Source organism: Liolophura sinensis, chromosome 9, assembly GCF_032854445.1.
Source record: "Liolophura sinensis isolate JHLJ2023 chromosome 9, CUHK_Ljap_v2, whole genome shotgun sequence".
Taxonomy (NCBI): Eukaryota; Metazoa; Mollusca; class Polyplacophora; order Chitonida; family Chitonidae; genus Liolophura; species Liolophura sinensis.
The window spans coordinates 23,065,184-23,209,362 of record NC_088303.1 but is presented as its reverse complement, the minus strand read 5'-3'; the positions used below and the strand labels follow the sequence as shown (position 1 = coordinate 23,209,362).

Here is a 144,179-nt window from a genome sequence, read left to right as displayed (position 1 = left end):
TTATATCGTCCATTTTGAACTGTTGATATGTAGCCCATTCAGCACTGCACGTTCCCACCATAATCGCACTTTCCCCTGCACATGTAATTCGCTAGTCTGATTACATTGTACATATATATACACACCTACAGTTATTTATCTGTCAAATTGTTGTATTCACCAAATGGGTCACAGTATAAGTCTTGACTTATTGTGGTCCCAAAGATTACAAAATAAAGACTATATAACAAAAAAGAACACTGAGGTGAACAGACAACCGGAAAATATCAAAGAACACTGAGGAAGTGAACAGACAACTGGAAATATCACAGAACACTGCGGTAAGCAACAAAAAACAGGAAATATCACAGAACACTGCGGTAAGGAACAAAAAAGGAAATATCACAGAACACCGAGGAAGTTAACAGACAGCAGGGAACATCACAGAGCACTGAAGAAGTGAACAGACAGCAGGGAACATCACAGAACACTGAGGAAGTGAACAGACAGCAGGGAACATCGCAGAACACTGAGGAAGTTAACATGGGACATCACAGCACACTGAGGAAGTTAACAGACAACAGGAAACATCACAGAACACTGAGGAAGCCATCAGACAGCAGGGAACATCACAGAACAGGGACCATCACAGAACAGTGACAACAGGGAACACAAAAGAACAGTGAGAAAGTGAATAGATCATAGTTATATTACTGAGGAACACTGAGAAGTGTTCTTTTGCGGGAATTAAACCAAGTGGTGCTGTGGGAAGTTCCACAGTTTATCTAAAATCAGTAAAGGTACTCCTATGAGTTTAAGCAATATAGTGTATCTTAATTAAGAGTTTCGAAATTTCTCCGAAATTTTTCTGCAAAGAATCTTTGTTAATTTTATTATATTTAGGTGGTATATGCAGATGAAACTTTTCAACTTTGGAAATATAGAGTTTCATTACGAAAGAGTTTTTTAATAATAGCGATCTACCATTATTGTACTGATCAGTAATGATAACTGTTGGAAGGAAAGTAAAAGAAAACCTAAGAAAAGAGTGAGAGTTCTGAATGTTACTAAGATTACTGACTGAACTAATACAGTAAGAACAGAGAAGGTATATGGGCATGTGAATGTATCTGTAATGTCTAATCAAGCAGCTTGTACATGGCCTCCTCAAAACCAAGCATCCATCAAATTATTACACCCTCACCCCCTCTGAGTGGGAAAATTTGGCCACAGCGTTACAAGTACAGGTGTCCAGCTCACTTCCCATTGCTCACAGACATGCCAACATTCAATGACATAAAATCCTAATAATTTATGAGTGCTGTAGGTGGCCACCCCAAATGCCGTAAGCGTTTGGAGGTGGTGGCCCCGGCAGGGGGACTTTGGGGGTTTGGGGTGCTCCCCCAAGAAAATTTTTGTAACTTAGATGCCCTCTTGTGCATTCTGGAATCATCTGAGGCACTTGCAGTATTAATTCAAGTCAGACAAAATGACAACTTTTTTTGACCTTTAAATTGGGAAAAGACCAAGAGTTTTTTTGGAGATTTATCAAAATGAGACAAAATTTTATGACCAGTAATACTGGCAGGTTACATGCACTTAGTTATTCAACAAATTCTAGCAGCTTTTCAGGAGTTTTCAAGGCCCTTCAAAACAATTTCAATGAGTTCAACTTTCTAAATTAAACATGTCACATATGCTTCGTATCAGCTTAATTTAATTTTCCAGGATATTCAAGGATTTTGTAGGTTGGTGATATTGTGAGTGGGCGATCGGTCCAGAAACACAGACGAATTTTTCCTGTTTCTCTGATGTTGTTTTTGTTAGCTCCTTCTGTGTATTGGTTTGTACATGCTTTTTCACGCTGATACCGCAATGTGCCACTGAGAAATGAGAGTTACATGGTGTACAAAATGCGTGGCTGACCGACTTCGTAAAGGTAACAGGATGCTCCCGGTGGTATTCCTCCTTGTACTTTTGATCAGTTTTTGTATTTCCACTCAATTTGTGGCGCTTTTTCACCGAACCATCAGATTCCGCCATGATTTTATGTAGACGATCATACCAAGAATGTTTGAAGCGATCTCATTAGTCAGTAAACATCTATTGGCCAATCATAGACGACGTCTCTGAACACATATGGAAATCTCGTTGCCCCTGACAATCTATCTAATCCAGGCATGTGCTGGCAAGGAACGACAACTCGGGAAGAGATTGCGCGAGTGCAAGAGCCGACAACACTGGACAGAGATTGTTTCCACTGACTGACGGAAATTTTGAAATTTTCTACAAATCATAATAATTTATGACTTGGGCGTAATGGCGTAATTAACACAGTAAAATTGTACTCATTTCGCCCAAATCGTAATGGTTGGCATGTCTGTTGTTGACACATAGTTGAGCTGCAAAGTTTTCTACGGGAAAATAAAATGATGTTTACTGCTTTATATTATGACAAATAAAAGCAATGTGTGCTCTGTCTCTCTGGTTGAATATAAGCTGGGGAATATCTTGGTCAATTCCACAAGAGTTTTGTTGTGAACTTGGGATCCAATACATTGTTGAGTTCTTTACAGACTTACCATACATTATACAGTTGTTATTTCGGCCTAGAATTCTGACATTCGTAAGTCCAAGTTTATCTAGATGGACTAACTATTCTTGTATATTTGGTCACTCTCAAATTAATGATCTTGAGTGATCTTGAATCATGAGCATCAAAATCCCCGATGAACCATGGATACCAAGTTTTGTCTGCCACGATCGGATTAAAATCAAGCAAATCCAGTTGTACAAATCTGCCAATCCACACCTCTTCACGGTTTTAATAGTTCAGAATACCAATAATCCCTTCTTAACCGACAGCTTTTCATTTATTTATTTATTTGATTGGTGTGTTACGCCGTGCTCAAGAATATTTCACTTTATGCTCAGGGCAAAGATCCTTCTCATTTACCAAGCGGTATATTGCTGATCTATTGGCGTTAAATAATCCCCATATTGCTGAAGCGGTGAATGAAATCTATCCGCCCTCATTGGACTTAAAGGAGACAACAGATAGTCCTGATGGTACATCTTATTTGGATCTATATCTGTACAAAGACGAACAAGGTCTCCTTTTACGTCGCCTTTACGACAAAAGGGATAATTTCAATTTTGATATTGTAAATTATCCTTATTTAGACAGCAATATACCAAAGGGTCCTGCATATGGCGTATACACATCTCGCCTTGTAGCATTTGTCAGATCTTGCGTTTATTGTTATTCTTTTAATCTGCGTCACAAGTTGCTAGTTCAAAAACTAGTTTGTCAAGGATACTCCATCAAATGCCTTCATTCTAAGTTTCTCAAATTTTACATTGAGTATAACACTCGTTCGTAGGTATGGACAGAGCGTTCAGAATCTCTGGCGATCTGCATTGTGATCAACCACATAGAAGGCGCTGTTATCCCTATGTACATATCTATCACGCACATGGTACTTAACAACATGCATGGCGCTGGTTGCCTAGTGTAACCGTCTATCTTGTATGTCATGTGTAACATCATAGATGGCGCCTCTTGTAGCATGAGATCTTTACATATTAGTGGGAAAGACGTAATCGTCCGTTACTTTTGAATCACAATCTGATCGGTTAGGGTCTGTCATTTTCAAACTGTATCTAATACCGCTTAACCTGGGGCTAGGGGCCGTAAAGGTAGCCATACTCATTACACCAGCATGATGCCTTTATGAACAGTTGCAATTAAAGCGCGACTGAGATACTTGTTTAATTGTTATTTGACATGGAACTTATTCACGGACTACGAATTTGAACTTTGATATGGAATTCATGCCTGGAATATTCATTGTCTGCCCGGCATCATTGAAAACTGATGACCGCTTCTCTCTAGTGTGTTACCGGCTTTATTTGTATAATTTCTTACATATCTTTGTCTTTGGGAGTTAGTGTTAAACGTTGTTTTGGAAATGGATCTTGCGAATATCGACTTGGAACGCTTTTTACGGACTACGGATGGTATACGAATGTCGGACTTGACTCTTATACTTATAAACATAGTCAAGAATTATTTCTTGAACGAAAGCATTTCTTGGGAACAGACACGACGACGATACGGTTATACTTCATAGAGTTTTAACATTATCACAAGAAATGGTTTTACTCACAAAATGACAGAGAATCTTCTGTATTGTATGAGTTCATAATGTACTCCTTGTTAGTAATACAAAATATTTGCAGCCTTACCTTAATTTCTCACCAAATCCCGGCGGCATTTCCGCCGAGGTCTACCGCTGTCCGCCATTTTCGGTCGTTCACAGACACCAGACCCTTGAGTCACTTGATTTATCGTGCATTAAAATTAACCTAACGAAAACTTTACATAAGATTTGTCAACGCTTATCGCCTGGAAATTTAATTAAATCTCAGGGTAAGACACCTGCAATCTCAACCTACGTTGAATTATCTTAGTCTCGTCCAACGCGAGAACGCGACTCTGCAAATTGCAATTCAAATCAACATATACATGTACATATTATCGTTATGTCAGCAGAGGGGATAGCCACGTGTACTTTCGCGCACAAACGAGGACATTAGTAACCCAAATCAAGCATACAAACGAGGTAGCGTTTGTGGAAGCAGCAGTGAATGGTACACCTCTTAACCCGTTCTTTTTCGATCAACAGAGGTCTGCAGAGTTTACATTCATTACGCATAGGGGGCGCTTCAGAATCACAAATTTAAGGCTTTTTGGCTCATAAAAACAACCGAGGACGTCCTCGAATGGCGGTCGGTCCTCATTTGGAAGGTGTGTAAATAAATGAATGTCCTCGCTTGCCGCCAAATACTTACGCGCGCGCACCCTCTGCGCACACACACAAGGATATAAGTGTACATATAACATATATACTTGAGATTTATCATCATAATAAGCTTATGAAATGGAAAATATTTCGATGACTCGGTTTATTGGAATTACATGTGTACTTCAGGGATTCGCAGCGAAATTTTTTTCCGAATTATCGCATATATGATTGTTTTCTGTTTATACTATATGATGCTTTTAGTTTCTTTAAAACTGATAAATAAATGGAAAAAAATTTCAAGCTTTGTAAACTCATCGATAGCGTAATGTGTGAAAATTTTGCTGTTATAGTTACACATGGACGCAACAACAGAAATGTCTCCATCTGTCAATAAAGCCATATGCCTGGTTAATGGAGGGTTGCCGCTTAGACCAAACAAAACATTCTGTGATCGTTATAGTTCTCATCTAACATGTCTGTTCAGTAATAGACCCTTTCTTTCGATTCTTTCATTACAATTGTTTGTTTTCCGACAGCTCTACCTCTACCATGCAGTTAATGTGTGTACACATGCAAGGCGATAGCACGACAAGATTTAGAGATAATTTCCAAACACAGACCAAAAGCGGTCTCTGTTCAAACAGCAATTCCACCTGGTGATGTTGGCATAGATGACTGGACGCGAGTATCTGACCAATTGACATTACTTCCCGAATTGTGCTAAGCTAGTCACGAGGACGAGTGTTTGTACTAGACAGGAACAAGCTGTTTTGCAATGACTGCCATGTTCTTAAATGATTAATGCATGGCTAATTGCAGGAGAGAAGGCAACAGTGCTGTCCCTTTGCATTGTATGGCTCTCATTCAGATTAGAGATTATTCTTCCGGTCAAGCAGCACAGGTAAGACATTTCCATGAGGCAGTGGAAAACGGATCATCGGGTATTCATATATATATATATATGGCAGTCTTGATGAAATCGCCCAGCAACAGAAGCATGGATGTCAAAATAATATTTAAGCCACTTTTCGTGATGATGACCGTATTTGGACTGTATTTTCCCAGTCCAGAAGGGAATTCGACCACCAGAAGACGCCGATTTCAGATGCTGTACTGTTTCTTATGTAATGCTGTTTTATGGTCAGATTCTCTACGCTTCGCTATTTGTTTCAAAAAGTTCCAGACCATAGATGAGGATGTTTTGTTGCAAATTTCTCTTTTGATTTATTCCGTGTCCATTTGCTTTCTTCTGTCCACGTTCACTGTGGCCAGTTCTTCGGCCTGGCCAGCCTTCCTCAGCGCTCTTCAGCGATTACATGACACATACAGTTCCCCCAAGTACGCTCTCAATGGGCAGAAGAAGTTGCTGAGTGTAATCGGTGTCTCCACCCTCTCCATATTTCCCTTCATATCTGCCGGGAGCTACAACCAACTGGCCAGTGAGGAAGTTCAATCTGGACAGCTCTGTACCATGTTCCCATTTCTCATCACCTACCCTACCGCTTACTCCATATTTGCAGCATTTCGAATTTTGGGGACATATTTTATGACATTTGCCTTCGTAACAGTAGAGCTGGTTGTCTTCTCAACCTGTTACATCTTGTACAAGGAATTCACCCGGGTCGGACAGACAATGCGAAAGGTCTTGTCATCAGAGGTCGACACAGAAATGTCACAGGCTGTGGAGAGTGTAAGAAGACAATATGAGGATGTCGTTGGGCTCCTTCAGAAGGGGAACCGGTTGTTCTCTGTCTTTGCGCTCGTGCAATATGCCACGTCAATACCTTATGTGTGCTTGATGGTCTATGCCTTGGTCAAAGGAGCCTATTCAGTGGAAACGATTTTGTTCAGTATTGCCGGATCCACGAGTTTAATCTCCGTTAACATCATCGTTACTTGCTGTGGTATCTTCATAAATTCCCGGGTGAGACAACATTCTATGCTTATTGGGGAAATTAACGTTAGCGGTACTTCCATATAGCAAAGAAGAAAACTTGTCATATCAATTAAACAGGCATCGGGCAAAGATAAATCATTGCATGTTGGGGAATCATTTAATGTATTTATTTGATTGGTGCTTAATGCCGTATGATAGAATTTTTCACTTATACATCTATGACAACAGTCAAGTATCTGGGTGGAGGAAACCGGAATGCCCAGAGTAAACCAATATCCTATCCCAAGTACCCGACAACCTTTTGACTTAAAGGATACATGAAACCCGTGGATTCTATTAAGTAAAACTTAGTATATGGTGTGGCCTTACGTATAAAACTCTAAAAAAAAAAGCTATCTTCTTGGGAGTGAAAATGGTTTTCAAGTACGGTTTTCATAGGGCCCTAGCGCTCAGACCGGAAAATAAGTGGCTTGCTTTGGTGACGTCAAATGTGACAGCTGTCAAAACATCTTTATGTGTTTGTTTGGTATGGAGCGAGGGGCTCGGAAAACTCGAATTGAATTACACTAATCTTATCTCGCGTTCCCTGAGTGCTCAACGATGAGGTTATTTCCGAATATGTTCGTTTTATTGAACCTTTTAACTGCATTCCATTTCTCTGCTAAATTTATTACCCTGTTTTTGCTGTGTTATAACTCAGGCCCACAGTCTGGTGGATGCCATTTTACAAGTGGATTTTACAGCCATATCACCAACTACTGGATTATCCGTAAGTGAAATACTGTGTGTGCACGTGTCCATTGTGATATATACATTACAGGACGGCTTAGACATTCATGAACGCAACTGTGTACACACGTCACGAAGCGTTACACTGAATACGGTTATGTACATTGTGTCACACTGCAGGAGGAATTAAGCAGCTATGTACACATTTATGTACACACATCATGAGAGGAAACCTAGTTATGTACACTTTGACATACATACTGCAGGAGGGGTTAAGGATCTATGTTTGCAGGTATATACACGCCAAAAAAGGAAAGCTCGTTACAGGTCACGAGAGAAATCCTCGTTATTTACACTGTGACGTACACACTGCAAGAGGGGCTAAGCATGTATGATTACATGCATCCGTCACGATAGGAACCCTCGGACACTCTGATGTACAAACGTCATGAGGGGTGGAGTAGCCATATCTGCAGTTGTGTACACACGTTAAGAGAGGAAACTTCGTTAGAGGTCACGAGAGGGAACCTCTGCACTGCGCTATACACAATAAAGGAGGGATTAAACAGTTATGTCCACCGTTAGATACACGTCACGGGAGGAGATTAACTTCGTTGTGTGACGTACACACTACAGACTGTACGACTAGAACGTTTAACACGGCTACTGCTAATCTGTTATTGTTTTCGTTATCGGCTTACGTTGCGACGTACCCTCGAATTATCAATGGCTTATAAACTACGTCGTAATGAAATATCTAACGGTAATGAGCAGGCTGTTTTTCCTGACATTTAAAGTTTTAAGTTTAAATCTACACATTTACTGTCTACTTGCAAGATAATAGAACAGTGTTCCAATGGCATTGATGTGGAATCTCTCAGACTATTAAGACTTAGTATATGTATGTATGACAATGTGTTGTGCGCTTTTTGACAAGCTTGTATTTCAAATATACACGATTTGATGATTTATACACCAACATATCTTAAACGTATGAAAATTAAGGTATTTGACCTTAGCAATAATTCATTATTTACAAATAAATGCAAATTTTCTAAATTTTCTTTTAAAATTGCAGTAATTTTTTCTATTTTTAGCTCTCAGTTTTCCTGACCCGACTAACAGGAACTAACATTGGCCTGTCCGCCGGAGGATTGTTTATTATTGACAAGTCGGTGTTCCTCACCGTAAGTATGTGACACAGAGATAGCAATCAGCCGAAGTCTGTCTGAACATAGACAGGGTTGTCTTCTAGTTCCAATAAGCACTACATTTTGTCATTTACATAACCAAAGTAAAACGCATCTGGAGAAAGAAAAACAGCCTCATACAGATCAAAACGCCATTTTTATTAGGGTATTACATGGTTTAAAATGGAACAACTAGGAAAAAATGAAAACTAATACCTACGATTTGATGTTCACAGGTTGCAGGTGCTATGGTCACTTACCTGGTGGTACTGTTTCAGTTTTCTCCTAGTTTGTCTCATCACACTGTTCGAATAATAGGAAATATCACAGAGGACTGACGTGAAAAAACTGCCGGAATGCCTGAAGAAGTGAACAGACAAGAGACAGTATCACAGAACACAAAGGAAGTTAACAGACAACAGGGAACACCACAGAACACTGACGAAGTGAACAGATAACATGCAATATCACAGAACACCGAGGAAGTTAACAGACAACAGAGAATATCACAGAACATGATGAAGTGAACAGAAAACAGGCAATATCACAGAACATTGAGGCAGTTAACAGATAGCAGGTGGAATCACAGAACATTGACGAAGTTAACAGACAACAGGCAGTATCCCATAACACTGAGGAAATGAACAGACAACAGGGAACATCACAAAACGCTGAGAAAGTTAACAGATAACAAAAGACATCACAGAACACTGACGAGGTGAACGGAGAACAAGCAATATTACAGAACACCATGAAGTGAACAGACAACAGGGAACATCACAAAATACTGAAAAAATAACAGACAACCGGGAATATCATAGAACACTGAGAAAGTTAACAGACAACAGGGGACATCACAGAACACTGAGAAAGTGAACAGACAACAGGGGACATCACAGAACACTGAGAAAGTGAACAGACAACAGGCAGTATCACAGAACATGATGAAGTGAACAGGAAACAGATAATATCACAGAACACACAGGAAAGGTACTACTCAAAATCTAGACTGACAAACATTTAAATATGCCGACTTCATATAGTATGTGAAATGACAACCGGAAAATATCAAAGAACACTGAGGAAGTGAACAGAAAACAGGGAACATCACAGAACAAGGAGGAAGTGAACGGACAACTGGAAATATCACAGAACACTCTGGTAAGGAACAAAATACAGGAAATAACACAGAACACTGTAGTAAGGGTAGAAAAAGAGGAAATATCACAGCACGCTGTGGTAAGGAACAAAAAAAAACAGGAAATATTACAGAACACTGCGGCGAGGAACAAAAAACAGGAAATATTACAGAACGCTCAGGAAGTTAACAGACACCAGGGAACATCACAGAACACTGATGAAGTGAACAGACAGCAGGGAACATCGCAGAACACTGAGGAAAGGAACAGAAAACAGGGAACATCACTGAACACTGAGGAAGTTAACATGGAACATCACAGAACACTGAGGAAGTTAACAGACAACATGAACCATCACAGAACACTGAGGAAGCGATCAGACAGCAGGGAACATCACAGAACAGGGACCATCACAGAACAGTGACAACAGGGAACACAAAAGAACAGTGAGAAAGTGAATAGATCATAGTTATATTACTGAGGAACACTGAGAAGTGTTCTTTTGCGGGAATTAAACCAAGTGGTGCTGTGGGAAGTTCCACAGTTTATCTAAAATCAGTAAAGGTATTCCTATGAGTTTAAGCAATATAGTGTATCTTAATTAAGAGTTTCGATATTTCTCCGAAATTTTTCTGCAAAGAATCTTTGTTAATTTTATTATATTTAGGTGGTATATGCAGATGAAACTTTTCAACTTTTGAAATATAGAGTTTCATTACGAAAGAGTTTTTTAATAATAGCATAACTGTTGGAAGGAAAGTAAAACAAAACCTAAGAAAAGAGTGAGAGTTCTAAACGTAACTAAAATTACTGACTGAACTAATACAGTAAGAACAGAGAAGGTATATGGGCATGTGAATGTATCTGTAATCATAACCATTCAGCTGATGTCTAACTCAGGCCCGTCATGAGGCCAGACACGTTGTCTTGTGTCGCTTACAGTAATGATAACCTTTCAGCTGAAGTCTAACTTAGGCCCGTGATGAGGCTAGTCGCCTTGTGTTGTGTCGCTTACAGTACAGATAACCATACAGCTGAATTCTAACAGGCCCGTGTTGAGGCCAGGCACGTTGTTTTGTGTCGCTTACAGTAATGATAACCATTCAGCTGAAGTGTAAATCAGGCCCGCGCTGAAGCTAGTCACGTTGTGTTGTGTCGCTTACAGAAGTCGCAACCATTCAGCTGAAGTCTCTCAGGCCCGTGTTGAGGCCATTCACCTTGTGTTGTGTCGCTTACAGAAGTCGTAACCATTCAGCTGAAGTCTAACAGGCCCGTGATGAGGCCAGTCACGTTTATGGTGTCGCATACAGAATGATTGATGATTGGTAAGAATGATGGCTTTTACCCCAGCCATGCCAGCGTTTGTTGGTAATAGGATTGACTAATTCTAGGTTTAATTACAGCTTGACTCAATCAATCCTATTACCAACAAACGCTGGCATGGCTGGGGTAAAAGCCATCATTCTAGGTTTAATTACAGCTTGACTCCTTGTTTAATATACAGAATATTTGATTTCATTGACATTTGACCAGGACGATCCATAAGCCCGTTACATCAGGAAAATTGTTGTCGGTGACCGGTTTCTTTTGTAATTTTTTTTACATCGTCAGGTGCAAAGCCAACTGTTGAGAAATTCTATTCCAGAACTAGGCACCGACAGTACGCGGCTGTTACTTCAGCTCAAGTACATCGTAAAATATCACCTTCCACTTAGCAATTGTCTGTTTCCATAATTTATGGAGGATTACACACAGCAAACGGGCACATGAGCAAACATATCACAAAGGCAGATTTAATCAGGTAAACACTTCACCATCAAAAGGCTTCAGGAATCCAACCATTCCACTGGCTGGTATAACAGGCAGTGAAACCACAGTGTTTAACCTCAGGGTACAGGGCTAAAAACGAGAATCATCTCAGCCTTCTCGTAAATACCTCGATAATGAGCTGATACCAAAGTAGCAAGCCCTTCAGTGGCGTATGGCTATGAAAGCATCAGAAACCTTTGTGTGCCTTCAGTTTGAGAGTTTATTTTCATAGTGTTGTCCCGAAGTTGGCCTTAGATGCATTGAATACATTGCTTGAGGTGATAGAACAGGTTATAGTGATTGTGTATGATTTCATGTGTATAATAAATGAAAACATAAAACTAGAACTGCTTGCACTTTCTTGCTTCCAAGCAGCACTTACGGCTCGTTTTAATCTACTGTTCCAGTACAGTTTCGATGCATGGCATTGTCTGTAACATTTTTATTTTTAAGAAACATGGCCGTTTACCTGCAGTAACCTTGATGGCATATAGTTGAGCAGATGAAATTCTGTTTCTCCAGTCCACTGGCATAGACATACACCAGAGGTTACAAATAACAACTCTAACCACTGCAGTCCTAAAATTTTTAGTTAAAACTCAGGTCACTTAGGTGAGCTCGGTATATTTTAGCCACTTCCACAGAGAACTAAATTCGCTCCCCATTGCCTGAGCACGCTGCTATATATGCATTGAAAACTACCGGTACGTGTATACGTTATATATTAATAATATGTATGGTAATATTCAGTTTGTTAACTTTGGACTGCAATATTTGCTGAACTTATTATTAGAGCTGCAAGGAAGATCACGTACAGTTCTTTGTTACACACATTTCGCCTTCACAGGGCAATGGTTTCCGTTTACCTGACCTTAAAAACTCAAAAAAAAAAAAGATGTGCACGATTTGAATTACGAGAAAAACTCCATTCGGCCACAAAGACATCTGTGTTGTCTGTCTGCCACCACCAAGATGTCGTTGTGGGCCGGTGCGTTGGTAACTGTTGAAACATCATTGCCTCTCAGCGGCATCTAACCGTAACGTTGGTATTTCTTGAAACGTCATTGCCCCTCAATGGCATCTAAATATGACGTTGGTAAGTGATAAAACGTCATGGCAAGTCAGTGGCATCTAAATATAACGTTGGTAAATGTTGAAACGTCATGGCCCCTCTCAGTGGGATCTAAATATAACGTTGGTAACTGTTGAAACGTCATGGCCCGTCAATGCTACCTAACCATGACGTTGGCAGTGGATGAAACGTCATGGCCTGTCAAAGGCACATATCCATTATGTTGGTAAATGATTAAAAACGTCATGGCCCATCAATTCCACCTAAATATGACACCTAACCCTAACGTTGGTAACTATTCAAACGTCATGGCATGTCAATGGCATCTAAATATGACGTTGGTAGCTGGCGAAATGTCATGGCCCGTCAATGACACCAAACCATGAGTTTGTCAATTGATGGAACGTCATGGCCTGTCAAAGGCGCCTAACCATGACATTTAAACCTCATGAAACAACATGGCTGGTCAATGGCATTACCGACATACGCCGTATAGTGTAAAATAATAAATGTTGTCACTTCAAGTCACAACGGATTCAAGCACTTGACACTTGACTTGGAACAAAATATTCTTAGTTTGTTTAGAAAAAAAAACAACTTGGATTTTGACAATCTATAACAAAACCCGAGAGCGACTATGCCATGCATATTCATATATCTTCTACACGTGTACCTGACACATGGATAAATCATCTGTTACAGTGTCTTCACATATAGAGGAAAACCCTAGCCTATTAGGCGGATTGCCGCGTGTATTTGGGTTAGTCGGACTGTGGGACGTATAACGTGATTTATGCCACTCAGTTGTATTATTCGATTCTGTTTGCAGATCGTTAACAACTCTAAAGTTCTGTTTTAATCAGTTAGGTCAAGTAGCTTGATTGTCTATGGAGGAAACTCCTCTGAAGCTATAGTGATCTCATACAAAAGGCGTGGAATTTGGCCACAGAAGTCCACATTATAAATCACATTGAGGATGAAATAAACTCCGCGTTATGTCACGTGGTCAACTGCACGAGTACAATGGGCTTGAAGTTTCAGTTGCCTGCCAGATGAAAATCATGTATACTTGATGCTGAAAGCCGTGGAAGCAAAAGAGGTTTATTTTTCGCTGCTTAAAAAGGTAAGTATTTGAGATTTTGCCCCTTTAATTTCACAAGGCATTGTTTTACACAATTGTAGTTTTAAAATACACGAATTTACTTATTTTACGCCGCACTCAAGAATATTTCACTTATACGACGACATCCAGCAATGGTGGGAGGAAACCGTCTCATCCCGGAGGAACCCCATGATCATCCACAGGCTGCTGAAAGGCCTTCCCACAGCGGAAGAGGAAGCCGACATAAGCTGGACTTGAACCCACAACGACCGCATTGGTGAGAGGCTCCTTCGTCTGTGCACCGCGCTGGCTGCTTTACCACCCAGGCCACAGAGGCCCCCATGCATGAATTAAGAGTGTGAATATAAGCACACAAATAAAATTGACGAGCTTATATCATTTATTCATTGAATACATTCATTGGTTTGGTTCTTAACTATACACAACCTTTTTGTCGCTATGGAATTGGTTTGATTAATTAACTTATTTATTATTTCACGCTGTTTTACGTCGTACTTAAGAATATTTCACTTGTACGACGGCAGTCAGCATTATGGTGGGAGAAAAACGGACAGAGCCCGGGGAAATCCCACGACCATCCGCAAGTTGCTGGGACCTTCCTACGTACGGGCGCAGAGGAAGCCAGCTTGAGGAATTAGTAGTTACATTGCAATGCTTATTAAAACAATTATTATAATAGGAGTGGATTATTTCAAAAAGAGTTTCAACAACCTGTTCCAGCGAATCATAACATATGGGATATATACTTCCTTGGACTTATTACAATCGTCAGTTGAAAAAAGGAATCTTAAGGGAGGTTGTTACAGTGCATTGTTGGTAATGTCATGTCTCTCTTCAGTGGATGATGGGGTCATTGATCACGCTGCATTTTGCTCTGATCATCGGTGCCATTCTGCTAGCAGGAGACGCTGCTGGATGCTTCCTTTCTGATGACAGGAGCTCGAACATTTCGGTCTCGTCACCAGTTGTTCCTGTTGACAATGGTACAATCGGTGGTAAGAATTTGTCAGAAACATTTGAAGTCAACCATTGATTTTATCATGTAATTCCAGCTGTTTAATTCCAAAGATACTTCTGAAAGGGTTAAACTTGCAATTTATGTTTTAAAAAAAAACAAAAAAAACAGTAAAAATATGTAGGTGATTATAAAAGTGAAAACAATGACGTCAGAGCTCCATATTATTGGCAATTTGCTCCATATGGCCTACAATTTATATTCATCCTCTTGTAACATTCTATTCGGTTTTTAAGATATCTAAAAGTAAATAAGTAGGATAATTACCATTTAATTCATTTACTGATACTGAACTCCGTTTTCTTCTGCCACGTAAGTAAACATTTTAACATATACAATGGTGTACTACTATAATTGTCAAAACACATTATTTCTCACACTGGTTATTTTATCGGCTTTGGTTCCTCAGAATCCCAAGAAAATGGCGGTGAGAAGGTAGTTTACTATAAAGATGAAGATGTACTGATCTGTCCTCCGTTTTCCTGCCAGGGCAGATGTCACACGGCGAATGTCAACTTAACAATGGCCAGTTGCTTCTGCGACGAAATCTGCCTATTTTATGGGGACTGTTGCTATGATGCTGAAGACGTCTGTGGTCTTGATCGTATTCGCTTAGGTAACCACAGCTGGTTAACCAATCAACAACCCCGCTGCTCAAACGTTTTTCAGGATGAATACGCCCTGTTGATTGACCGTTGTCATGGCAACTGGCCGCCGGACGAGGTGAGAAGACAGTGCGAAGACCAGCGTGAGGACGAGGACGACGTTTTCACGATTGTCCCCGTCACATACAAACAACCGCACATTGCTTTCAAAAGCGTTTACTGCGCTCTATGCAATTTCATTGAATTAAGCGACTTGTCGTTTTGGGATTTCAACATCAGTTGCCTCGAGGAGAGCGATTTAGACATGGTAAACCATAATAGGTTAACTCTTGGAAATCTCGCGCAGCTTCAGGAAATCGAATGTCACGTGAAACTACGACCACGCGAGAACGAGATGATCGGCCACGTGAGATACTGCAATCCGAGGTTTGTTAACGCTTGCCGTTCTGACGTGGTCCAAAACATGTTTGTGGGTTATGACGTAAAGAGCACCTCGGATTCCCACAAATCCGAATGTTCTCAGTATTCCGCGTATGTAGTGATGGAAAACTCCCTCGGGACCCGGAACGTGATCAAGAACACTCACTGTGCAATGTGTGTCAATAGTGACCTCACTGTGGCCAACCTGAGTTGTCCCCGAAGCAATGATCTTCTCCTGGACTTTCATGTTTCCCTCCGAGGTCTCGGTTTGCCACCATTTTCCTTGATCTTGGATTACAACGGTTATCATTGGGTTGTGAAAAGCCGGGAGCAAGTGGCACAGCCGGAATCTTGTGACATCAGCTTTTATTTTCTCAGCGGATATTGTCGTGAAGCCAAGTGCATGGGTGGCTTCCGTCGTGAAGGAGACATTTGCTCACAGACCCCTCGTGCCGACCAGAGCATCCTAGTTGAGTTGGTTGTTCATAGTCAGGAGAGCGTTGTAAGTGTGTTTGAAGAGTTACTCCTTCTTGAGGCCAGTGACCACGGTGTGGCTGTGGAGAATATAACAGCCGAGCCGTCCACAGACACTGTCATTGGTAAGTGTGGAGAACTGATGACGTTGTCAACCCCAAACGGACACGTGTTGGATTTCGACGTGATAGTGTCCCAAAATGACACTTCATTATTTACTCTCATTCATTTTGTCGACGATCTAATAGAGACGGGAGAGTTGGACCTTGCCAACGTACAAATCCGCAGTACTGAGAATAGCGCATGGAACAGTAGTGTTTGCGAGACAATGGAGTACTTTACGATCTCTCATGGCGAGACCGGAGAGGCTTATTTAAGGGCTGAAGACGGCGTGTGGTACACGCCTGACCAGGTATTCTGGGAAGTCACCTGGATCAGCCGGTGTGAGGACAACCGCCTAAGACCCACAACAAATAAAACCATCCATGGTTGCGTGAAACAGGGCCCGTCTTGTCTCCTGATCGTTGCCTCCGAAACCGAGATAGACACCATCAGCCAGACAATGCAGCATTTGCTAAATTATACAACTTTTACCGTCATCGGCAACAAGACATATGTTTGCGTGTCGGTACTGAAGCGTCTGTATGACAGTGACGACAAGCGAAACAGTCAGTTAGTAGAAAAGATCTTGACGAGTGTGTTTCTACCAATATCCATGCTAGCCCTGATACTAACAATCGTCACTCATGTGGTCATACCTCGAATGAAAACTTTGCCGGGCAAAATCGTTCTCAGTTTGTCCGTCGCCCTGCTGCTTGCTCAGGCGTTTTTCTTGGCCGTGGAAGCGGCAGTAGCCATTAGTTGGTTATGCACAGCAATTGCAATGATCGAACATTACTTTTGGTTGTCCACGTTCACATGGTCGAATATTTTGGCGCTTGATTTAGAAATAACCCTCACACAATCCACCAAAGTGGGTTTGAATCGGAACAAAGACAGAGCACTATTTCGATATTCCCTCTACGGTTTTGGCACCCCAGCTATCGTGGTGGCCCCGATCGCATTGTTATCGTTCACTACGTCACTTCCGGTGACGTATGGAGACAGTTCTGTCTGTTGGCTGCTTTACGAATACGCTTTGTTGTTGGGATTGGCTCTTCCAATAACTTTAGCCGTTGTCATAAATTGTTGGCTCCTCTCCCGTGCGATTTATTTTGTATGGAAGGTGGGAAAGTTGGTAAAAACCGCACGAATTGTTCAAGATCAAAAGGTGAAAACCTTCCTGTATATTAAACTCGTGCTTCTCATGGGTGTCACGTGGTTGTTTGGAATCGCGGGTAGTGCCTTGCACAGTCACATTCTGATGTACCTCTTTACTATTTTCAACTCTTGTCAGGGTATATATGTGTTTGTGGCTTTTGTTGCCAATAAGAGGGTCCTCCGATTTTTTCTGGAGAAAGTTGCCAGCATTCACCTTTCTGGCATCCACTTATCCAAAACGACCAGTGATAGCAAGATATCGTCCAATTAAACGTAAGACAGACAAGGGCTGTGATGTCAAGATTTCAAGGAATATCTTAAAAAGTGCCATATACAACTGGCAATTCAACCTCCCTTTACTAGATCAACTCAAAAACAAATTATTACACTTATTACAGTAGCCCTTTACATATTTTTTCCTGAGTGAATTTTACATTCAAAAAACATTCGTCATATAATACTATTAAATAATTAACGCACGTGACATTCAGAGGAGACATTTTGCATCAAACTGAAAAACGTATTGATTTCTGACTGAGGAAGATGCTCAATTCTCTTGCGGTTGACCATGTACGACTTTGTCTGCTTTCCCATAACCATTCCCTAACATGATTAAGGTCGTTGAAAGTTGGGAATGTTGATACATACATGTACGCTTACGCACGACACGTGCATAATGAAAAGGGTTGCTGCCAAACTATTGGATGATGAAGTATCGCAATATGAAATGTTTCATCAAGACTATATAAAAACCTTATTATCCAAAGGAATAATATACAAAAGAGTGGGCCCTATCACTATTAGGTCTTTACACAGCCGGTATTGTTCCACCAATTATCGGCCAGCTGAGACCGCATGTACAAAGGCATCGTAGGCCTAAGTTGATTATAAATCACTAAGATCTCGATCATAGTCGTTGCTAACATCTTCAAAAAATGTTATGAGCATTTTTACATGTTAGTGTCGCTGGCTGCTGAAACACTTTTGAAAATGAACGCAAGAAAAGTTATTGACCGGTTCATTGTCCATTTATACAGCCCTTCTTTATGTACGAGTCAAATTAGGCCTACGATGGTGATTGTAATTTCCAAAAATCACAATCGGCTTACAGTTCTTTTGTGCAAGCGGCGTAAATTATTTTTACAATCAACTGTAGACTCAACTGTAAGGTCTACAATCGGTTGTAGCTCTTTGTGCAAGGGGGTCCTGAACTGTGATATAAATACTCGCCCACTGTTGACCTATCGGCTGAATCACGACAATTTTTCGCCTTAGTCATGATTACATTTACATCTTTATGGTATTGTTAAGTCGGCTGAATCCATCGTACGTCACTATCAAGCTCATCACGGTGTTGTCCTATTGGTCGAATCACAGCATCGTTTGGGACTACCAACATGATAATGGTGTTGCCCTAACCACGGCATCGTTTGCACTACCCAGATGATGATGTTGTTGTCCTATTGACCTAATCACGGCATCTTTTGGCACTACCCAGATGATGATGGTGCTGTCCTATTATCCGAATCACACCATTGCTTGCCACTACCTAGATAATGATGTTGTTGTCCTATTGGCCGAAACACAGCATCGTTTGTCACTACCCAGATCATGATGGCGCTGTCCTATTGGCCGAATCACACCATTGCTTGCCACTACCTAGATGATGATGTTGTTGTCCTATTGGCCGAATCACAGCATCGTTTGTCACTACCCAGATGATGATGTTGTTGTACTATTAGCCGAATCACAGCATCGTTTGGCACTACTCACATGGTGATGGTGCTCTCCTATTGGTCGAATCACAGCTTTGTTTGGCACTATCTACATGATAATGGCGCTGTCCTATCCGCCGAATCACGGCATCGTTTGGCACTGCTCAGATGATGATGTTGTTGTCCTATTGGCCGAATCATAACATCGTTTGGCACTGTTTGTCACTACCCAGATCAGGATGATGCTGTCCTATTGGCCGAATTACGGCATCGTTTGACACTACCCAGATGATGATGGTACTGTCGTATTGGTCGAATCACGGCATCGTTTGGCGCTACCCAGATCAGGATGATGCTGTCCTATTGACAGAATCACGGCCTCGTTTGGCGCTACCCAAATCAGGGTGATGATGTCCTATTGACAGAATCACAGCATCGTTTGGGCGCTACCCAGATGATGATGGGGCTGTCCTATTGGCCGAATCACGGCATCGTTTGGCACTACCTAGATGATGAATGGGCTGTCCTATTGGCCGAATGACGTCATCGTTTGACACATCCCAGATCATGTATTTATTTATTTATTTATTTATTTGATTGGTGTTTTACGCTGCACTCAAGAATATTTCACTTATACGACGGCGGCCAGCATTATGGTGGGAGGAAACCGGGCACAGCCCGGGGGAAACCAACAACCATCCGCAGGTTGCTGGCAGGCCTTCCCACTTACGGCCGGAGAGGAAGACAGCATGAGCTGGACTTGAACTCACAGCGACCGCATTGGTGATCGCGCTAAGCGACTAAGCCACGGAGGCCCCCCCTCCCCCCGACCATGATGGTGCTGTCCTATAGGTCGAATCACGGCATCATTTGGCACTACCCAGATCACGATGGTGCTGTTCTATTGGCCGAATCACGGCATCATTTGGCACTACCCAGATCAGGATGGTGCTGTCCTATTGGCTGAATCACTGCATCCTTTGGCACTACCCAGATCAGGATGATGCTGTCCTATTGGCCGAATCACGGCATGGTTTGGCACTACCCAAATCAGGATGATGCTGTTCTATTGGCCGAATCACGGCATCGTTTGGCACTACCCAAATCAGGATGATGCTGTCGTATTGGCCTAATCACGGCATCGTTTGGCACTACCCAAATCAGGATGATGCTGTCCTATTGGCCGAATCACGGCATCGTTTGGCACTACCCAAATCAGGATGATGCTGTCCTATTGGCTTAATCACGCCATCGTTTGGCACTACCCAGATCAGGATGATGTACTGTAGGAATAGCTGAAATTGGGCTCACATTCACAACAATATACATGTACACTATAGTTGATATGTTATGCACTGATTGTACCTGTCTGGCTTTCATAATACAATAAAGACTGCTTGTCTACATATTGTATATTCTAAGGTGTTTCAGTGCGCTCGGGTGACGGTAACTTTTGTTGATTAGTGATATAGAGTTTGTTTATTAACATTAATTTATTTGACTTTGACCAAAGCACTGTACACGAATGTTGAGTGTGTTGTTTGGTGACATGAATTTTGATTTTTGTTGCAATTCAGTACTAGGATATTTGAGATATTGGCTGAAATTTTTAAGTATGTCCAACTATAGATGACCTAGAAAATCATTTGAAATGTTGTATTATTTCGATTCCTTGGAGAAGCAATCGTAGGCATTTAGAACGAGATGATGCTGATATCGGTTTAGTACACCTGGTATCCCCTGGGGTTGAAAATTAACTATTATTATTCAAACTATTATAGTATATAGGGATAAACAAATCTGTTGCCAGGAATGGTGAAATGTTATTAACAATAGTTCTAGGTTAATAATTTAAGCGGCGACCACAGATTGGTATTTAGGAGATGACTATGTATTGTATTTCTACACTGATCTTTCATTCCGAGCAGGAAATGCTGAATAAGTAGTTGATATGCGCAGATTATTTAGTATACTGAATGATAGAAGATATAATGCAGATGGTGTAAACATTTAGATGGAGACCAGTCCCATGTTATAGTACTCCATATCAAATCTGAATATTAACGATGTACATTTATCCACAGCAAATACTTGGAAGCCGCATGTTAAAGAAACTGAATATATTAGTCAAGCAATGGGAATATTTTGAAAGATGTTTGGTTACATTAATTTGCTGGAAAGAAAAAATATAATATGGTATCATTTCTGTAAGTCCTAGAAAGTGGAATATCCTATTCCTGTATGTGAATCTCGCTGTAGATGCATAAATGTAAAATATTTGTATTCGAGAATATGGCCTATCTTACAATAAATCTGTTATTATTATCGTAACTTTTCTCGATTTCGGAGTTCATATGTTTCTTTGTAGTTTTATACTTCACATAAGCAAAATGAATCATCAATATAGGTGGTGCGCATGTCAGAAGCAACACGAAACATGAATACAGGTGGTGAGCATGTGTCAGCAAAAACAGAAATAGGAGGCGTGCATTATACCCTGGATAAACAGATCAGCTTACGACAGTACAATTGAAAACTACGCATTATACATTTACTTTCGTGCTTAATTCTGTTGACAGAAGTTTTGGTAAAATTACATTTGAGCGATTACTAATGGCTGTTAAACCCGTGTGATTGCAAACAGATCCATTTAAGTAGGTATTGCTTACTGTAGATAACAGCCAACAAGGTACATCAACTATAGAATATACTCTAGTTCAGTTATCCACAGCTAATGAAAGCCATTGGAATGGAAAGACAAATCTGATTACGGCATGCTAGTGGAATACAAGCATACTTAGGAACTCAAATATTTAATAGCGTTTGTGTTACCAGAGATCCGTTCATATCTGGATGTGCATGACACGCTACATCACCTGCTTATTTATGCAGAAATAAGTCGTCCAATAGTTTTCACTGATTTGTCAAATATGCGAGGTTTAATATTCAGCCTTTGCAGACACTGATGAAGCTAGCCTGGGAAGGAAGGAAGGAAACAATGGCGTGTCAACGCCATCTGAAGGAAAACTTTCTACAGAGAAAAAAACAAACGCAAAGATCGTTCTTCAACCAATGCAACAGAGCTAGTTGTTCCATGGAGGTAAACTGTACTGGGCTCTCATACTCCATATGTGGCACTTCATTCGCTCACTCTGCATCACTGCCACCACTACACAGCCTTGACTTGATAGGCTTGTTTCGGCTTAACCTCACTACTGGTTTCAACGCTCGGAACCATTTAGCCAGCATTTAGCAATAAAATATTTTTTTAGGTTTTGGTTAGGCTCATTTTGTGCATACTTTAGACAAATAGAATAATACTTTAGACAATGTATATAAAGCATTATTAGAAAAAAAGGTTGAGAAAGATCACCGAGACGTTGTTCAAGATTTCGGTACAAAATTTGCTCGTGGTGGCAGAGATGTAAAGGGAAAATGTGCACATGGCACATGTGCTGTATTGTGTCTTCCGGACCCAGCGTTGTTCAAACAGGGGAGATAACAGGAGTGCCGATACATGACTCGAAAAGCATGCCGCAGAAAGACATGAGTTATCTCCCGTCTACTGCAAATCTCATTGCAGTTTAGGACCCTGTCGACGATCTAACGGTGTCTCTTCTCCACTTGCAAGGAAGGTTATAATTCGATCGACTTTTCGTTTGGGACAATCACATTAACACTCCTGGTGAAAACATCAGCGAGCTTTCAGAACTTTGCAGTACTCTGTGGTAGGCTAGCCTACAGCCTATTCTGGTAGTTTGACATTTATCGTTTTAGGACTTCAAGAGTAGTTCGTCGGATAAATTGTAAACTTTATTGGAACTAAAGAATTTATTCTAAACAAAGGAAATTTAACGCCGTATAGCCTAAATAACGTTAGCCAAGAAATGTCAATCATGGAATCGTGTCCAGCAGGAGACACGGGACCTTATTGGTCGATGGCTCAGCAAAGTCCGACGCGGAACACGGGACTTCATTGGTCAGTGGCTAAGGAATGTTTTACAGAAGACACTGAACTTCATTTGTCAACGACTCAGGAAAGTCCTACAGAAAACATTGGACTTGTTGAGTCAACGGCTAAGGAAAGTCCGACAGAAAACACTGGACTAGTCTACGGCTAAGGAACGTCTGACAGAAAACACTGGACGGGTCAACGGCTAAGGAACGTCTGACAGAAAAAAATGGACTAGTCAATGGCTAAGGAACGTCTGACAGAAAACACTGGACTAGTCAATGGCTAAGGAACGTCTGACAGAAAACACTGGACTAGTCAATGGCTAAGGAGCGTCTGACAGAAAACACTGGACTAGTCAATGGCTAAGGAACGTCTGACAGAAAACAGTGGACTGGTCAACGGCTAAGGAGCGTCTGACAGAAAACAATGGACTAGTCAATGGCTAAGGAACGTCTGACAGAAAACACTGGACTAGTCAATGGCTAAGAAACGTCTGGCAGAAAACACTGGACTAGTCAACGGCTAAGGAACGTCTGACAGAAAACAGTGGACTGGTCAACGGCTAAGGAACGTCTGACAGAAAAAAATGGACTAGTCAATGGCTAAGGAACGTCTGACAGAAAACACTGGACGGGTCAACGGCTAAGGAACATCTGACAGAAAAAAATGGACTAGTCATTGGCTAAGGAACGTCTGACAGAAAACACTGGACTAGTCAACGGCTAAGGAACGTCTGACAGAAAACACTGGACTAGTCAATGGCTAACGAACATCCGACAGAAAACACTGGACTAGTCAACGGCTAAGGAACGTCCGACAGAAAACACTGGACTAGTCAATGGCTAAGGAACGTCTGACAGAAAACACTGGACTAGTCAACGGCTAAGGAACGTCTGACAGAAAACCCGTGAACTTATTGATCAAGAGTTAAGGAAAATCCTGCGACACGGGTCTGACTGGTCAACGTTACAGCCAAGACTGGGGAATGTCCGACACCAAAATTTGGCAGCCACAGTTTGTTTATTTATGTCATATTCTAGAGTTCTTCACTTATACCAAAAGCGGTCAGTTTTATGGGAAGCCGGAATACCCGGAATAAATCACGGACCTGAACGAAAAAAATAAAGTAAACGAAAAAATTTTTCACGAATGACTTGATATAGACTTGCACGATCAATTGGTGAAAGACTTTCGCCATAGAAAGTTCATTGTCACCAAAGTATAGCACGATCAAATAAGAATTAAGATAAAACATTTTTAGATACCCCCTGCTCAACGCTGGGATGGAACCCGCATTCTGTCTAACAGCGGTTGAATAGCGCACCGCCCCGCTGCTCCTTGTATCCCATTTTTTCCTCCCATTACAAATGGGCATGCTCATTACTGCCAGTTTACTGGTTATTAGTGCTGATTATGACACATTTGTGGACACCTTGCGCAATTCCTCTTGCAGCAAACAGCCTTCCGTCATATGCTTTACGTTGATGCTGTAGCCGAACAAAAAAGAGACATTCAAATACACATATGCACAAGTATGTGAACTAACTTCCCCTTAATAAAACTGTGATCGTGTAACTCATTTACTAAACATTTGTTGACATGATTGTGTAGTCTGTTATGAGCAGAATGACCTGCTTCTGGCGCTTGATTTTTTTTTTTTTTTTTTTTTTTTGATTGGTGTTTTACGCCGTACTCAAGAATATTTCACTTATACGACGGCGGCCAGCATTATGGTGGGTGGAAACCGGGCAGAGCCCGGAGGAAAGCCACGACCATCCGCAGGTTGCTGCAGACCTTCTCACGTACGGCCGGAGAGGAAGCCAGCATGAGCTGGACTTGAACTCACAGCGACCGCATTGGTGAGAGACTCCTGGGTCATTACGCTGCGCTATCACTTTAAACGACTGAGCCACGGAGGCCCTTTCTGGCGCTTGTCTATCGACTCAAAAAAGTACATGCACCGTAGTATAGCGGCCCGTTTAACGGAGTTGATAATGGGAAAAATACATATTCAATTGTGAATTTAAATCTGGTTCGTACATGTCAATCATAAAAAAAAGAATGATTAAAATTTAACCCTTGAGGGACAAAATCTAGATTTATATTATTAATATCAAGAAACATTACTAAACTTATGCTAAGCAGATCACGCCCAAATATGTGTGATAGTAAAATGTAGACTTAAAATGAGTATGAAAGGTGTATTTTTCAGTCTGTCAAGTATATAATTTTTCATGAAGTTTGAAATCCACAAAATGATTGTGTGTATACATGTCAGGCTTTTTTACAACTAGCTTAAAATATGTAAACGCATGTATTTGCCAAAAGCGTAAGTTTAAACAAGTGGTGGCAGTTTTTGTCATTTGTGCCAATATATTTATACTTTATTTACTGCTATTTACTTTGTATATACACGCATGTCCATATAAAACATGACACCCACAGCTCATTAAAATGGCCTAAATCCTATGCCCAGCCAGCAACAGTCCTAACGATATCCGAAAGGTCATCATTTCATTTACTTCATGTGAGAATGAGAATAAAACCTTCAGTTTTTCCGCTAAACATTCTCACTGCATTACTAATGATACGATACGTGTATATGATATGATTTGTCTTATTTCTACAATTCTGTTGTCGTATAATACCTGTGTGCATTTTGTTTTTCTGTTTTTCATTTTTTGTGTAACTCAGGCATGTTGTATTTTAATCAAAACAATGTTAGCAAGTCCATGTACATGCGATTATACAATTCATAAAGCGGAAATTAACTAATATCCAGTGTCATATTTTTCTGTATTCAATGCCTTGTAGCACAGCATCCTCTGTGTGTTTTACACGTTTCACAACCTCGTTAACAGCCTCAGTAATTTGTACACGCTAACAGTACGGTAACTTGTTACGAGTGCCACGCGCTTGTTGGCCGTTCAGAAGGGGGTGAAGTCCGCGGGGAGGAGGGATAGTAGAAGAAATGTGCGAGAGGAAAGTTAGGGGATGAGAAGATTTTATACACACCTCCATAAAAATCTTCTAAAAAAAACTCCGATACGTTCCTACACCTAATTGACGGGCAACGCTCTGTCACGTAATCTGTCTCTATATATACATTATTTTACTATTATAATAATGATTCGTCACCGGACATTATAACAGGCTGAAATTCATTCAGGTTTTCACTACAAATGCCCAATAACTTGAATTGGATGAATCGCCAATTAAAGGCAAAGAACACACTAGCATGAAGTAGATGTCAGATGAAAGACTATTAAATATTGTCAGGGAAAATGGTTTGATTTATTTCTTTAGAATATTTTTCGATTTAATGAAATACATTTAAAACTTTGAATTCTGCTGTGGCCTTTTCTGACAATATTGGGACCAGTGATGTCATTTCGGCCTTTTGCCATTTGATACACAGTAGATTGCGATATTTCATCATTCACAATGTACCATCATTCAGAGTTATGAACGCATTCAGTAAATGGACATGGCAACGAACAATTTCAAGCCAAAAATATTGCAGTGACGTCACTGATACCCTATTTCAGTTGGTTAGAAAAATTCTAAACGATAAATCAAACCTTTTTTCCTTGTCATTGTATAATGGTCTATCATCTAATAAATACTTTATTTTAGTGTTTTCTGCCTTTAAGTGACTATGTTCATTTTGCAACTATTTCTTGAGAATAATCAAACGTAAAATATTTCTCTCTCTCTCTCTCTCTCTCTCTCTCTCTCTCTCTCTCTCTCTCTCTCTCTATATATATATATATATATATATATATATATATATATATATATATATATATATATATATATATATATATATATATATATATATATATATAAGTAAACCTTGCATCGTCTTGCAAAGTATACATGCATATAATACTTGGAAACTATGTTTGACAATCAAGGGGGGGAGGAGGTCCAGGGAGTTACTCTTTTGAATTAATTGCACCTTATAATGAACCTTATGAAGACATTCGCGTTTGTCTAATGTTACAATGTATTTTACTGTTCTGTGGCTACTGATAAATACCGGAACCATGCAAGACGTATCTGAAAGTACATGCACTGTCAGAGAGATAGAATATAACACCCTGACAATACCAAAACGTCTTTGTGTGACGTCAGGTAATCCAGATTAGTTCGATGTGATCCTCGGTTAAAAAAAAAATCTTCATTTTAAATCCATAGGCTTCATCACCGCATATATTGGCCTTCCAGCACTCTGTTACGCTGGGAGTAATTTTTGTAATACAGACATCATCACCAGATTACCAGCTATGAACATGTTTGTTGCGGTCACTGTCTTGTTTGTCTTGACAGGGGGGCTCCGTGGCCGAGGGGACGCACGCCAGCTCGGCGCAATGACCCAGGAGCCCCTAAATGTGAGTTCAAATCCAGCTCACGCTGGCTTCCTGTCCAGTCGGGAAGGTCTTTCAGCAACCTGCAAATGGTCGTGGGTTCCCCCCACCATGATGCTGGCCGCCGTCGTATAGGTAAAATATTCATGAATACGGCGGAAAACACCAATGCAATAAATAAGTAAAGGACCTGGTGTGGTAAGGCGGGGAATGGGTCCCAGTGCAAGAATCTGTGCACCTCAAGAAGTGAAACTGACTACAGCTGTGAGTGACAGCTGCGGACACACTCGAAAGGCTATTTCTTTTTTCAGTTCTGTTTTACTTGTCTTGTCCTGTTATATAGCAAGAATGCACTGAAGCAATGTATAGCTCATAAAATCGAAAAATTAGTAGATGCTCCAGTCACACTTACATATCTTTTTCTGCATTAGACACTGTAGAATGGGGAAAATCACTGCACCACAAGTGTAACTTTCTGACGAACACACAGTCAAGCACCAATCAATTAAATACATATGTAACAAATTTTCAGCCTTATACTGCCGCTACTCATAACATGTTAATGTTCATGACAGCTAGAAGACCACATGTGTTCTTAACCAGGATTCACATATGAGGTAAGGGGCCTCCGTGGCTCAGTCGGTTAACGCGCTAGCGCAGCGTAATGACCCAGGAGCCTCTCACCAATGCGGTCGCTGTGAGTTCAAGTCCAGCTCATGCTGACTTCCTCTCCGGCTGTAAGTGGGAAGATCTTCCAGCAACCTGCGGATGGTCGTGGGTTTCCCCCGGGCTGTGCCCGGTTTCCACCCACCATAATGCTGGGTATAAGTGAAATATTCTTGAGTACGGCGTAAAACACCAATCAAATAAATAAATAAATAAACATATGAGGTAAAACCCGTTCTCCACAGTGACTTGGTTAGTTCACTGTACTATGAGGGATGCCTGACAGACTATGGCAGAAATACGAATTTTAAAGTTGCCAAAGTATGACAACACTGATCACACTATAAAGTTGCTTTTTTACATATTAAGACAAACGTTAACCAAAACGCAACTTTAACAGCACGTAGAAAAAGACAGAGGAAAGTGTCAGTAAAGATATTTTTCTGGTTAACGTTGATCTTCAAACTGTAAATAAAAAACACAGCGCCTCGTTTAATCGAAATCGAGGATTTTGGATTTTCGCAATTGCATTTTTAGGAGAGGGTTATTCCTAAGCAACCATCTCTTTTATGGCCATATAACTTTCATGAATGCTTCGACCAATTCTTGTACTTCTGTCACATCTAAGACCTTAAAAGAGGAAGTTATAACTTCTTCGCTGGCGTTCAGCATGAAGGGGATAGTGCAACGACTGGTTGACCTGTATCAGTATAATGTCTCGGGCGGGGCAGCTTACTTGCCTCAGGTAAGCCGTCTCAGTGAAGCAGCACTAGATAAAAGAGCGGTGGAAATCCGTCCTGCAACAAGGAGGCGAATTACATGCACTTTAAGGGTTCCTTCGCCGTCATATGACTGAAAAATTGTGAAGTACGACGTTAAACCCCAAGCACTCACTCACTCACTCTGATTCGGAAATTTACAAAATTGCGCTAAAATTTTAAAATTTGCACTTTCTTATCGTACTTCTCTTGAGCTAATTCTCCGCCCTACCCTGCCAGGCCCTTTGAGCTGTGTTTAACGACGAACTCGATTTTTTTCTTACATGAGGCGGTCAGATTGAGGCTTATGGGTGAAGGAAACCGGAGTGACCAGAGTGACCGGAGTCAACCACCGACCAACGCTGTTTTACTTTTTTGATTATTTATTTATTTTTTTTATTTATGTGGTCGTTAATTGTCTTCACACACGCATTTTTTATGTATATATGTACGATGGTAAACAGTTTTATGGGTGTGAAGACACCGGAATATCTGCGGTAAACCACTAAGCCTTTGGCAAGAGCAGGAGGGACTTTCCTCCAGACCTGCACGCCCTATTGACAGAAGACATAGGACTTTGCAAACGGCCCCACAAACGCCGTGGGCTAATTTTTGTCATCAATAATGGGATAATCTAACAAGTACTTGTCTGTAAGTATGCTCACTCACTTGAGTACCAATAGTAGCTGTCGCACACGTTACCCACTGATCCACGTCCCACTCCCTAGAAAAATTTATGTTAATTCTATTTTTTTATTGTTAAATAACAGACAGAATATCACACGTCTTGATATCATAACACCCTCACGGTCACGTCCGCCTCAGTGGTTGACAGGTGGGACGGGCTGGATTCACCGCAGATATAGCTAGCTGGCACTGTGCAAATTTTAACATCTCTGCAAACAATTATAGGTTAAAATGGGTTAGGTCCCAGGATTGATTTATTTATATGATTGGTGTTTTACGCCGTACTGAAGAATATTTCACTTATACAACGGTGTTGTCAGATGTTAGGAGCGCATTAGAGAACATTACAGACAACCAATGTATAAAATTACCAAGTATGTTTATTTATTTATTTATTTATTTATTTATTTATTTTATTTATTTGATTGGTGTTTTAAGCCGTACTCAAGAATATTTCACTCATACAACGGCGACCAGCATTATGGTGGGAAGAAACTGAGCAGAGCCCGAGCAGTTTGCTGGCAAGCCTTCCCACGTACAGCCGAAGAGGAACCCAGCGTGAAGACATCAAGACTATTGTCCCATCATTAATCGTTTTCATGTCATCATTTAGGCCTACTAACATCCATGTGCAATCCATTTATGAATGAGCTGATAAAATTCAAGTACAATGTATCGGAAAGAATCGTTTTCAAGAATTTTCCAACTAAAGGCCTGCGACGGCGATCATGTTTAAGGTGAAAATCGGTGTGGGCGAAGCAAGTCACTGACTTTTTGAAAGTTTCTGACGTCAAACAACTATACCGGTGTCAAATAAATCAATTAATCAAACTTTCCTACGTTTCAAGTATACACGTTCACGTATACAATAATATTCGAGATTGGGATTGAAAGGAAACTTTGTGTGCTTCGTGATTTGAATGAATAAATGGGGTTTGACGAGATCTCGGCAGTTCATCAGCTACATTGTATCAAAGACATATCAGAAGCTGGAAACAATTATGGCTTTCGACTTTAGAACGATGGCATCGGTAGCATCAATGATCCAAAAGAAAGACTCATGCTGGCTTCCTCTCCTGCCGCATGCGAGAGCGTCTGTCAGCAACCTGCGGATGGTCATGGGCTCTCCCCGGCTCTGGCTGGTTTCCTGCCACCATAATGCTGGCCGCCGTTGTATACGAAAAAAAGTCTTGAACATAACGTTACACACCAATGAAATAAATAATAAGCAAAAAGAAAGGAGACAGACGGTTTTAAAACCAGCTAAGAAAACTAAAACATAAAAATTCGAAAACAATTCTAATTGTATCGTTATATACACACTATGCCTTATTACATGGGCCATTAGCGTTTGATTACCGTATCTAATGTAGCGGGAACATATTTTTTTAATAAAGTGAGGTGGCACTAACGTCAAGCGATGCCTCCATGTACTTCTATGTCAAACAAGAGCCATCAAATGATTGTGAATCCCTTGGGGCTCTATTCAAAAGGCCGACTGCATTATGACGTCATCACCTATATTTGGCTTCAAGGTATTCTTCAAGGTACGTAGAATACGTCAGGGAACCAGACTACAATTGCACTATGCATTATGCGCTTAAAATAGAGTCGGGTTTGCTTTTAAGATCGTGGAAGGTGTGGTATTATATTGCCCTGTCCTTTAGCATACAGATGCGCCATTTATGAAAGCAGGATGAGGCATGTCAACAAATCTAATAAAGCTCAACAGATGCTTTACGTGAATAAACCACACACTGGACAATTGACCACATTTCACTACTGAGAGACTGGTATAACAACTCTGAAAAACCATTCACCATTTACAAGTTCCCACCCATATTCAACGGACGATAACTCTGGGAATGATCGATGCGACGGAACCCAGACAGCACAAGCTCATACTAACGTGGTCTCTATCATGACAACAAGGTTTCATGAAAATCCAAACAAAACTGTGGGAGGAGATGATAAGGTAATGAGTACGGACAGACGGACGGACAGACGATCTGACAGCTATATCCCCTTGAATTATATGTGCGGAAGAAAGACATGATTGTAGCATAACGTCAATAGTTTCAATTTTTTTGTTGCAACGTCGTAGTTTCTTCATGTCATCATAATGAGCTGGTAAGGGAATATTTGACATGAATAAATCGGGTACGCAGCCTCCTGATCATACTCCTTACAACCTGTGTGACGCTCTTTACGCTTGCTTTACATCACTGCCACCTCTAGATAAGCTTGACCTTGGAGCCTGTGCGATATACGTTGCCTAGCATCACAGCTGCTGTCATCCCGTAGAACCATTTAGTCATTATTCATCAATAAAATTGTTTCAGTTGCTGGTTAGAACTATGTTGTGCATACTTTAGATATAGAGAATGTACGTGTATAAAGTATTTTTTCTAACATCACCTCCTGCCAGACCTCCTGACCTGGTGACGGTGGCGCTGTTTAAGATTTCTGTACAAAAATTGCTAGAGGCAGCAGTGATGTAAAGCGAACAAAAAAAGCGGCACATGCGCTGTAAGGAGTATGCTTCATAATTTGAATCTCGCACCCAGGACAGAGCTACACCTGACATGACGCCCTACCCAGTCAAAACTATATAAAGTCACATCGGTTCTTTGTCCTATAATCTTATACAAGGAAGCACGAAATATGCCAATTTTAAAGCCTGTGAATGAGGCGTTCTCCACTTCCTATAAATGCGGATGCTCCCCAGCCATCAGAAAATGATGACACCGTTCTGTCCTCCACAACTCGCCCCTTCCCCCGCCCTTCCCCCTCCCCAACACATTCTGAACAATACTGAAAAATTGATTTCTAGTTAATCCGCCATGTACATCCCCCAGACATACGAATTTACGGAACTTCTTAACTATACATCTACGGACATACTCACACACACAACATATCAGTGTCGCTTGTCATGAAATACAATAGAGGAACACACTTCTCAGGCTTGTAATAGCCACGTGTTCTTCGTGTACCACGAGCTGAATTGTAATGGCTTCCGCATAAACTCAATGTGGAGTTAACGTTCGGGTCACGCATTGATGTAACTGTGACAGTCAATGAAACACCTCTCTTATACGTTTATGCTAATTATTCACATGTTATTGTTCGACACTACTTTGATTTTACATATGGTAACTACAGCGTGGGGGAGGGTATATATAGCCTCAGGGTGACACTATAAAAGTCATTGTAACGCGCCTAGCAAGTCACTGTTCATCACTGTGCAGTCCATTTTTTTTTTGGTTTTGACTTTTGTTGAGTATTTGTATTACTTGGTATTAAGATAATTTGGTATTTGTTCCTTTCGATATTTGCATTTGTAGTTCCGTCGATCTATAACTTTACCAGATACATGCATTACAGGTACAGTCGCGCAATTTGATCTTTTCACAAATATTTTTGTTTTCAATATAATATCATGAATTTATTGCCATAAACAAAAAAATAATTTTTCTTTTTTAATATAAGGTAAAACCCTTTTGTGATTGCAGAATTTGTAGTTCGTTCTCCAGTATGTTGAAATTTGTCGTCTTCATCACTTGGTAAGTAGCCTATGTAACTCAAGCCGAGGCATTGGCATTCTTGTGGATGCGAGCAAGATTGGTGATCCTGTGCACGTATGTGAATGCCCTGTGGGGGCTTGCTGTGAGCATGGTGCCTTTTTTGTTACCACTATATCCAATATTGCATATCTCTCTCCATAGTAACATTTATAATGAGTAACATATTAAACATTAATTTAATGCAACACCGGTTGGAAAAATTTATTACAAAAATTTTTCGTTTTCCAGATTTTTTGTGTGTCCGCCGATGACCCCATAGTTCATCGTAAGTATGTACATTGAGAAATGGCGTACAGAGTTCAAATGCAATGTAAGCTTGCGTGCACGACAGAATAGACCAAGGCCAATTCCTCCTAAAAGGCCGCAAAGACAGGAAAATTTCACCCAAAAAATCATTTGTATTAAATATGCTTAACTATATAAACTGACTAAAGGTATGGATTGTGAGAAAATATTGGTTTAAAGAAAAAAAAAAAAAAAAAAAAGAGTCTATGTATTAAGATTAATGTCCCCTGGCCTCGTCAATAAGTATTGTCAACTGAGAAGCCACTTTTTCGACTAACCCTTGGGGAGTCTTTGTCGTAACGTAACCGAGCTTTAGTAATACGGTTTTCATATACAGCGTAACTAAGGTGCATTCTCTGTATCGTACACCTTACAGTGCCTAGCGCCGCGCTCTGCCTTTCGCTTTACATCACTGCCACCCATGGCAAATTTTGTACACAAATCTTGAACATCGCCGAGGTCATTCGGTCACGGTGATGAAACAGGAAGTGATGTCGGAAAACGGAAACAAGCCGCCTCCATTTTTCTCAAACGCTCTATACACATGCATTCTCTTTGTATGTACAACATGATTCTAACCAAAACCCGACACCATTTTATTGAATACTGATTAAATAGTTCCGCGGGAGGAGAAAAGTGATGAGGCTAAGCCTAAAAATAAGCAAACGTGCGTCTCGCCGGCTCCAATGGTCAAGATGTCCATGAGTGGCAGCGATGCAACGAAAGGTAGAGAGCAACGCATGCGCATGAAAGGAGTATGTCACTGTAGCTGCTTGAGTGTATATATATATATATATATATATATATATGTTTTGTGAAATGTATCGATAAGCTGAAGACCTAGGTCACAACAATGCCAAATACTAGTCACAGAACAACGACTATGAGCAAAAGAACGTTCCAGGAAACATTCCACATGTGTAGGTCTGGGTTTACAACCATCTGCTACGTACCTTGTTGCGGTAGGCAGGCTTTTTTTTTTTTTTTTTTTTTTTTTTAGCTTGTCTACCTCCCAACACAAGGGAACATGTACTTAATACAGCTAAGCAGGATCTCGTAGAGAAGGTTTTTATATGCCGGCGATCGTGAGTTCGGAAGTACTACATTTTTGTTCTACATCAGATACAAAAATAATTGCGTTTGGTATTTTCTGAAATTTTAAGAAGCGACAACCCATTTTTTATAAATGTTTATTCCGCATATAACTAACCATAATATTATGCCACGCCTGTCGCAATCAAAACCTTTTTTTTTTTATGTATCCTGATACTATTACTTCTTGAAATCCGATGAGGTGGCATTATGACTTTCGTTCGTATAAGGGGATCGTAAACCTAAACTTTTGAATCTACGCATAAACAAACCATACTTTCCTTATTTTTTTTTTTTTTTTTTTTTTTTTTTTTTTTTTTTTTACCAGAATTATTTGCTCTTTGAACATAGAATTAGGTTTTGTTGACATTGCACACAGTGATGTCCTTATGTAGTCGGTCTAAGTATTGCCCCGGGTCGTCTTCGTTATGAAGGGTTTTGTTTTGGGCTGTTTCAGTATTTGGCCGGTGGCCCCGACACGGACAACCTCATTCCCACTCTTCACCTCACAGCCGATGTCCCTGCCTACGCCTTGGCGCGTTGTAGAAATGGTGACAAGACGCTGACGGAAACTGACGAAGTTAACTTCATTTGGACGGCTCATTTGATCAGTTATATATTGGACCTCAGTGTCAGTTTTATGTAAGTTTGTAGGAAGTAATGATCAAGCAAATTATAAACCATTTCGGTGGGAGGGGGGGAGATTTTAATTTCTATACCACATTTCACTGGCTTTTGACAGTCTGCGCTGACTACTCGTCTATTTTGATACACAAAGCCAGTCGCCTAGCCAGTCTGGTCCAGTGACTACAGAGTATAGCCTATAGTGTGACCACTGTCATATCTCCATTCTCTGTCTGATCGTCTTTATGACCATGCTCAGTTAACGCATATTTTTAACGGGACTTTTTTTTCTTTCCAAACATTTATTTTCTGCAGAAAAAAGAAGGTATCCGAACGTACACTGTGGATGTGGAAGTGGGCTGGGGAGAACGGGATAGTCAGATTATACAACAACGTAAAATCCACACGATCTCCTGTGCTTACGACGCTCACGGCAAGGCCATTTCCTCAACGGAAACCATCGGTGAATGGTAAGTGCTTGCATGATAGGCTACACGATGCCAAGGGGAGGGGACTCTGATGCCTTGCAAGAATACATGCTTGAACTATTAAACGTTTTCATCCGGTTGAAGGTTCCCACATTACCATTAACTTTAGCCGAAATGGTGTCGTAAACGGTAGGTCTTGGACGAGGCTATATATTTCGTCACAACCACACCCCTCCCCTACCCCTCTTCTCTGAACCTTAGTGTCCCACTCTCATATTTGGTGTTTTATACATGGGTACCCTCGAATGTATTTTGATATAGTTGGAACCTGTTGTGACCTTTTTTGGATTGCATGGAAGCTTTTCGATATGGAGGGGATTCCGTCAAGGTTGTATAGACCGTTGCATTAGAGGCGGAAGATGGTTTTAATATTAAACTTCTTCCAAATTTTCCCCCGTGGGGTTTCCGGGTGATAAGAATAGGGACCTCAGCCCTCTAGGCAAGCTTGTCGTTAAAGTCGGCTAACCTAGAGCTCTCTTATGTGAGCCCGGTTAATATAATAGGCTCGCATCTTCCCGGTTGTGTGAGAGGCAACCGGTGAGCGACCGGTTTGCCGTGGGTTGCGACCCGTAATCTGAGAGGACGGGATCCTGGTGGCTGAGGACGTTTTGGTCTTGCGAGATCCTCACGCCCAACACGTCACTTTGGCCCTTACTTGGAGAGAGACGGGAGGTCGGATGGGCCCGGTCCGATCAATCGGCTGGTCACGTCAAGCCCTACACTGGATCCCTTTTGTTATTCTTTGTCTTACTGAGATATCAAGTTTGCTCTTCTTCTGATGCACTTCCTTTGGGGTCAGTGCAGAAGGCGGTGGCTAATGGGTCAATCGAGTAGATTGAATTTAACCTTTTGGTATAACTCAATCTTTTCGAGTATACCTTGCGTGGATTCCCTGTTTCTATTCTCTGCTGGTCATCCGCAGAGGTAGATTCGTCCTTGTTGGCACTCCGTGGCGGGTGGGGGGACACGTAAGGCGAAATTAATGAAATAAACAATGGCCTCATTTCAATTTTCAACTTCAATTATACCTAACAGATCTTCCTCTCAGCCGACTTCATCGAGTGCTGATAAAAAGAGGAAGTTAGAAGTTTTTACAGACTCTATTGATAATGGACAGGACAGCTGGCCGGCTTTTATTGTTCTCTCGACTAAGAGTGAACAAAAGCCGGCCTCAAAAATTCACCCTTTTGTATTGAAAAGGGCTTTCCAGGGCACAGCTGGAACATTAAAAACCGTTAAAAAGTTAAGATCCGGAGACATTCTCATTGAATGTTTCCGGAAGCAACAATCAAAAAATTTATTATCATTAAATTCATTGCTGATACATCTGTTTTCGCATCCCCGCACAATTCCCTGAACAGCTGTCCCGGAATAATTCGTGACTGGGATGGTGATATTATTGACTTGTCTGAAGAGGAAATCTGCGCAGAACTGAAATCACAGGGTGTTGCCAGAGTTAAACGCTTCACTATGAAGAAATCTGGCAACATCATTAAACTTAATACATATCTTTTGACCTTTTAACACAACCTCGCTTCCGTCGTATATCTACATTGGCCCGTATAGGGTTAGTGTAGATTTATACATTCCCAACCCTACACGCTGCTTTACTTGCCAAAAATTTGGTCACGGCAACGGCCAATGTAAAAATAAAATGGTTTGTTTTAGATGCGGCAGTGAGGGTCATGATGGTTTCAACTGCAGCAGCACAGTTAAGTGTTGTAATTGCAGTTGAGATCACATGGTCTCCAAGGACTGTCCGTTTTTTATTAAAGAAAAGCTAATAATAAATCTAAAAACTAAAAATCTCTTATCAGGAGGCCCGCAAATTGGCCTCCGTCTCTAACACTTCACTGCAATCTTCGTTTGCCAATGTGGTCAAGCGAACTACAACATCTGTTGGAACTCAAACTTCATTAACATGGCCCATTGTAAACGACAAACCCAGCTCCACATCTTTACAACCTGCTGCTCAACCTGCGCATGTTTCCTGCTCAACACAGACCACTGCAGAACAGACAATAAAACCAGTCAATAATAAACAACAAACTGATAAACCTGAAATTAACCAATTCAAAAACAAATCTGCCGAAACCAAATCTGAAAAAAATATAAGTGATAATAGTAGACCTAACGGTCCCACAGAGCGTCCCACTAAGGCCACTAGGGACCCTCTCCAAATTTTTAATAGATTTGGATCGTTGGAGGACGTTGGTCCTACAACATCGGATGCGGATGTGATGGATACATCACCCGCACCAGGGAGATCTTCCAGCCGATCTCCAAGGAAGGTCGTCCTCGGTCCAAAGATAAAGAGAAATCTCCTATACGTCTCCCTCCATAATGTCTTATTTAGACAAAAGTATACAATGGAAATGTCTAGGTCTTATGTTTAAATTTTTTTTGAAATAACACAGCTAGTTCAATCAGTTAATCCTATTGCCCTGTGTCTTCAGGAAACTCACCTGAAGACATCTGACAGATACAGTTGCCCTTAAAAATTATTCCTTATACAGCACTTATTCAAATGAAGAAGATCGAGCTGCAGGCGGCTCTTCTATCTTCGTCAATAACAATGTTATTCACAGCCCTGTTGCCCTGCATACAGAACTGCAGACTGTGGCTGTCCGTGTTTCATTGTCCGAAACAATCACATTATGTTCGGTGTATATTCCCCCGAACATTTCTTTGTCAGCTTTGCAGTTACATAATCTAAAAGAACAATTACATAAACCGTTTATAATTATGGGAGATTTTAATTCCCATAACCCCCTATGGGGCAGAAATAACATAAATAATAAGGGCAAGATAATGGAAGACTTTTTATCGAAGGAGGAACTGTGTTATTTCAATGATGGTTCTAACACCTATTTACATCCAGGTAATGGCGCTTATTCTGCTATCGATCTCGCTATCTCAGATCCATCACTTCTCCTTGATTTTTCTTGGAAGGTGCATGACGATCTTTGTGGTAGTGACCATTTTCCTATAATCCTAGAACATATCATTTCTAATTCTTTAGAACGTGTAGCTAGGTGGAAATTCGATAAAGCAGATTGGATCGCATTTGAGATGTTCTGTGAGGCTGATATCTCTCCAGAGACTCTCAAAGCAGCAGATGATCCTATGTTAAAATTTTTAACAAGCTTGTATTACGAGCTGCCGATAGAACTATACCTAAGACCTCGACAAATCCAAAAGTAAACCCTGGTACGACAGTGACTGTCGTAAAGCCATAAAGGACCGTAAAAAGGCTGAACGTAGATTTAATCATTGTCCTACTGATAATAACTTAAACCAGGTTCGTATTTTTGGAGCTAAAGCTCGTTGATTACTCAAGTCCAAGAGACGATCTTGTTGGCGGAACTTTGTTTCGGCCATTACATCAAAAACACCCATGCGTAAGGTCTGGAACATGGTTCAGAAACTTAAGGGCAAAAATAATAAAGCAAAAGTTCAGCATTTAAAAGATGGAGATAATATATTAACTTCTCTACCCGATATAGCTAATAAACCAGCTGAAACATCTCAAAGAAATCTTCTGAGAATTATACTAAAGAATTCCAACGTATTAAAAACCAGAAGGAAAAAATTAAATTGCCCTTTTCTTCTAAGAATTTAGAAGATTATAATCATCCTTTTAATATCGATGAACTTAAAACTGCATTAAAAAAGGCCCACGATACTGCTTGTTGTCCTGATAATGTATATTATGTTTCTGAATCATTTACCACCTGAGCCACTGGAGACTCTGCTGGACTTGCTTAATAATATTTGGATAACTGGTAATTTTCCACCATCATGGAGGGAGGCGTGTATTATCCCGGTTCCCAAACCGGGTAAGGATCATAATGATCCAAATAATTACCGTCCCATAGCTCTTAACAGCTGTGTCTGTAAGACTATGGAACGGATGATTAATGATAGACTTGTTTGGTTTCTTGAAATCAACAAGTTACTCTCTAATATTCAATGTGGTTTTCGGCAAGGTAGATCTACCATGGATCACCTTGTTCGATTCGAAACCTTTATTCGCGATGGCTTCATCAATAACGAACATGTGGTGTCCATATTTTTTGACCTTGAAAAGGCCTACGACACCACATGGAAATATGGTATTTTAAAAGATCTCGCGAATATGGGTCTTAGAGGTCGCTTACCTATATTTATATCCCAATTTTTATCTGATCGTCAGTTTAAGGTACGGGTGGGGCCCGCTCTTTCTGACTCTTATGAGCAGGAAATGGGTGTACCCCAGGGCAGCATTCTATCCCCAACTCTGTTTAGCATAAAAATAAATAGCCTAGCAAAAACATTAACATCTGGCACAGAGGGTTCTTTATACGTGGATGATTTATTTGTGATACCGAGCTAAGAATATGAATAATATCGAACGTCAGTTGCAGCTTTGTCTCAATAAGATCGAGAAATGGGCAACTGAAAACGGTTTTAGATTTTCAACGTCTAAAACCGTCGGTATGCATTTTTGTAATAAACGGAAACTTCATCTTGACCCTGAGCTTAATTTTTGTGGTGAACAGGTTAAAATTGTTGGAGAAACAAAAATTTTTAGGTATATTTGATAGTAAGCTATCTTTTATACCTCGTATTAAAATGCTTAAAGCTAAATGTACAAAGGCTCTCGATATAATTAAGGTCGTGTCTAGCACCGATTGGGGTGCTGACCGATCAGTTTTAATTCATTTATATCGTTCTCTGGTGAGGTCTAAATTGGACTATGGATCCATCATTTACGGTTCCGCTAGGAAGTCGTACATTAAAATGTTGGATCCTGTTCATCACCAAGGTTTAAGGCTCAGCCTTGGTGCTTTTAGAACCTCACCAGTAAAAAGTTTATAAGTGGAGGCAAATGAGCCTTCTTTATATCACCGACGTATAAAACTTAGCCTTCAATATGCTACAAAGCTTAAAGCTCATCCAACAAACCCTGCCTACGACTGTTTTTAATCCATTGTATGTAGACAAATATACTAAATGTCCTAAAAAGATCCCTTCGTTCGGTCTTCGTATACGGGGACCATATTGTGGGAGCTAACATCAAGCTGGAAGATATAGCTCCGGTGTCTTTTCCGGAGTCTCCTCCATGGCTTCTCCCACAACCTAAGCTAATATTTGTTCTACGTAAATATAATAAATCTAATATAAATCCTCTTATAATTCAGCAAGATCGCAGACAGGGAGGCGAAAGCTGCCCTAAATAAACCCATATCTAAGATAAAAACCCCTTATACTGACATGAAGTCCAATATTCTTAAATATATTCGTTGCCTTTGGCAGGGTGAATGGAACTTGCAGGTCCGTAATAAACTGCATGCTATTCATCCGGTCATTGGCTACAACAATTATACTTGCGAAAAGTCTTGTAGAGACCAAGTAGTCTTAACAAGGTGTCGTGTTGGGCATTCTCGTCTAACGCACAATTTCATACTAGATGGGAGCGGTGCTCCCAAGTGCGTTGGATGCGATGCACAATATGGCATCAAACATATCTTGGTTGACTGTGTAGACTTTGCCCACGTTCGGCAGAGATTCTACACGGTCGGCTCTATATATGATTTGTTTCACAACATCGCTGGCGATGTTGTCATAAATTATTTGAAGGCCATTGGCCTTTATCATATGATATAATTTATTAATATATAAATATTTATCTATAAAGTTATATATACATTACTTGATATATTATTTTTAAAATGAGGGTTTTCGAGTTTTAACTGTTTTTGGTTATTCTAATCTGGTTTTAAACTTGTCCAAACATTTGTTTCCATTTTTGATGTTCTCACCACCATATCGGAAACCTCAACCGCCTCGTGTTTCGACCTTGCTCTCGCCACGGTATGGCTGAAATATTGCCGATGTGGCGTTAAACCATAATCATTCATTCATTCTTCCAAATTTCAGACTAAGTTCAAATTTTGCATTTTTTATACCCTGGCAGTTTTTGAACCCGTGGGAAGCCCAGACTCTTCTCGGTGGCAACACAACAGCAAGCTATGTCCTGAGGGTCATGGATGTCCTGGGTCGCGAGATCACTACCGACCATATTTCAATCGGACGGAAAATCCGACTTGTAGCAGAGGACCTGTCCGAGAATGAAGGGTCGGGTAAGGTTTATGTGGCATGTGGTGTGGGGAGTTCAAGTAAATGTTGTTTTTTTTTCTCCATAAGTACATAGGTGTTCAGCTAGACGAGCCCAAACTAGCTGTTGGACTACTAACGAAGCTTGCTGCCTGCTGCTGCTTCTCAAAACAAACTGACTACAAAATCCACTGTCTAAGATACCCTTATAGGCCTGGAAGACAAAACAAATTCCCAATGAAAAGTCCCGTTGGAAAATTTCGAACGGCCAGCCAGCACTTATTTTGCCGGACATAGCGAAAGTTATAATGCAAAAACCTAGTGAACGTTTCTTCGATGGATTACTGGTAAAAGATGGCCTCTTCGAAGCTGGCTTTACCTGTCCACACTTCAGATGAATCTGGAATTAATGCATACCAAATATAAGGACGCATTCGAGTTTCTTCAGTGAAATTGTGCCTGTGTCTGAAGAATCTCCCTTCCCCCCACGTGATGAGCACTACGTTAATATCTGTTAACTTCGGCTGGTGTTGATCACTTTGTCTTTAAACTTGCTATACAAAACGGTATAAATCCTGGCAAATGGTGCCAGCAAATTAATCAGTTTGATATTTCATAAACTTTATATAAATAGGTCTGTAGACATAGGCAATACCTAATACTAATTTTAAAAGAAGAATTTGTAGCAGATAGTGCTGATCTACTCAGACGTATGTTCATTGGGTATGATTACGCTTTACCATGTGTGATGCATAAGCAGTTCGCGAGCAGCTCAGTGGCGCGTTAAACAATGTAAACGGAGACGGTGTTGAATATTTTGTTAATCAATATTTCAACTGATTTTACCCTGTAAAGGCCGTACAGATGAGAGGATTATAACTCCTTGATCGCAGGCGTAACGAGAATAAGGTTGGTAAGGTAGCAACGTTATTTGAAAATTTACTTCAAATGCATCCGCTTCTAAAACTGCAGGCCTGCCGCTGTATCTGCAAGACCGAAGGGCAGATTCCAGAAAGCCGTTTGTGGCTCAAGTCGAAATTTAAGGTTCAGTGCTCGGTATTTGGTACTGGAAGTTGAAATTTTCTTTACCTACACATTTGTCTTAAGATAATATTAAGGTGGACAAAATTAATTTCTAATGCCGAACAGTAAGCTTTAAAACCAGATTTCAAATTTTGACAACTTATTGGAAACCGGCGCGTAGTCTCTGAAAATAACGTACTAGCTTTAGAACACATAGCGTTATATGTATTCAATTATAATTACATATTAAGGATAAACCAATTTCGTAGCATTCCGCATTTTTTTTTCTATCGGTATGTAGAAACCCGAATACAGTTTGTCTCCACCACCACCCCTCCCAACAATTCTGCAACAGTCTTCATACTCTTGTCTTTAGGTGAACCCAACTCGTTTAGAGCCCTGAGCTGCGCAGCTCTATCTGAAGCGTCCCGATACTACATTCTGCGAGCAGGGTATGTAAAGGATTTTGTTATCCAATCTTTCTACCATCGAGTATTTTCCAAAAAAATAGGCATTCCTCGGCTGGATTTTTGTAAACAACGTTTTGCCTCACATTTACAATTTTCGTACTGTTTTCAGTTGCGGTGATGGCCTGATATTTCCAAAAATGTCTGGATTCGAAACCATCGGGACGAGAGTATATAGTCCTTACTTCGATGCTTTCAGACTATCTGGGGGTGATGACAACATACGGTTTGAATGTAGATTCACGGAGTGTGAAGGCACCTGTGACGGGGTAAACGGCGAAACTTTAACTATAACTGCTATTTCAATTACTATGCCCAAAACCAAATTTATTACTTGTACCTACTTCAATTGCTCCAATGCCGAATAGCCCGATGTGATTAAACTGTTAAATAATGAAAGAAAATGGTTGGAATAGTTTTATTTCTAAGTAATGCTGATCTCCAAAGCAATAATTTGTTTCACAACAGCACCCAATTCTGTTACCTCCACGCAGTAACAAAGCATACAAGAGATTGGGTCTACATTGTCTCTACACTATGCATTAGCCAGCATACTACTTTTTTCGAATAATTGTCACCAGAGGCAAAGTCCCTGCGTCGAAAACGAACGTATGGAGTTTAACATTGATTTTAGAAGTGTTTTCACTGCAATTCCCTTGCGATAATATAGACGTACAGCATGTGTGGAGCTTTTGACGTTACGTGTCGCTGACAAAGCAATTTTAGGAGTGCTTTTCTTGCACGCATCCACTTTTTTGCATTACGCCCAGATTCAATTGAATCTATCGGTTTTAATCGCCTTGTTCAAACTGTTAATTGGATAGTTTTCAAATTTATCATTTACCTATATTCATGACCTATTTTTAGGATTCATGCTCTACTGTGCCTGCAAGGAATCGGCGATCCGCAAATGGTAAATATCCCCCCCCCCCCCCCCGCCAATATTTTATTCAAAACATGATCACATTCGAATGATTCCCGTTCAATGTTCGAAAAAAACCTTTCCATTATCTAGTTTCAAATTTTGATATATATATATATATATATAAAAATTAGTCCAGCTCATGCTGGCTTCCTCTCCTGCCGTAAGGTCGTCAGCAACGTGCGGATGGTCGTGGGTTTACCCGGTTTTCACCCACCATAATGCTGGCCGCATATATAAGTGAAATCGTACAAGTGAAATATTCTTGAGTACGGCGTAAAACACCAATCAAATAAATGTGTGTATGTGTATATGTATATATATATATATATATATATATTACACATCTTTTACATTTTTTTTTCTTTTTCAGATTTCGGGCCCCTGCCCTCCTACCATGCCAGTTCAAAACCATTTGAGACGGTGTAGCTGGATTACATTTTTCCTTGTTTTTGTTTTCTTTCCGATTTTGTTCCGTTTATGACGTTGTAGTTTTAAGTTATCTCAATAAATCCACCGAAAAAAAATGTCCTTTCTTTGGCCATTGTATATTCAGCTGAGGCAATCGTCAGGTCTGCCTGCGTTAATGGTTGAATTTACACTAAAGGACTAAGGAGCGGAAGACGCCTGTAGAATAGGCTAAAGCTGCTATTCCTGATAGGACTAACTACAGATCAAATAAACTGCTGCCCACAACGTTGCCCCGATGTGTGTAGTATTGACGGTAAAGAGTTCGAATCCAGCTTACGCCTGTTAATATTCTAGTTTATTCGAAATACCCTCTGTGTGATGGGCGACTTTCCTGGTCTCGAAAAAACGAACCGGACCGTCCGCGGCCCTTTGAAAAATCGCAGAAAACTTTAGCCCAATAATCTGTAAACAAAGGCCGTTTTATCCGCTGACTGCGTCAGGCACCAACCAGATAGGTCAAGGTCTTCCTGACTAGTACAGGCTTGTTTACGTGTACACTTGGAGTAAGCCTATGTGACTAGAGGAGAGGTGGGGGGAGGCTGTTTTGTTCAATAAATCACTTGTATACCTGACCGGTTAAGAGTCAATGAACTTGACTACACTAAACCCGGGGTATAGGACTAGGTTCACGTAACGCGTCGGGTTAAACTGGAACCTGGTGTTAGCTGAATAAACCACAGGATCCGGTGTGCATATTCACATGCCTTAAAACTCCCCAAAGACCAGTATTTCTCTCTCGAATCAAATGTGTGCCGTTGTGTGAACAGGTGCTTGCACAGCTCTGTTAAATGACCAAAAAAAAAAAAAAACACACACAACGCGTATCGCAAGTACGTTAAAAGTGCAGGTACCTAACAATGATGTATGCGATGTACACAAGGTACACAACAACGTTCCTGTGCAAATGTGTTACAATTGCAAATGCAATGTGACAATGTGCCTGTGGTATACAGTTCAAAGTCAAGCAGAAAGGTCGAACAGACCCAACACTTGCGTGACCGACAACTGCAGTATAGGCATTTTTTTAAGCCGTCATAACCTAGATAAACCTGATATGTACGGTATATGTACTACAACAGATGTGTCAAAGCCCGGCTTCACCAAAACAGTTAGCTAGCACTTAAGTTATCATAGGCAAGATAGTGATCCAGAAATGTCGATCTGGCGCGGGCCGATACACACAAGCTGGGACTGCTCTGTTATAGTAGTCCCAGACACGAGTGACGCGTGAATTGCAATCACGTGGCGGCATACAGGCCGATACTACATGTACTTATAACGCATGCGAAGCGCTCTGTGTTCGCTTGACTGATATCGGTGCCACCACTTTTGCCTGTTTCTTCCAGCCAGTCGCCTTCATTCAGATGTCTGGAAAATCAGTCATCAGCTGAATAATGGCGACTGGTTAAAAACACAAACTATATGTAAATTGTACTAAAACCTTGAAAAGTCTGTTCCCAATAATTCTGGATACAAATGCATTTTCTTTATCTACGGTATGCACCACGTGATTCAAACTGATGTATGAAATAATTTTCTTGATGAATGGTGATCATCGATCCGCGCGATAACAGTGGTGAGGCTAAGACTTTGTGCCGCTGAGGCTCCAAAAGTCAAGAATGTCTGTAGTGGTGGCAGTGATATGGAGCAAGCGTAGAGAGAGACGTATAGGCTGGAAGGAGTATGAATAAAACTGAGCTTGAACCACTCAGGCCTAGCGAGATGAGCACATGCTCAGACAACGAGTTCTAGTCTTACAGGGGGAGGGAACAGGACAGGGTGCGTTGAATGAAGCGCGATACTTTGTGGAACCGTAACAATCTTGTCAACACACAGCGGCGTCATTGTATAGCGGATAGCGAAACAATTCGATCAAGAATTGCACTGCCGTCTGTGACCTGCTAGTGGCTGCTTGCATGGTCATGTATACTGGTGGAATCATCTTTTGTCTGTGACATGCTGGCATGATCGGGCATTGTAAAGAATCATCCGACGTTCCACTGACAGCTAGTATGGCCATGCAATATTATGATCATCGACGTTCCATTGACTGCTTGTATGGCCGTACACCATTATGATCATCCGACGTTCCATTGACTGCTTGTATGGCCGTACACCATTATGATCATCCGACGTTCCATTGACTGCTTGTATGGCCGTACACCATTATAATCATCCGACGTTCCATTGACTGCTTGTATGGCTGTACACCATTATGATCATCCGACGTTCCATTGACTGCTTGTATGGCCACGCACTATTATGATCACCCGACGTTCCATTGACTGCTTGTATGGCCGTACACCATTATGATCATCCGACATTCCATTGACTGCTTGTATGGCCGTACACCATTATGATCATCGACGTTCCATTGACTGCTTGTATGGCCACGCACTATTATGATCACCCGACGTTCCATTGACTGCTTGTATGGCTGTACACCATTACGATCATCCGACGTTCCATTGACTGCTTGTATGGCCACGCACTATGATGATCATCCGACGTTCCATTGACTGCTTGTATGGCCGTACACCATTATGATCATCGACGTTCCATTGACTGCTTGTATGGCCACGCACTATTATGATCACGCGACGTTCCATTGACTGCTTGTATGGCCGTACACCATTATGATCATCCGACGTTCCATTGACTGCTTGTATGGCCACGCACTATGATGATCATCCGACGTTCCAATGACTGCTTGTATGGCCGTACACCATTATGATCATCCGACGTTCCATTGACTGCTTGTATGGCCGTACACCATTATGATCACCCGACGTTCCATTGACTGCTTGTATGGCCGTACACCATTATGATCATCCGACGTTCCACTGACTGCTTGTATGGCCGTACACCATTATGATCATCCGACGTTCCATTGACTGCTTGTGTGGCCACGCACTATGATGATCATCCGACGTTCCAATGACTGCTTGTATGGCCGTACACCATTATGATCATCCGACGTTCCATTGACTGCTTGTTTGGCCGTACACCATTATGATCACCCGACGTTCCATTGACTGCTTGTATGGCCGTACACCATTATGATCATCCGACGTTCCATTGACTGCTTGTATGGCCGTACACCATTATGATCACCCGACGTTCCATTGACTGCTTGTATGGCCACGCACTATGATGATCATCCGACGTTCCATTGACTGCTTGTATGGCCGTACACCATTATGATCATCCGACGTTCCATTGACTGCTTGTATGGCCACGCACTATTATGATCACCCGACGTTCCATTGACTGCTTGTATGGCCGTACACCATTATGATCATCCGACGTTCCATTGACTGCTTGTATGGCCGTACACTGACTGTTTGTATCAATATTTGAAATTCTTAGGTTTGGCATAGATGTGGTAGGTGTAACTAGCAACTACTAAACTACTATCTAACTACTAAATACTAACCTGTCTATCCCATAACCACATAACCATTGTTACCAATACACAACAAGACAACAGCATCGTGAGTAAGAACAGAGCAGCGAGGCCAGTGTAGTACATGGCAAATGTAAATTAGAAGTGTATAGGCCACATTATTCGCAAAAATTTGCATTCTGAAATGTGATGCGATGTTGTCAAATTCCAATACAAGCCATATCTACCTTACTCGCTGGGAAGTCCGCGCCATTGAACTGAAACTATCGCTGTGCCACTGACCGAAGCTGTGCACAGTTCTGTAACAACTTTACTTGGTTACAGTGCACAAACAAACCATGCACCTTCAACCAATTACATACCAGTCATTCGTATATCCGTCTCCGACAATAATGACTCCAGGTCAATAATTGACATTCATTTTCAAATTAGCTTTCAACAAAGAACTAGAACTGAGTAATGTAAAGAGAATCAACTAACTAAGGTGCAGGAAAGACGCAAGAAATGTTATTAAAATCAGTCTATCAAAATCATGTCAGTTTTATAGGTTGTTTTTAAAAATGTGTATCGTAGCTGCGGTTTTAATGCAACCATTCACACATCCAACAGGGCAAGACGATGCGTCTCCTAGTCCCAGGATACGAAGCAGAACGCTCGAGATTCTGGACACTCCTTCCATATTTTCTTACACTAGAATTATATTCACCGTAAAATTGATAAAACTGAGAAAGAAAGCATTTGTTGGAATATCATTGACCGCAGTAACTTTTGTAGTAGCCTAATAATTTGTGGCTTCATTTGTAATCGCAACACACCATACAACAAATACTGCAAGTCGATATATCTACACTCCGTGTCAAGGACGCAATAGTCCATGTCAAGGAGACTACACTTGATACCAAAGACACTACACTTCAACTCAGACACTACACTCCAAATCAAGGACCACATGGAATATTACTACCCAAGTAATCATAATGTCAACATTAAAACTATCTCTCTCTTGTTAACATGATGGACTATGTTGTCGTCTGTGTAGTGTAGAAAGTACAAGTAATATGTGCCATTTGAACAGTGTGTATTGAGTTTCCTTTAAATCCAGTGAATATGGAAATATTTCGTTTAGTAACTGTACATGGAAGGCTTTATTGTAACCTTCGAAATAGTGATTGTGTTTGAACGGCTGCTAACTGATCGCAAATCTGTGGCTTTATCAACATTCAAGAGAGAATTCCTTGAAAATTTGTCAGTCTTAATAAAATTTGTATCAAGGTATAGATGACGGTTTAATTCCAGTTCAAGTGACCATACCAACCTTATGACGCAACACCAGTCTCAGAGTAAATAAAGTATGTTTATTGTTGAGAAATGGTACATATCTTTATACACATGCAGACATAAGCAACGTTCGTGAATTCATGTCTGGTACCTCGATGATGCCGTGCTCCACTTGGCACCGTCCCATCTACTCCTCTACTCTGTTAATCCGGGAATAGCCGACAAGCACGCGCAGAGCAGGTGTGCAGCGTGTGATGGCAAGCTCCTGTCTGGAAGGCATGCGCCTGATGGAATGCACCTTAACATCTGGGCTTAAAGTGCATGCATGTGTAGACTTCTCTCTGTGTTGCTTCAGGGGTTTGGGAAATTTGGTAAAAAAAAGGGTAAGTACAGGTTAAAGCGCTCTCTGTACCTGACTTATGCTAAGCAAATGGTCTTCAAAGACGCAACATTGGCAGACATGAGGAGAATACTACTAGGCTACACACAGTCACACTCCAAAAATCAATCTGATAATTTTAACAATCTGTTGTCTGAGCGATGCTAGAATGTATTTTGCTATTGCAGCAGATTGTTCTGTTCAATATAACACAGGTATTCCATCAATTCAACATAAAGATTCTATTATGCTAACAGGATATTATGTTGAACGTGACTGAGTATTATGTTATTATGTTTACAGAATACATTCTAGCATCACTCAGACAACAAACCTTCTGTTAAAATTATAACAGATTAATTTTTAAGTGTACAATCTCTGGTAAACGTTTATTGTGAACTTTTGCACAAATTGCTGTTCTGAGCAATCTTACAGGCCATCGTTTATACGTAGACCCTGACGTGAATCCAGTGTGTTGAGTGAGAGTTTGCTGATTTTCACCTCATAGGGCCATCCCGTTGCAATGGTCGTTACGACAACTTAGTTGTTTAAACAGTTCAGTGTCACGTGATGGCTTGAATTCCATACACCAATATCACCATGTATGATAATTATACAACTTCCGATTTCCAATGTTTGTCATGGCAAGTTATTATTCATACAAAACCTCAATTGCTGGCAAAGGCGCTGACGTACTCAGAACGTAACAGAAAGTCTGTTGCCTGAGTCATGCTAGAATACATTCTGCTATTTCAACAGGTTATTCTGTTAAATATAACACATATATTCTATTAATTTAACATGTATAGATTCTATTAGACTAACAAGATATTGTGTTGAATATGACACAGTATTATGTTCGAATAACATAATACATACTAGCATGACTTAGGTAACAGGCCTTCTGTTAAAATTAACAGATTGTTTTTTGAGTGTAAACACATTCACTGCTGCGTTAAGCTCATCAGGTTAAATTCAACGTAAACTGGTCGCAGTGTGATCATACATGCACGCAGATTTCATTCAACTGATGAAATGAATCGATTTAGATATTCTGCCGTTATAGCTTCTCATGCCACGGACCAACAGCAGTCGTTAACACAGTAACAAGGTGACACAATAACGTCAGTGCCCATCTGAGCGTGTTTGCTGTGTACGTCAAGTATCAAGATTTTATTAACTCTGTAAGAAGTGGTGTATGAAATAAATAGCCTATATGTGCAATATATGCAGTAGTGAATGGAAGATAGCTGGTCTATTACATATCAGTTGACCACGTTACGCCTAGAAGCTTACACATTCTTGCCCCACACTATCAGGAACAGGCGATCGCCGTGCTTTAATCAGCTTGTGGTGGTGTGCTATCGCGTCTAATCGGATCATGCATACACTGCAGGCGTTATTCAAACATAACGTATTATCAACAACAACGTAGATATCTCCTGAATTACGTCTTCATCGCATGCATGACGTAATTCGATACAATGAGACGCTGAGTTTCACGCGTAAACATCGAAGCAATGCATGGCACGAGACCCATGTACATATGTATACGTCTAGGAGTTAAAACCTCACACCATATTGGACAGGGCCCAGTTTCATGAAGCTCTCTTAACGTTGCGATCTCGCAACTATTATGGCGTAATGTCTAAAGTGCTGGCTGCCATGGTAGCTAAGTGAACGTAACGTTAAGAGTTCTTCGTGAAACCGGGCCCTGGGGCCCAATTTCGCAAAGCGCCGTACGGCTTTTTTTTTACCGTACATTTGTCGTACGGTATTTTGCACGTTTTTTCCGTATATCTTTGTCTTATTATGTGCGATTATCATACATGTACGACATCTTTGGGAAACTGGGCCCTGCACATAGACACCACAACACTTGTTTATACCGGTAGTGAAGGAATTTCGAAGAGTTCTTGACCGCTTTAGGATTTCTTTATTAATTTATTTCATTGGTGTTCTACTCCGTAGAACTTTCACTGATACGACGGCGGTCAGCATTAGGAAGGCTATTGGATCAGAATGCGCTTCCAAGATAAATCAATATCTCATATGTCCTAGCGAATGTAAGACCAGCATCTTAACATTGTCCCACAACCTGTTTGGTATTAAATAAGCTTAACAAAGTTCATTTACTGTATTCTATCGATTATAATTTTATATCGACACTGTTGTGTCTAAAGGAAATGCAGGGACTTTCAAATAAAAGTTAAAATACTACAGATTCTATAGATATAGAAAGGAGAAAACACAAAACAAGCAAACTTCATATAAAAGGGCGAATGTGAAGAGTTATTTGTACATGTTGTATTCGGTGTTCTTTTCACATTTTTCTACTTTCGGGAAAAAGCCCATTTGAAAATGATTTTCGTAGTATATACGCACTATTCTCGGCAATTCACCACGTTAGTAGGTACACATAAAAAAGTTAGTACTCTTTAGAAGCCAATCATGTGTGAGAGGATCATCCAGCCAAAACTGAGAGAGCTAATATTGTGAGACAAACGGTACACCCATCCCACATGGTGAGAAAGACGCACATCCACTCTGTATATGGTGAGATAGAGTATCAGCCAGTCAATGTTGTGAGACGGAAGGCACACTCCAACGCTATTGTGAGGTAGACAGTAACCTACGCCATTAAGTGGGATAAACGGTACACTCGGCTAATTTGGTGAGATTGATCGTACACCTCTGTGAGTGCTTGGGGTTTAACGTCGTACTCAACAATTTTTCAGTCATGTGACGACGAACGAATCATTAGAGTGCATGTACGTGTAATGTGCCTCCTTGTTGCAGGACGGATTTCCACCGCTCTTCTATTTAGTGCTGCTTCACTGAGACGCCTTACCGAAGGCAAGTAAGCGGCCCCGCCCGAGCCATTATACTTATACAGGTCAACCAGTCGTTGCACTTTCCTCTTCATGCTGAACGCCAAGCGAGGAAGTTACAACTTCCTCTTTTAAAGTCTTAGGTGTGACTCGATCAAGGATTAATCCTGGATCTACCGGTCCCGAAGCGGACGCTCTACCAACTGTGCGATAGGGGGTACACGCCACCAATATTATGAGATAGACGGCAAACCACGCCAATATTGTGAGATCAAGCTACCTTCCGAAAGCAATACCCAAACATGAAGGCCGTAAAAAACGTGTCAATTTATCTATTTGATTGATGTTTTACGCCGTTCTCAAGTACTTCACTCACAAGATGGCCGCCAGTATTGCGGCCAGGAAACCGGGCAGGACATATCAACTGATCCGCTCTGAACACAATGCTGTTTATTTCCTTTCTTTTGGTGTCATCACTCTTACATGCAAGCTCACATCTCAATGAGCAAAATAAAAAAGAAGACAAGCATGTCTAAGTTGACTGCGCCTCATACCAACAATTCTCCAAGACTAATGAACGCGCTGTATTAATGTTTATGACCAGAAATTCGTCTCACGAAGCGGTCACTTCTACTAGAAACATTTTGGTCTCATTCCATACAACACCCGTCACAATTAAACACTATTTTACCATACAAATTCACTTCGAAACGATCGGATGACAAGCACATTGAAAAACGCAACAAATAAATGTTCATAAACATCTGGTTTATTCCAGCTCTTTTGGATACGATTCATACCCCCTGACTGCCAATGAAAAGTTCTTCAGGGGCTTATTCTCACAGCATCAAAAAAATAAAACAATCATATCTGATACACAATATCGCAAACTATACAATCCCGTACAGGAATCAACATGTTTCTATGCACGGAGAAAAAGTGCTGTTTTGGTCTCTAAGTTCGCCAAACTCTCCAAGTACCTTCGCATGTACAGTAAATAATACATCTTGGCAACAACGAAAGAGTAAACTCTGTAGGGCTTAACGCTTGGCATATGGCACACAACTCCGAGGTATTTGGCAGGCTCTGACAGTGTGTCAAGAGCTGACAGCAGACAATCACATGTATGTACAACATTTACAAGGTCTTAATTTGTGACTGATGACTTCACTGATCACAGAACAATAGTTTCTTTACAGCAGTATACATAAGCATATACATATTTTCACTGCCATACATGGATGGAAAACAAGAATGATACAAGAATGGAAACAAAGACTTTTGAAAAATTCCTCGGTGTACACGGGATACAATCTTAACTTAATACTTATTTACCCCACATAAAACAAGTGAAATAAGAATGCCCTTATTCAGCTATTTCTTGAAGACAAGAACATGCGCATTTAACCTCTACCTTTAAGGAGGTAATTGTTGGCCTTGTTCCTCACTGTGGGTACACATGTATTTTTTGCCTTGTACACACAAGGGGCAAAGGTACATGTTAAGGACAAAGTGCAATGACCATTTAAAATGGTGCATGTAAGCAGATACAATATGGCACCAAAATAGGCAATACAATCACCCAAACTGTCCAGGTCTCAAACATTGCATGGACAAAAATGTAGACAATTATCTGAATTTAAGCTCTGACAAGTGAAAAACTCTCAAATTCCTGGCAATAACAGCAAGAATATACATAAAAAAATCTACTGCTCATACAAATGTAATAAATACTAAAAAAAAACATGGACCCTGGCTAAATTGTGATGCCAATTCATCCATCAGTCCACAAACATCCATTTATAAGACTGGTGACACTACCTGCATTTATGCAAAGCTATTGTACCCAACATGACCAAAGGCTACCTGCAGCATTTGGTCATTTCAGAGTTTGTAGAGTAAATGTAACCCACATGTATACTGTTTGTTTCACTCATCTGATACTGTAGATGTACATGTGGTACCGGATACAAAATTTCATGTATGGTTGTTTAGAGGAGATTCTCATAAAAAAAAAAACCAAACAGGTACCACACTTTTAAAAATGCCACAGAAAATAGATATATTTAAAAAAAAAATATGATCATAATAACAAACAAGATACTGACAATGCAATTGTACCATCATGGAAACTCAAAATAGCACAATCCTGGAACACTTAGAAGTTCTCTTCAGAGGATACATGTATCTGGTACACCAGACACCAAAAGCACTTTTAAGGCAATATGGACAGCTATTTGAAAACAACACCAAGAGTACTAATATTGCAATACATTATACTGGAAGCTCTTTCAATGCAATACAAAAAACAATTTCAACGGAACACCGAAAGCACTATCAACACAATATGGCAAGCTCAAAACACCCAAACCCCACAAGACCTTTCATTCAACAAAACATTCAACAAAAACTCTTTCAAAACATCACCCAAAGCACATTCAAAGCAACTCTTGACTACTTTCAGACATGATTCTAAGCACTTTCAACATGGTATCTGAAGTACTTTCAACAGAGCACAAGCACATGTACACAAAGTCTAATTCACACATTTACACCTTTCAATAATCATTAAACTTTATCCAAAATGTTACATAATCTTCATATGTATCACTTTCCTTTGTGTACATCTATATGTATGTACAATTCTTTACACTTATTTACACACAAGCTATTATATTTACAGTTTCAAAAGTTGTATACAATATATGTACATCAAACATCATCACAGTCCAAATACTCAGGGTGGTCAGTGTCATTCGTCACACCACTGGGAAACTAGCTACAAAAGTTCATGGTCATCAGACAACTTTCAAACAGATCCTGGCTTCGACCTAATTGCATATATAGCCAAGAATGTGTTACAGATGCAGTTCGTTTTGAACACTTTTTCTGATGTGTTTCACCACATACATGGCATATCAACACAAACCATGAAGCTGACATTACAACCTGAAGCTTCAACTAAATACGGATTCAGAAATACTGAAGCGATTGTCATGCCTGTGCATAATTTCCTGCTATAAGTCCTACAGGGAACAGCTCAATGGTTCTTCTTGTCCTGATGGCATGGAACAATAAGTATCTATACATACAGCTGGTTTTAAATCTGTCCAAAAGTATAGTTCAAATCTCCTCTCACTAGCTGTAAGAATGTTTTTTATGGAACAGCATTTGTGCTTGAGTTCTGTCCAGATCCACAAACATGGAAGACATATATTTTCTTCTAAGCGATCTCTTGAGAAGTTCTCAGAATTGTAAATTTACAAGACTATGCATGCCAGGAGATGGTAGACACACGTCAAATCTGCACCACCCATTCCATATGCAGGAGAAGGCAGCCTTATACTCTTTGGAGTTCTAGTTATTGCTATGCGACAAATTTTCACAGGACTGTTTTCACGTTGCATCCTCTTCGTAGCACAGAAGGTAGACCACGAGCTCATACGTTGACATCATTATTGCTGTGTTTGGAATTTGCCGTACAAGTTGGGTTGCGAGTCCCCTATACAGGCCCCTGTACCCCTCTTCTTTAAACACCAAGGCTAAGGTCTGGAAGAATGAGCGGTACTTATCACCTTCCTGTCGCAACCGGGTCCTTGCAACTTCTACAGGAAAAAATAAAAAATATTTTAGTTCATGTGGGCCAGCCAAAGATATTGAGATTTACATAAGAATTAACAAAAAGCAAAACAAAAAACAAAAACAAAAAAACACTTTAGCAAAGAATATTGGCATTTAATGGGAATGTTAATTCTCACAACTATTAATTCGGTCAGTAAAATTTTAAAAAGAGAAAGAGAGTTTCACATTTAGCCTTTAAATGTGTATCTGCTTTTTTGCATTTTCAGAAATGTAACCTTCAATCTTGTCAAACTCTGTACAATTGACAGTTGTGCCAGCAGGTTTCTTACCATGTGGATATGCAATTATGGAGGCACATGACTTTGAGATAGCACCGGCCAACATAAAGCGCAGAAAGTCCATGCCTGTGAGATCTTCATCAGGTGAGTATTTCGCTCGATACTCCATCAACCTTGCCTTGACAGCTTCGTATATCACAAAGTGGATGACTGTCTCGGATATGCCATAGTAAGATGCTGTGAGTCCCTTGTAGAAGCCACGAATGCCCTGGGTCTGGAGAATCTGCCGAACGCACTGTGTACACGTCAATCTCCCATTCTTCCTGTAAATAATCCAGATTTGTAGAAACATGTTAATTTACACGAATAAATCCAATCAACGATTTTATCACAATATTCTCACATTCACTGTTACTTTGATTCATACCTCCCATGACAGTGACTCTGTTAGTGAAATGTTCTTGAGTCAGTCAAGCAATTAATCCAAATATTGTACTGACAACACAATTGTAATATTCAACATTGATGGAACTGAGTTCAGGTCTATCTTGCTTTTTGTTTTGGACAAAAGTAATCACAAGGCAACAGAAAGAAGAGCATTCCATGGACACTTTATTATGATGTCAAATAGAAAATATAATATACATACGAAAAGGTATTTAAAAAAAAAATAATGAAAACTTTCAACCAAAACGTGACATTTAATTTAAATCTGCCGGAACACTGACATTTACAGAAGAAATCAAAACAATAAGTAACAAGATTTAAGTACGGCTAGTAAACTTACTTTTGGTCAAGCTGTAACCTTGTTTTCACAAACCATATAGGATTTGTGAGCGTACTGGCAGTTGCACCTGTGGACATAAACATCCTCTTGAGCACAAGTTCAATCAATTGCCTTACAAAATCTCTCAATCTTGGAGGTACATGACAGTACCATGGAGTTAAGGTTCATGTAAATCTTGAGATACCAAATGGGCACAGAGCCTTATACTGTATTCCAGACAAGAATATTGACGGAATTCAAGCATGCTCTATAAGCCTTGTACATGTGGTCACAGAAAGCAATGCTTAATATCACAACTATAGCTTTTCTCTCACCATCTGTTCTGACAGCTGAGGCCCAAGATTTTCAAAGCTGATGGGTATCAAATCTTGACTATGACCATTCGTACACGTACATGTAATTGAAAATAACTGCGCTTTTACATATTTTCTTTACGTACGCTTTCGCTTGTGAGAGAGAAAACAAATATGACAGTGTGTGGCCCTTACCTGCAGCAGCGGCTGAGCCTATGTGGACTAGAGGGGTGTCAGGTGAGATGTTCTGATTTAACAAACGCTTTGTCTTTGCATATGTACAAAAATATATTGCCCTGAAACAGATGAAAAAATATCAAATGAGCAAATATTAGTAAGTATGTCTTTAGCCTATAAATATACTTCTGTAAAGTGTCTACATAACTACACTTCATAAACCTGTAGACTGTCTTAATAAAACACACTTTCTTGCAAAGTAACCAACACTGCCAGGGTGTTTAATAAGCTGTACAGTGTAAGACACAATCAGGTCTTTGTCATTAATACACTAAGGTGAAAGTGGAGAAATTCTTGTTAGACACAGACTGCTGGCTCTGTGAAAGTTGGTGGTGACATGATGACGTGATTCACACTTAACACTGATAAGTCACCTAGTTTCTCCAGTTTGGAATGACCAATATATGTTGGTATCCAGTTCTATCCTCATTAACTAAATGAAATACACGTACTTCTATGGCTTCTCTGGGAAGAGAGCTCCCTGCCCCTTAGCTAGATGACAGATGGGCTATCATGGATAGTGTATTCACAATCAAAGGCTTGAATTCTAAAGACCTCAACATTGTTGAAGAAGTCTTCACACAAAAACATATTTGACAGAGACATTGGAACCAAACTAAATGTGTGACAAACAGGTTCATTTTCCTCGGACCAATCACAAGAAAAAGAATGCGTGGCTTTATTTAAAACAGCCTATCAGTTGTCTAAACCCCACAAAGCTCATTTTGAAAATTCTTCAGAACTATGAAAGTGTTTTGCTGTATTACATTGTTTGCCTACCAAGTACCTACCCTCCCAACATCACCGTCATTCCAGTAAAATTCCCCATCTCTCTCCACCCCAATGCTTACCTCTCCAAACACCAGTGACAACCCACTTCCCTTTGCGCCACAGCATGGCACCCAATAACGCCCCATGTTTTGGAGTTCTCATTCAGCCAGGTGAGAGAATACCCTGTTGCTTTCCTTCATGTGTACTTAAAGACCTTTTTGTTAGCACAATGTAATTCATATCTGCCAAACCCATCCCCTCCTCCTCATACAAAAAATACATCAATTAACTCCATGAATTCCTTTATAACAAAGTGTATTTCTGGGGAACTTCTCAGTAATCAAGATCAGAGTGTAGAGGCTCTACTGTGCATGCTGGCTGACCATAGACTAACCTGGTTACTGACTAACCCAGGCCTCAAGGCCTAGTGTCAGAATATAACCAGGTTATAGGGTCATCACTGTAGTCTGCATACTCTTACAAAGGTTTTTATTTGCACCTTTGCACAACCAGGTCTACAGTGCATTTAGCTACAGGGTAAGAAATACCAGCAGCATGTCTCAATTCCTCTTATTCTCCAAATAAGGACAATTCAATATTTCAATACCTGTCCCCATGCATCGATGGGTTCACTGTAAGAACAGTCTTCACACATACATGGTTTTTTTTACAGCTCAATGAGGCCATGTATATATATTTTTTCCAGGGTCATTCTGTCTGCTGAGCCATGATCAATCAAAGTGTAAACATTAACATGTGATGTCTGACCTACCTGGATGGAGCGACTCCAACTAGATTAGGGCCTAAGCCTCTAAACAAACCCCGAACACCTTCTGTTTGGACAATATGCCTACAGAACAAAAGAACAAAATACAGCCATGTGAAAGTATAGTCATTTTATAACATCCACATCAACACAATCATTCAAACAGCTTATCAGCATCAAGATGACCTGTACAAAATGTGTGACGAGTCAGAACTGGATCATAATAAACATCATAAATGTGTTTGACAGGAAACCTGTTTTATAGGTCACTGGTAGGTTTTGATATAACTGTAAAGACACTGACATCCGCTTGAAGAGTGGCGTAAACATCTCGGAGTCCGTACAAAAGGCAAAAACAATCCTTGGCTGGTATATGTTCATGTATGTATGTGCAACTGACTCGCTGTCTGATTTAAAGCCACAGCCTGGTCAGCCTGAGCTGGATTTGAACACCTAACCCTGTTAGTTTAGGGAAGCCAAGACATTTGGCCAGGTCCTAATCATTCAAATCTAGATGTAGGCCTCCATGTACCTCCTCTAGAACTTCCATTCTAAATAAACACTAGGCATTAAAGATTACTACACAATTACTGTATTTGTCATATTATAGTCCTATATTCCAAACAAGCTTAAAAACACTTTTCCATGATCACTGCAACTTTTAAAACTTTTAAAATCAATTAAAAATGTGTAATTTAGTCATGGACTAGGTCAAAAAGAGTTTTTGCAATTTTAAGCAAAAATTTTGTTAATAACTATCAACATAGAGAAAGTTGACATGACGAGGAATCCCACAAGAGAGAGACGGTTACTTGAAGTGGGTGTAACCTGGAGTGGACTTACCTGAGACAGATGAAGAGGCTTGTAGATACTCTACTGTGGTGGGTATGGGGCAGTACCAGATCTCGCGCTGATGAGTATGTGCTCAGGTTAGCACATTGGGTGCCATGGGTCACCAAATTCACAGACGGGACGTAGACTGGGCGAAACACTGCCACGGAGGACTGGAGACGGGTCTTGACCACCTCGAGGGGGCATGTCAGCACTGCACCCACCGTCCCACCCACCCTGACAAGACAGAATCAGCTGTTTAGTACCACAATCATCGCTGGCATCTTCATACCAGTCTCACCATGCAGCAATATGACATGTCATTGAGACACATTTCACAAACAAGAACACCAAACATGTTCTCGAAACCATATTCAGCAAACACTCATACACATACACAAAACAACAATCAAACTAGAATTACCCCTATATGTCGAAGCCTTGTTGAGTTTAGAGCATGAAATGTACATAAAATGTAGACAACATCTAACATGTTCTCTACATATCCCCACAGAGTCTCAATGTTGTAATTGCGAGTTCTTATTCTGATATTATTCATTTATTAAACCATTATTTTGCTTTATGCCATACTCAAGAATATTCCACTTATAAACTGGGCAGACCGTATTCTGAAGTAATTCAAGTGGGATATTACATCATGTACAAACAGGCCTTTAATAGGAAATGGGCTTTTAGAACCACATGATATGGTGTCCCCCTTTGGTGCCTCTCATACAGATACTTGGAAATGGGATATGACCAGGCCCCCCTAGTACAGATGTTGGGGAAAAGGGATAACGCAACCTTTGGTGGCACAACAGGAAGACAGCCAGAAACTTCCAGACACAACCACATTTGAGTAGTCTACCTGCACGATATGTTGTCTTTGTACCAAAACATGTCATGTGTGTAAGTGTACCAGTTCATGTACGTTTCACTCAAGGGCATGTAGCTATACATGTATAATCCTCCCAACACACCATGAGGTTCCGCTCCAGCCTGTCTTGTTCGAAGGGTTAGTCCACAGTGCGTGTGTAGCTGTGACGATGACCCGGGCTTTAGTCACACAACATCACGTCGCCACCCCAGGGGCTTCACTGTTACCCACCAGGGGCAATCATATCTTGTATGTTATCCCTTCAGTAAAACATGACTTTATGACCAAGGACAAAAACATCATGTGACCCCCTAGCCAGCTGAGTTTGTCAACACAATGGCAGAGAAAAAAACACTTCCTCTAAATCAAACACTCCTAATAGTTAGTGCTGAGGCTTAACTTCAAAATTATGAAAGGGACAGTCAGGAAAGGTGTGTACATATGCACATGTATTTTTCACCTTTTGAGGAGCCACAAAGACTTTGTGACTAACATACCAGAAATGGAATAGCTGCGAAAAGTTGAGAAAACATAAAAGACGTCCATGAGAGATAAACAAAGTACCTGTATGGAGGAATTTAACTGTCTTCAAAACCCATATTCAACAAAGAAAATTCATGCAAGTACTGAACATTAAAACAAAGCAGCCTGGGATTTGTACATCCCAACATGCTTTCTCATTTATCATCAGTTTCTCATATGCAGCAAGACCTACAGTACCTACATGTACATCTAACCTATAGTATCCACATGTAATGCCTTCACTTATTTTAGGATTTCAATCAACAGAATGTGCAGATTAGCAATGTAAACATTTACTTTATTTATCTGATTGGTGTTTATAACGTTTGTACTGACGGCTTTTTCACCACGACAAGGCGGTCAGGCCTATGGGTAGAGGACATAAATATTTATGTACGCTACTGTCACTACATTCAAATGGGCAAATAAATGTTCACCAGGTGTTAAGCTCATCACAATACATTTTACAATGAAATATGAACTTAATAATTCTGCCTATTGATATTAATTCTTCATAGAAATGATCAGATTGGTGTGATGTTGGTTTAAAAACAAGTTTAAAGTGTAAGTCATAGTATTAATCATTATATTTAAAAATAATAATTAAAGTGCAAATACCTATTAAAATAATAACATTGTCACATGCATTTATGTAAAATAGAAATGACATCTGTTTATTTTCAAAGTATTCAAAATTACTACGCATATTTATAATAGTAATTTTTGTACACTACAAAGCGCCTGCAGGGCAGTGTGACATGATCACAACAGACAGTTGCAAGTATAGCAAAAAACACAGACTGTAACGTCCATTTACATGTCACTGCTTACTACGAGCCTGATATGAACATATGCACAGTTCAGCCAAGTACTCGTAACACTGTACACCAAAATGCACACTGACCAAGACATAAACAACAGGACTACTAATCTCAGTCAAGGTGTCATCCCACTGAGTTGCTTCCACATGTATATGTATGCTCAACATACTCCATGTATGTATGTACCAAAGCATTAAAACCGTATGAGTGACCTTGACAGTGTTTATGTGAGTCAGTCTTACCACTAGCTACATGTACATGTAGGTCAATCCTTAACACAACTCTGACGTCATACCCATGAGACTGAGGTCATCCCGGGCAACTGCCTGTCTCGCACCCACAAGTACACGTCCCCCACAAGAAGTACAGGTCTAAAACAGGGATCATACAGACCACATGCACAATTTACCTGCTGCTTCCACTGAAAAACAACTACCTCAACATCCACATTAACTTGTACGCCCTTAAAACTGAAGGATTTATGAATCAAAGTATGTTTTGCTAAAGACGAGAAAAATGATTACCGATTTACAGCTACTCTTCGACTAGCTTTGCATGATGATACTGTAATGATCACAGCTCCGAACTGTGGAACACAAGATTCCTGCCTTAGTTCATGTAGTTGTGAGGGTCAATGTACTCTCATGCTATTACTACAGGTACATGTACTACAGAAGAGTCAACGTACTCTCATGCTATTACTACAGGTACATGTACTACAGAAAAGTCAATGTACTCTCATGTTATTACTACAGGTACATGTACTACAGAAGAGTCAACGTACTCTCATGCTATTACTACAGGTACATGTACTACAGAAAAGTCAATGTACTCTCATGTTATTACTACAGGTACATGTACTACAGACATGGGATACTTCAAATCTGCTCTAATACCATTTTATATGAACATTCCTTCATAAAATCTGGAATTACGCTATATGTGTAGAAAGTTTCTTAACTTGCGATCTTTTTTGCATCCCACAATATGGCCTTAAATTGGAAAAAAGCAGAAATATATCTAATATAAATTAGTGTATGGACTACATGTACATGTTTCTGTGCCTCATCAAGTAATATAATATAAAAACACTACAGCACATGAGTAAAACCAGAGCTGCAAAGAATGTGACAGTTGACCAAAGTTAACATGTTAATGTAATTGGTGAAACATGGCCTCTTGCCAATTTACCTTGCACAGATCACATTTTATTCTAAATACCTGTTCGTGTAAATGTTTAAATAGAAGCAATTTGTTGTCTTGTATTATTGTAAACTCCTCATCTACACTGTATTAATGTAAATAGTCTACGGTACCTCTGACACTACTCGAAAATACATTTATAAATTCGGTTATGCAATTTCATTCAATCAACACATTGGCATAACTACAGTAAACTTCTCACTATAAAGGCACACATGTAGTTTGAATAAAGTTTTCACGACATTCTGATTAGCATACATGTACGTGTAGTTGCTATGATGTTTACCGCTTCCCCGATAAGGTGTACTAGAGGTACATCTGAGGTGTACCACTGGGGCATAGCATACCTAAAGTGAGGTGTGTCTAAGGCATATTTGAGGTTTATTGAAGGTGCATCTGAGGTACTCGCAATTATGCAAATTAGTACCTCATGTAACCCTATAGTAAACCTCAGCTGAGGTGTACCGTGTAAATATTAGGTAAAAAATATGATGCCTGAGGTGTACGAGGTACAACTGAGGAATACATGCTTATTGGTAAGGTGGATGTACGCTGTTTTCATTTTTATATTGTTAGAAAATATGATCAAAACACTTAAATATTGACTGTATAAATTATAAATAAAATTAAGTAAGTTTGTAAGAGCATCCTTGTTTACAGTATCTGTAAATCTCAGCTGATTTTACATGAGGTTTTCTAGCTGCTTGATCAAAATTTAGAGCTGCTCCTTTTCTATGCCTTTTAGAACTGTCCATGTGCCCAAACATGTCACAAATTCTGTCCCAGGAAGCATCAATCAGTGCATAATTTTGTTGTTTTCCCACAGCCTGGAGTATATAATCACCTTGTTCAGGGCAGCCATCTTGGAATAATCAGGGGCAAATATATCCATGCTCTGTGACAGGTCAATATTTGCACACTCATGGACAAGTCATTATACGGTGAGACAAAGGCTTATATTTATTTAGTAAACAATTTTCTTTTGCACAAAAACATTTGTGATTTTGTACTCACCATTTTGTCTGAAGTAAAATGTAAATCTGATCTCGTTTTAAAACTTTAAAAAAGTGGCTGAGGTGTACCTGAGATATACGACTACCTAAATTATAATAAAAAACTTGAAAAGTTTGTATAGTGTAACTTAGGTGCATCATTTACTTTTTTTGACTTTCAAAGTTTCTAAGGTGTACCTGAGGTACATCTTCTAAGTGTACATTTTTTTCAATGTTCTTTAAGTGTATTTGAGGTACATTACCTCGTGTTCAAAAACTGCCCAAAAACTTTCAAAGTTTCTAAGGTGTACCCAAGGTACATCTTCTAAGTGTGATTGTCCCTGTGGTACATATGAGGTATAGGCATATGGCTGGGGTGTACTTGAGGTACAGTACACATCAGATAATATAAACTGGGTGTAAACCTCATCTGTATCTCATAGTTAGGTATATATGAGGCTTATATCCCATATACACCTCATCTATACCTCACACTGAGGTGTACACCTCATGTCTGTAAGGGTTGACTGGCATTGTTGCAACAAAGTTCTCATTACACTGACATGCATGTTTACAAAATGAAGTTCATGTTATTATGTTAGCATACAGTGTAGTTGCAACAAAGTTCTCATTACAATGAGATACATGTAGTTGCAATGAAGTTCATATCACATTGGCATACATGTATATGTGGTTTTATTGTTACACTGTCAGACATACATGTACATACAGTTGCAATAAAATTCATACTGCAATGGACATTTGCATACATGTGGAATCTCACTGACTACAGTGACATAGTTGCTTATCAGGTAAACATAATCTGAACGAAAAGTGATTGAGTGAGTTCTTGGGGTTTAACCTCGTACTGAACAATTTTTTAGTCATATGATGACGAAGGAGTCCTTAGAGCGCATGTAATGTGCCTCCTTGTTGCGGAAGAATTTCCTCTGCTCTTTTATCTAGTGCTGCTTCACTGTGACCACTTACCAAAGGTAAGTAAGCCACCCCGCCTAAGCAATTATACTGACACGGATCAAACAGTCGTTGCACTATCCCCTTCATGCAGAACACCAAGCAAGGAAGTTACATCTTCCCATTTTAAGGTCTTAGGTGTGACCCAACCCAGGATTAACCCTGGATCTACCGCCTCCCGAAGCAGATGCTCTACCAACCATGCTATCGGGGCCAGTTTTCAACAAAAGATGATGGCAGGCTCTGATGGTTAAAACGTTGGCTGGCTGTGTCCATCCGGGCCTTCACCAATAACTAAGGACACATGCTCAAATCCACCCCTCACTGTTTTGGCTAGGGCTTTAAGTCAGGAGGTTTGTCAGGTACCTTCTGAAGGATGCTAACTACATGTACCTATTAAAATTAAAGTAACTAGTTGATAAATGATGGAAATACATGTAACATATTTTTCAATACATCTATACTTTTTTATTGTTTGACCACACCAAAAAATATTACAGGATTTTAGTTGGGGGGGGGGGGGGGAAAGTCCATGTTGTGGAGGCTGGCCCTTTACACAATGCCTGACAAACCTTCTGATATAATTGTATCCTTTGGCTGCGAACTACACACCTTAGAAATTTGGCAGACTAAGGCATTTGCTACTAAGGAAATTCAGCATCTCCACTTTAGGGTTCACTTTGAGGACATATACATGCATGTGTACATGTATATATCTGTTCCTATCTACATTTCAGTTTCATTCTACTCTGAAAACATTTTGCCTTCGAGAAAACTTGACACATGCAATTCAACTCCTCTTGTCATAAAATTTGGCTTAAAAAAGCTTGTCATTTGTTTTGTTTACTGTTATAACCAATCGTCAAATGGCCTTTTCACATGACAGCCCCTCCACCCATCAATCAGCCCTTGCCTTAACAATTGTCTGCATGTACAACTCAATAACTCTGTGTACAAAAACCTGTGGTATATTAACAACACAATCAATATCTGGCATAAAGCAATTTAAAGTTACCCTCTGTTTGACCATCTGGTCCACATTAGCCAATTCCCTGACAATATATTTTCAGGTGACATACAGTTTGTTTGTATATGTGTATGTAATTTGCTACTTTAACACAAATCATAGAGGTGATCAACATAAGTGTTTCGGGGGGGGGGGAGAAGGAGGGGGGGGGATCAATAGTTGACCTCATTTCCAGTCAACACTTTGGTGAATACCATATTATATCTGTCACTCTTCTGGATGACCTCTACCTTTGCTAACACTTCAGCAGTGTATGACCCACAGTAAGCAATGGTTTTAGTTTAACAGGAGCAAAGTTTTTTTATGTTTTATTTTTACTTCATTTAAACAGACATCAGTAAAATAAAGTGCAAAATTACTTCATAAATTTATTCAGCCTGTTTAACCGCCCTCAAATCTGTAAGTCAACACAACTGAATTTTTGCCATGTCCAAAATATTGCAAAGTGGTATTCAGCCATAATCATTCATGCAGTCAAATCACTGGGAGTCTAATAATACGGCAGTGTGCATGTAGGTTATAGTTTTGACAGACTCAGTCTATTTCCCCTGTGAGCCATGCTGTTTTGCCAAAAACCATGCGCAATGCTCACTACAATGGCACAGACAGTGCATTACATATATTTTTCAATGCTGTATGTACCATGTCTGAAATGAAAAATAACCTGAAATCTTTTTCCTATGGTTTCTTCCCCGGCAGGTAAGAACTGAGACTTTGTATTCAACAAAACAAAAGCATTTCATGAGATAGTAAATGTACTACAATTTTAATATAATAGCTAGTTTGTCCTCTAAAAACACTCAGCATGAGTAGCATTGGAAGATTTCTTCTATTGCTTAAGTTCATATTATATAAATATAATTAACTTTACCAGGGTAGATAATCATAGAAAGGGGTGGGGACGGGTGGAAGAAAAATAGCACATTAAAATAGATTTTTCAAAAAGTTTTTTTTCAGAATGAAAGTGTTGTACCATGAAGTTGTCAGATGGACAGCACAAGAAATCAATGTGAAGATATGCCATTCATAACCTGACAAATTATCATGCAGCAGTATCAAATATTAAAGTCAACAAAAATAGATCCAAATAAGCCCTGCACATAGCTAGACTGAAACTAGAAACTGCATGGCTATTTATATCACTTATAATTTAAATTATCATAAATTGTTAAAACAGGGATGTCTATGATTATTCATTTACTGAGGTTGTAAGTCGTACTCAAGGATTCTTCACTTTTACGACAACAGCCTATCTACCTTTACAAACAGAGAATGTTACATGGCAGGCATGTGTACACATCTGTGCTTGTTGCATAATATCTGTGACGGGATTCAACTTGGCAATCAATTATTCTACAACGCAGTTGCCATGCAATAACAACCCAGTGTCAATGACCTTTCCACAATCCATCAAGACGAAGCATCCGTGATCTCGCCACAGTTATTTAATCCACTGCACGAAAACCCAAAACATCCACAGGGTGTCAAACTGAAGCACTGCGCTGATATAATCACCTAAATGACACGTGTTTGTTGTCACTCAAACGCTCAATGCCTTACAATTTACATCATCCAAGACAGTGACTCTCTTCTATGTACATGTCTCGCTCATAACTAACATGCCAGCACAAGGCCACGCCGTTTCAACATACAACAACAACATGTAGCAACAACAGATATTTTGGTATATTACACGATGTTTCACTGACGACAAGTTGCCCATGCCTAAAACAAGGCTCACTCTTTTGCCTAACAGAAATACCGGTCAGACATGTTCCCTGCAGGGTTAAAATGTAAACAAATCTGACTATATGCTCTGGCTTCACAACGAAGCAGGTGTAATGACACACGTTAATACATACCCGCCAGCGATTAAATGCACAGCATTCCCATCCAGCACCATGTTCCTTGTTTAACTCTAAAGCTTCGGTGTATAGGTTTAGCGAAATGTGGCGAATAACAATAAAATTTCTGACTTGATTACAGTCACATCGTGCTTTACCCCGGGCCAACCTTCTACACGTAACCAATCAAATCGCTTCTATCTCCGGCTACACTCAATGATTGGTCAACAGCTTAACATTTTGCGCTAGACCTCAGATCACAACATGAACACGTGAACTCCTGACCTAATTTTAGCACGTTTACATTCACGATCATTTTATTTATGCTTTACCTTACCTTGTTAGAGGAAAGTGTATAATTATTGTTTTAAAAATGTTCTGACACACAAAGATGCGAGTTGGCGGGACTTGATGAGGAAGGATTGATTGGGAATGTTTGATATTTGATGGAGCCGAGTGACCTCAATTCCTACAGCCCTAGTGACCTTATTTTTCCATCACGTCGGTCAGTGTGATTAGGGAGAATAGATCGCCTCAATGTGGATAATACAACTTTACAAAGGCGCTCACGCTCATTAGACCGATGAGAGTGTCTAAACAATTAATGATAAAAATAAATAAATAATAACATAAAAGACCTCCTCTTTTAGTTAGACGCCAGCCATTCCGTAACTTGACAATGATGAACACGTGCTCGGCCGATTTCTTGTTAATGTTGCTTAAAGTGCAAAATGGGTATTGCTCAAGATGAGTTATTCCCCTTGATGTCATGTTTTAACGTACTCCCAGGACAACAATAAATTGTGAAGCTGACATTAAGTAACCATTTAGTTTTTACTTACTGGGAATTTAGCCTTTTATTTTCCCCTTCTTGTATGATTTGACTTGAAACGATGGTTTTCCCAAAACATATATCAATGGATTAAACTGGCCTTATTCGCACAAAAATAATCAAGACAACCAAACCAGTAGGCTACCACTAAATAAAAATTCAATCTGTACATGCAGTTCCTAAGAATCAAATTATAAAGAATAGATAACGCAATGAACCAAATTAAATAGTTGTACGTACACTAAATAGCACCAGATACGATTAAGGTCGGACAAAAAATTTCGGCATCGTCAGTGGTAGCATGTATGCAAACATTTAGGCTATATATAGGGACCTACTCAATTAACAATACGATTTGTTTTATTTGAATGATTTATTTACATATCTTTTGTCAGTTAAGAATGGTGACATATAATTATTGTTTAGTACATGTATTTACAACTTGTGACCAGTGCCATCAATGGCCGTGATCGCGTGTTCGAATCCCGCTATAGACAGGGTGTTCCAGAAGTCGCGCCCAATCAAGGTTGAGGTTGAATGCCTGAGCTACAGAGCGGTGTGTTGCCCCATGTCTTCCAAACATAAAAACCAATTCAACTCTCTCTTGTACTGTTAGTTTATTGGCCACAATTAACTCTGAAAGAGAGAAAAAAAATTTAAAATCAATATTAAATCTGAAACACAGAAAAAAAATGAAAATCAGGATAGTGCACGACTTCTGGGACATCCTGTACATGGTGCTAGTTCACACGAGTCAACATAATGAACCTTTTACAGAAGCAGTCACTGTTGTCATGTACGCTCTCTTTTATACTTCCACCAAAAGAAGGAATTAAGCCTATAATTTAGCTCCGGTTAGCAGAAATTCTACTTTCATCAAATGAAAGGAGCTGATAAATACATGCACCGGTGCAAGGTACAAATTAGACTTTGCCATATTTCATCTAAAAATTTTTTAAAATGTCATATAAGTAGCCTTGTTTTTAAAGCAATGTATATAAATCAGATATGTAACAATGTTATTTGTAACCGACATGTCAACCACAAATGAATGACACACAGACATAGTGACATGTCTGGCTGACACCACAACAAAAATGTATCAACGTTGATTTTAAGGAGGAATTATCGACATTTTCAGCCAGAAATGTCACAGGACATAAAGTGCTTTCAATTAATTCACTGGTAGTGAGCCGCATGCGATGGTCATGTTCTCAGGTTTATGGCCGACCAAACCCCCCACATATCTATCCGCCCATTCGTCTGTTCGTCTGACAGATCGACGGATTGACTGAACGTTCGATCGTCCATCCGTTCACCTCACTGACCGATCGCCTGTTGATCCATCTGTCCGAGTAAACTACGGACCGGCAAACCGATCAGCTTATAGCCTACAACTTAAACTGCCGATGTAACTCCTCCCCCCACACCCCCCAGCATCTTACTGGTCAATAAACCGATTGGCTTATGCATCTTATACGTATAGTAATTACACTGTTTTCATTCAGCTGAAAAATGACTAAGCTTTAAACAAACATCTCATTCAGTAATAGACTTTTATTCAGATTTATGAGTGGCACACGCATGGAAAGTCGGCACATGTATACATGTATATAGGCACTATACCTTCCAGCTTCCTCCAGATAACTTCTAGGCCTACAAGCATATCGTCTTGTTGAAGATGAATATGAAACAAAAACCTAGAAAAGATTTGCCCATCCAGTCATTGCTGAGTATTGAGTATTGAAACTGAATAGGCCACATTAAAGAAAAGACAAAAGCCTTTATTCCGGACCCACAGCCCGCAAAGATCTCATCTTTTTTTGCCATACGGATTTCTGGCACAAAAAAAAGTAGCGTAATTGCTAGTGAGGAGACGAAAAAGAGTACGACTACCTCACGCACCTCATTATGCTTCATTATTTGCAGTTTTAAGCTAATTCTATACCGTTTTTCCAAATATTTTGAAAAAAAAAATAGAGGGATTAATCCAGAAAGGGTAAATGTCAAGACCAAAGCCCGTCTAACTTTTCCAATTATCATTCTCTTACACAACACAATATACATGTATTGTTGATATGGAAAAGTGTTGAACTATAACATATCTGTAATGATACTTACTCTTTTGAGTTAGTTACCGACCTGTATGAAACCAGAGCCAGGGCGAGGTGAAGAGAAATTCAAGTTGTCAGAAACGAATCAGTGTAAGGGAGACAATTTATTTGGTCAGGCGAGAATTATCTCCCCTTAGTCCGACAAGCGCACCACGTTAGATCATTTGACAGGCCCTATGATTCACTAGTGCAGCGCCCGTTTAAAGAGGTCACTGTTGCCTCATTTGCATACGCATTACGTCAACAATACACTCGTCAACTGTGATGTTGATCGGATGAATGGTTGTTCAGAATACTAATGGATAATTTGCATACACAAAATTTTATCCTATATGGTTTCATGTCGGCTAATTTCAGACTCCAGTATAGCTTGTTCTGGTGAGTTTTATTCTACTACCCTTTCCGATGCAACAAGCCTCACATTTATATGTAGTTAGCCATCTTTATTACCCAAAGAAGTAGATGCCTTGAAGGATGACAAAGTTGATGCATTCAAATTTGAATTGCCCAACCACGTTTGATTTTTCTGTTCAAACATAAAGCGTGTCATGTAGTAGATGCATCGCCCACATTCGCAAGGATTTCCTTTGATTCTGCAGGATGCTAAAACCCACAAACAGGAAAGTTTCAACCACTGAGAGCACGTTGAAAACGGCCGAAGCAGCAAGACTGCCTTGATCTGGGAACAGAATCCAGGTGGAACCTTCTGCATGATCTTTTCATCTGCATATTTGCTTCCATCCTCAAAATAGAATCTCATTATAGGAAAACAATAACAGAACGTCGAGGTGTGAGAGATCAAGACATACACGAGCCACTGTGGTGCAAGAGATCAGGACAAAAACAGGCCACCGGGGTGTGAGAGATCAGGACAAACACAAGCCACTGTGGTGCAAGAGATCAGGACAAAAACAGGCCACCGAGGTGCAAGAGATCAGGACAAAAACAAGCCACAGAGGTGTGAGAGATCAGGAGAAACACGAGCCACTGTGGTGTGAGAGATCAGGACAAACACAAGCCACAGAGGTGTGAGAGATCAGGACAAACACGAGCCACCGAGGTGTGAGAGATCAGGAGAAACACAAAGTTGTGAGAGATCAGGAGAAACACGAGCCACTGAGGTGTGAGGGATCAGGAGAAACACAAGACACTGAGGTGTGAGAGATCAGGAGAAACACGAGCCACTGTGGTGTGAGAGATCAGAACAAACACAAGACACTGAGGTGTGAGAGATCAGGAGAAACACGAGCCACTGAGGTGTGAGAGATCAGAGAAAAACAAGCCACTGAGGTGTGAGAGATCAGGAGAAACACAAAGTTGTGAGAGATCAGGAGAAACAAACAGCTGAGGTGTGAGAGATCAGGAAAACCCCCATGCACTGAGGTGTAAGAAATGAGGGCAAACACAAGCCACTGAGGTGTGAGAAATCAGGACAAACACAAAACACAGAGATACGAGAGATTATGACAAACACAAGCCTCTCAGGCTGTAAGAGATCAGGACAAAAACAAAACACTGAGTGAGTGAGTGAGTGAGTGCTTGGGGTTTAACATCGTACTTAACAATTTTTTCAGTCATATGACGAGGAAGGAATCCTTTAGGTGTATGTAATGTGCCTCCCTGTCACAGGATGGATTTCCACCGCTCTTTTATCTAGTGCTGCTTCACTGTGACGACTTACCGAAGGCAAGTAAGCCGCCCCACCCGAGCCATTATGCTGATACAGGTCAACCAGTCATTGTACTATCCCCTTCGTGCTGTATGCCAAGTGAGGAAGTCACAACTTCCTCTTTTAAAGTCTTAGCTGTGACTCAACCCAGGATTGACCCTGGATCTACCACTCCTGAAGCAGACGCTCTACCAGCTGGAGAGATCATGATAAACACAAGACACTGAGGTGCGAGAGATCAGGACAAACACAAGACACTGAGGTGTGAGAGATCAAGAGAAACAAAAGGCACCCAGCTGTGAGAGATCAGGAGGAACACAAGGCACACAGCTGTGAGAGATCAGGGGAAATATCAGCCAGTGGAGGCAGTGAAAACACCAGATAGTGACAAGAAAATGGAAACAATGCAGACATGGTGATGACTGAGAAATAATGAAAAAGATCAGATGATAGCAATGGAGACGATGGGAAACGATGGGAAAATATTGTGGTACAGGCAATGAAAAATGCCAAATGGGGAAGATGAAAAACAAAATATGATCACTGAGTGACAATTTGGAAGATCACGGGGTAGGAGTAGAGACAATGGGAAACAAAATATGATCACTGAGTGACAATTTGAAAGATTACAGGGTAGGAGTAGAGACAATGGGAAACAAAATATGATCACTGAGTGACAATTTGGAAGATCACAGGGTAGGAGTAGAGACAATGGGAAACAAAACATTGCCGTTTCACAGACAATAAAAAATGCCAGACAGTAAAGATTAAGAGACAATGGGAAACAAAAGATAGTGGTGGTACAGACTGAAAAAAGCCAGACAGTTTAGATTAAGAGAAAATCAAAAATGCCTGACAGTAAAGATTAGAAGGCAATGAAAAATGACAGACATTGGTGCTGGAGGCAATGAAAAATGACAGATATTGGTGCTGGAGGGAAATGAAAAACCTCAGATGGTAATGACAGAGACAACTGGAAACAAAAGATAGTGGTTTCACCGACAAAGAAAAATGCCAGGCAGTAAAGATTAAGAGACAATATGAAACAAAATATACAGGCAATGAAACACATCAGATGGTATTGACAGAGACAATGACAATGTAACAAACCATGTTGATGAGAGAGGGACAATGAAAAGCATAAGATCTGGAAACACTGGGAATAGACAGGTGTTCAGGTAAAAAACATCAGGAGATCTACATGTAGTTCAAATGCAGTGATAAAAACACGGACTAAGACAAGATTATTCTTATGCATAAGTGCCATTTATTTTACCACAAGAATAAAAAAAATTTACCTACAATTTTTAAATATTTTCTACATTTACTATAGTGAACCCAGTACATTACTACAGACTATGGAAACATACAAATTGCTTGACCTAAACAAAAAGATAGGTCACACACTGCAAGACCAGATGAAAGACTCTCACTGGAGAGGTTGTCAGAAAACACACTCACATACAGTAAAACAAGAAAACTGGTCACTGTGAGCAGGTGTGACACCATGTGGACAAAGTGTCACGCCACAGAAACAAAGTGTGACAACATGCGCGCGAAGTGTGACAACAAGTGAACAAAGTGTGTCAACACACATGTATACATTAAGTGTGTGATGCCCACAGTGAGACATCCTGTCCACATACTGCATCACCAATGCCAAAGTGCCACACCATGTCCACATAATTCAACACCAATGCCACAGTTTGACACCATGTGGCACAAAGTCCACACAATATGAAACTAGTGACACCATGTCCACCTATTATATGAATCCAAGGCCACTGTGACTCCATATCCACAGTGTGACACCAACGCCACATATAGCATGGCGCAATGCCTTGATAATACTATGCATGTCCACATGGCATGGTTTCACAGCTTCACATAATGCACCATGTGTTTCACAGACAGTATTCAAATGTATCTTGCTTTTTGAAACCAAAATAATAAAACAGCATTTAAAACAGAGTCTGACAAAAACCAAACCATTACAACATTTGTTTAAAAGGGCAAGAAGAAATCTAACTGGCACTGGTAAATTTAATTGTTTAAAGACTTATTAGAACTTTAAATACAACATACATACATATATGTACTTAGGACCTGCACGTGAATAATGCCCACAGTGACAATTCAATCAGCAGACTACATTCAATGTGGTATCCTATCTACCTGTATGGTGTACATTTGGTGACAATATCATCTGACCTGAAATGCTAACGTAATGTATGCTAATGTATATTTGTGCATACAAACAGTCCATGGGTAGGGAATTTCATACACATTTCCAAACTCAAATAAAACACAATCTGCTTGATACATGTATATTTGGGGTTTATGTCTAAACATGTATGCATGTACAATGCAGGTTTGAAATTTGTGTCTATACATGTATGCATGTATGTTTGGGGTTTACGTCTGTACATGTATGTTTGGGGTTTATGTCTGTACACGAATGCATGTATGTTTGGGGTTTACGTCTATAAATGTATGTTTGGGGTTTATGTCTGAACATGAATGCATGTATGTTTGGGGTTTACGTCTATACATGTATGAATGTATGTTTGGGGTTTTTGTCTATACATGTAGGCATGTATGTTTGGGGTTTACGTCTATACATGTACGCATGTATGTTTGGGGGTTTTGTCTATACATGTATGTTTGGGGTTTATGTCTGTACATATATGCATGAATGTTTGGGGTTTATGTCTGTACATGTATGCATGTATGTTTGGGGTTTATGTCTATACATATATGTAAAGGGCAAATTATGATAGCTAAAACCACAGATGACAATGTTACACATAACACACACTGGGATTGATGTGTAAAGGGCATCTTGTGGCAAAGTGCATTTAAATCCTTCAAAACATAACAATGCTACGCGTATCTTATCAAAAAAATGCCTTCCACATAAAACACACTGGGATTGATGTGTAAAGGGCATCTTGTGGCAGAGGACATTTAAATGCAAGTAAGACATACAAAGTACACTTATCAACACCATGATGTATATGACAATATTATTGTATTACAAATTATTTTCACCAGTTTCCAAACAAAAAATAGCGTGCGCAATATCATGTAGACCTGTAACTCTCTCTGGAGCTCATGTTTGGTGTCTCCTGCCTAACACTTAACTGTTTGGAGCTCATGTGTGATATCATGCAAACCACACAACTCTCTGGAGTTAATTTGTGTGATATCATAAATAACATGTAACTCTGTCTGGAGCTCATGTGTGATATCATGCAAACCACACAACTCTCTGGAGTTCATTTGTAGTTAATGCATGCTTCACCACTCGATTAATTTACTACGAGATACATTTACCTTACACATAAAACACACTGGAATTGATGTGTAAAAGGCATCAATGACAAGTATGTCTCAAAAATACTTTTTACAAAATGAGATATAGGATATACACATTTGGTTAAGTTTCATATGTCCAATACACATAAGACACACTGGAATTGATGTGTAAAAGGCATCATTGATGGTATGGTCAAAAACAATACTTAAAATATGTGGGATATACATACATAATAGGCTGTCCATAGCATAGCTTAATACACATAAATCACACTGGAATTGATGTGTAAACAGCATCAACACAGCACTATCTTTGTCTATGATAAATGTATAGTATTGGTTCTTAGAAATAAACATAAAACTGTAAATAACATACCTAACATATATGTAAAATTAATGACACACAAGTGCATGATGGGAACTTTAGTTAATAAAACATAGCAGACACTTGACATGGATAATATAAACATCCAATTAGTGACTCAAATGCATTTAAATCACACTGGATTTGAAATGTAAAAAAACAACAAAAAAATATACGAACACACATTTATATATATATACTTTTATAAGAAAAACACTAAATGTGGCAACACATATAATATGTGATATAGCAGATCTGAATGAGGTTGTCCACATAATACTCTCTGGAACTGATGTGGACATAGCACCTTAAATGTCAAAAATAATATTACTAGCATATGCTAATTAGCGAACAGAAACCTATACTTTAGGAGATTTGATCATTATGAGATCATCACCACAGCATTTTTAATTACCTTTCTAAGTACAGCATGTATTTCATGTTTGAAAAGCATCACATGAAAACAATTCAAACAGCAAAGCAAAAACTAGACATAAATTGTATCTCACAATATTAGAGCTATTCAGAAATATTCACCGCATCACCTAACACACATAATACTCACTGGCACTGATGTGTAAAAGGCACCATAACAATAACAATAACAAGTTTCAAACTTACAATTGATTAGTCATAATTCATACAATCACCAGTAGCACACTTAAAACACTAAAAGGGAAAAAAAACTGTACCAAAATAACCAGAATCCAACATCACTGACATGGAAATCTTTACAAAATGCTCATGATAAACTTTTTTCTTCTTTCTATTTTTATGCAAATTAACAATATTTTTTTCAAATCCCAAAGATATCATTCAGTTTAATTTTGGATAAATGAAACCTATCCAGTTTTTTCTAAAAAATCACCATTTATTTTACATGCACCAGGTTCCTGTAGCATACAGCACCAGGTGCAAGAAGCATACAGCACCAGGTGCAAGAAGCATACAGCAGCACAAAAAAGTAGAAAATGAGAAGTCTGCATCAGTCTTTTTATGGACACTGTCAAAATCCACACATAAATCACACTGGAATTGATGTGTAGACGGCATCAATACCATTTTTCTCACATGCAAAATTCACACCAGTAAATACAAGATGAAATCTCCTGGAAAATACAGGAAGTCTTATATGCCCAAGGACACAGGGATAAGTAGTCATACAGACAAATGCACATGTACGAAGTCAAAAATTCCATGCACATGTACTTCATTATTGTAGAATGAATTTTAAACCAACATGCGGTGCATTTAATTCCGTAGAATTATTTTCAAACTACATGCAACATGTGGTTCAATTCTGTAGAATCATCAATTTGAAAAACGTTTTACATGTACTAATGTGTCTAGTGACTTTAACAGCACATCAATGGAATCTCAACTTTAAGACCGGGCATACAGATATATGTACATGTACAATTCCTTGTACCAACAACAACAGCACACCTCATTCTAAACACAAGACTCATACACATAATTCTCACTGGAAATGATGTGTAAAGGACATCATAGGCATAAATACATGTAAGTCCTGAAACAAGAACTTCTATTATCAAATATTAACACAAATTAAACTTTCAAAAAATTCAACACATTATGCATGTGAATGCTACGTTGTTATAGCATATGTCACATATTTTGGAATATCACACAAGATTAAACACCATGTCAAACAATCCATGTCTAAAATGCCGTTTCCTGATTCAAGTCAATTCATTTATGTACGTCATACTTTCATGACATGCTCTTTAAGTTCAAGTAAGTAAAGAATAGATGTGTGCTTTGGGTTTTATGTCGTACTCAACAATATTTCAGTCCTAGGACGATGACGTGCAAAAAAACAAACACTACATGTACTACTGTATATACTGTACCTGCATGTACATTAACTCTCATTTTTTCCCCACTCCCTCCAACCTAGCCTTAAGCCCACAGAAATATTAAAGTACATGTACCAGTAAAATACACCAGTAGCTGATGCAATTAGGCTCTCTGGGAAACCATAGACTGCAGTCAGAAATTAAGTTTTCAAAAGACACCTAAGCTGACAAAATTCTGGGTTTTGACAATATAAATCAGATAGATAAGGCAAAACAAAACTGCCTAACAAAATAGGAGCGATATGAATTTCCAAATGCACGCATAAGCAAATGAGTTGAATGAGAAAAATGTCTTTTGATTTACTAATCTGTTCACAGGCAAATTTTTTTCGAGTGTACGAACTAAAAAGTTTAATTTTACACATTAGTTAAAACAAATTTATAAAATATTTCACACGCTCATAAAACTTATGCAACAAAGCAATTTTGACAGCCACAACATAAATATACTACTCTGATTCAAGACACCTTGAAAATTTAAACAACTAAAAAATTTACAGAAAGGTTGGGAAATTTCTATTTCCAACACATTTGCAACCCTAAGCACAATGTGCATTAAGGTCAATTCCAAAGCACAGAAACCCACTCCTACTTCTGGACTTGTTTTGATTCTGAACGTCAAAAATGTGGTTGCTGTTTTAGAAGTGATGGGTTATGACACATTGAGCATAAATATCCCTGGAGGTAGGGCTCAAGTTAGTAAATAGAAGACATACCATCCAGCATTTCACGTGTGATGGGGATGTTCAGTTACACACTCTGCTATTTGATTGCATGCACCACTGCTACACTCAAAGGCAGAATTAACATATATCTACACTGTATACACAACTTTATACATATAATGTGGCTTATTAGTATTTGAACAAGACTATTCACCAAATATTAACTAGTGTTTTGAAAACATATCTACATGGAGTTTTGTTTTCAACCCATAATTGTGGAACATAGTTGGGTCAGTCCAAAGTACTTGCTAAATTCAAATTTCACAGGTCTACTAGTACTTGTACACCAAATCTACACATGGCATTCAAATTTCAAAGGTCTACCTGTAGACCAAACGTACACCGGGAATTCAAATTTCACAGGTCTTCTAGTACTTGTACACCAAATCTACACACGGCATTCAAATTTCAAAGGTCTACCTGTAGACCAAATCTACACACGGCATTCAAATTTCAAAGGTCTACCTGTAGACCAAACGTACACCGGGAATTCAAATTTCACAGGTCTACTAGTACTTGTACACCAAATCTACACACGGCATTCAAATTTCAAAGGTCTACATGTAGACCAAATGTACACCAGGAATTCAAATTTCACAGGTCTACTTGCAGACCAAATGTATACAAAGAATTAAAATTTCAAAGGTCTACCCCCAACACAAGAAGGCTTCAGAAAATAACAGTGTCTTCATTTCACACTCTCCTTCATTAAATTCTCTTCAGAATTTAAATTAGAAGTGATCTCTATGAACTTTATCAAAAATACTTTTTTATATTGCTGCCCTATATGTGAATATGTCAAATGTACTTTCCTACACATAGTTTTGTTGCCTTTACTCTTTTGCCACAAACTGTCTTACTTACCAAAAAAATGTAAATCATAAGAAGGTCAACTGTACAGCAGATAATGACAGAGTGCAGAAAGGGCACTGGGTAAATTTATACTCCAGCAATTGTTCACACTGTTTACATTTTTGTGTACAATGAATCAGCAAAATTCCTAACAGCTACCTGACGCTGTGTTTTCTGTCAGATTGTGGCTGTGAGCACAGTAGAGAGCCCAGAAGATGTAATAAGATGCAAAGATGCTGCAATAGTCATGGAACTTCAGGTCTATATGATTGCTGAAAGTAGTTCAGTGTGAAGGCATAGTCTAAGAGGCCTCTGTTCAGTTCACTGTTGTGTAACATGTAACACTACACGATGAATTTGTTCAACGTAATCAAAAAAGTGAACCTTGCGAAAAAAATTTGCTATAAATGGCAAATGCACAGCTGCACACCATTCTACTATTATTTTAAGTTCAAGGTGACGAAACAGCTTTCATACAAAACGGAAAGATGGCTAATCAAAAAATATCAAACAAACAGCAGAGACACTTTCCCCAGGGTTAGATAGCAGATCTTTAAAAACAGCATCCACAGAGAGGTCAAATTGCATCACCTACCAGAGAGCACAGTTAAATTTATCAGGTCAAAGGATTGAAGTTGTATTAGGGAGAAGTTGTCAAGAATTTTCCTGTCACTACAACTTCAGCAAAACTGCTGTACAGAGAACTACTGTAGAGAGAACTGCTGTCCACAGAGCTGCTGTACAGCATACTTAATGCTGAATCCCATACTAGTCATACCAGCCCTATATACGCAGACCTGCACAAACACATGTACACTCCTTGGGCAGGTTTTACAAAGCTGTTGTAAGTTTGCATCACAGTGATGTACATGCATATCTGTAATATGTGTTGTCTTGGATGTTGATTGAGGCGCAAATTACGCTAGCTTTGTAAAACATCACCCTGGGGTGGCCAGTGTTTTCACTGCATTATGATCGAGTTATCACAGCATTACCGCAAAAACATCAAGCCATCATATTAGAATCATCACAGCACCATGGAGTTGTCACGCCAACATAATGGAGTTGTCAAAGCATCATCGTGGAGTCACCAAAGCATCGCCATCACGGTGAAGTCAACAAGCCAACATGGTGGAGTCAACAAGCCACCATGGAGTCATCAAGCCATCATGGTGGAGTCATCAAGCCATCATGGTGGAGTCTTCAAGCCATCATGGAATCACCACAGCATCATGGTGGAATCATCACAGCATCATGGTGAAGTCATCAAGCCATCATGGTGGAGTCAAGCCATCATGGTGGAGTCATCAAGCCATCATGGTGGAGTAATCAAGCCATCATGGTCCATCAATATCATATGATGTTTCTGTCGAATCCAGGTTGTGGTGATGTTGGAAATAATAATTAGGACTTACAAGCTTCTCCATAACTTGTCTGATGTGACAATATCTCACCCTTAAGGTAGTCAATAAGAAACTTTACTTTGCAAAGACCATCAACTAGACGGTTTCTGCAAAATGGCAGACTTGGCGTCACATCTATCCCATCATGCAACACTCTGATTAAGTGCTTCCTTTCACCCAGACGACTTTTTTGCACCCAAATCTCAAAGGCAAGACGATTGGCATACGAAGGAGCCCTGCTGACTTTGAAACCAAGAGCAGACAGCACTTGTGTGGAGAAGTCATGCTCACTAGAGTATAAATACATGCTGTTTGTATGTGATCCAGTCCTCGATGCTTCCTCGACAAAGTTGACAATTCTCTTCAGGAATGGGTAGCTATGGAGTTTTGCATATGAACGAAACACAGTATCCCTTGAAAGGTTTTGCCAATAAGAATCATTTTCCTCGATCAATGTAGCTATGAGTGAAGGCGTAAGACAGTCGGCACCTGCATTACAAAAAAACTTCATACCCTGGCATGCTCGCAACAGGAGATTTTGTGAGATTTCTACAACAGATCCACAGTGCTGATCACAGCTTATTTTTTCAGCCAATTGATTGGTTGAGGAATGGCCAGGTTTGAACATAAAATGTCCCTGTTTTACCGCTCTGTCCACAGGTTCCTTTAAAACCTCTGTATACTGGCATCTACAGCTCTGGTTACCTTCTCTTAGACAAAAATTTTCCAAAGCTTTCTGTACTATAAGCTTCTTGAAATCATTTGTCTCTAGAAATCCTTGAGAGAAAGCCATTGCAGTCTGGTAGTGGACTTCATCTGGAGCACTTAAAGCATGAACATCCACAGAGTTTCTTCCCATCTCCTGAAACTTTTCTCTGTAAGCGTTCTTCAAAAATTTTCCTAAAAGAACAAGTTGATGAATTCCATCTGGGAGCAGCTGGCCTGGTTGACACGTTGCTCCCCATGGATACAAATCATAAAGCTTAAAACCACCTCTGTTGTGTTGAGTTTTCTTGTAGGAGATGGATTCCTGCATAAAATTCCAAACCTCTGGAAAATGCTTTGCTTTGTTGTCAAGGCGACAGCTATGGCGGGGAACTGGAAGGCCTGAGGATGTGGATATCAATGACCTCTGACCTGGACTCAGCAGTAAATGAACTTGTACCAGATCATAGTTTTCTGAGATTCCTTGACCTGAGAAGACAGAAGAGTCAGTAATACATATTTCTAAATAAATGGTTGAAAAATTTGTCTGCAGCAAATATGCACTAAAGTTGCTGTCCTGACAACACATGCTGAAGGGATATGCTGCTGTAACATTTTTGTGCCTGTCACAAAACCATGCACCCTTTGCAGAGTGAATCCTTACTCATTAAGCCATGTACTCATTAATTAGAACCTTAAGAATATATGAACATCATTAACATTCATTCCTTCTACATGATCCCCACAATCAGTCAATGAAAGGTTCAGTATTTATATTACCAACTCTTGTTCTTTTGGTTGTGACAGATGAATTTAACCTGGGTCAATTATAGTTTAGCAGCTGTGGTTATCTACAAACAAGTCCTTTGAAAACAAAAATGTCTGGGTAGTTCCTGTCCAATCACATCATTAAAATAGTGATTCCTCAGCATTGATTCCTGTTGACTTCTCACCTTCTTCACCTGAGTGACCAAAGTTACAGTACTGAAGAAGACGGCCATTCACCGCAGTGTCCTCCATGGGAGATTCTAACAAGGGGCCAGCATTGCGCTTGTGCAAATGGCGGCTACGGTGGATAAGTCGGCCAGCATGTCCGTCATGTCGGTAGGCCTCTCTGGAGCAGTCTTCAGGCAGGCACAAGTATGTTACTGAAGGAAAACAGGTCAAACATCTGCTGTTTGAATACTGTGTTATATAATTAACACAAAAGTAAACATCGAAACAAGAATTAAAATTAGAAACTTTTAATTAATATTTTTAATTGTTACTTAACACTATTCTCAAGAATTTTTCACTTGAATACAATGGAGATCAGTATTATGGGTGGAGAAAGTGAAGCTTGCACATCATGAACCACCAACTTCTGGTAAGTTTCTGACGACCCCTTTTTGCCACCTAGCCATTATAAGCAGCGATTTCCTGTGAATCTACAAATTCACTGTCCAAGGCTGGGTTTGAGCCCATACCTCCTGTGTCTGAGCGATAGAAAGGCCAACACCTTTCACCACTAATCCATGGCTCACTCCCCTTTGTAAATTAAAAGCCAAGAAAATATAAATATACGTGCTTTCTTGAACCCCCAAATTTGCATGTTTGAGAATATACTAGTAGTATAATAGACCTAGTATAATTTGAAAACATATAACCACAATTATGTCCGTAATGAGATCAATGTAGACCAAAGATTACCACGCAAAAAGTCAAGTGCACACCATATGTTTATCTGCTGATATATTCAGACCCCTACACTGGTTGTCAGTGTAATATTTCTGGCCTACAACATAAGGTAAATCACCCCGTCCACATGCATGAATCTCATACTCCACATGTACATGTATCAATGGTACTACCATGTTGTCTTAATATTAAACAATGTTGCATATATTATGCTCATGACTACAAGTGTTCCCACCTTAGCAACAAATTTCTATGTACTACATACGAGATTTCAATCTTATTTTGTTTTTTACTCCCACCATGGTACATTTAGATAATTCTGTGTTTCATACCAGTATAAAAAATGTCTAAGATGACAATGCAGGTAAAACAGAGACAGCTCAGAGTCTGAAAAACACGAATATTCCAAGATGATGAGCAGGTACATACAGGCCTATGTACATGGTCTTATATGCTTCAAATGTTCTCGGTTTCAATTAGTAAAATGAAAATGGAATGATCAAGCCGATTCATTTGAGAACCCTCGTAATGCCTGTTGAAGTCCTCACAACTTGGAAAAGACCTATAACACAACAGCTATGTTAAAGTGGAGGATGGAAAATAAGATAAAGTTCTCAGACAACAGCACTGCAGATGTGGATCATTGGCAATTGAATAAATTCATTTATTTATTTGATTAATGTTTTACACCGTACTCGAGAATATTTCGCTTATACGACAACAGCTGCCAGCATTATGGTGGGAAGAAACTGGGCTAAGCACATGGGAAACCCACGACCATCCGCAGGTTGCTTCAGACCTTCCCACATACGACCAGAGAGAACTTGATAAAGCCTTACACAACAGAAACACTGATGTGAATCACTATTAACTTGATAAAGTTTTCACAACGTGGATTGTGGATAAACTCTATGAGGCTTCCACATAACAGCATTGCTCATGTGGATCACTTCACACCTGGATTAAGGTCACAAACTACAGTGAAACTATTTTGTCATGAGGATTATGGATAACATGATAAAGCTGTGATATCCTGTGTTATTCTACCACATGCACACAACTCCAGATAACTAAGCTACATATATACATGTACACACCAATGCAAATGATGAAGGATGGTAAGGACTTCTCAAGGTCAACTAGTTAGTATAATGGTTTTGTCACTTGTCAATCTTCCTTTTGTACAGTTGAGTCCTCCACTACAGCCTCTCCATGCTTCACTGCTCAAACTGAATTTCATCTACCTGTTTTTCACATTTTCAAACTTAACATTACAGTACAGCTACCCTGTTCCTGAACATTTCTAAAATTTGTATCTGTACTGATGTGTCTCTCAATCTGTCGTGCCTACAAATACTTAATTTAAATTAAGACACTTTTCAGAGACACATAAAATACTGATTCACCTACAAATTTTCCCAGGTGTCACTAACTCCTTAAACCATGGCTTTTTCAAAGCACTGATAAAATTAGCCAATAGCCACTGTATAAAGAGACAACGCTTCTCTGTGCTTATCCAGAATTTACATCACGCCTTAGCCTGTGCTTCAGGAGAAAATGAAACACACGTATTGTCATACTGGCAGGAGATGTTTTGTGAAGCCGATTATACATTCAGCTGCTTGTCACAAAACACTGAAAACCAGGATTTAATTCTCAGCTTTTGTCAATGTCAGTCAGCTTGTAGCCTGCCCAGGTTATGATCAGGTCCAAGTGAAAGTCACATGATGAATATGAACAAGTCAAACAAGCAGACAGTAACCTTGAGAGAGGTGAAACTTAGCTTAGTTCTGAAATCTGACAAACTGAAAATCCTGAAAGTGGCAATCAATGTAATGGTGTGATATTATTGGAAATGCTCCACACACTATCTTGTCCTCCCATGTGACCTCCTTAAGTAGTAGTTTAATTTCTTGAGGCTCCATTGGGGACATTACCAATCAAGACAGTAACATCTCCCATTTCCATGATGTAGGCCACCTAGTAATCGGCCAGATCATAAAGGGTGGAAGGGGATGGGGGTCACCATAGTGACCCTGGTTCGAAATTGATGTACGTCATGTTCAGAAAAATTATGTTCAGCCAAGGTAGGACCGAAACCTCGCAGTGTACTCCATTTATAAATCTGATGCAATTGCTGTGTCAGTTTGTCACAGCATTTGAAACAAAAATTACCCCATCAATTACGTCTCCATGGCGCTAAGTGTGCAGACGCTCAGGTAATTACCTTCTTGTCTGTTGATTTATAACAAGCACAACAATGATCTGTTATTTCTTTAGCTGCTTAGGCGCAGGATTCTCTGGTAATGCTCCAAGCCAGCCGCTGTAGTGACAACTTGGACATATTGGACAAGGCCAGGTAATTGCATCGGGTTTTTAAATGGAGACTGCTCCGAAATTGGTTTGGGGGTCATCCTTGGCCAAACAAAATTATGCAAAACCTAAAGTCAGAGCAATTTCGGACTAAAGTTACCAAGGCCATAGCTCACAGAGTTTTTCATATTTTTTAAGCATTAGGCTTCATTACGATCTGTTTATATACTTCTGTAAGTACCAGTCAAATGTTATATGGCATATGGGATATAGAAGTTCAGCTTGATCTTGGATTACCCCATCCCCTCGCGCCCCTGACCCCCCAAAAAATGCAGGCAATCATCCTTGATTAAATGTAGATAAAAATATGTGTCCTTGGGTCTTATGTACACTGTTTGATAAATACTGGCCATGTAGATTTGGCATAAAATTGGAACTTAACAAGAAGGTTTACAGGGCCTAATTACAGGACAGATAAACAGATGTCCAATCCACACACTGTCTTTCACCTTATTTTTGTAGTGCATCGAGAAAAGAAAATATGGAAAACTACAACTAAATCTCAATGTCAAAAACTGTAATATTGCATTTTATTAGTGTGCTTTCGATTGCGAGTACTTTAATTGGAAGTCTTACCGAATGTGCAGCAAATCCCTAGTAATGCTGTAAGCAAAATTTTCAAAGGACATCGGATGCGTTTTGGTGCTGTGTTCGGTGATTTGGGTAAGATGCCTGTCTCACAACCATCCCGGGAGTGTGAGCAGTCATCCAGAGCGACGGAGAATACACGGCTTTTCGAGTCCCTGGCTCCCTGATGCGTACCTCCAGGCATCCTTCCCCCGACCTCTATGAAGCTGGAGCCCTCTAACTCGAACGATCGGCACATGTCGTTCTTTAGTAAATGTCAAAAGTCTGGTTGTTAAGCAACTGCACGTTATGGTATCTTATTTCGTCGGATGTCGTGAGCGATAGAAAGCTGGGAATGGCGGCTGCTAAACGCATCCGCATTAAGTCTCCTTCATCAGAGCTCTCGAAAGTAACAGGACGGCGAAATAAGCAAGTGGCACAGCTTTTAGAGTCAATCGGGGGAAGAAGGAAGAGTACAATTTCTTCAACACATCTCCTTGGTCACCAAACGATGTCTAAATAAAACAATTCTTACAGCGATAACAGACCGCACTCCTTCTGTCACTGCAGTCCAATCCCACGTGCTTTTGTCAGGGCGACGGGAGTTCGCTATCGCTTTTCCAATCAAATCTCGTCTTTCTGTACCGGATAAAATACCGACTTGAAAATCAACTTACGCCATTTTGCGTAGTGATATCTGGGTCCGATAGTTATTTGGTTTTGTGAGTGTGTGTGAGAAAGGGGAACCATATATAAAACGTGTCATAAAACTCAAGTTAAGCATAACAGACGACAAACGTATATTTCTATTGAAATTGTGCACAGATGCCCTCCACACGGTCTCTACAACACAAATAACTTCCCGCACTAATGTGTGCGAGCGGAATCCCCTTTTTGATCTTGAAAGTAGTACACCATTCTGTTCGTGGAACTGTCTTCCGGAATTCAGTGTAGGTTAACAAGTTCACGAAAGAGGTGTTGTGTTCGAATCCGTTTTCTCGCAGGATTTACATCAGAGGTACCGCAAGGTATTTAGGGAGGTATCTGTTTAGTATGATGGTTTCCTTCGTGTTGTGTACCAGGTTTCAAAAAGAAATGCATGGTGGTAAAAAAAAATCAATGAGAACACATACAGGTATATAAAGTAAAGGTGTATGAATTAAAACAGCTCGCTGACCCTAATGAAGAGTGAACTTGGTAAGCTGCATATGTCGATCGGGTTCCCTGAATTAAGTTGGATTTATAAATGGGGCCTTGTCTCAAAGCCGGCAACCAAACGTCAGCTCGCATATATATGTCTGTACATGAGTGTTATACATAGCCTTAGCTGATACGATGCAGTAAATTCCTTAAATCTGCAAATGACATACACTGTCATCCCACAAATGAACCTTGTTAATTGCATTAGATTGACAGACTAGTTCTGTCCCGTCTGTAAATACTGAAAGCCGAATCTCGTCCAAATAATTAGCGAAGTTCCTCACCAATTTGTACAAAGTACTAACCCGTGTCGTGGCAGCAAGCGTCATATAGACCAAGCAAGTGCACGCAGTCATTCAGTCAGAATTAAAGGTGCTGATCGATGGAGAAAGAGTATGAAACTGTTTGAGCAAATGATTGTTGGACGCATTAATTTAATTGCTGATTCCTCGTTGGTTAATTACATCATATGTCTCACGCGTTTTGTCTGTTGGGGTTTTTTTTCTTTTCTTTCTTTCTTTCTTTGTTTTTTTTTTTTTTAATTTTTTAAAATTTTTTGTTCTTCTTTTCTTTCTTTCTTTTTCATGTTTTTTTCTTCTTGAGGTAGAAGAAATAGGTTTCAAGCGAGCGCCTGCCGTTCAAGGGCAACTACCGCAGTAATCGAGGCGAGTCTATATATTTTTATGCAAGAGTTACCTGCCACTGTCTCTGTAACTTTAGGTGGGAATTTTGAGCTAACCGATGCTGATGTGTCAAGAGGTATGTTCACGGTTTGATGATTTTTTTTTTAAAAAAAAAATGTAAGTGTGAAAAAGACAAACTGTATGCCTGCATTATTCACGTGTTCTAGCTTGTGTTGAATACTTATAATCTGGATCTTAGCGATTGTCCCCACCGGTGCACAGTTGGAAAGGGTCCAATTTCCGAGGCATAATTTTTTCTATGTCGTTTTTCATATTTCGTTGGAAGTATGATGACAAAAGCGCTAAGCTTTCAACATCTGATCAACTCGAGTTGGCTGTGTTTATTTACACACTCAAAGGTTGTATCCTCAACGTACCCTGAGGTACTGTATATATTCCACAATTTCTGATATTTACCTTGAGGCAGGTATATATCAGAATTTGTTGAAAATAGATCTCAACCTTTAATTGATTTTTTTTTTTTTTTTTTTTTTGATTGGTGTTTTACGCCGTACTCAAGAATATTTCACTTATACGACGGCGGCCAGCATTATGGTGGGTGGAAACCTGGCAGAGCCCGGGGGAAACCCACGACCATCCCCAGGTTGCTGGCAGACCTTCCCACGTACGGCCGGAGAGGAAGGCAGCATGAGCTGGTCTTGAACTCACAGCGACCGCATTGGTGAGAGGCTTCTGGGTCATTACGCTGCGCTAGCGCGCTAACCGACTGAGCCACGGAGGCCCCACCTTTAATTGAACTACAATCTGTATTAGCCCTGATGTTTGAGGCTGTAATGAGTTCAGCCTGTAAGTTGAACCAGGAATTAACAATTCTCTGATTTCTCACAGTCATTATAATCACAGGTTCACCCATGAATGTCTTTATTTATTTTGTCTATGCCCTTACTAGCAATGAGACATAAGTCTTGGTGACCTAGCCTTGGGATTAATTACGCCTATCTTAACCCCAGCCTAGCCCAAAGCTATGATGACCCAGTGAGTTTAACTTGAGCGATATGGTACTTTAGTTGACCTAATATTTCATCCATGGTGAAGTTACTCATTGTATTGGGGTTTCAGCAGCAAAAGTAGGCCTAATACTTTATAACCGTCATTTGCCTTCAAAAGTGAACTTGTTTAGATGAACTTTTAATGCAAATACAGTATTTATGCATACTTCACTGGTCATCCAAGTACAGGTAAGCCCTCGTGGCTTCGGTAGAGAGTTCAACCATGATCATATTTGTTATATCTCTATACCTCCGTCAAGGCTCCATGTCTGTACTTAGCAATGACAATTAAACGATACATGAAATGCTTTATTTTTTAATGTGCAGATTATCATGTGTAATAACGTATAACAGTGCAAACCAATTTTTCAACTTGATTTCCTTGTCTCTACTAGCCATGTTGTGTAAGCCGTGATGGCCTAGTGAGTTCTGCCTTGAAGGCATATATAATCTACAAGTATTCATCAAATTTGTACAAGGCATGACCGTCACTGTGACACATACTTAAGCTTTGGTGGACCAGTGAGTTTACAACGACCAATGAGGTTGCTGTGATTTCAAGTCTGGCTCATGCTGGCTTCCTCTCCAGCCATACATGGGAAGGTCTGCCAGCAACCTGCGGATGCTCTTCCGTTTCCCTGAGCTCTGCCTGGTTTCCTCCCACCATAATGCTGTCCGCCGTCACATAGGTGAAATATTCTTGAGTATTTCAGTAATCCTTTACTCATAGGTAAAAAAAGAGTCATAAAACAACAATCAATTAAAATAAATCAACGGTATTTCAAGAATTATTGTTTCAGGTATAAGGTAAATACTATATCTGAGTTATTGATAACATAAAAACAAATAAATATGTAAACATACAGCTACTGTAAACAATTATAAAATAGATTAAGAAATTAAATTATATTGGTCAAAGCCTAATTGTCTACAGGGGTAAGCCATTAGTCAGCTGGGCCATCAAGGGCCTCAATGTTATTTTCCCAATAACATACATGTATACATCTAGTAAAGGTTTGATTCAGAGGAATATTTGTAAAAAGGCTGAATACATCAAAACTGCATAGACATTTGAAATTTCATCTTTTCAATACGTCAAAACGAGCCATACAACTTTGTATTGCTACTGTAACTCTTCAACCTATTCGCATGTCTGCAAGGTCTTTATTGAGTCATATTCTGGAGGCTTTATTATGTGTAGACTGATAAAATTATGCTTTTTATGAAGCTCTGAAATTGGCCAACCAGACCAATGTAGTTTTGTCTCCACAATCAAATTAAGAATGTGCAAAAATTTCACTGAAAGTTGCTATTTCATACATGAAAAGATTGATAAATTAGGGTAATGTTACTTTTAAATACAGTGAATGTCATTTAATTTGAGCAGATTGATGGAGTCACAATGGTTTTACCACTTGCCTCTACCTTGGCAGGCAGATAAATGACACATATGTATTAGTTTGTGAGCCAAACAACATTCCTGACATCAATCTTCACTTCTTCTGACATAGGAAACTTCCACCAACCTTGCTTAACCCAATAGGTTTCAAAGTTTGTAACATATGCTTTATCTCCATGAACATAAGCACCATATTCATGTACTGGTTAATATGATGTTGTTCATGTGTAGATTGTCAAATGGAATCATGAATGCAGCAGTGTTCATGTTATATCATTAACATCATGTGATGTTTGTGAATTTATACATAAATTTATATTAATTAGCACTTGCTGATATGCAGCCTGTGACTGCAGTATGACAGAATTTTAATACATGAATAACCATGGCATTTCAATAGAGAAATTTTGTGTTACGTTCCTCCTGATTTTTACCGCATACAAAGTGCATATTCAAAATGCCTTAATTTATGGACAGAATTATCTTCTTCTTCTTGTACATACTACGTCATGTGTATACTTGAGCCAGTTGGTAGGGTGTCCGCTGTGGGAGCAGTAGATCCAGGGTTAATCCTGGGTCGAGTCACACCTAAGACTTTAAAAGAAGAAGCTCTAACTTCCTCGCTAGGCGTTCAGCACGAAGGGGATAGTGGAACGACTGGTTGACCCGTATCAGTGTAATGGTTTGTGTGGTGTGGCTTACTTGCCTGAGGTAAGGTGTCTCAGTGAAGTAGAACTGGATAAAAGTGGGGTGGAAATCCGTCCTGCGCCAAGGGGGCACATTACATGCATTCTAAGGATTCCTTCGTTGTCATGTGACTGAAAAATTGTTAAGTGCGACATAAAACCCCCAAGCACATCATTCAGTCACTGTATATACTTGATGTACACATGTACCCTACCTCTTCAACCTTTTCAACCACCTGTGCAACCATTGCTTTGAAACATTCTCAGATAAGTATGGGATGGAGATAAATTATTTGCACTGTTTTGTGAAGCGTGCAGCTTTAGTGACACATATAAATCATTTTAGCATCATTTTCGTAACAATAGTATGCATAAATTTCACTGGAAAAAGCACTTTTCAGGTTGAAAAGTTTGCAGATTTACAATATATGCATGTACATGTACCTATTTATAGAAAAATGGTTATCACCAAGCTTTAGAAAGGTACTAATTTCTCCTACACTGAATCATCATACAAATAATTATTTATTTATTTATTTGATTGGTGTTATACGCCGTACTGAAGAACATTTCACTTATACAATGGTGGCCAGCATTATGGTGGGTGGAAAGCGGGCAGAGCCCGAGGGAAACCCACGACTATCTGCAGGTTATTGACAGGCCTTCCCACGTATGGACTTTAACTCTCAGCGACCGCATTGGTGGGAGGCTCCTGGGTCATTACTCTGCGCTAACACGCCAGCCAACTGAGCCTCAAAGGCCCTCATACAAATAATAAACTCAGGAGTTAAATTTGATTCGTTCATTTCTGTCATACATTATATTTATAGTTTAAATGTTATTTCAAGTTCAAGGAAGTTACCATTTCAAATGATTCTCTAGTGTGATTGTAGTGTTTGAAAGTTCACTGTTAAATGTTTTCCTTGTGATCACCTTATCACCACATTTATACTGGCTAAGCGCATACATGTATCTCACCTCATTTCAGAATCCTTTAATAGGTGGAGTTATTTCATGATAATGTACTATATATCATTATATGATAAGTTTGGCCATTGATACACATGCATGTTGGTTAGATCAGAGGTTGGTCTTCCCATACATGTGGGGAACAGTTTAGTGCTTTCCACAGCACTGACATGCTTTAGCTTGCCTGTACTGCGAGCTTTGGTGTAGGAGTCCAATGACAGGGAAAACAGGGTTGTTATATGAAGGTAAGGTGAAGGGTGGTTTCTTAAAAAGTACTGTGTATTGAGCTGTGCTTTCGTATATGTATAAAGCACAATGGCACAAGAGGGATGTTCCATTGTTGATGCTTTGTGTGCATATTAATTAAATTTTTATATTTATGACTTTGAAACTTTAACTATTGAGCTGAAGTTTACAGGTGAGCCTTAATACCAAATCCAAGAACAACTTTTGTTTTGATTTATCTATATTTGTTTTCTTTGTTGAGGAGAAAAGATGCTTTGGTAATGCTTCAGTTTTAGTTTGTGTCCAAAAGTGAAGGCTCGATCCAACAGTATTGTCATTGAAACTGAGATTTTGAGTTGTGACTGAACAAGATGTTTTATATAAATCTTCAGTTTGAGTTTTGACCAGGAGAGGAGTCCAGTGTGTATATATACATTTGTTGTAATCCCTGAATTTGAACTGTTTTCAAAGAAGTATGTGAAAGCTTCAGTATTACTAGAACAGATGCTTCATTGTTATCCCTCCATTTTCAGTTGTTTCCAGGAAGAGATGTGTTTCCATGTAATCCCTCCATTTTCAGTTGTTTCTAGGAAGAGATTTGTTTCCATGCTATCCCTCCAATTTCTTTTGTTTCCAGGAGGAGATGTTTTATTGTAATCCCTCCATTTTCAGTTGTTTCCAGGAGGAGATGTTTTATTGTAATCCCTCCATTTTCAGTTGTTTCCAGGAGGAGATGTGTTTCCATGTTATCCCTCCGTGTTCAGTTGTTTTCAGGAGGAGATGTTTAATTGTAATCCCTCCATTTTCAATTGTTTCCAGGAGGAGATGTGTTTCCATGTTATCCCTCCGTGTTCAGTTGTTTTCAGGAGGAGATGTTTAATTGTAATCCCTCCATTTTCAATTGTTTCCAGGAGGAGATGTGTTTCCATGTTATCCCTCCGTGTTCAGTTGTTTTCAGGAGGAGATGTTTAATTGTAATCCCTCTATTTTCAGTTGCTTTGCACTAGGAGGTGTGTTTTGTTGTAAGCCCTGCATTTTTAGTTGCTTCCAGTCCTGAGAAGTTTTATTGTAAGCCCTCCATTTTCAGTTGTGTCCAGGAGAAGATGTGTTTTATTGTAAGCCCTCCTTTTTTCCTGAGCCGATTTTGCAGATCCTCGACTTTTGTGAACCTAAGTCACCCTTGGGATAATTTCTGGGTAATACCGAGCTTGTTACTTGTTGCGCTCTGCGGACTAAACTGCCCACATCGGTATGCAAATCCGTTCACTTAGCTGACTGGTCTAGCAGGATGCCCGTCACTGTGCCAGGCTGTCCATATTACACTGCCATAGCGCAAAGCCATAGCCAATACCCCAGCTCCGTTTCCCCGCCCAGGTCTTCAATCTTCGCATCATTAAAGCCACCTAGCCGTATATCTCTGTTCGTAAAGCTCGGTGGAATTACCTCACGAATCACGCTGAAATTAAGTGGTGTGTTTTCTGGGTGTTAACTGGAGTGGAAAGCGCCATAGAAGAGTGAGTACAGTCTGCAGTTTAAATGAAACTCAGGCACTCCAACAAAGCTTCCAGTCTCTCGGAAATGTTCAATAAAATGAGGAGCCTGACCTGGTAAGTTGTGGAGCATGGTGATTAACACACTGACTGGAAAGTTAGGGAAACAATGAACATGGAAATCTACATGTACATCTATGCTAGGGGACTTTTCATATTAATTCATGTAGGAAAGTGCAAGCAGGGACTCTTCATTGCTATGTTTTTTGGCATGATACATATATGCACAGTTAAGAGACTGTTGTCTGACTGAAGGAAGAACTTCATTTTGGGGAAAACAGAATGGCTCAAAGTTCAAGATGCATTAAATGGAATGTACTAACATTGCTGAAAAATTTATAACTGTGAATGTAATGAAAGACTTACAGCATATGGAGTGAAAACAAATCAGTAACGGCTGTGTGGCAGTTGCTGAAATACAACCTCCTGTCACAATTCTTCACTTATAAGGTTTTATTATAATGATTCATATAACATACTTATTTAAGCCATGGTTTAATAAAGCAGAATTATGGATAAACAAAATGCAGTGATGTTAATTGCAAGTTAGTTGACATCACTGGTCTTGAATTTAATAGGATGGGATGTTTAATACCAGCAGAATTAGAATCCTGGTTTATGTAGGACTACAGAATAATAGTAGACTTACAGCATAGAGAGTAAAACTGGAGCAGAGATATCAGTGTGATACTTGGCAAATGCTCCAACCTAATGTGTGAAATACAGCTTCTGCCATAGCTTAATGAATAATCAATACATGCATGTAACTGTTGAAGTGGTTGGTATGTGGAATCAAACAGATGAACCAGATGTGCTCAGCCTCACCTTCAGCAGATTGCCTCTTTTTTTTAGTTATGTTTGACTGAGATAATACTACAGGTGCTGGAAGATTTTGATATTGTTTGGACGTGATTGGAAATTCTGTATGTACATGTACACGTAATTACTAGTACTAGGTAATAATCAAGTTAACCATGAAAAGGTTTTGGTAAAATGAATTCTGAGCTACATGTTCATGTATATTTCTATGAATTTATGGAGTTTCCAAATCTAGAATTGAAATGCTTGAAATTGAAATGTCATCAAAGACATCGGCAATGTTGTCCAAACACTGCTGAAATTCATTATATCCCCTGTAGAGGGAAATAAAGCAGTAGTCTCGGTGGGAAATCTAATGGCAAGTGGTCAGTGTAAAGTGTACCCCTGAACTAAGCAGTACCACAAGGCTGATTCAGTCATTACTGCATTTTAGTACAATGAGGTGAAATTTTATGTAAAGCCCTGAGCTTCTGCCACACAGTACGGCACAGGTTTTGGAACTTTCTGAACATGAAGTGAAAGCCTGGTTCCAAAGTGTATATTATTACCTGGTTCCAAACTAAACTGTACCACCTGGTTCCCGAGTATGCAGTACCACCTGGTTCCAAAGTGTACACTACCGCCTAGTTCCAAATTATACTGTACAGCCTGATTCCAAACTATACTGTACAACACAGGTCCAAACCATACAGTACCACATGGTTCTAAACCATACAGTACAGCTTGGCCCAAACTATACAAACCATACAGTACATTCCCTTGCGGTTCAAAAACACTAGGTCACAGGTTTTGCTGTGAACATGTACCTGTATGAAGGTCAGTGTTTGACAGTACTATAATTTATCATCTACATGTTCATTGTACTCAGTCAGTCGATAGCTCAGACAATCAGTATTAAAACCACTGCTTCTCTACTAGTGCTTCCTGTATACATCTTATCTACACATCCCAAGCATAAATGGGCTTCTCCGTAGACAGTGATCAGATTGGGCCACAAACGCTGCACTTCAGTAACTTCTCAGCAGATAGAATCAATGAGGCACGTTGGCAAATTTTCAGAATTACCCCAATGACGGGTTGCCATGGCGATAAGGAAACTTTTGAGGACCGGGGAGTTTATCAATGGCGAAATTGTCTGTTCATTGTGACTGATAGGGTAACCATGTTAGGTGCCAGCGTATCCTTTCAGCGCTTCCATCAAAGCCTTCCCTGGAGTTGAAGACTGGTTTGATGATCACCAGTATGAGCTCTCTTGTCCAAGTAAATTGCCTAATGCTGTCCATTCTGACATTGCCAGAGACAGATCAATTTGTTGTGGTCAGCCATCCACCCTGTTAATGTGTTCTTCATAGAGATGTGGTCTGTATAGGGATGGATACAAGAGACCTCCCCAAAAGTTTTGGGTGCTTCTATACTCATTAATATCCTCATTTTTCAGAGGAAAGATGTTAACCCTAATCATGTTTATTTGGTCCTGGCTGGACAAGCCGATCAGAAACACGTCCTTTAGTCTCTTGCCAATGAAGCTCTGAGATTGAACCTTGACACATTTACACCTCGTACCCACCCTGTTTCTTCCAATTTTTGGGACACCTGGTTGGCTCTCTTAAGCCAATGTACATGTAACTGTAGCAGGAATATGTAGTATGTTTTTTTTACACATGGTTAGTCCATCTAATTAACAACATACTTATACCTTTACTTTTTCAAAAAGGTTCGAAAGAAATGTAGTATTCTGCTTTCAGCACGACTACTATCTGTCCCAGAAATTAGAAGAATTTAGGTACTGAACAAGTAATGCAGCAAGGTATTCTGGTTTGGGATTAATATGTCTGGGGGAACATTTGTTGTATATGTATGTCTGCATGGATATATCAGGTTCATAAGAAATTTTCTGAATGATTTGATGATAAACCATAGGTAAATTATTGACATGATGGCACCAGCCTCTTAATCTTCTTTTAAACAACAATATAACCCATCATACATGAGGAAATGCTTTAAAAGTAAACATTTCCACAAAATTTTCAATTTTAATAAACCTAATAATCCAAAAACCTATGGATATGTTAAATTGCTACGAAAGCTATGGCAGCTTAAATTAGCATAGTATCATGCACTCAGTTGTTTTTGTCTTTGTTATGTAATAGCAGATGAAGCAATGCCAAGCTTAGCTGCCAATTATTTGCAGATATTTCCTGCTTGAACACATCAGATTTCATATCTTGTCATGAAAACTTGTTCATGGTTTGGTCTACATGGTTTGAAGTGGCATCAAATCATCTGTTTTCACCTCAACAATGTGTGTTCATGCTGACATCTACATTTGTACATTGTATTTTTTTCTGCCATTCCATGCTGAAACTTTGTCTGTTTGAACATCTCTTTGCAAACATATGCAAAGGTGATTCCAATTAAACATGGACATAATGCTAAGCTAATTGGATGCATTGTGGTAGTGGGAAACTAATTTGGCTACTGCAAATCTTAAACTATTTCAACTACCAAAGCATTTCTGTCAGTGGAATTTATGCATATAGTTATTATGAAAAGGTTGCCAAGAATGATTTGTTTGTGTCAGTTAAGATGCAAGGTTCATAAAACTGTGCAGATTATTTCTCTATTCGCCATAGTTTTCTCAGAATGTATGAAAATATTAGTTCCACTTGTGGTTGAAAAGGTTGAAGAATGACGGTATATGTACCATATGTACATGTACAGAGAGAGAGCCTAATTTGGCTGTATATATACATGTGCATAGCCTAATGATGCTGTATGTACACATGTAGCTGTGTTAGAGTGAGCCTAATATGGCTGTGTGTACTTGCTGAGCCAAAGTTTATGGATAGGTTTACAGCTGTGTTAGGGTGAACCTAATTTGGGTAGCTGACCAACTGTGTTAGAGTGATCCTAATTTGCGTAGGTGTATGGCTGTTGTAGACTTAACCTAATTTAGGTAATTGAACAGCTGTGCTAGAGTGAACCTAATTTGGGTAGGTGTGCAGTTGTGTTAGGGTAAACCTAATTTGGGTAGGTGTACAGCTGTGTAAGGATGAACCTAATTTGGGTTGCTGAAAGTTGGGTAAGAATGAATGTAATTTGGGTAGGTGTACAGTTGTGTATGTTGAACCTAATTTGGGTAGGTGTACAATTGTGTAAGGATGAAACTAATTTGAGTCGCTGAACAGCTGGGGAAGGATGAATCTAATTTGGGTTGGTGTGCAGCTGTGTAAAGATGAACCTAATTTGGGTAGGTGTACAATTGTGTAAGGATGAACCTAATTTGAGTCGCTGAACAGCTGGGAAAGGATGAATCTAATTTGAGTAGGTGTACAGTTGTGTAAGGATGAGCCTAATTTGGGTAGGTGTACAGCTGTGTAAGGATGAGCCTAATTTGGGTAGGTGTACAGCTGTGTAAGGATGAACCTAATTTGGGTAGCTGAACAGATGGGTAAGGATGAATCTAATTTGGGTAGGTGAACAGATGGGTAAGGATGAATCTATTTTGGGTAGGTGTACAGCTGTGTAAGGATGAACCTAATTTGGGTCATTGAACAGGTGGGTAAGGATGAATCTATTTTGGGTAGGTGTACAGCTGTGTAAGGATTAACCTAATTTGGGTCATTGAACAGGTGGGTAAGAATGAGTCTAATTTGAGTAGGTGTACAGTTGTGTAAGGATGAACCTAATTTGGGTAGGTGTACAGCTGTGTAAGAATGATCCTAATTTGAGTCGCTGGACAGATGGGTAAGAATGAATTTAATGTGAGTAGTTGTACAGCTGTGTAAGGATGAATCTAATTTGGGTAAGTGGACAGCTGTGATATGCCTGTAAGAGTGAGGCTCAGAGTAATTTGGGTTGGTGTGCAGCTAATAATGTACATGTGTGAGTCAAAATTAGGCATGTGAACATGTACAAATAGACAGTAAAGGAAGCATGAGCTTAACTTGGCTATTACAAAACTGTATAAGATTGTGTGAGCTTAAATTGGGTGTCTTTAAGAATCTAGCACACTCAGGGAACATATTTATGTAGATGTATGATTTAGTGCTTTAATCTACATGAAACAATTCAGAAGGTTATTTGGGATCAACATTACAGATCTACATGTACAGCAGTTGTCATTAATTAATTTTTGCTTTACTGTTTCTTAATTATCGCTGTGCTGAGTTTATGCTAGGAGTTGCATGGATTTGTCCTTTGCATCATCTCACAGTGCACATGTAATGCCTTTGTATTGTGTTCCTGGTCATTTGACGTCCTATTCTACGTGGTTTGTTGTCAAGAGGCTTATCCTGTGGTTTGTGGAACGTGGCCGTGTCCTACTAGGAACAGCTAGGGTACATGGCCCAAGGATCTGATCACCCTTGTCTCATTATTGTTATGTGCAGATGGTTGTTAGCTGACGCCAGTATGAGCGAGGGCCTTGTGTGCCGTCCAGAAATCGACTGGCGACTGGCGGGATTCCGCTTCTGGGTGTTCCTCCGGGAAGAGGCTAGGCTTTAACGACTTGTCGACTATCAGCATCAGATCACTCCCTATCATCAGTCTGCGGTATTGATTCGAGAAATTGGGGGAACATGCCCGCCAGGCCATGTATTGGCCCTCTTGGCCCAAAAGATTCTAAGGTGAGTGCAGCTAAGTTCACAGCTGTTTTCGCTTTGTTGGTTTTTCTGTGTCGTAAGCATTTGATAAATACCTTGTCAGTTATGCCACTAAAAAAAATACATTAGTGTGTCAGTGCAGGGCTGACTGATGTCTGTACAGCTGAATCTGGCTCAGTTCGTTTATTGGCTGGTTATTGTTTTTCTTCGCGGTTCCACAACATTTGCTCCTGTGGCTGGATTCTCAGTGAGTGAAGATTTTATCTGCACCATCTGAGGATCATAAAACTCTCCTGCTCGGAGATTTGACTCATTCTGTCAGCAGCATCTGTAAGTAAATTCCCATTTTCATGTTGTAATTTGTACTTGATCGAGAAGTATTCTGATCCAGATGCATCGGCATTGGGGTTTTATTGCATAGCAAAATCTGCTCTTTTAGTGAGCGATGTGAAATTTTATTTCAAAATGCCAAAATTTCAGGATGCCCTGAAATACAAATATATTTTTTGTATACTTTACATCAGATCGCACAGAGCAACTTGTCTATCATGGTCTTGTGCTGACCACCAGGTTTTTCCAATTGTAGCTTTGATCATGACAATTTAGATAGACATGCATGATACGTTCACTTTCTGCTGTGAACAAATTATGTCAGTATGTGGTTGGATGTTTCCCCTGAACACCCCCCCCCTCCCCTTATGATGGAATAGGATGTGCTGGTGGCTCTGTGGGTAAAAAGTGTGATTCTGTTAAAACCATGAGGCACAAATTATTCTGGGAAGGTCTCTCAGCAACCTGCGGATGGGCTTACCCTGGGGTGTGCCTGGTTTCTTTCCACCATAATGCAGGCTGCTGTTGTTTAAGTGAGATGTTCTATGTGAGTACCACACAAAGCACCAATCAATCAATCAATCAATCACTAAGAAAGCTGTGATCTTTGTTAATCTTTTGGGGCCTCTGGGGCTGAGGTGGTTGGCATGCCAGTGCAGCGCAATGACCCAAGAACCTCTCACCAACGTGGTCGCTATGAGTGCCAGTCCAGCTCATGCTGCCTTCCTCTCCGGCCATATGTGGGAAGGTTTGTCAGATCTGTAGACGGTTGTGGGTTTCCCCCGGGCTCTGCCCGGTTTCCTCCCACCATAATGCTGGCTGCCCTCAGATAAGGGAAATATTATTGAGTACGACATAAAACACCAATCAAATAAATAAATAAATTCACGAATCTTTTAGAACCAGATCGGGGTATAGGATAGGTGAACAGGGTACCGTAAATTATACATCTCATTGTTACGCCATTCTGACAAAAAAATGGAATGGACCCAGTCAGAGCATGAGGTGCATGTATTTAATGTGAATTTAATTGGGATAAAAAAGCATTTATAGACAAGTCCTGCTCAGTGGCTCCTAAGTACAAACTCAATATTTCAACCCTGTCTATACCCATGATAATGAGTAGAGTAAACCACTTTTGTTCACGAGGCTAGCAAGTAACTGTCCATTGTTTCTTATACCGATCATGCTGCGAAGAAATTTTGTTGATATCCGGTTTAAACTACAGTGCCACATTAAACATGGTATAGACAATTCTGTACCGGCAATCTTGTCACAAGTGCATTTGACTGTGCCCAGAAGTAACCATGCGGTAGAAATTGTCCATGTGGATGATGATTAAGGGGAGCACTGAGAGCCAGGTATTGAGAGAGGAAGACTAAATAGAATGGGAATGGCTGTGCAGTAGTGCTGAGGGTGCAAATGGGATTACTTGTCCACAATTTGCTATTTATATACATTCTGTAAACTGCATCTAAAGCTGAATTCCATTGTTATCAAATGATAAAAGTTGGCAAGTGGTATTGTGTCATTTGAATGGGCGGTTGGCATGCCTGTAGGTGCATTTAATTATCGTCTCGTAAAAGTTTATGTTCAGGTCTCTACAGGACATTATGTTTGGTCGATGAACAGTTGTCTGATCAAGTACCACATGGTGATGTACCAGACAGTGAGTCCAGATTGGTGCTCACATAGGACTTTTGGCTGGCTCAGGCAAATAAATCTAACACAGTCCACCCCAGGAAGATGACCTGTAGGCAAATCGCTGGGAGAGGCAAGTGGACGATAGGGGACATCAGCAAGTAGACAAAAGGCCAGGAGTAGAACACATACAATGGACAATCTGCCAGGAGTAGAATACATACAATGGACAATCTGCTAGGAGTAGAACACACACAATAGACAATCTGCCAGGAGTAGAATACATACAATGGACAATCTGCTAGGAGTAGAACACACCAATGGATAATCTGCCAGGAGTAAAACACATGCAACAGACAATCTACCAGGAGTAGAACACACACAATAGACAATCTGCCAGGAGTAGAATACATACAATGGACAATCTGCTAGGAGTAGAACACACCAATGGACAATCTGCCAGGAGTAGAACACATACAATGGACAATCTGCCAGGAGTAGAACACATACAATGGACAATCTACCTGGAGTAGAACACACACAATGGACAATCTGCCAGGAGTAGAACACACACAGTGGACAATCTGCCAAGAGTAAAACACATACAACGGACAGTCTGCCAGGAGTAAAACACATACAATGGACAGTCTGCCAGTAGAAGAACACATACAATGGACAATCTGCCAGGAGTAGAACACACACAATGGACAATCTGCCAGGAGTAGAACACACACAATGGACAATCTGCCAGGAGTATAACACATACAACGGACAGTCTGCCACGAGTAAAACACAGACAATAAACTGGCCAAAGGGTCTAGATAGTACGTGGGTAACTACAAGGCACTCAGAGTGTGCAAATCTCTGTCCCATTTCTGTACAATAGGATAATACTCTTCATTTCTGTCCTATATTGTATGTCTCAGTATCGAAGAAGTCCTTGATCTGAATCCGAATCACCACTAAAGTTCAGTGGATTGCTCCTTATCCCAAGGTGCACAAAAGCGGATCCAAATTATCCTTCATGCCTTTTTCTGATCCGCCGGGTCTTATCAGATTTGATCTGTCTGTCAAGATCTCTCCTGGCATCATCTGAACTCTTCAGATCTGGACCCAGTTTCACAAACTGTGGTACAAGTACGATAATCGAACATATATGACAATGGTACGATAATAGTGACATGCAAAATATTGTACGACAAATGTACAATATAAAAATGTTGTACGCCACTTTGTGAAATTGGGCCCTGATCTGGTAAAAGCCTGAAGAAAAGTTTTGTCAGAGTTTTTGTCAGAAACTGCCCATCTATTCCGAGTGCAAGCATGATTTACCCAGGCATGCCAAGGCTTTGGCACACTAGAAGGTGGAGTACCAGCTAGGCCAGTTTAACAGCTGGTTTATGGCTGCGACGAAAGTGGATTCCAACAGATCAATCTGTCCAGGAAGTGATTGGCTTATGGAATGAAACCCGATGCTTTAGAAGTATGTCAGCTGACAGGTCTCCTGGAGTAGTATATAAACCTAGGCTAATGTGTCTGATTTGAAGGCCGGTGTCCTCCCTAGACGGAAATCACAGCAGACAGTTTTGGCAGCTTCTTGTAAGTTGTTGAGTTGATGTACCGGGTGTAAACAGCAAATATAATCCTCTGAGCTACATGTCTGTGATTGTGAAGGAAGACTTTGTTGGTATGTCTGCCTACCAGACAGTAGTCTGATTTGTCAGCAAGCAATTGAATTATCTGACTGGTTTACACATTTGGTTGTGATGCAACCAAAATACAGATGTAACATTTAGAACAGAGGAAAGATGAACAAATGTGAGCCTTGTGCACTACCTTTTACGACATATAAATGTAATAATGTGTATATTAAACTTTGTACATGCCAAACCATTGAAGATTCATTTACATATCTCTTAATTTCTCAAGCTTTTCACGCTTATAAAAGTTTATGCATGTTTTTAATCTGATTTTGGAAGAAATTTGCATTGGTTGTGTTGACCAATTTCAATGCCTCACAAGGAGTGGTGTACTTAAAATATGCTGGATAAACATCTTGCAGACATGCGAAAAGGTTAAAGAATTACCTTAGTCATGGTGAATAAATGAAATAAATACTGTACATGTAGACAGTAGGATGAGATTCACCTTTTAATAAAACCCTTTGTTTTGATCATACATAGACAGGTAAAAAATACCTATTATTTACAGATCTATTGAGGTGTATGTACCAGCAAGGCATTTAAATATTTGGAACACTGGGATATGATGGATTTTCTGTACATGAAATTTTCTTGAAAAATCAGTCAACATAACTCATTTTAATCATTGCATCAAAAGGGTGTTTAGAGTTGTGAGAAAGGAAAAATACTAGAATACTTCCTGGCATGTATTAAAGTTGCATGTAGAAGTTGTCAGAAGGGGATACAGTGGAAGGTTTTTGGTAGGCAAATCTGAGTCTACAGAGCAATGTATATGTGCATGCAAACCAGCTAGGGAAATCTTGTTATTGATCCATGTATAAACTACGTCTTTGACTGCAGACCAATTGGCTGGAATGATGTGTTCCCCTGATCTGTGAACACATTTCCTTCCCATTACACTCATGTCATTTCAATCAGAGTTTTCGGCTGAGTTGTGATTGGGGACAAAGGCCTGTATTACACAGTACAGAGCTCAGTTATGTGTGCCTCTTTCCTGACGGGACTTTGAGTCCGCTTGAGAAGAAGTGTTTGTAAAGAATGTAGAATGGCAGCTGCCAGATTCCATTTGCCAGTTTGACACAGTTGCCATCACATCAAATCATTCCTGTATATGTGTGCCAGCTCCAGATGTTGTTTGAGTTTAGATTATAAAAAGGTATGATTTTGGTTTAACTACTTTAGGATACAACAAGTGTTGACATGTACAACTGTCTAGGCGAGGTTTACACCATCCATAAGCTCACTGACTTCTCAGTGCTAACATAGCATGTACTTGTCTGGTGGGGTTTACGTTATCTATAAGCTCACTGACTTCTCAGTGCTAACATTGCATGTACAACTGTCTAGTAGGGTTTATTTATTTATTTATTTAATTGGTGTTTTACGCCGTACTCAAGAATATTTCACTTATATGACGGCGGCCAGCATTATGGTGGGAAGAAACCGGGCAGGGCCCTGGGGAGAGGAAGCCAGCATGAGCTGGACTTGAACTCACAGCGACGGCATTGGTGAGAGACTCCAGGGTCATTGCGCTGTGCTAGCGCGCTAACCGACTGAGCCACGGAGGCCCCTAGTGGGGTTTACACCATCCATAAGCTCACTTACTTATCAGTGCTAACATTACATGTACAACTGTCTAGTGGGGTTTACACCATCCATAAGCTCACTTACTGATCATTGCTAACATTACATGTACAACTGTCTAGTGGGGTTTACACCACCCATAAGCTCACTGACTTCTCAGTGCTAACACTACATGTACAGCTGTCTAGTGGGGTTTACACCATTCATAAGCTCACTGACTTCTCAGTGCTAAAATTACATGTACAACTTTCTAGTGAGGTTTACACCATCCATAAGCTCACTGGCTTTTCAGTTCTAACATTACATGTACAACTGCCTGGTGGGGTTTACAGCATCCATAAGCTCACTGACTTTTCAGTTCCAACATTACATGTACAACTGTCTGGTGGGGTTTACACCATCTATAAGCTCACTGACTTCTCAGTGCTAACATAGCATGTACTTGTCTGGTGGGGTTTACACTATCTATAAGCTCACTGACTTCTTAGTGCTAACATTACATGTACAACTGCCTGGTGGGGTTTACACCATCCATAAGCTCACTGACTTTTCAGTTCTAACATTACATGTACAACTGTCTAGGCGAGGTTTACACCATCTATAAGTTCACTGACTTCTCAGTGCTAACATAGCATGTACTTGTCTGGTGGGGTTTACACTATCTATAAGCTCACTGACTTCTTAGTGCTAACATTACATGTACAACTACCTGGTGGGGTTTACACCATCCATAAGCTCACTGACTTTTCAGTTCTAACATTACATGTACAACTGCCTGGTGGGGTTTACACCATCCACAACATGTGAGCCCATTCACTTCATAGTACTAACATTACACATACAATTTGTCTGGTACCAGATCACATTTTTAGAGGCAAAAACAAAAAAATATCATAAAATAATACTTTTGGTGTTGAAACTGACATTTTTCTCAAAAAGATATCTTTCTTACACATGTATACATGTATCTTTCAAAAAAACCTTAAAACATGTCTCTAGAATCAATCGAACTCTCAGAATGAGGCAAAATTTGCAACTCATAGATTGTAGTCATAAGCAAGTTTTAAAGTTAATTCCTTTCTAAAATTTTTTGTAGTCATTACAAATGATTGTAGTATGGGTATTCAGAGACAATGTTGAAAAACAAATACTTGAGCTATTAAGATGTAATTATCTTTCTTGTCACAGTTTTATAAATAAATGAGTTATTGATTCCCTTTTTATGCTAGCAGATTCCTTGGAGAAGTCTTAGAAGATTTTATGTAGAAACAGCAGTTAGGGGGGTGTAGTATTTGTTTTTAGTTAAGTTTATGGAAGTGAGGCAAAATGTTTGATATTACCAGGTGGTTTTCATGCAGATCTTTTGGATGCTTACTGTAGATTGTATCTTGTCTGAAGTATCATAGGTATTATGTCACAAAGTTAATTTTTTGACATGATTCCATACCACATTACTGGGTAAAAAGTGGTGGTCCCTAATTTAATGTTATCCATTCAGGATAATATTGACATTGCCTGGCTTGGCTTCTGAGCTCTAATTTCCCTTCTAGCATTAGAGAGTTCCTTTCCTATTGACATTGAGGAATGTTTTTATTCTAGGTAATCTATCTCTCAGGCTACGGCCACTCTGGTGAGTTTTTCGGGAGTGCCAAGGTCAAATGTATAATGTGAACCTTTAATCTTCGATTATCCAGAATGTTGATTTTGAAGTGCTGCTCAAAATCCTTCAATTAGGAATACCTAATTAATTTCAGTGCCATGGTCTGACGGTTTAAGACTAACATATTGAGCTAAATTTGTAGTTTGGAAGTCTTTAGAATCTTACCATAGATTCTCAGTTCATTCCCAGTACACACCCTCTTTGTACATGCATGTGTCATTTGCCTGATAAAGGCTGAAGGTATTTGCTCTTTTGTTACATGTATATCCCATATATCTGCACTTTTAGTTTAATTCACTGAGCCATATCAACAGCTATTTTAGTTCTGGAAAACGTTTGTGCCCAAGGACTGTTAAGTGCCCAAGGAATCAAATTGTATTAAAAGTACATGTTAAACAAGTAAATTGAAAATATGATGGTTTGCCAATAAATTGCTTCGATACACATTTGTTCCATTCACGGATTTAAAATCTCCCAGAAAACGTCATTTTGAGTTGCATTTTGCATAATTTCTTTATGCACAGTCAAAATGTATTCTTTAAAGTTTTGGATCAGAAGCTTAAGCTTCATATTGTGCTGCATTGGAGTGGCTGGTGCAAGGTGGAGTGCTTGGTGAGAGGGGGAGTGCATGTAGTGAGGTGGAGTGCATGGTGTGAGGTGGAGTGCTTGGTGTGAGGCGGAGTGCATGTAGTGAGGTGGAGTGCATGGTGCAGGGTGGAGTGCTTGGTGTGAGGTGGAGTGCATGGTGTGAGGTGGAGTGCATGGTGTGACGTGGAGTGCATGGTGCAGGGTGGAGTGCTTGGTGTGAGGTGGAGTGCATGGTGTGAGGTGGAGTGCATGGTGTGAGGTGGAGTGCTTGGTGTGAGATGGAGTGCATGTAGTGAGGTGGAGTGCATGGTGTGAGGTGGAGTGCTTGGTGTGAGATGGAGTGCATGGTGTGAGGTGGAGTGCATGGTGTGAGATGGAGTGCATGGTGCAAAGTGGAGTGCTTGGTGTGAGGTGGAGTGCATGGTGTGAGGTGGAGAGCATGGTTTGAGATGGAGTGCATGGTATGAGGTTGAAGTGCATGGTGTGAGGTGGAAGTGCTTGATGTGGGGTGGATTGCGTGGTGTGAGGTAGAGTACTTGGTGTGAGATGGAGTGCTTAGTGTGTGATGGGGTGCATTGTGTGAGATGGAATGTATGGTGTGAGGTGGAAGTGCTTGATGTGGGGTGGAGTGCATGGTGTGAGGTGGAGCGCATGGTGTGAGATGGAGTGCATGGTGTGAGATGGAGTGCATGGTGAGGTGGAGTGCATGGTGTGAGGTGGAAGTGCATGGTGTGAGGTGGAAGTGCTTGATGTGGGGTGGATTGCGTGGTGTGAGGTAGAGTACATGGTGTGAGATGGAGTGCTTAGTGTGTGATGGGGTGCATTGTGTGAGATGGAATGTATGGTGTGTAATGGGGTGCATGGTGTGAGGTGGAAGTGCATGGTGTTAGGGGAGCTCATGGTGTGAGGTAGAAGTGGAAGGTGTGAGGTGGAAGTGCTTGATGTGGGGTAGATTGCATGGCATGAGGTGGAGTACCTGGTGTAAGGTGGAATGCATTGTGTGAGGTGTAGTGTTGGTGGATTGCATGGTGAGGGGTGGAGTGCTTAGTGTAGGGTGGATTGCGTGGTGTGAGGTGGAGTACTTGGTGTGGGGTGGATTGCATGGTGTGGATTGTGTGGGGTGAGGTGGAGTTAGTGGTGTAGCTTAACGCTTGCCCGCTTGCCAAATAAAAGTGAAATCAGCATCGAGCAAGTAAGTCATGGTTTTTTATTTGCCTCGCTAGGGTAAGTGACTTGCGTGAACATAAAAGTAATCTATTGCACCTGTTGATAATCCTTCGCTTGCTTTGATCTTTGGAAGGCACTGGTAAAATATTTGTGTAAAATTGCAAACTTCACTTCAGCCATGCACAGCTTTCAGACGAGTAGATAAAATTAGAACGAGGCTTTTATCCAGTGTGCAATGGGTACTCTCCCACATACAGATTTTTCGTACTCTAAAATCGGCAGTGTGTTTAAGCCAAGCATTCTTTGCACACCGCAGAGAAGGCTCAGTGGAGGCTGGTTACCATGTTGATTACCTTGCGTTCGTAGCAACGGAGAAGATTCAGTAGAGCGTTTTTTGACTAACTACTGGTCGAAAACAAATCCCACTAGCCGTTCTACATCTTCCTCTTCGTCAGATGGAAATAAACTATACGATAGCACTAAATGTTCAAGACAGTTTGTTGAGGTAGAGTGCATGATGCCAACTCACAGGTAGAGTGCATGATACCAAGTCACAGGTAGAGAGTATGATGCCAGCTCACAGGTAGAATGCATGATGCCAACTCACAGGTAGAATGCATGATGCCAACTCACAGGTAGAATGCATGATGTCAACTCACAGGTAGAATGCATGATGCCAGCTCACAGGTAGAGTGCATGATGCCAACTCACAGGTAGAATGCATGATGTCAACTCACAGGTAGAATGCATGATGCCAGCTCACAGGTAGAGTGCATGATGCCAACTCACAGGTAGAGTGCATGATGCCAACTCACAGGTAGAGAGCATGATGCCAACTCACAGGTAGAATGCATGATGCCAACTCACAGGTAGAATGCATGATGCCAACTCACAATTAGAATGCATGATGCCAACTCACAGGTTGAATGCATGATGCCAGCTCACAGGGAGAGTGCATGATGCCAACTCCCAGGAAGAGTGCATGATGCCAGCTCAGAGGTAGAGAGCATGATGCCAACTCACAGGTAGAATGCATGAAGCCAACTCACAGGTAGAATGCATGATGCCAACTCACAGGTAGAATGCATGATGCCAACTCACAGGTAGAATGCATGATGCCAACTCACAGGTTGAATGCATGATGCCAGCTCACAGGTAGCATGCATGATGCCAACTCATAGGTAGAATGCATGAAGCCAGCTCACAGGAAGAGTGCATGATGCCAACTCATAGGTAGAATGCATGATGCCAACTCACAGGGAGAGTGCATGATGCCAACTCACAGGTAGAATGCATCATGCCAGCTCACTGGGAGAGTGCATGATGCCAACTCACAGGGAGAATGCATCATGCCAGCTCACAGGGAGAGTGCATGATGCCAACTCACAGGTTGAATGCATGATGCCAGCTCACAGGGAGAGTGCATGAAGCCAACTCACAGGGAGTGCTTGATTACCATCTGGGCTTTCAGCAGCGTAATGCACTCACAAGTCTGATGGCTTTCATAAATGAAATACTGTTGAGCAATACGTAAAACAGCAGTGAAAAAATACCATCCGTTCTTTAAATGTAGACGTCAGAAATTGGAAACCCTTTTAAATGAATTTTTTGTGCATGGCTGTCCTATAAAATTACTGTTCACATGTTAACAGGGACTATATATAACCCTGCCTGATGTATAGTGAAGATGACAGACAAATGGAAAATGGTAGAAGGAAAAATACGGCTCAATTATAACTGCATGACACAGGAAGTGAAAACATGACTGTTCCATCAGTGTTATTTGCCTGAAGATAATCAATAAAAGTTGCCTTTGCATGGTTTTGCAGCTTTATTTGATTTTGTCAGACCCCCATCGTTTTTTCAGCCATCTATTAGTAAGGGTTGTAGGTTGCTTGCTCAGTGTTCAGAATTTATTCTTGCTCACAGCCACGAGACTATATTCATTTACCCTATAATTCCTAAACCTTTTAGTTTCTGAAATACCAAAGTTCAGTGCAATTTGTGCACCTTTTTCATTTGATTTTGGAGATAAAACTACACTAGCTGTGTTCGCCAATTTCAGGGCTTCGCAGAAGGTATTAGGCTTACGTAATGTATAAATGAACCTGGCGGTAATGAAACATCCATTTATGAAATTGTATCTTTTGCAATCTCTTCCAAATACATCGTGATGTTTAAAGCTGTTGAATATTTTGACAGATTATAATACATTCACATTACAGATATCTGTGTTTTACTATATTCCCGCTATGTTTTCTCGCAGCCCAATTCTCATCCCATGCATGGCTATATCAGTGTATTTTGATAGAGTAGCGCGTTGAAACCCTTATATATTGAAAAAGATATCGGCAGACACACAAAAAAGTCTCTGTGGAATAAAGATTTTCAGCAAACTCAATTTACTGGGTGGGAAAGGCTGGCAATGAGGAGTGTTGAAGGATTTATCCCGGCGCAAGGATCTGTGTGCAGGCTGAAAATGTGAGGTGCCAAATCGAATACAACTATAGTCTGGATTGCGCTGTAGGATTGAAGAATGCCTTTTGTAGATGTATCATATAGACAGGAAGTGTATCTCTGTATACTCACAGCTTTTATTCTCTTTTGACAAAAAGTACCCGAATGTCCAGTTGGGCACTTTTTTTTTATCAAAACACATTGCAATACAGGAAAAGTACACGTAACTCTGTGAATTGCAGGATGTCTCGTACAGACATATGTATTACTGAGTGAATTTCCACGACTTTACTTTCAACAGGAATCTCATTCTCATCATAGTCACATTCACAGAATCAGATTTTTCTGTACACATTGTTCACGTTGTACACGTTGTACACATTTTGTTTCACATCAAAGTTTTGAACATGGAATCTCCAAAATCGATATACTTTTTAATACATGCATTAAAACCTTTGGGGGAACTACTGTATGGTTCTGGATTTGAACTTGATTCTGGTGGATTCTCGCAAAGCCAGTTTTGGGAAAAACTATGTACTTGTACATTCCAGGGCATCATCCCATGTGTACAGTGCATTGGTACTTGCACCCTCATTTGCATGTGTACACAAAACATGATGATACTTTCACTCATGGGAATACACATGTATGTATATACTTAATTCACAAACGATAAACTTATTTATAGTAATTAAATCGAACGTTTTCACGGTTTTAATGGATGTATGCTTATAACTGTATGCTGTTTCATGTTTGTGTTAAACTGAATCATGCATACATACACATTTCTAAGAGCATGCTTAGCTGACAGTATGTCCAGAGCTCTCAAAGGAGCACTTTATTTCATTATGGAGATGAGCAATGGCTGTCATGGGACAAAGACTGAAGGTTTAGCACAGCAGGGTAAGTCATGTCCTATAGAGAAACTAGTGGATGGGGGAATATGTTGTCTGTGTTCTGGACTAATACAATCATGATTACCCTAAATCTTCCAATCTTTTGCAACATGTCTGCTTGTTTTCGCCAATATACATGTAATTGTGGCAGTAATATTTAGTCTTTTGAGTTTTTTTTTTTTTTTTTTACATGTTTAGTTGATCTACTAGAGAACATATTTGTGTCTTTTCCAAAAGAGCGGGGAGAAAAATGTTATTCTTTGCTTTCATACAGATAGACAAAAAATGACAAAATTCCAGACATTTTGTAGAAGACTCTTAATATCTATCCATAAAATTAGAAAGTGGTTCTTTACACTTTCCTGAATTGATTAAATAGGGCTAAGACTAAAGTGTATAAAGTCTACGCTACCGATGTGTACATAAATGGCTGTTACAAGAAGTTATCAAAGGAAAATCTGATGCTGATTGATATTAACACAGATGTTAAAGGATACTTGAAAAGGAACCATAAAACAAAGAGTATGGTTTAAGGGAAAGGAAGAAAGCTTTGCCAAAGAAATATCATTTTTGAGGCATAATTTATATTTCGTAATAATCTTTCCCTCTATTTAAGCTTTTTTTATACGGTCGGAAATATTCGGAAATGACGTCATTGATGAGCATATAGAAAGGCAGGACCAGCTTGGCTCTTCCAGTTGGGGCTTCAGAGGGCCAACAACAAAGTTGTGTTGATTAGCTACCATCACTGACACATGGACGTCACAACAGCAGGCTACTTAATTTCTAGACTTAAAGACTCAGTATTAGGACGCAAATACCAAGTGTTTCATGTATCCTCTATTTCCTTTGGCATATTTGAGATAGTTTTGTAGAGTAGGTTTAGGTGCTCTGCCTTACAGATTGCTCAGTATTATTTGGTCATGTCTTATGTGTTGATGAATACATGCATAAGCGTATACAGATAGACAAAAAATGACAAAATTCCAGACATTTTGTAGAAGGCTCTAATTTTTCTGCTCATTCACAGATGCCGTCAATGTTATTTTTATAGATGTGACTTGCAAAAGATTGTGTGAATTTTTTTAGTCCCTTACTGGTGAACCAGAGGGACTATAAGTTTACACCTGTCCATCAGTCTGTCTATCTGTCATGAAACACCTCCCTTTTTAATTTTTGGACTGATTTATTATATTGAAGTGAAACTTTTTAACCCATGCATAATTTTTCAGATTGCTTGCTAACGTATAATTGCCTTTTATATGAATAATTATGTTGTCCTCCAGGGATTATTTCTCTTCCGTGACAGGTATAAAAGAATACAGAATTTCTTAACTGTAGATTCAAATTTTTTGTTCAAAAATATTAGGTATAATTAAGATGGGATGGGAAGTAATAGTTTCTGTATTTGGGAAAATGTCTAGAGGATATTTGCCTGTAAGGAGCTACTGAGTTAATTGATTTATGTTTTTGAGAAGATTGCTAAACAGTTGTAAAATCAATACCTTGTCATCAGATGCAGAAATAAGAGAGGTATCCTTGTTTTTGTCCTGGAGTGACCCTAAACTGCAGTAGCTCATTGTTTGGGCTGTCAGGTGGGAACTTGTGAGCTACTTGCAGCAGGAGAGATGTGGACAGTTGACGTCCAAGCACAGACTCCCAGAAGACCAGCAGACTTTAAATGGATCAGAATTATTTAGAGCCAGTGTTGGAGCAATAATGGTTGGCTGGAATACTCTAGGCGTCTGCTGACTTGTTCTTGTTCGTGGAAGGCTTCCTCTGCTATCAACACACATGTGGACGTAAAAAAAATTGATGGAAAAAAGTGTGGGGAAAAAAAATGCCCAGTGGGAGTGAATCCTTTGGAAGGCATTCCTGTAACATGTTTTGATATCTGTTCAATTCTCTTGCTCAGTCCACAGGCTTTCCACTGATGCTAAAGAATTGATCAATACATTTTACGTAAAATTTCCAAATGCTTGCTGTAGCTTGGGGCAAATCTTACTACCAAACCAGCTTTTTTCTCTAATCCATTGTGATAGCAGGAAAGGATTTATATAAACTTGTTTCTATATGAAACTGAAAGGAATTCTGCTGCAGGCGAATCTGTCAAACGTTGTAATTAATAAAGAGCTTTGATGTAAAGAGCATGAAAAACATACATGTGACAGTGTTTGACATATAAAAGAGATCCAACCCACACATTGATTCTGTAGATACTGGCCTGCAGACAATTTGTACACATTATTTTTTATCAGCTTAATATAAAAGTGAATAAATCTTAGTGGTACTGCCTACCAGTCTTTGGTTATACATGAAGTATTGCTTAAATGGATTAATCAAATTTACTAGTATCACATATTACGTGGATCAGTCTGATAATGTTGCATTGATGGATGAGTTGTATTGTAATGAATATATAATCCTGACTGTTACTGTATACGTGTACATGATGTATATGTAAAAGCGGAAGACTTATACGGAGTAGTGTTGTGCAAAGGCATGAACTTGGTGAAATGTAAGTGGTATTGTGAATGATACTAGTACCTGTATGTACTACAGGTAAGTGACAAACCTCTTGATGTCAGGCTACAGTTGAGCATATTATTGGTCAAAGACTACAGCGTTATAAGGGAATAGTTAGTAGTGTGGACTACTTCAGGCCAGCGACTACCCATCCTTGGCAGCTCTAATATATGTATGCATAATTTTTAATGTGTCCAAGATTAAACATTAAAACTGAACATCAAGAATTGACACATAGCAGTAATTGTTTTTAATGTCAAATATATGAATGTATATATAGCCAAAAAAAGCTTTGAATCTTGTTTTCCGTGCTAAATTTTTGATTTCGTTATGATCTTAAAATAGTTATGATATAATGTTGGTGGCCATTGCCGTGGCCTTTGCCCTTTTTCTCTCACATGGCTGTCATTATACGATGGTCTATTTGTATCTGAGTGGATTAGCCCTTTGGCTAACAGTGGGCATTGATCGATTATTAATGAATATTGATCACTTTGGTAATTTAATAATGGTTCAACCCTCAGTTGGATGGAGATCGTTAACGTGCAATTATTTCTGGATTCTGATCGTCCAGGTTCATGCTTCTGCTCAAGATCCATGAAAAATCATGCATTCAGTCTTTATAAAAAGTCAGTTTAGTTGTCATTTTAAAGGGACAGTTCTAAAACATCTTGGAAATTGACGACCGTAACTGTGTTTGCGAAATCGAAATGAAGCAGTTTGCTGGCATGGGCTGTGAAAGATGAGCCCATTATCTGCAGGACCCACTGCTGTACTACAGCTCTTTTCACGCCTTGCCTCTCACGCAGACGACACTACGTCTCTTCTGAGTGGAGTCAGTGAAGTGTTGGCCAGATTCCTCAAGTCTCTCTGACTCCCAACTACAGACAGGGACTTACACTTCTTAAGCCGTGCCGGCCGGGCCAGCTCGGGTGTAAGGATACTATTGGTGTCTACAGCAGCACATCTTCCCCCAGGGTGCTGACAGCTGAGTACCCATAAGTGTGTCATAGAGTGATGTATTTGGGGTAAGTGCTTAAACTACACATACATGTACAGGCCTTGAAACTTAGCTCCAATGATATTGTACAGTGCTGTATACATGCAGTGTTGCTTAACAAAATTACTTTTGTTAAAACAATTTGGATTAGTTTAATCTGTTTTTAATTGATAACTTAGTACATTAGTCAAGTACTTGTAGGGGTCAGTTTCCCTCATTAATCGTGTTGACAATTGTTTGTCTTTTCTCCTTGTGAATAAAAAAGTGCTCGGAATTTGTTAAACATTTGTGTGTTTGAAATGTGGTTGACCTCCTTTAAATCTGTTATTGCCGTGAACGCAATCAGTATTAAAGGCGCTGAACAATGATAGCATTGATCTCTGCCCATTTTTACCCAGTTTCCTCGAACGTACTTTTTAAGCCAGTACCTGTCCTCTCGTAAAATTGAACTGCCCTTAATTACTAAAATAGAAACCTCAGCCACACAAACACCTTTGACTCCATTGGGTACACACGTACATGCTTTAATTAAGTCTACATGTATATAGTACAGCTTGCTTTGGACAGGAAATTTCTACATTTGCTGCTGTCATTGTCTGGGGGACCTTGGTGACAATAAGGCAATCCACACCGCTTTTGGGGTTGATTGTTTGGTCTAAAATTCTTTGAATACATGTGCCTCCCACTGATATACTGTACGGAAAGTTTCTCATACTCACCATTTGGCAGAGGTTTACCCTTGGGTTTCCATTTTGGCCAAATTCATGGTATAAATTGAAAGTTCCTCAAAATGGTGTCAATCAACTACATACACGCATCAAGTGAATAAGTAAGTGAGTGTCACAATTTGTCCAGAACCTGACTGTACATTTCTTTATGTTTCTCATAGACTAGCAAACCTGGTTAATGCATCACTTTTTAGTACACAAAGGCAGGCAAATGGATATAGTCAAACAGCCAGGTTATATATGTATATGTATATTTTGTACTCAGTCTGCCATGTAAACATGTGATATGCAGTGTATATTGCCAAGAGTTGTAACTGTAATTGCCTGAGGTCATCTGTTTTAGCCCAAGGGCAACTGTTATAATCCAAGGTCAAATGTTATAATTTGAGGTCAGCAGTTATGGTTTGAGGTCAACTGTTATAATCCGACGTCAACAGTTATCCATAATTAGTTATTAGCAAAGGGGTGGTGGGGGGGGGGGGTCTTATGGAATATCAGCATCCAGTCATCCCCTATTATTCCGTTGTAGAAAGGTGAGAAGGTTCAGTTGTGCATACTAAACCAACTTTTGATGTTTATTTTTGACAAGAAGATGTGTATGTGTGACAAGAAGACTTAATTGCCATGGAATAGTCAGTAGTTATTTAACATCGTTAAAATATTATAATATTAAATGTAATATATTACATTAATGTTAGCCTCATAGTAGGTTCATATGACTTCATTGGCATATGCTTTGGGGGTGTACATCATGCATTGTGTGATCAAGCTTACACTGGTGTTGATATGTTAATTAAAGTGAAAGGAAATTAAAATATGGAGTAAGGTTCATCATAAACAGACAACTGAGAACTGTGTGAAAGAATAATTTCATTTATTTTTTCAGATTCTTGAAAGAGTGTTGAAAGGCATTTAAATATTTGAATACTACAGTAGGCTTCATATTGACGGTATCAAGGAACAATGACACCACATCACCTTTTTTGACTGATGTTCACCAGAAGGAAGGAATTTTTGGACACATTATTTCAGTAATCTTTTACTCATAGGTAAAAAAGATTTACTCCAACTGTCACTGTTGTGATTAGAGTTGGATAAACTTCCTGTGATGATCCTAACCTCTGATATTATAGACCATAAAGCAAGCTCACCATAGAATTCAAACATTTGAATAACTCTTTTCACAAAAATCTAAAAAAAATGAAGGAAAGTATATTTATGCATAGTTTTAGAAGGCCTATTTAGTGATGCCTAATTTGATTTTTAGAAGTCCTTTCCCTTTAGGCTGCTGGGTATAAATGACCATGCCGGGATAAGCTGGTGTTGGCATAGGGGTATATCATACCTTTCCATGGCTCATCAACAGAAGACACAATGCGTGGCCATCATGTTGGTATCCAGTGTTGTTTATAATCGAGCTCTCCAATGAACATGTAGGTGGATACATGCAGCTAGGTAGGCATGATTATAGTAGAAGTACTTTGGGGTAGAGCAGGTCCAACAAAACAGTCAAGCAGGGAGAATCAGTGCTGACCATCCTCAGATGTGTGATTGATCATCGGTTTTCATATGGGTGACACAAAATTCCTAACCTGAGCACTGACTAAATCGTGGTAAAGGGTATAGTAAAACATAACACGGACAGTATGAACGTAAATCCTTCAAATCATAGTGTTACATAAAACACTTTGTTCGGATGAGGAACATTACAGTGTATAAATTACAGTGCACTACTATTTGCACTTTTGCACTACATGACCTGTGATTCTCAGTTGCCATTGGCTGATTCGGCAGGTTAAAATGTTGACATACACTTGTCAGAGCTGCAGACCATGCCCACAAGGGGTATATGAAATTTAAACCCTGTGCAGGCTGATGTCATTTTTCTTTGTGACGCTAAATTTGTTCCCCGCTTCGTGACGCAGCATTCCATGGTGCGTCACTGTGACGTCATGCCACTATACCAGCACAGTCTGCAGACAACATAGCTAGCATAATTTTTCTTAGCTCAGCTTTACATACACACAAGACTCATACGACCACTCACACACAGTTCTCAGTGGATTTCGCTGTCAGACTAATGCTTCATACTTGTATATTGCTATATTATATGAACATTGGTCTGTGTATATAATCACCCCATGGATTTGACTGACATCAGAAACTAATATATTTAGGTGAACAATGGTGCCCATGCTGGCAGAAGTAATTAGGTGATTGGTAAATCAGCTGTTAACGCTCCCATTGAACTGTTTAAGTGAGATTTAGTCTTTACTTCAAAATAGTTTAATTTACTAAAATTGTGATTTTACCTTTTAACGAATATTTATTTTAAAACTCAGAGAGTTGTTTTAGTTCTTCACAACAAATTTGAAAACCAGCATTTTGATTTCAAATCTAAGTACCGACATAAATAAGTTAAGACTGCTTACAGTCTGACATTATTAAGTGTAAGTCAAGTTTGTGATCTTATTGGACAAATCATCAGATGACCGTGTTGAGGTACCTGTACATACTCCTCTCACTCTGTACCTTGGGATCGATGGATGATGTTCCAGCAAGTCCAATCCCTTTGAGATGTTAAAAAATGGTTGTACCAGTTCACTCTCGACAACACCCATAAATGTTCATACACATGTGTTTACAGCATAATACAAAATGTTCATACGGTCGCTGTGAGTTCATGTCCAGCTCATGCTGTCTTCCTCTCCGGCCGTAAGCGGGAAAGTCTACCAGCAACCTGCGGATGGTCTTGGACTTCCTCCGGGCTCTGCCTGGTTTCCTCCCACCATAATGCTGGCCACCGCCAATCAAATAAATAAATAAATAAAATGTTCATATTTGATGCAGTCTGTTCATTTTACCTACGTCACAAAAACAGCTTTACAATACTGGTACATCAGAAAAACAGTTTTACTTGTGTCCCCCACTCAGTAGCTACACCTGCTCTTACATGTTATGTCACCTTAACAGTTTTACTTACATGTACATGTATGTCTCCACTACACCTGTAATTTCTGTTACTCTGTAGCTACACCTGTAATTTCTGTGACAAGTTTCGTCACCAGAACAGTTTTACTTACGTCCCCCACTCAACAGCTACACCTGTAATTTTTGTCTCAAACTTTATCAGTGCAAACAGTTTTGTTTATCTCTGCCACTCTCAGCTGTGCATGTAAATTTTGCTAATATAAATACAGTATTCATGTATCTCTTTGACTTCCATGCAACTGACCTGTGATTTCAGTTTCATGGTTTCATCACCAGGACTATTTGACATACTCCTGCACTCTAGAAATATTATCTCACAGATAGCTCATGTACTCCGACAACTGCATTATGCATCCATTATCCTTGCTGATGCAATCTGAGTTCTATTTTTGTGAAGTCCTAAAACCTACATGTATATATTATCTGCTTAAAGTCTCCTGGCTTTTACAACTTTTGTACTTTGTTTGAAGCACTTAAGGGGGAACAGATTTCCTGCAGATTACCTTGTGTATGAATGTATACATGTAGTTAAAACTTCCAGGTTGACAGTATTAAGCAAAGTGCACTTTCTCTCACCTTATAGGCATATCTGCATTGCATTTATTCGACACTACCCGTGTTTACAGCATATATGTAGCTGTAACCCCAGAACTTCAGTGTTCGTTATTTTTAGCAACCTGCACATACAATGTTATATAACGGGGAAATGATGAGTTTTTCTTCATGGAGATATAGGTCAGTTTAGAAAACCTCAACAGCATACAGTTTTGTCTGATTGTCTGGGCTGTTCAGATATATACGGGTTTCTTTCGGTAGGTAGCCTATGCTGTAGCTCTATCTGTCTTGCCTATATGGTGAATACCCCATGGCATTTGTTGTATGTGTTCCCACCTTATCACTCAGGTGTATTGTCATCAGCTAATTACTGTGCTGCACTGTAGTATGAATTTACATGTTGTCAGTGAGTGTTATTCAAGGCGCATACATACTCTCCAGTGAAGTATTCATGCATTCGGCATGTCGTTAGACCAAATTTTAGCTGGATTGGGCAACATTGTGGTCTTATGTTTTTTTTTTATGACAACACAGTTAATTCTTTATTGACTGGTTGGCCTGTGTAACACAACAAATCCTGTACTGTAATGTTACAACCTTCCCCTCTGAATAAGTGTTGCATTCTGACGTGTCTGTCACGCAATTGCGAAGCCGCTAATCTTTTACCAGATTATCACTTCTGAACTAGTCTCATCAATTTTTGAATTGCCAACGTAACTCAGAAATTCTTTTTGGCCGGTTTTATGGGGAATGCATAAAAAATAGGCAAAGAGAATTGATCTCGTTCACATCAGCGTGAAGATCTGCATGTAAAGGTAACTTTTGGTTATCAGCGTGTTTTGCTAATGGGATTTTTGCGTGCTAACGAAATTACTCTACGTGTATTTTGGGCATTATTCAATTATTGAAGCTGCAGAAATTCTGACCTCTTTCGTTTGAGCGTTGTTTGGAGGAGAGAATGGCTGGAGAGTAGGATTTCCCAAAAGATGTAATATTTTGTAGACATATCTTTATCACCAGAGCATGAATTTCTGATACATGTTGATGTTTTTACACAGGAATAATTGTGTTAATAATCCTTGGAGATTCCTGGTAGTGTGGATAAATTCATCCTAAAATCTATGTTCCTCTCCGGCCGTATGTGGGAAGGTCTGGAAGGAACCTGGTCATGGGTTTCCCCCGGGCTCTGCCTGGTTTCCACCCACCATAATGCTGACCGCCGTCGTCGTATAAGTGAAATATTCTTGAGTACGGCGTAAAACACCAATCAAATAAATAAATAAAACCTATGTAGAAAGCTCTATACAGGGGAAACACTTAAAACAACAGCTTGGACGTCATGCAGTGTGTGGCACACTCAGATAAAGCTTTTGATATTTTATTATGGTTTTACTAAGCTACATATAAAAGAACAGGAGAGAGGGGTTATGTTATGTACATTTACAATGGAATTACACATGTTTCCTCAGAGGGAATGACACCCTGGATTAAAAATGAGTAAAGAGCTGTCATTATCTCCATAGAATGTCAGTGGTTATTATCATATAATATATATATATATATATATCTTGTGAAATACTGCTTGCCTGAATATCTTTGTTTTTGACTATTTTAATTGTTTAACCTCATATGCCCCATCCTTACCCCTAAACCATTACAGTGTCAACCCTAGTATAGGTGGTACCCCATGCTGTGTCCAGAAGAGAGTGTCAATCACTGTAATGTTGACTGCCACATCTTTCTTGAGAATGCATGTTTAACAAAATCTGAATATAGAATGAAAGATGCAGTCTTTTTCCAGAGTTGCGCTATTAGCCTACTACAGTAGGTCAAAGTATTCAGTGGGATTGAATCACAATGTACTCAGATCATCATGTAGTTACATGCATGTACCCATGAGTATTAAGTGAATTGAATCACAATGTACTCAGATCATCATGTAGTTACATGCATGTACCCGTGAGTATTCAGTGGAATTGAATCACAATGTACTCAGATCATCATGTAGTTACATGCATGTACCCGTGAGTATTCAGTGGAATTGAATCACAATGTACTCACGTCATCATGTAGTTACATGCATGTACCCGTGAGTATTCAGTGGAATTGAATCACAGTGTCCCTAAATCATCATGTAGTTACATTATGAGTATTCAGAGATAAGAAGCGATACATGCGTATATGCAAAGAAAGGATATGTGATCAGCACAACCCCTCCCTGACTCTGTCCCATCCGAGCCCCTTTCTGATTTTGTATCTCTTTGACTTTAGTCCGTATTTGACCTCAGCCCTTCTCTGACTTACAGCCTCTCTCTCACTTTGTCCATCTTTGACTTCAGTCCCTGTCTGACTTTTGCCCTTTTCTGATTTTGTATCTTTCTGACTTCAGTCCCTGTCTGACTTTAGCCCTTCTCTGATTGTGTATTTTTCTGACTTTAATCAGAAAGAAATCTTTGACTCCAGTCCCCTTCGGACTTTACTCCCTCTCCGACTTTAGTCCCTCTTTGATTTCAGTCCCTTTCTGACTGCTCCTTTAACTCTAGTCTGTCCCTGACTTTTTCCCTCTCTGACTTTGTTCCTCTCTGCTTCCAGCAGCCTAGGATCACTCTAAGATCAACTCATATGATAGGTTTGATAAGAATTACTAAAGCGTCACCTGATGTGGGTGATTGATACATACTGATTGCAATCATCTTTACTCGTTCACATGCTTGTCATTGGCTCCTCAGCTCCTTAATACTCTAGTATTTTAAAACATAATTGGTTGAGAGTTTAAGCACTTTAATCATGTTAATTACACTGTTTTGATAGCATGTCTCTGATCTATTCAGATCATATGCAAATAATATACAGAATATACATCATACAGTGGAAGCCTCCCTGACGTTAGATAAGTGTATACATGTAAGTGTGTGTATGTATGTATATATATATATATATATATATATATATATATATATATATATATATATATCGTTGCATTTCCTCAAGGACTTCTCTGGTTCAGTTGGCAGAAGTCATACCCGTGGGCCATAGCCTATGACTAGCTTACTTTATGATCCACACATACATTCATATGACATAGATCACTGGCTTCAATCTGTACCTCTTTCTACATGTACATGCCGCTTGACTGTGGTGTTAAGTCAGGAAATTTGTGAAGTGCCATCTGGGCTGCTCCAGCCACAAACCTGATTTATTAATTCAGTCCTACATGTAAATCAAGTAACACAATAATTGAAAGATACTTTTACTTGAGAGTTTGAAAGTTTTCCTCTGATGCATGTAGGTACTTCAGACTGAGAGCCTATAAACCATCCTGAAAGTACTGAGTGATGAGGCCAGCTGCATCTACCCTAAACCAAGCTCTATACACGTTACTCATGTCACTGTCACAGTATTAAAGACAGGCTCACACTTTCACACCTACATGTAGATGTGGGAACAGCTGAAAATAGCTGCTTCTCTCGTTTATTATCTGCCCCTGACAGCCTTAGGCCTGGGGATTTTGTGTTAAGATGAAAAGTGAGATACATCTGAGTATTAAGATACAAGCTGTTGCCCCTCTCCACCCCTAGCTTCACTGGCTGGGTATACACACATCGAGTATTTCATGACACTAGCTCTGCACACCAGACACTAGGGATTGGAGAAGAGATTATAGACCCAGCATATGTTGTTGTGCATGCATGCATATTCTGGACAGGTAAACTAGCGTCCCTATTGGATTTTATAGTATACACCTCAGAGCATGCTTTGAAGACACTTACCGCACTTCCCAGTGTGCATTGTGTCGTAAGCCAAGCTGTTTCTAATCAGGCACATAAGGTAAGGGTCGAAGTATATATGTATGTATCTTTAAGTTCAGAGAAATTGTCACTTAGAAAGATGGCATTAAGTGGAAGAGTTTTTACCAGGTTTTTTGACAAAACCCACCAGAAAGTGCAAGGAAATACTCCCAGGAACAGGGGAATTACTAGCAATTGATTTGATTGTGCTGCAGTTTTCTACCCTTTATGCACCCTTTCCAAAGCATCTTTGACCTGTCTGTATGGTAACACGGTAGTTCAAATGTGGGAGAATGTACACAGCATAATAATTAGAGAACTCTGGTTTTGTAAGGCAGGAAGTGTTTGTGCTTTCTCAGTACAGATAGTGGTTAGTAAGAGATTCATGTAAGACTATGTACAGAATCAGTCGGATTTTGCCAGTTTAGGGTTTCATCTACTTGTAAGCCATGCAACGTAAGATGGTTCACATTTTCAGTTTGCGGATCATGAATTGTAATCTTCAGAGGATGCTGACAACATTTTTTTACTTGTATGTGATGTTCCACTCGGGGCTGTCTTTGTTTTATTTCCATTAGAAATCATAATTTTTTTCGTCTGAACACTGTTGACGTATATTTTGAAGGTGGGGACAGTTAAATGTCATCAGTGTAAAATTCAACATCACACAAAGATCAAATGTAAGTCATTTAGATAAAAGATGACTAGTAAATGACTGAGAATTGCAACCTGGAGAACGACAGATATTACATTAGAACTATCACTGATTTGTTGGAACCATGAAGCAGTTTTATATCAACATACATTTATATTATGTACAGTGTTTATAGTATGGTTATTTGAGGCTTAAATTCTGCTGATTCGACATTACCTGTATATCTGCAGGGTGATCAAAACAGGCAAGTAGCAGGCCGCAGACGGCTGTATACTGCCGTCGACTTAGCCGCCTACTTTGAATGTCTTACTATTTAAATCAATAGTAATTGTGGCATAATTACTTTCAGTTCAGTTGCCTACTTTTGAACTCCCTCTCTAATTCTAAATAAAAACCCTGAATCTGTGAAGAAGCTTAAATTTTGACATTGTGTGGTTGATTATAGAAAGTGGAATTTAATAGCCAAGCCATTTGAGAACAGTTTTATGTGTTGCCATACAAACATTAATACCTTTTAAAAATGAAATGCAAATTAAGAGCACCTTAGGTAATAAAACAGTTGTAAAACATGAGATTCTCTGGTACTCTGTGCTTATCCACATGGTATCAGTGATGTGGCTTCAAATATTTTGTTTCATGTTCCATTCGGCAAAGGCATTCTGTGATCCGTATGTAAATGTATTGTGAATGTTGAAATCTAACAGTCTCAGTGTGTTATGTGACAAAAACCTGATGTGGATTTTACTAGGTTGTAAAACATTCTAAAAAATAAATCAAACTGTTTTTATAGACAGTGTGTAGTGGTCTTTCATCTGACATATACCTTACGTTTAATTAATTTTTTCTTTGCCATTAAAACAATGTTGATCTCTTTTGTTTATTTATTTATTTGTTTGGTGTTTTATGCCACACTCAAGAATATTCCACTTATGCGACGGAAACCTACGGCCATCCGCAGGTTGCTACAGACCTTCCCGCTTACGGATCTCTTTTGTATATTAGAAAATATGTTAAGGTAAATGTTTAAGTACTTTATGTATTGACCGAAGGTTTTGCATTCATGTGTCTCCTACAGGAGAGCTCTTTGATGGCCTTAATTGCTGCCAGATGTTCTTTTGACAAATTACATTCAGTGTTGATTTTGATTTTATTGTCTTAAATATTTAATTTCTTTCTGTATGCCTGAGGCCATACCTATAGTGACATACAATGTACAGTACAGCCAGATCCTATCCATCAATCTTGCACCCAGTCTTCCCATGGTTCATGTATCATACGCCCACTACACTCCGACCCTGGCCGGGCCCTGATCAAACACGCTGTCATCTTCCACCTACCATTGGCGTAGGGTCTGGCCACGGTCTGTCGACAGTCCATCCATGATAGTTCCATGGTCAGCATATCATTTTGCGACAATCAGTCACTTGCTGGAGTTTGATGTAACGTCATCAGGCGTACACTGTAGGCCTTAAATTATTCGCGCGACTTTGTCTATAAATTTTTAGAACTTTTTTACGTAAAAAAGTGTTTTCAATGTTTTGAACGTAACATTTGCACAGACGAGGCTGATATTTTGTGAAAGGTAATTATTTGGGCTGTTCTAAAGTAACAGCAATAATTATATAATATAATATATATATATATATATATATATACACATATATATATATATGTATATATAGGCCTGCGGCCTCCATCACGTCATCACTGGTTTATGAAACTGCATATGATTGTGCTCTTCTTATAATAAACATGTTTTTGTGCTTATAAAAATTAATAACCGATAGGATTGACAATTTTGAAATTGGGGATACAATTGAGGGACTAGGGATTAAAGGAGAAAATAGTAACATGCTGACCTTTTTATACAGTGTAGGCGTTGTGTCATGTACTGATATGACATTACATATACATTTTCAATAGAGGTTTTTTAAGCATGTATAAGCACTTAGGCTGGCACACATCACATAGTAAAGTTAAATGTTCTTGCATAATTTTGTATCCGGTATGAAACTGTGATAAATTTACTGAGCCCACAAACTCAATTCCATTTCCAAATTCTGGAACACTGCAACGGTTGTATAGAGCGGTCATGTACAGGGCGGTGGACTTCAGAGAAAGCAATGTGTTGCATATACGTATATTTGTGGGCACATAACTCTGCCATAAATCCCTCTAAGTAGGCTTGTTATTTAATACTTAGTGAAGTAATTTATATTATAACAAAATATCGTGTACTCGAGACGCCCGGTACAAACTTGAATCGCCTGTAATCAAGAGAATAGTGTGTATAGGTGGCAGCCCAAAACATTTGGGGTCCCAAACAGGAAGCAATTAAAACATGAATTTTGTGTGAAATTTGTGTGTAAGTAAATATACTGCGAGCCATCAGGGTGTTCATAACAGACGTGACGGTTTACGGGAAATCAGTCCTTATTAAACCATTTTAATGATCGTGGGCTGATGGTGGATTGATGGTGGGCTGATGACCAAGGGATCACCTCACGGTACGCGTGTAAAGGTGCATGGTCTCCTGTATTTATTGGCCAGTAAAGAACGCCTGGATGACTCATTCCATGGTTAAATTGTTGTTGCAGATCCTAGCTGGATGATTCTCCTAGATAGTAACTATCCTAGCTCAAACCTTAATCAAATGTTCAGCAAAACCAGAATTTAATGCAGTCATAAACAATGTTTTTTTGGGGGTTTTTTTGAACACTTATCCTTCAGTAAAATTTGCAATTATATTGGTTTCAGTAGTTTATGTTTACAATGCTTCTTTTTTGTCCGAGGCATGCTGTTGATCACGGACTGTGTGTAAAGCCAGATGACCGGCTGACATGTTTATGACAGTAACTCACATAGCTAATAATCATGTTCTACCATCTACCTGTGTGTGAGCAGTGGTCATGTTTTCTCACCTCCCTGTGTTATTTTGTTGCAGTACTTGTCTGTGATCCTCAATACCTTGCTCACTGGGAGCGAACAGGAAGACCGACAGTCTCTGGATCTCACAGAGTGAAGATGACCACGTCTACCCTCCAACCCCACATACCTTAGTACTGCAGTTGTTGTAAGAGATGCGACTTCGTTGGCTTTTCCGCCGTTCCATCACAGGATGTATCGGCCTCTGGCTCATCATGCTCACCATCATATGTGAGTCCCAGTGTTGTTTGTTTACTTGTTTGTTGTCTTATGTTGTTTTCAAAATACTATATTCACCTTTGTGGTGGCATTTAGTTTAGGTTCACTGTTGAAGACTACTGGGTAGATACATGTACCCCAAGGGAAATCATAACGCATGGCCAAGTATGTAACAATTCTTCCAACATGAAACCGTTAATACTACTTTGAGAGTGTGACATTGGAGAGTGAATGTGCTGTCTGTGCTTTTTTATTCACTCTACCAGCGAGACAGGATCACAATGTACATGTTGAAATAAAATTTTTTGGAATGGCTGTGTTCTGCTGCTGCCTCTTTGCTACCTGTACCTGCTTTGTTTGTAACAAAAGGTGTAAAGAACTCCATCAGTCGCTAGGGAAACAGTTTGAGGGGTTTTGCGCCTGTTAGACAGAAACTACTGTTCCTGTTCCCCAGGAGGGACTTTCATCTTCATGAGGGCTGTCTGGCGTTGACGTGATCTGTCTGCTCAGCTCTGATCCACGCTCGCCTGTTTTTGCATGGATATGTACATGTATGTAGGTTGTAGACTGGCAAGTCTGCATACTGGATGTATCCAAGTTCCAGTCTACTTTTGCATCAAAAACTCAAATGTATGTAGGATGTACATATAACATGTTTATTTCATGTACATGTATATTTTAACACTTGCCAATATTTAATTGAAAAGTATAGTTACCACCTTTGTCATCTGCTCCTGTACCCTCCTGTAGCCCACATTTAACAACTGCTGCATGAATTATTCACACCTGTGCATGAATATCTGAAAAGAAAACAGAAGCCTATCAAATCTTGCCTCTACTTTTGTAATATACATTCTTGTACCTGTGTTGTACTTTAACAGCTAATGTCACATTTGAAAATCTTGTAGATCTGGTGCCACTTGGTTAGGTCTGGTACCACTTGGTTAGGTCTGTTGGCACTTGGTAAGATCTGACGGCACTTGGTTATTTCTGATGTTGCTTGGTTAGATCTGATGGCACTTGGTTAGATCTGATGGCACTTCAGTGGTTAGATCTGATGGCACTTGGTTAGATCTGATGGTACTTCAGTGGTTAGATCTGATGGCACTTGGTTAGATCAGATGGCATTTCAGTGGTTAGATCTGATGGCACTTGGTTAGATCTGATGGCACTTCAGTGGTTAGATCTGATGGCACTTGGTTAGATCTGATGGCACTTCAGTGGTTAGATCTGATGGCACTTATGTGGGTAGATCTGATGTCACTTGGTTAGATCTGATGGCACTTCAGTGGTTAGATCTGATGGAACTTCAGTGGTTAGATCTGATGTCACTTGGTTAAATCTGATGGCACTTCAGTGGTTAGATCTGATGTCACTTGGTTAGATCTGATGGCACTTCAGTGGTTAGATCTGATGGCACTTCAGTGGTTAGATCTGATGGCACTTGGTTAGATCTGATGGCACTTCAGTGGGTAGATCTGATGTCACTTGGTTAGATCCGATGGCACTTGTTTCTAAGATTTAATTGCACTTGGTTTAGATCCTGTAGCTCTTGGTTTACATCCAGTAGCACTTGATTTACATCTGGCTGCATTTGACATAGGTCTGCTTTTGATGCACATTTAAAAGTTGTGCACATGCAGACTTTAAGTGGTTCTCAATACACGACGGCCATTTTGACAAATTCCAGGGCATAATAATCAGAAGTACATGCTATACAGAATGTACTGGTCATATGGATACAATACAGGGATATGCATTTTAATACTGTGCATATAAGACCCATTAGTGGTAAAATGCATGTTTCGTGTTGATACAACTGTTCAGATGCAGCCGCCGGAGCATGTTCAGGATGCTGGAGGTGTGAAGCCTGCTACATGTACATGTAGGCCAGTCTCTGTGGGAGGCATAAATGGCTGCGTTTATGGTCGGTGTTTTTTTTTTATCTGATGCACCTCGTTCTCGCTAATTGCATTCACAAGGGATATGTTAAGAGAGGCCTTGGTGAAAAGCTGGGGGGATTTTCTCATGAATTCATACATGTTCAGGTCTGCATAATTTGCCTGTTTCCTGCAAGTGACTGAGTGGCATACATGTGTACCAGCTGCTGTGATGTTTGGAATCACGTACCGGTACATGTAACTTGTGTCTGCGGTATCATTAAGTGTCTGTCGCAGGAACAAGAACACGCACATATACATGTGTACTAAAGAGATGATATAGCTTTGCTTTTACCATATATGCAGGAGGTAATTTATTGCTCTGTGGACAGTCATAAGCACCTCAAAATACACACAGTCACCTGCTAATCAAGATGAAAGTTGCACAGAATTTTATTCTTTATGTGAATGGCTTTGTATGAATTGCACAGGTTACCTCCATTATTTTGCTTATAGGTAACAAAGGAAGTTTCAGTGACTTGCACCGTAAGAATTAATCGTGATAACGTCACCATTTCTTGCTAACAGCAAGACTTGTTTCAAAAGTACTTTACCAAAACTTAACACAAAGCAAGCATTTTGGAGGCAAATAAGGGTATAATTTTATGGCATTTAAATTTTGCATCAGAATACCATCCTATATGTACTTTCCGTGCAGACCTCAAGACATCTTTCACTAACATTAACACAGTTCTCTCAGAATCAGAAACAATGAGTAATGATAGCTATGTGGGGAATTTTAGGTTCACTACATTAATTTTGCTTGTTGAAAAGTGTTGAATGTTTTGAAAGGCATTGATCGAATTATGCAGTAAAAATCTAATACTGGTTATACTGTTTTTTCATCCCGAGCACACACTGACTCTGATAATTCGTATTGGTTTCCATTGATTTATAACAGAATTCCTGCCATCTGCTGCTCACAACGACAGGAAATGTGCACATTAACCTCCTATTTTTTCCATATCTGATTGTTGATCGAGCTAGGTTCATAGAGGACTGAAAAAAGGTAGATGTAAGAAGAGAAAATATTTTCATCTCTTTCTACTGGGTAATCATCTTAAAATTAACCCTATGTTTTTTAGCCAATCATGCACTTATAAATTAATATAAATGATCACATAAATGACATGTAAGATAAATAATCCCATGAATGACATCTTTGGATAGATCATTCTAAAAGAGTCCCCAAAATCATTTATAATTGTTTATTTTATAACCCCCCTCTTTCTCCGTGCAACTGATGACATTTTCAAAAAATATACCTGTGTCATATGCTCTTTGTGCATTGTCCAAGATGCGGGTCATATCACATGTTATACTCTATAGTAGCATTTACGTTCTTTACACCTGGGAACTTCCTGGGACAAAAATGTACATGTACTTTTCTTAGCAGTATTGTGACAGAGGGATCAGATGCTGTCGGTGGCGGTGTCGGTGGTGGTGTCAGTGTCCAGTTTGGTTAAAGTTTCTGGCCACTCATAGGGTGGCAGCTGCCATCCATAGTACACAGATAGCCAATCATTGGTAGCAATTTGCATTTCAAAGACCTTTTACATCATAGCTCAACATTTTGCTCAGCTATTTCACAGGATTGCAATTGCCTTCTGTAGTACATGGATTACACTGCATGATTTGCATATCAAAGACCTCTGTGGTAAATTTGTGCACTAACTCTCCATAGTGTCTTTTACTACAACAATGACTTACAACCCCATAACATATGAAGTCACTACTCTGCAGCCCTTACGATAAATAGTCATAGTTGTGACAGTATAATAATTTGTTGACTTAATGTCAAGATCTTAGCACTGTATAATTAGAGGATAATATCTGTGTATGCCAGCGTCAATCGTTGTACTTTTTTTTGGGTTTAGAGGTCAGTGTTTGAATGTATCACATGATGCTGTTTTACAAACTGCTCAGTCAGAGGAGCTACTGGTATTGTCTGAATGCCTTGTTGAAGTTGTCCCAAGGCACAAGTTGTACAATGTATCAACTGTAGCTGGAATGCAGCTGCTTTGACTTGTCAGTGTAGTACTCTGTGAATATTTGATATCTGTCAGTGTCAGTCAAAGATATACACATGTAATGCTGATAATAATTAAAATGTGTTAAAATGCTGGCTGGCTGGCTGCAATTGTTATGCCTGTTACCTTAAAATGAGGTCATGTGTTAAAGTACAGCCCTGGCTTCTCTGACTGCAGTGTTTTCATGATGGTTGTCGGGTGGCTTTTCCAGGGGTTTGTTGGGAGGGTTGTTAGTGGGTTTTACAGGAGGTTTGTCAGTGGGTTTGACAGGAGGTTTGTCAGTGGGTTTGACAGGAGGTTTGCCAGAAGGTTTGTCAGGAGTTTTTTCGGGAGGTTTGTCAGATGGTTTTATCCAGTATCTGGCGAAGGCCAGGGCTTTACTTAGGTACCACTGGGGTCTTCTGTGTTAAATGTTATGTGGGAAATAAAAGTGAAAAATCCTTGATTATGGTGTTACACATGAATCAAATAAATAAAAGAATTCCACATACAGATCTATATGATAAACACACATGATGTTTGATCAGCAAACTGATGTTCCTAGACACCTTCAAATGGTTGATTAGATGTCCAACAGAATGGGTCAAGAAGAAAAACCATGCATATAAATACATGTACAAGTACACATAGTACTCTTGCATCACCTTTAAATATTATGTTTAGCAATATAAGGTAATTGGGACTTTCTGGAAGGTTTGTGATGGAATCATTTATCACTTTTGTGAAAGTTTAGCGTTAACTATAGATGTGTTCTTTCTTCTTTAAGACCTTTGCTGAGTTATGAGTTGACAACACCTCATCTAGCCATTCCCAGCAGAGTGAGGCCTGTCAGCTTTGAGAAATGAGATTGTGTAACCCGGTACTGGAGGCGTCAGTTAATTGTCCTTGTCGTTAAAATCCAAATTCTCCCGAGAAATGTGGACTTTGTAATTGTGTGTCTTCTGTAAAAACATGGAATTTTATTGTGGCTGATACCTCATGTTGGGTAAGGTGTACATATTATTGGATGTATATTGGGTAACATGTATTTGATAAGGCATATTATAAAAAGCAGCAGTAATATATAGAATTAAACCAGACTAAGTCAGAAAGAGGCCATGCCAATTTAATTTTGTGTTTTACAGGTGAGCTGACGCTAAAAAAATCCTATAATGGAATAAAAATATAATTGAAAATCTGCCTTTTTATTTTGTCATGTTAGTGTTTTTCTGAGCTTTCCAATCACATAAATAATTTAATATGTTTTAACAGGAATAATTACAGATTGAGACATTTCACATTTTTGAAAAATTAGATGATGTTTTAGTTTTTATTTATGTTTTATACCCTCCTCTGACATTGGAAAAAGAAATTCATCCTGCTAGGAAATTGGTATTACCTGATTGAGAGAAAAAAAGCAGGCCTTTAAAAGTGGCATTGTTATTTTGCATAAAGAAGCTATAAAATGCAACTCAAAATGATGCTTTGAGCTTTTAAGTCTATGAAGAAAGTAAATTACTATCATAGATCACTTTTTTGTTTTTTAATTTTAATACAGCTTTATTAGTTTTGGCTCCCAGCGATTTAGGAGCCCAGACAAGTTCCAGAAGTAAAGTAGCTCTAGATATTGCCCCGAGCAACTGTACCATACAGTTTCAGTAGTCCATTTCATTGTTGCTTTGTCCCCATCCACAAACATGCTGTCATGGTTTACATGTAGTTTATTGACATGTTTACTAGTGAGTGGAATGGGGTAACTCCAACATGTCCATCATCAATTTGCACTTCATTTGCACTGAGGCTTTTCTCCATGCATTCTACTGCTTTGTAGAGGCCATGATAGAGATTTTTCGTTTTTTGAAAATCCATGTTTACTGATCAATTTTTTTTCTGGTTCCAAGAACAGCTCAAATTATTGCCTTTCAGAAAATATAATACTCATACCTGCACTATTTGTAATGTTAAAATGTTTTCAAACGAGGTTGCATTATGAATTTTACACACTTCATTAGCAATTTTGAATCACATTTTGCGAAAGGTAAATTATTCGTGCTATGGTGAAGTAATAGCAAAAATTTGGGGGGGGGATTTGTACTTATAAATTTGCCAAAAATCTCGAGTAAAGCCTCTTTAAGTTTCAAAGGCAAGCAGATGAACCTCTGGAGATTTTAGGAAAGTCCTTGAGAAACAACAGAAGACGAGATATCAGTTTACTTTACACTTCTTTCACATAGGAGGTGATTTGTGGTAACATCGCGCTGTGTGACTTCCCTTATGATAAAATATTTTGCCATGACTTTATTTCATCTTTGTAACATCTTTCTTAACCATTGAAATATGTCTTTAAAGGATGTGTGATGTGTACATTATGTGTGAGCTGAACGGGCAAGACAGTTTATGTGTGGAGTTTCTGACAGGGTTTCTGGCATTGTACCAATTTAGCTAGATGAGCAAGGTACCAGTCTGAGTTCTGCTGATTAGATTGTGCAGGAAAGTGAGGCAATGCTGCCCTGTAAGTATGGCAGGCTTTGGCTGATAATTGTGTAGCTAATTTCATCTCACAGTCAGGAGCCAGCCATCCTCATGCCTGATTGGATGATCAATATTTGATTATGCTGCCTAATAATTACCTTATGATAGTCCAGATTTAGAAGTATTGTCACCGTTGTAGTCAAAACAAGTTTAACTAATCCTTTACAATCCTGACTTTGGAGGAAAGAAATTGAGAAATTTCCAATTTTAGCTTGCTGTAGACTTTAATTTAGAAATTGCGGTTTTGTGAAGACTTTTTCTCTAGGCTAGTCCAAGAGTCTATTTGTAATCATTAACTATTTTATTTTTACCACATAAAAATGTATAATTGAACATTGGGTGCTGGCTTGCGGTCAGCTTTTGTCATTGTGTTCATACGCTGTATGTATAGTTTACATGGCAGCATCCACTTAAACACTGAAGTCTAATTCATTTAGTTCACGTTTTTTCACTGTATGTGTATAGGGGCATGTTTTTTTCTTTTACACTCACATATACCACTTTATTGACATGGGGGGGGGGGTAGTTTACTTCTGTGGTTGCCAAGGGTGATATCGTAGCCGCAAGACTTTATTGTCAGTTGGTTCATCCCAGCATCCCTTATGGCCTTCGTTCTTATCATCTTCACCACCTCCTCCAACAATACTTAAGTCTTCACTTTTCGCACCCTTTCCACATTTCATTAGTTTACCTCCAAGCACTCATGTCATAGCCTCATCAAGTTTGTTAGCCCTTCCTCCCACCTCATATACTTGTAGGTATATATTTCTGTTTTTGACATTTCTTCTTGTTATTTCTCTAGCTTAAGGTTTTCGTTTATAGATGTAAGAGTATCCCCCCCCCCCCCACACAGTTATAACATAGGTGGGTTAATTTCAAGCTGAGCCTTCCATGTATGTGTGTGTCATCTAGAGGACCATCCACATTTGCATAATTATGTTTGCCTCTGTCTCTGGACAGAGCTGCGAGATACTGCATAGAGGTTTTGGTCCACTCCATAGTGACGTGTGCACGTAGAGCTTGGTCATAATTTTCCCCTAAATTCAATAAAACAAATACAGTATTTGCACTTAATACTTTGTTTTGTTTGTTTTATTATTTATATGGTTTATAATTAATTTTTATTACTTTGATTTGATTGTTTTATTATTTATATGGTTCATAATTAATTTTTATTATTTTTTTCACTGGTATTGCTTAATTTGGTTAGTCTAAGAGTCCAATTGTAATCATTAACTTGGTTAGTCTAAGAGTCTAATTGTAATCATTAACTTGGTTAGTCTCAGAGTCTAATTGTAATCATTAACTTGGTTAGTCTCCGAGTCTAATTGTAGTCGTTAACTTGGTTAGTCTCAATCTAATTGTAGTCATTAACTTGGTTAGTCTCAGAGTCTAATTGTAATCATTAACTTGTTTAGTCTCAGAGTCTAATTGTACTCATTAACTTGGTTACTCTCAGAGTCTAATTGTAATCATTAACTTGGTTAGTCTCAGAGTCTAATTGTAGTTGTTAACTTGGTTAGTCTCAGTCTAATTGTAGTCATTAATTTGGTTAGTCTCAGTCTAACTGTAATCAGCTACTCCTTATAGTCTATATTATAAGAAGAGTAAGTCAGAGAAATCTTGTAGTTTGCAGCTTAAGGGAAAAGAAATTGGTAGTTTCATTTGATTCAAGACTGCTTTTCTGTCATGATCTTTGTTCAGTCCAGACAAGCTGCCAGACAACTTGATTTCTTACTGTAGCTATTGGGCATTGAACAACATTGCTTGAAGTAAGGTGTTTGGAGTTGTCTCCCTTTATAAGCTGCTGCCTGAAGGAAAGAACAAGGCCTTAGGTAAAATGAAATTAGGCAGTCACATACTACTTACAGGACATGTTGAGAGCTGGCTGCTGAGATTTTTTTTTTTTTTTTTTTGCAATTTCCTTAAATCCTTATCCAGTTTCTTGCCACCGTAGTGCTGTTTGTGGTTGTATAAGTGGAATATTCTTGCATATGGCATAAAACACCAATCAACTAACAAAGTAAATAAATAAATAAAAGTTCAAAAATTTTAGCACATACCAAAAGCAGATGAAGGGCAAAAAGAAAGCACTATTGTTCTAACTGGATGGACCTTGTAAATTACCTGACATACATGTACTTGAAAACTTCTGCTACTCGTTTCTGTCACATGTTTACTGAGTGAAAAATGAATGAGACTGTGAAATAAGAATCCAAGTAGATTTCTATAGTTACAGTGTAGGACAGTTATGATGAGAGTCAGGATCTCAGATTCCCTTTGAAAGTAAAGCTACATGTAACAGTACTTTTGATCAGCTAACTAAAATATTTGATAGATTGTTGAGGATTTTACCAAATTCTGAGATTGTTATGGCATGTTTTTTTAAAGCATCTCCTCACTGTTTCTTTGTCATGATTTGATTTGTACTTGTGGTAGGATTTTAGCTATAGCCTATTGTTTTCTGTGATGATAATATGAATGACAGTGCTGCATACAGGCATGTGTATCTCCAATGTCCGGTAACCCCATGGTGTTAAAAACCCACCTGTCTGAAGTAAAGAACATGAAAGGGTTATTAAAATATTACTTATATTTAACTAATAGTGTAGTAAAACAAATTTCTTGCTCTATTAATTATTAATAAAGTAAACACAAAGTAAGGTGTTTTGGCAAAGATGAGCATTTTGTTTGATTACATGAGATAGCCTTATTGAAGGATACTCCAAAAGGTACTTTAAGACAAAGAGTATGGTTTTAAGGACAATGAAGAAAGACATGCCAAAAAAAATGAAGAAAAATATTTTCAATTTTGAGGCAATTCAGAATAATATTTCTTAATAACCCCTCTTTTTTCTGCATATTTTCAATCTATGGTTGGGAATATTTGGAGATGACATCATCGATAAACATACTGAGAACTCGTATGACCAGCTTCGCACCCCGAATTTGGATTCTCCCCCATACAGAGTTGTTTTGACGGCTATCAATGTAGACCTCACCACAGCAGGGTGCCTCATTTCCGATGGACATATAATGTTGCCAACATCGGAGTACCTTGCTATTACATTATTTGAATTACATGTAGGATAAAAGCTTAGTTAAAAGCTTCTATAAACGGAATACACACTTTGATATAAATATACATATTTTTTTTTTTTTTTTTTTTGATTGGTGTTTTACGCCGTACTCAAGAATATTTCACTCATACGACGGCGGCCAGCATTATGGTGGGTGGAAACCCGGCAGAGCCCGGGGGAAACTCATGACCATCCGCAGGTTGCTGCAGACCTTCTCACGTACGGCCGGAGAGGAAGCCAGCATGAGCTGGACTTGAACTCACAGCGACCGCATTGGTGAGAGACTCCTGGGTCATTACGCTGCACTAGCGCTGTAACTGACTGAGCCACGGAGGCCCCCTAAATATACATATGGAAGATCACATGTTTGAATCTTGATTCTGAAAGGTAAATTAGATTTCTGTGCTATAAAATTAATGGCATTCTTGAATTCCAAGCAAAACACCAATAAAATAAAGAAATACATACAGATATAGTCATGAGAGAAACAACATGTACCAGCATAGCTGAGGTTGGAAAGCCTGAGTCCACATGTTTTTTATGGGAGGTTGATATACATGAATGCGTGTGTAGTGGGTGGTATGGAGTAGGGTATTTATGGAAGACTGCATGAGCTATGTATATATATGTACTGCTATACGAGGCTTACTACTAGGGTTACCACATGGTTTAACTGTATATTTTTCTAAGTAACAGGTGGCCATACTACAGTCATGTGAAGCATGAAACAATCTTTACAAGTAGATAAAGATTTCTTCATGACTGTCACCAGACACCAATTTATACACCCTTAAAGGAGAAGAAAACATAAAAGTGATGCAAATATTAGATGAATGAGTGTGAACTGTTATTTGTAAATATGATTTTTTTCTTTTCGAATTTTTCTTTTGGGAGAATAGGGTATTTGAAAATATTTTTGTTTGGTGGGTACCAATGTTTAGGAGCACCTGTTGGTATATATTGCTTTTGCATTATACTGTTCTAAATAAGGATATGGTGGTTGTCTAATAAATTTATTTCAGTGTAAATTTGCTGTTTGTAGCCATAGACATGCGTTAAATCTTCATTTGACAAATCCTTTGGTATGACAACATTAGATAGATTGAATGGGAAAGTGTAGGTATGGGAGGGATATTAGATTTGAAAAGATCTAGAGTATTTGTATCTAAGGTTTGACAAAGGTCGATTTTGCCATCAGGCTATGAAAGTCTGGAGATTCTTCATGTACCTGCATATGGTGACATGAACTGGTATACTTTGTGATGTCCACCCGTAAACGTGATCACCATCAAATACTGTTATTGAGTATACAGTATGGAATACCAATTGAACAAACTTGTAATTATAAAAGATAGAAGGAAGAAATAATCCTTCTCAGCATGCCACCGGTTCAGAAATAAATTTACATTTTCATGAATCTGAGATCGAAGAGAAATATTGTTTCAGCTTTTTTGCTGGGATCATTGAATCACTGAAGTGTTGCGGAGTTAAATATGTGATAAAATATTTAAATGACATCCATGGCATCCCCCTCGAACTGTTAAATATGTGATAAAATATTTAAATGACATCCATGGCATCCCCCTCGAACTCAACAACATACTTCATTTTTAACTCAACATTCTGCCCCGCTTGGATTCATTAACGATGTATCCCTTCCATTCAACAATGAGATCCACTTAGAACTCTACAGCAACAATACAGTGTGTGTCTTAATTCTGTTCTCAATATCTTTAGCTCATACCTCCATTCAGCAGTCATATCATCTTAGATATGCCCGAGCTTAGCTGACTTACTTGCAACCCTGATATTATTTTATGATAATAAATAACCCTGATATTAAGATTTTAATTTTGATCAGAGATAAGATTAACTTTCATGAGATAAAATTGTTTTGCAGTGACTTAATATAATTATTTCGACTGTTAAAATAAATTTCTAAAACGGTCTGTAAACGGGTAATACTTCACTGATAATTACAAGAGTTACATGTGGGTTAAGTTTATTTGTGAGTAACAAAGATGATTTTGTGTAATAATTGTTGGATTTTTTTTGTGTAACGTATGTATATCAGGAAATATCTGCGTCGTGCAGAAGACAAGATATTATTATGCTTATCAATTTATCTTATCTCTTCTGGATACAAAGGTTACCTTTATCATCTATAATGCCGTAAAAAAAAAGGAGTACATGTGTACATATGTAAGATGGTTATTTACATGATTAGCTACTTTATTTTGGATGTTTTTGCGTGAAAAAACATAACAGTGGCTTTGTTTTGTGGCATATTATACTGAGCAAATCAATGGGGTAGGCCGGATTTGAGTATATATAGCTGAGATCAGCTAATAGTGGACCAGAATATCCGTGTGTAAATGTGTCTTCAGTCAGTATTAGCTGTTTTCCCCATGTCTGGCATATGGAGACCCTGTACTTGTGTGCACATCTAGACCAGTGGCCTTTCCTTGTGACCAACTCAGATGTTCAGTTGTACAAAGATCGCCAGAGAACTTCTTAAGCCTGTGCCACCTTGCCCTACCCTGCCCTGTATTATATATCAGTACTTGTATGTTACAAGCACATGTATCAGAGAGTTAGTGGAGCAGGCCACAGAGCCTTGTGGTGGGGGATAGAGTGACTGATTACCCTGGTAAGACTGTGGCACCATCTGAACAACCAGGCAATGTGTGGCCCAGTGTTTGATATGTGGGACTGTAGTGTTGACATTTCCTAAGAAGCTGTGGTGTGAATATTTAGTTTTTAACCCTGTGCTGAGGTGTTGTGAAGTGTAAGGTGTGGAGTTATGTGGATGAGCTGGATGCAAGAGAGGGAGAGGTGAATCCTGGTTAACTGTGTAACAGTGTCAGTGTTATAAGAACAGGCTCATTTCCTGTTCACTGTGCAGGCTGGAATTGTGAAATTTGTGGATGCAACTTTGTACCCCAGTGGATATATGGCTCATTTTGTGACTAAAGTTGGATTTGCAAACATTCTGATGCTTGAATCATATTTTATGGAAACTGCGAGTCTGGCTATACATTTAGGGAGTCAGTTTAATTGTGACAACTTCAGTTGAGTTAATAATCTGATGCAACAAAGGAAGGAGATCTACTACTACTACTACAGAGTGAGTGAGTGCTTGGGGTTTAACGTCGTACTCTACCACTACAGAAGTTCTGGGACTAGGTGGCTGCAGCAGATTATGTATAGACATTGTCAGTGTCACTAGCATAATCGCATGTATATCTGTATGTGATATACTACCAACTTGAAGTCACCACACATGCATTTATATGGCTGTATGGCATAAGAAGGCTAATAATTTAAAGACGTGTTATATTGTAAATACAGCTTTACTGTTCATGTGAGAACTAATATATATACATAGGGAAAGCATACAGGCTCAGTCTGGTCCAATATGACAGCCTTGGTGAGATCACTCGTCATACTCACCATTACAACTGGTTGCTCCATTCTATGTTGTAAGTATTGCCATTATCATTCTTAGAGAAATGTTTGTACTACATGTGCCTGTACATATTAAACGGTCTGTATATAATGATGCTGTCTGGCGGCCGTACATGGGTAGGTCTTAAAGCAACCTACAGATGGTCATGGGTGTCCCCTTGCACACAGTATGAAGTACTAATCAAATGAATGAATGAATAAAATGTACAATGATTCCATACTTTATCTTCTAATACCAGTAAAAATTCCACACCATTATGCAAAAAAAAAAAAACTTCTCCGGGTTTTATTCACATCTTACCAATGTATTATTTATACAATTGCCAACTTTTACATGATGAAATAAAAATCAGATGAAATCACATGGTGGGTAGCTTTAAATGTCCACCCAGGTCATCAAAGCTGCATGAGCATTACACTGGCACATACATGCATGTTTGTGTACCAGTAGTTCAAAAGTGTATTAAAAGTTAAGCCAGACTTAAATCTTTATCAGTCTCAGCCTAATACAAAACTAATAGAACTTAAGCACTATAAAAGTTAATACCTGGTTTACAAACTGCAAATACACTTTTGACCAACTGGGCCCCCAGTACATCTGTACGCATGTCAACATGTACAATAAATGCAAATTTGTCAGATAACCCAAAACACTGAGCACAATTAAATGGTTAATCCATTATTGACAATACATTTGTTTTCTGGTTGAATTCAATATTTTATTACAGACTCAAATGCCATATATTTGTTTACAGGTGGATGGGCTTAGAAGAGAAGTTATGACCACTTTGTGGAACAGTGGAATATCTGATTTTAGAACAGCTAGGATAACACCTAGCTGTTGTATAATATGTTGTATAATAACTTATCACTTATTCTAATTGAAAAAAAAAAAGAGATATTCAGAAGAGACATTTGTTGATGTGTTGTCAGATATATACCTGGTGAATGATGGCCCATTACCTGGAGGAAGCTCTAATGCAAGGGAATCCGTTCAATTGGACGCTTTGCCGAACACACTCGACCCAGAGCAGCCCATGGGAAGTTGGATGGCGGCTGATATTGTGCCACCAATGAAAATCCCAGACATGGTACAACTAAGCTCAAGGATAGCAGAATACTGTAATCACCCAGCCCTAGGGATCAGAGGTCATGAAGGTAAGAGGTCAAAGGGGCATGATTAGATGATATGGTTTAAAGTTGTGATACATTTTGATTTCGAGTCATGATCACAAAAGAAATTTGTGACAGATGATGTCACTGATGATTTAGGCTTTAAATCCGGGTTCTATCCCAAAATGTCCTCTGGAAGTGAGCCATGGTCTGGTCATTAAAGGTGTTTGCTGTTCACTTGCTGTGACACATTAGGTGCAGGTTCAAAACCAGCCTTTCATGTGAATTTGTCCCACACAATCCAAAATATCCTCTCCAAATGACTCATTCCAGGTGTCAGGTGACTGAGATTGTGAAATTTTATTGAAACCTTCATGTTTGTATACATTCTGGCTTCCTCTCCAGCCGTACATGGGAAGGTCTGACAGCAACCTGGGGATGGTCGTGGGTTTCCCGCGGGCTGTACCCGCTTTCCACCCACCATAATGCTGGCCGCCGTCGTATGAGTGAAATATTATTGAGTACAGCGTAAAACACCAATCAAATAAATAAAATAAATAAATGTTTGTATGTTTTCAGGGGAGGCTCCAGCACAGTACAAATTGATTTCCGTCCATGTTGTAATTCGTCATGGTGATCGTACGGCCATGTATGGATTTAACAAACATCCCAATCCCATCATTCCCTGTGTAATGGATTATCACACATTATCTCATCACCCCAAACTTCGGTCATTTGTGCCAACCATGTATTCTTACAGTGGAAAACAACATCCTCAAAGTGGCTTCAAAAACTGGGCTTTATTTCCAGACAGGAAGCACTGCCGTAGTGCAGAACTAACAGGACAGGGGGCGCTGCAGCACCTGTTGCTAGGGGATCATTTTAATAAACAATATATCCACAAGTGGCAGCTATTTGACGGGAAATTCAGCCCTGATAAAATACTTGTCCGAGCAACAGAATTTTCAAGGACGTACCAAAGCGCCATAGCCCTGTTGTATGGCTTTCTGCCACAGTTCAATCTAACAGAGCTGAACATTCACCGTTCAAGTAACATTTATTTCTGTGATAACCAATATGCAAATACACAATGTATCTGTCCTGCCATTAATGGCATGCGGCAAAGTTTGAATAAACAAGCGAGTTCTCGCAAGAACAGTCCAGTTTACAAAGAGGTGACCAACCACATTGCAGAAGTATATGACCTGAAGCGGTCCCAGCTGCTATGGGTGTCTGCAATGATGGACGTGTTTATGGTGCAGGCTTGTCACGACATCAAACTGAAGTGTAACGCAGAGGGCACCTGCATCACCCAGAAGACCCTAGAGGACTTGTGGGCTCACTTGGACCAAGGCACACTAGCTGATGTCCTTGACCCAGACAAAGCTCTGGAGAGAATGGGCAGAGTGGCCATGCATCCTTTACTGGCAGAAATAGCAAACAGGATGAAAAACATTTCTGTGAAAACAGAATCCATGCCACGATTTGTCCTCTACTCCGGCCATGACACCACAGTGTCACCCTTGGCAACAGCATTGGGAATCCATAAAGGAAAATGGCCGCCATATGCAACTCGGTTGGTGTTTGAGCAATATGCAAAGACCGTGGACGATAAAGTTCGTCATTATGTACGGGTGGTGTACAATGGGGTTGATGTGACAAAGGATGTTCGCTTTTGTGATAAATACCAAAAAGATGGATTTTGTGAACTTAAACATTTCCTTAAGTTTGTTAAACATCAAAATTTTGAGGACCTTAATGTAAAAACATACGAGGAAGCCTGCCGTCCCAAATAAGTATCATTTAGTACTCAACATGTAATTAGATGTTTCCTAGTCTAATGCTTGCATTGGTGGTAAGTGTAAGTCGATGAAATTTAATTGCAATAAAGCAGCAAAGTCTGCCAACTAATGACATATCAAGGTTTTAATAAATTAAATAATAATCTGACTACATGTACATAACACGTGTAATAGAACACCAACAGAAAATCTGACAAAAATATGTCCGAAATGAGAATCTGTATAAAATATGAATGATTCACCCACGTATGTGTTTTGTCTTTATTTGGGTGGGTTAAGCGTCATTTGGCCCAGCCACACACTTTGTAGAGTGAGCATAAAAGAAAAGAACACGCTCAGTCAATTATTAATGGAAGTCCAATGGCTATGTATTTTTTGGCAGTTTTGGTTAAGAAACTCCAAGGCTAAAAAGAAAAGACAAAAAAGGCAGTCTCTCCTCTCTGTCGAGGTGGCCATATTGTAAATCTAATTAGATCTGTAATCTGTGAACAAGGAGAAGGCAGTGATTGGGTTGTGCACATTTATTTATTTGATTGGTGTTTTACGCCGTACTCAAGAATATTTCACTTATACGACGGCGGCCAACATTATGGTGGGAGGAAACCGGGCAGAGCCCGGGGGAAACCCACGACCATCTGCAGATTGTTGACAAACCTTCCCACTTACGCCCGGAGAGGAAGCCAACATGAGCTGGACTTGAACTCATAGCGACCGCATTGGTGAGAGGCTCCTGGGTCATTACGCTGCGCTAGTGCGCTAACCAACTAAG

The 144,179-nt window shown here is 39.5% G+C and overlaps 4 protein-coding genes across 6 annotated transcripts; 2 read left to right on the top strand and 2 right to left on the bottom strand.

The window, feature by feature from the left end:
* The first annotated feature begins 12,638 nt into the window (after positions 1 to 12,638).
* Positions 12,639 to 18,237, top strand: LOC135475713 (uncharacterized). Its single transcript, XM_064755645.1, has 3 exons — positions 12,639 to 12,647; positions 14,585 to 14,741; positions 15,171 to 18,237. The coding sequence occupies exons 1-3, from the start codon at positions 12,639 to 12,641 to the stop codon at positions 17,789 to 17,791; spliced, it is 2,787 nt and encodes a 928-aa protein (XP_064611715.1). The 3' UTR covers positions 17,792 to 18,237.
* A 35,137-nt stretch (positions 18,238 to 53,374) lies between these two features.
* On the bottom strand, positions 53,375 to 68,554 carry LOC135474801 (solute carrier family 25 member 36-A-like). The gene is made up of 7 exons (XM_064754398.1): positions 68,448 to 68,554; positions 60,181 to 60,405; positions 59,344 to 59,421; positions 57,759 to 57,859; positions 57,271 to 57,337; positions 56,535 to 56,806; positions 53,375 to 56,228 (listed from the first exon to the last, which is right to left on the bottom strand). The coding sequence occupies exons 1-7, from the start codon at positions 68,486 to 68,488 to the stop codon at positions 56,020 to 56,022; spliced, it is 993 nt and encodes a 330-aa protein (XP_064610468.1). The 5' UTR covers positions 68,489 to 68,554; the 3' UTR covers positions 53,375 to 56,019.
* Positions 68,555 to 79,843: 11,289 nt separating this feature from the next.
* LOC135475053 (2-phosphoxylose phosphatase 1-like) lies at positions 79,844 to 87,463 on the bottom strand. The gene is made up of 3 exons (XM_064754794.1): positions 86,918 to 87,463; positions 83,245 to 83,439; positions 79,844 to 82,780 (listed from the first exon to the last, which is right to left on the bottom strand). The coding sequence occupies exons 1-3, from the start codon at positions 87,165 to 87,167 to the stop codon at positions 81,588 to 81,590; spliced, it is 1,638 nt and encodes a 545-aa protein (XP_064610864.1). The 5' UTR covers positions 87,168 to 87,463; the 3' UTR covers positions 79,844 to 81,587.
* Positions 87,464 to 88,816: 1,353 nt separating this feature from the next.
* On the top strand, positions 88,817 to 143,650 carry LOC135475484 (2-phosphoxylose phosphatase 1-like). Of its 3 annotated transcripts, XM_064755396.1 has the most exons (5): positions 88,817 to 88,867; positions 99,841 to 100,077; positions 127,267 to 127,478; positions 141,429 to 141,653; positions 142,188 to 143,650. In XM_064755396.1, the coding sequence occupies exons 3-5, from the start codon at positions 127,403 to 127,405 to the stop codon at positions 143,402 to 143,404; spliced, it is 1,518 nt and encodes a 505-aa protein (XP_064611466.1). In that variant the 5' UTR covers positions 88,817 to 88,867; positions 99,841 to 100,077; positions 127,267 to 127,402; the 3' UTR covers positions 143,405 to 143,650. The 3 variants fall into 3 exon arrangements, with proteins under 3 accessions (XP_064611466.1, XP_064611468.1, XP_064611469.1); XM_064755398.1 differs by lacking the exons at positions 88,817 to 88,867; positions 99,841 to 100,077 and adding an exon at positions 123,696 to 123,707; XM_064755399.1 differs by lacking the exons at positions 88,817 to 88,867; positions 99,841 to 100,077; positions 127,267 to 127,478 and adding an exon at positions 140,402 to 140,509.
* The last annotated feature ends 529 nt before the right edge of the window (positions 143,651 to 144,179 follow it).

Coding starts and splice junctions, on each gene's coding strand:
- LOC135474801 (XM_064754398.1), bottom strand. CDS start 68,488: ATGGTGCTGGATGGGAATGCTGTGCATTTAATCGCTGGCGG. Junction 59,422..60,180: donor AGCCTCTTCATCTGTCTCAG/GTAAGTCCACTC, acceptor TTTGTTCTGTAG/GCATATTGTCCAAACAGAAG. Junction 56,229..56,534: donor CATAATTGCATATCCACATG/GTAAGAAACCTG, acceptor TTTTTCCTGTAG/AAGTTGCAAGGACCCGGTTG.
- LOC135475484 (XM_064755396.1), top strand. CDS start 127,403: ATGCGACTTCGTTGGCTTTTCCGCCGTTCCATCACAGGATGTATCGGC. Junction 127,479..141,428: donor CATCATGCTCACCATCATAT/GTGAGTCCCAGT, acceptor ATGTGTTGTCAG/ATATATACCTGGTGAATGAT. Junction 141,654..142,187: donor AGGGATCAGAGGTCATGAAG/GTAAGAGGTCAA, acceptor GTATGTTTTCAG/GGGAGGCTCCAGCACAGTAC.
- LOC135475713 (XM_064755645.1), top strand. Junction 14,742..15,170: donor TGACAATGGTACAATCGGTG/GTAAGAATTTGT, acceptor TTGGTTCCTCAG/AATCCCAAGAAAATGGCGGT.
- LOC135475053 (XM_064754794.1), bottom strand. CDS start 87,167: ATGTGCCGATCGTTCGAGTTAGAGGGCTCCAGCTTCATAGAGGTCGGG. Junction 83,440..86,917: donor AGGGATTTGCTGCACATTCG/GTAAGACTTCCA, acceptor GTTTTCCTTCAG/TAACATACTTGTGCCTGCCT. Junction 82,781..83,244: donor TGGTCACTCAGGTGAAGAAG/GTGAGAAGTCAA, acceptor CTGTCTTCTCAG/GTCAAGGAATCTCAGAAAAC.